At 36.4% G+C, this 142001-nt stretch overlaps 16 protein-coding genes across 26 annotated transcripts; 6 read left to right on the plus strand and 10 right to left on the minus strand.

Moving 5' to 3' along the window:
* The first annotated feature begins 7061 nt into the window (after positions 1–7061).
* On the plus strand, positions 7062–8656 carry LOC111435457. The gene has a single exon (XM_023072831.1). The coding sequence runs from the start codon at positions 7135–7137 to the stop codon at positions 8611–8613; it is 1479 nt and encodes a 492-aa protein (XP_022928599.1). The 5' UTR covers positions 7062–7134; the 3' UTR covers positions 8614–8656.
* Positions 8657–19031: 10375 nt separating this feature from the next.
* Positions 19032–26283, minus strand: LOC111435450 (villin-2-like). The gene is made up of 21 exons (XM_023072825.1): positions 25995–26283; positions 24395–24545; positions 24122–24221; positions 23873–23941; positions 23461–23697; positions 23199–23376; positions 22972–23104; positions 22694–22853; positions 22452–22602; positions 22269–22369; positions 22020–22178; positions 21877–21945; positions 21739–21807; positions 21398–21664; positions 21171–21318; positions 21070–21080; positions 20715–20981; positions 20156–20218; positions 19837–20080; positions 19534–19739; positions 19032–19450 (listed from the first exon to the last, which is right to left on the minus strand). The coding sequence occupies exons 2-21, from the start codon at positions 24448–24450 to the stop codon at positions 19337–19339; spliced, it is 2802 nt and encodes a 933-aa protein (XP_022928593.1). The 5' UTR covers positions 24451–24545; positions 25995–26283; the 3' UTR covers positions 19032–19336.
* An 832-nt stretch (positions 26284–27115) lies between these two features.
* Positions 27116–28119, minus strand: LOC111435542 (DTW domain-containing protein 2). The gene has a single exon (XM_023072948.1). It carries the CDS (start codon positions 27954–27956, stop codon positions 27198–27200), a length of 759 nt encoding a protein of 252 aa, XP_022928716.1. The 5' UTR covers positions 27957–28119; the 3' UTR covers positions 27116–27197.
* A 980-nt stretch (positions 28120–29099) lies between these two features.
* LOC111435558 (exosome complex component RRP43) lies at positions 29100–40126 on the plus strand. Its single transcript, XM_023072972.1, has 9 exons — positions 29100–29333; positions 29762–29939; positions 30109–30158; positions 30236–30305; positions 30407–30512; positions 32059–32125; positions 32365–32440; positions 38724–39022; positions 39846–40126. The coding sequence occupies exons 2-9, from the start codon at positions 29777–29779 to the stop codon at positions 39927–39929; spliced, it is 915 nt and encodes a 304-aa protein (XP_022928740.1). The 5' UTR covers positions 29100–29333; positions 29762–29776; the 3' UTR covers positions 39930–40126.
* A 4227-nt stretch (positions 40127–44353) lies between these two features.
* Positions 44354–49921, plus strand: LOC111435557 (magnesium-chelatase subunit ChlH, chloroplastic). The gene is made up of 5 exons (XM_023072971.1): positions 44354–46068; positions 46149–46231; positions 46917–48719; positions 48793–49269; positions 49345–49921. Exons 1-5 carry the CDS (start codon positions 44661–44663, stop codon positions 49720–49722), a joined length of 4149 nt encoding a protein of 1382 aa, XP_022928739.1. The 5' UTR covers positions 44354–44660; the 3' UTR covers positions 49723–49921.
* Positions 49922–51382: 1461 nt separating this feature from the next.
* Positions 51383–53408, plus strand: LOC111435559. The gene is made up of 5 exons (XM_023072973.1): positions 51383–51503; positions 51636–51831; positions 52277–52623; positions 52899–52965; positions 53117–53408. Exons 1-5 carry the CDS (start codon positions 51400–51402, stop codon positions 53123–53125), a joined length of 723 nt encoding a protein of 240 aa, XP_022928741.1. The 5' UTR covers positions 51383–51399; the 3' UTR covers positions 53126–53408.
* A 112-nt stretch (positions 53409–53520) lies between these two features.
* Positions 53521–55983, minus strand: LOC111435456. The gene is made up of 3 exons (XM_023072830.1): positions 55829–55983; positions 54587–55081; positions 53521–54197 (listed from the first exon to the last, which is right to left on the minus strand). Exons 1-3 carry the CDS (start codon positions 55926–55928, stop codon positions 53680–53682), a joined length of 1113 nt encoding a protein of 370 aa, XP_022928598.1. The 5' UTR covers positions 55929–55983; the 3' UTR covers positions 53521–53679.
* Positions 55984–67050: 11067 nt separating this feature from the next.
* Positions 67051–70379, plus strand: LOC111435530 (leucine-rich repeat receptor-like tyrosine-protein kinase PXC3). Its single transcript, XM_023072924.1, has 3 exons — positions 67051–67183; positions 67418–69800; positions 69870–70379. The coding sequence occupies exons 2-3, from the start codon at positions 67457–67459 to the stop codon at positions 70193–70195; spliced, it is 2670 nt and encodes an 889-aa protein (XP_022928692.1). The 5' UTR covers positions 67051–67183; positions 67418–67456; the 3' UTR covers positions 70196–70379.
* A 1074-nt stretch (positions 70380–71453) lies between these two features.
* LOC111435531 lies at positions 71454–73605 on the minus strand. Of its 4 annotated transcripts, none has more exons than XM_023072926.1 (3): positions 73356–73605; positions 71959–72059; positions 71454–71869 (listed from the first exon to the last, which is right to left on the minus strand). In XM_023072926.1, exons 2-3 carry the CDS (start codon positions 72050–72052, stop codon positions 71721–71723), a joined length of 243 nt encoding a protein of 80 aa, XP_022928694.1. In that variant the 5' UTR covers positions 72053–72059; positions 73356–73605; the 3' UTR covers positions 71454–71720. The 4 variants fall into 4 exon arrangements, with proteins under 4 accessions (XP_022928694.1, XP_022928693.1, XP_022928696.1 ...); XM_023072925.1 differs by having other exon boundaries at positions 71959–72069; XM_023072928.1 differs by lacking the exon at positions 73356–73605 and adding an exon at positions 72155–72193.
* Positions 73606–75821: 2216 nt separating this feature from the next.
* On the minus strand, positions 75822–76352 carry LOC111435484 (40S ribosomal protein S28-1-like). The gene has a single exon (XM_023072869.1). The coding sequence runs from the start codon at positions 76315–76317 to the stop codon at positions 76120–76122; it is 198 nt and encodes a 65-aa protein (XP_022928637.1). The 5' UTR covers positions 76318–76352; the 3' UTR covers positions 75822–76119.
* Positions 76129–104751, minus strand: LOC111435479 (probable galactinol--sucrose galactosyltransferase 2). Of its 2 annotated transcripts, XR_002709079.1 has the most exons (16): positions 104539–104751; positions 102854–103064; positions 102053–102297; positions 101649–101739; positions 101511–101559; positions 101333–101424; positions 101153–101260; positions 100122–100247; positions 99497–100049; positions 99340–99407; positions 98983–99117; positions 98607–98824; positions 98246–98334; positions 97732–98162; positions 95798–95801; positions 76129–76143 (listed from the first exon to the last, which is right to left on the minus strand). XR_002709079.1 is itself a non-coding variant. In XM_023072860.1 (14 exons), the coding sequence occupies exons 2-14, from the start codon at positions 103042–103044 to the stop codon at positions 97806–97808; spliced, it is 2322 nt and encodes a 773-aa protein (XP_022928628.1). In that variant the 5' UTR covers positions 103045–103064; positions 104539–104751; the 3' UTR covers positions 97629–97805. The 2 variants fall into 2 exon arrangements, 1 of the variants encoding a protein (XP_022928628.1); XM_023072860.1 differs by lacking the exons at positions 76129–76143; positions 95798–95801 and having other exon boundaries at positions 97629–98162.
* Positions 79011–82215, minus strand: LOC111435481 (zinc finger AN1 and C2H2 domain-containing stress-associated protein 16-like). Of its 6 annotated transcripts, none has more exons than XR_002709080.1 (3): positions 81886–82215; positions 79195–80426; positions 79011–79034 (listed from the first exon to the last, which is right to left on the minus strand). XR_002709080.1 is itself a non-coding variant. In XM_023072864.1 (3 exons), exons 1-2 carry the CDS (start codon positions 81982–81984, stop codon positions 79707–79709), a joined length of 819 nt encoding a protein of 272 aa, XP_022928632.1. In that variant the 5' UTR covers positions 81985–82215; the 3' UTR covers positions 79188–79588; positions 79691–79706. The 6 variants fall into 6 exon arrangements, 2 of the variants coding, with proteins under 2 accessions (XP_022928632.1, XP_022928631.1); XR_002709083.1 differs by lacking the exon at positions 79011–79034 and having other exon boundaries at positions 79188–79403; positions 79624–80426; XR_002709082.1 differs by lacking the exon at positions 79011–79034 and having other exon boundaries at positions 79188–79403; positions 79524–80426.
* LOC111435482 (40S ribosomal protein S2-4-like) lies at positions 83396–85102 on the minus strand. The gene is made up of 2 exons (XM_023072865.1): positions 84384–85102; positions 83396–83764 (listed from the first exon to the last, which is right to left on the minus strand). Exons 1-2 carry the CDS (start codon positions 85035–85037, stop codon positions 83603–83605), a joined length of 816 nt encoding a protein of 271 aa, XP_022928633.1. The 5' UTR covers positions 85038–85102; the 3' UTR covers positions 83396–83602.
* LOC111435483 lies at positions 85659–86114 on the plus strand. The gene has a single exon (XM_023072868.1). It carries the CDS (start codon positions 85715–85717, stop codon positions 86021–86023), a length of 309 nt encoding a protein of 102 aa, XP_022928636.1. The 5' UTR covers positions 85659–85714; the 3' UTR covers positions 86024–86114.
* Positions 88294–109891, minus strand: LOC111435478 (cellulose synthase A catalytic subunit 3 [UDP-forming]-like). Its single transcript, XM_023072858.1, has 15 exons — positions 109881–109891; positions 93621–93896; positions 93346–93541; positions 93058–93224; positions 92896–92965; positions 92592–92793; positions 91537–91803; positions 91116–91461; positions 90897–91034; positions 90685–90810; positions 90391–90603; positions 90034–90298; positions 89726–89928; positions 89266–89616; positions 88294–89160 (listed from the first exon to the last, which is right to left on the minus strand). Exons 2-15 carry the CDS (start codon positions 93642–93644, stop codon positions 88576–88578), a joined length of 3153 nt encoding a protein of 1050 aa, XP_022928626.1. The 5' UTR covers positions 93645–93896; positions 109881–109891; the 3' UTR covers positions 88294–88575.
* A 13527-nt stretch (positions 109892–123418) lies between these two features.
* Positions 123419–128043, minus strand: LOC111435480 (calcium-dependent protein kinase 32-like). 2 transcript variants are annotated; one of them, XM_023072861.1, is made up of 7 exons: positions 127219–128039; positions 126373–126496; positions 126135–126278; positions 125512–125664; positions 125151–125434; positions 124834–125067; positions 123419–123895 (listed from the first exon to the last, which is right to left on the minus strand). In XM_023072861.1, exons 1-7 carry the CDS (start codon positions 127747–127749, stop codon positions 123737–123739), a joined length of 1629 nt encoding a protein of 542 aa, XP_022928629.1. In that variant the 5' UTR covers positions 127750–128039; the 3' UTR covers positions 123419–123736. The 2 variants fall into 2 exon arrangements, with proteins under 2 accessions (XP_022928629.1, XP_022928630.1); XM_023072862.1 differs by lacking the exon at positions 123419–123895 and adding an exon at positions 124499–124773 and having other exon boundaries at positions 124805–125067; positions 127219–128043.
* Between the last annotated feature and the right edge of the window lie 13958 nt (positions 128044–142001).

Below are 142001 nucleotides of genomic sequence, written 5' to 3' on the forward strand. Positions count from 1 at the left end.
GTCGAATAGTATTTTAACCTATTCAACTGTTTTAAAACTTGGTGGATATACTGATAAAGTTAAAAGTTTAGAAATTTATTGGACATAAAAATAAAATTAAAAACAGATCAAACCATTTACATAGTTTAAGGATTAAACGAACCCAATGTTAAACATTTTTCAAAACTTATAACCAAACAAACACAAACATGAAATTTCACGGAATAAACTTATGACTTAATATTTATTTATTAACATTAATAATAAGTCACATCGATTGGAAAGAGAAACAGAGCAAGAAATGCTCTCTCTAATAGAGCATTTTAAAGCTGTGAGACTGATGGCAATGCGTAATGGGCCAAAGCGGACAATATATTGTTAACAATGGGCTTAGGTTGTTTCAAATGGTATAAAAGATAGACACGGGTTGTTTCAAATGGTATAAGAGATAGACATTGGATGGTATGCCAGCGAGCGCGTTGGTCCCAAGGGTAGATTGTGAGATTCCACATTGATTAAGCATTATTTATAAGAGTATGAAAACCTCCCCCTAAATATGTACCTGTCTATTACTTGTTATTTCATTAAAATAATTAATTACGCAATTTCAAACCTTTTTTCTTAATAAATATATTATTTACCTCAACTTCAATCGTATTAAACTTTTTTTTTTTCTCCGAATCTTTCGAACCTTTCATTATTTAGTTTAAAGTGTATAATTTAACCATTTGAGTTACACCGAGTTATATATTCATCTATTTTTATTATTTAGTTTAAAGTGTATAATTTAACCATTTGAGTTAGACCGAGTTATATATTCATCTATTTTTATCTTTTTCAAATAAATTAATAAATACTTATATAATATAATTCTTTAATTTTCTTTTAAATGTTAAAAAGGAAGAAGCAAGCTCTTGTGTTGCAGTAAAATTCAAGAAAAAGGTAAATACGTAGAAATAAAGAAGAAAAGTGAAAAAGATATGAAAAGACAATGACCAGAATAGACCGGAAGGCACGCGGAAAGATATTACAAAGTGTTGGGCACATCTGTCATTTCACTTCAGACAAACACATTAAAAATAAAATAAAATAATTTGGTCGGATAAGGTTGAATAGTTAAAATTATGAAATTGGGGAATTAATGATTTAATATGATTATCCTAATGGCCGACCTTATGCTTTTAAGGTCAAGCGCTGCCGGGACGACAGTGACCCAACGCATGACGTAAATTATATCCAATACAAATTTATATCAATTTTCTTTTCTTTTTTTTTTTTAAATTAGTTTTTTTTTTCAATTATCCTAAAAATGAGTAAATATTACTCCGTGTTCATATGATCCAATGACCAGAGCGACTTAGACTATCCGATAATCGGGTTATATTAGTTTTTTTTTTTTTTGTTCGGGTTGGGTTGAATTTTTTTTTAAACCAAAATGTAAAATAGAGTTGGGTCGAATCATCAATCCAACCAATTTGAAATTTTAATAACGGTATACACGAGTTCGTTTGGATTAGGTTGATAAATTTTTTTGAACCAACGAGAATTTTTAGGTTGGTCAAGTTGATAACCTGAACAATCCTAATAGAGTTCACAACCCAACCCTCAATTTACTGGTCGGATTGAATTAGGTTGTCAGATTATTTTTTAAATTATTTAAAAAAAAAACTGTCCTTATACAATACATGTTACATTTAGAAATGTCCATTTTACCCGCCTCGTACAGAGAGAAGTCGTTTAGACGGGGAATGGAGGAGGGAGTAGAGAATATTTTTCTCTATTAAATAAATGGGACCGGGGACGAGAGTATATTCTCTGTCCATGTCCCCGTCAGGGAATGAGGGAGAGAGTAATGAATATTTTTTTATCGGTTAGATAAATGAGTCACTGTATTTCAAGTTCCAGGGTATTAATGGAACTTTTGAAATATTTTTAAGAGGTTAAAAGTATTTTTTAAATAAAGTATTAATGTATTTTTGAATTTTTGTTTTTAAAGTTGTATTATTGAAAATTTTAAAAGTTTTAATATTTTTTTAAAATAAAATATAAAATTAAGATATTTTTATTAATTCGAACCAAAATAGTCATCGCGATTTGGACTTCAAGTTCAACCATGGATTATTTAGGTGCCTTATGTTGTGGAAAAGGCCTCTTGGTGGGCCCAGAATATCGGCCCAGGCCCAATATTGTTTGCATTGTGTTGTAAAATTGGCTACGACTACTAGAACACTTGTAGGTTTGAGAGTTAAATTTACAATTTTGGTGTTAGTTGAGAGTTAATTAGGTCCCGTTATGATTTTCACGTTCTCGAGCTTCAAAAATTCCTTCTTTAGTACTAGACTGTCGTCACGAACTCTCACAACTACGTAGAAATTCAATTCTGTAGGAAGGAGGTCTAGAAAAGGTTAACGGAGCAATAAAAAAATACCTGCTTTTGACGCTACGTTGTACTGAGTTGGGATGATACTTGTCACAATCTGCAATACGATTGCGCCTCAAGTAAGTCATCGAGGACGATGACTAAGTTAAGTGGGGGAGAATGTCACAACCATACTATGAAGAGAGAAGGTTGTGACCCTCACGTCATGACAAGCAAAGCGGCGTCTCTCAAGAGACGCCCATCCAGCCACATGCGGGTCAATATAGAAGAGTGTCATGATGCGATCGAGATGACGAGATGAGATGCGACGTTGCATTGAGAGACCTTGGCTCGAGCAGAGCCAAGGTCGGGCCGAATGACTTGGCCTAGTGTAGAGGCAAGTCGGATGTGTCGCAAACGATTGAATATGCACGCATAGACGGCGTGTGTGGTTGAACAAGTTTGGATTCCGCACAAGCGATGTTTGATTGGTAAAGACAAACCTTACCTAAGGTCTGACGAAGCCACAAAACCGGGATGAAAAATATATATGGGGCTTAATTCCCCTTAAAATTAGTCGTGAGCGTGATAAGATCACGATGCCGCGCGGTAAAAAATGTAGGACCGTGACACTACTCATGTCAAAATAGTCTTTTTCCTCTTCGAGAGCTCTCTTTAAAATCAAATGAAATAAGACATATATATAGGAAAACCCGACAACATGTCGACACTACATACGAAATTAATTTTATTTTATTAACGTTTTGCTAATTAAACTAATGTTTAAGTTATTTTATTAACGACTAAGATTGATTAAGAAAAAAAGTAAAAACTATCTTTTTCAAGCATAATTAACTCTCGTGCAAAGTTATAAAATCAACATTCGAGTGTAGAAATTCTTTCCCTAATCGATTGGCATCGAAATTTTGTAAAGTGATTTTATGCATTGTTGAAGATGACATTACGACACCTTCTAAAAATAGAAATTTCGAGTAGTGTCGAGATGTTATCCGCTTGGCTCGATACGTATCGCCGTCAGCCTCATGGTTTTAAAACGTGTTTATTAGGGAGAGGTTTTCGCACTTTTATAAACAATGTTTCGTTCCTCTCTCCAACCCATGTGGGATCTCACAATTCACCTCGACCCAGTACTAAATTGAGCCGCCCAAACCCACTACTAACAGATATCATCCGTTTTTACTCGTTACGTATCGCTATCACCCTCAAGGTTTAAAACACGTCTATTAGGGAGAGGTTTTCGCACCCTTGTAAAGAATGTTCCGTTCCTCTCTCCAACCCATGTGGGATCTCACAATTCACCCCCTTTCGAGGCTCAGCACCGAGTCGAGCAACTCAAACCCACCCGTAACAAATATTATCCGTTTATGCCCGTTACGTATCGCTGTCACCCTCAAAGTTTTAAAACGCGTCTTCTAAGAAGAGGTTTCCACACCATTATATTAAATTCTATCCCCTCGAGTCTTATACCTAGTTTTCTTCTATCCTTAAATTCTTGCTAGATTAGGTTGACTTATGTTAATAATTGATGGAGTAAATTTGACATTATATGAAATAAAAATTTTTTTAAAAAAATAGAAGGGCAATAATGGATTGCATAATTCATAGTAGTGGCAGTGATCATGGCATATAAATTATCAAACAAATGGTAAAGGGTAAAAAAGGAATACAATTTGTAAGAATAAGTGAGTTTTGAATAAAAAGTGGAATTATTGCCATCATGAAATGAAAAAGTATATGATATTTTTAATATATAAATAAAATAAAATATTTATCATAGTAATTGTGACATATTTGACTTTATAATATTTTATTTCATTAAATTAAAATCTAGTAATTCCATGTCGGTTGGAGAGGGAAACGAAACATCATTTATAAGGGTGTGGAAACCTCTCCTTAGCAGACACGTTTTAAAACTGTGAGGTTGACGACGATACGTAATGAGCTAAAGTGAACAATATCTACTAGAATCAGAGTTAGACACTGGGTGGTGTGCTAGTGAGGACACTAGGCCGCCCAAGGGAGGTGGATTGTGAGATCACACATCAGTTGGAACGGGAAACGAAACATTTCTTATAAGGGCGTAGAAATCTCCGACGCGTTTGAAAACTGTGAGGCTAATGGCGATATATAACGAGTCAAAGTAGACACTATCGAAAAATGTAGAAATAAAAGGGCAACTCTAAATGGGCCTAAATCTCCTGGGGCTAATTGAGAGTGCTGATTGGGCTTATTTTATTTTTGTAAGATGGTGGTCCTTCACCTAGTCAATGCATAAAAACGGATCCACGACGAGGGTCTACGCTAGTTTGGTTCGGTTGGTGACGTGAATCATAGAGTTCAAACTCAACTCGTATTCAATCTAAATTCAGTTTATTCTCGGCTTTGTCGTTGCCCCGAAGTACAAGGGTCAGTCCAAGTTCAGCTCGTATTCAATCTAAATTGAATTTAAAATCAAAGTTTATCCTGCTATTTCCAATCTAGCTCATTCGTTTATTGAAGATGTCACGTGACACCCGAGTAAAAGAGTACATAAATGAACCATATATTTATACTAATTAGATACACATTCTATGTTGGTAATCTCCGTGTTGAGAGATATAATATTTGGAGAATATATTATAATAATTAGTTATGGAATATATCTTAGATATTATATCTTAATATTTTTTTCTTTACGATTTGATTAGTAGTATATTTTATTTTATTTTCAATATTTAATTAGTTTATATTTTCGTTATTGGTAGGTATTAGTTGGTAGCTTGTATCCTATTTAAACGTTATGAATATCAACGAGAATACGTACCTTCTATCCCAATTTTATTTCTCACTCTTAACAGAAAGTAACGACAAAACATGCTGAAATGTCTCGTGTTGATCTACGGAGAAAAAGCGAGGAATATGTAACATCACAATGTCGTAAAGAATATCAAGATCATCAAACACCGAATAAAAAACATACTAAAAAGATTCATGTTGATCTACGAAAATTAGTTGATGAGACAGTGAATCCACACGACAGTTTTTAATTTATTTTTTTTTTAATTTTTTTTTTTATTATTTATTCTGAAACTTAACTGGAAACGACAATGTCAGATATCTCCACAGCTTCACAGCAGAATTAAATAAAATGGCCATAATTAAACTCTCACACTAAAAACGCAGCGTTTTGCAAATTTCCAATAGGAGATCGACCGTCACGAGCCCATCGCCCTTCCCGATTTCGCCACGTGTCGCTCTTCCGTGTCGGTCGAAAACAGCCCGGACCCGCAGCTCGAGGATCGTGCGGATCGCTGACCCGATGGGTCCGGATTCTCTGGTTTAGCGTACACTGTGATCGCGATCCGAGAAATAATCGCCGCCGTTGGATTTCGGATCTTGCGAGATCTCTGTTTGCAAGAAAAAATTTGTCGACGGCCCCCTCTTTGGTTGCTTCTTTGAAACTTCTTGTCTCCAAACTTACCAATGATCTTGATTTTTTTTTAATCGAAGTAAATTCAACCACATCGTACTAATTTTTATTTTTTCAATGACGATTTAGTCATTATAGTTTATTAACGATCGATTCAGTTTTCTATCGATTATCGAGTACCTCTAAGAGTTTAGAGAATATCTTCAATTATCGCTCGGGTTTAGGTTTTCTTGCCCTTTCGAGTATTTCTTCTACGATGTACTTTGTCACCCTCGACTCGTTCCTCTAGTTTGTTGGTTAGACGTTTTATATTTCCTCCCAAGAGTTGTTTTCAAGGAATATTCTCTCCATTGGTCTGAAGCCTTTTGGAGAAGCCCAAAACAAAGCTATGAAAGCTTATGCTCAAAGTGGACAATATCATACTATTGTGGAGAGTCGTGTTCGTCTGACACGAGGAAGGTCATGGTGCAAGCTTTGTGCTAGAAGGAGTTGCCTTAAGGTTTATGGAACATGACGATCGTGTCATGTGCTCTTATAACTTGTTGATAGGGTTGTGATTATAGACTACTTAATGTTCGTGTGCCCTGGTTTTGAGTTTTGAGTAACTTAAATAGAGTTCACAATAAACTCTTTATTTTCAAGTTAAATTGGATTGAATTGTCTTTTTTTCTTTTTTGTTAATTATTTGAAAAAAATCACTGTAAGTATTACATTAATAACTAAAATCTCATAAAACTAAAATATCAAACATTTACAACTCACATCACATTACTAATATCGTTAACAAATGTCAAATATTCTTAATCTTTAAAGTATAGTTGAGTTAAATCAAGTTGACCCAACAAAAAAAGTCAACTCACGAACCGGCTCGAATTTTTAATTTTCCAAAATATACTCAAATCGAGAAAGAATATAACTCAACCCAACTTCTATGCCTTGAGTTGGATAGTCATCGGTCCCGTCCTATATTAGCTAATCGAGGAAATGATCATAAATTTATAAGACAGACAGAGAACTAAAAATTATATTAATTGGCTACTATTTTCAAAATAAAGAAATAAAAATGTCCGTAGAGGATTAAAACTCAAAACAGAGTTGGTTACTCTGAATCCACGTTTTATGATGAGTCAATAATAGAAATATTGTTGTTTAAAAAAAATGAGGAAAATTAAAATAATAATAATAAAAAGAAAATTAATTGAAAGGGACAGCGGCGGAAAAATGGAGCCGCATTCCACGAGAGAGCTTCACTCACTGATAAATAAAATGTTTAAATAAACCCTTCGCCTGAAAAATCCCCAAAATGCCAATTCTCAATTCCAAATTCAAATCCGCCATTGAAGAAGACCTTACAAGACGAGGCTAAATGGGTGTTCCTCTCGCCGGAAAATCCAAATCCACTTCCGGCGAGAATTGGGGAATGGGTCTTCTTCTCGTCTTCTTCTCCGACGACACCCCTTCCGCCATTGCCGACCAGAACAAGCTTTTTCCGTCTTCTTCTTCTTCTTCTTCTTCAGCTCGTCGGAGTAATTACAATCTTCTCACTAAAGCTCAGTCCACCATTTCCGTCTGTGCTCTGCTCGTTTTTCTTTCTCTTCTTCTTTTCACTCTCTCCACCTTCGACCCCGCCATTAAAATGAACCTCACTCCCCCCCGGCGCCTCCTCTCCCAGAAACCGTCGCCGATTGAAGTCCCTTCGTTGGAAAATCGGTGGATTCCGTTTCGCAAAATGTGGAAGCCGAAACCGGCGACGGTGGTTACGTCGACAGCGGCGCTGCAACGAATGGGGACTTTGCATATGCGAGGTACTCGGGCTATGGCGGACTTGACGGTGGTCCATGTGTCGGAAGACGTCGGAGAAGAAGACCTCCGCCTATTTCTTCGACTGTTTCATCGCTCCGGTGTCACCGCGAAATCCGATTCTGTCTTCGTCTTCCCCTCGCCGGCGTTCTCGTTAAGATTCCGTCCGATTATTCAAGAGGAAAACGAATCGTTTCTGAAACTCCTTCTCCGGTACCGGAATTTGAACGGAACGGCCAGCCGGGCCGCGGCGGCGGGATTTGATGTCACCAGGTTTATTAAGACCAAAGAGAAGAAGGAGCCGGACGAGCCGATTTGGGGGAAGAAAATGAAACGACTCGGCAACGATTCGGACGAGTTGACTCGGATGAGTTACGGCTCGGTAGTGAGTTTCGACGCGGCGGAAATGGATTCAGAGAATTCACTTTCCGGCTTCTCCGATCACATTCCGATGAGTCTGCGACGGTGGGCGTGTTACCCGATGCTCCTCGGCCGAGTCCGCCGGAATTTCAAGCACGTAATGCTCGTGGACGCCAAAAACTCGCTTCTACTCGGCGATCCACTCGGCCGAGTCAGAAACAAAGCAACCGAGTCAGTGATTCTCTTCCCGAACAAGCACAGCAAAAAGAACTCGGAAAAATCAAACTCGCACCATCAGGTAAATCCGGCCGTCGTGATCGGCGGCGCACGCGGTGTCCGGCGACTATCAAACGCGGTGGTGGTCGAAATCGCCCGAATTCTGATGCAGCACAAGAAAACTAACTCGGTGTCCGACTCGGGAGTAGTGAGTCACCTCGTTAACAGTGAGTTTTCATTAAAGAACGTGAAGGTGATTATGGCAGCCGAGTCGATCCCAGAAGCGAGTTCACTCGCCGGAGTCGAATTCGGTTCCGTCGGATCGTCGTCGGCGCCGGAGAAGATGATGTTCCTGAGGGGCAATACTGATAATTTGGGCGAAATTAATTCTGTTCTTAGGAAGAAAATATGTTCGTCGGAAATTGATTCTTCTGTCTATACCGATTGTGTTAGCAAATCCAATGAGTGAGCTATAAAGTGTTCTTCATTTTTCTTTTTTTTTAAATATATAATTTTTTGTTCTCCTGTACATACTTTACATCTTGCAATAAAGATTCTAACGTTGTTTGATTATGTTTTTTTTTAAGGATTGTTGTTTGATCTTCTTAAGGTTGTTTTTCTCACAAAGGTCGGATTAAATATGTTCGTCGAATCCGTTTCGTATAGTTCATATATTTGTCGGTATCACATTCATTTTAAATGAAAATTGTTAATATTAATATTCTTAAACCTTTTAATCTAACCATTAATATATGGACGGAGCGGTCAAACATATAACTATTACATAATTTTTTGTATTATGTTTTTTTTTAGAATTATTGATTTTTTTTAAGGTTATTTTTTTTATAGAAGAATTATATTAAATTAATTGTATTGACCTATGTCTACGTTTTTGTATATCTCGCTAATTTTAAATAAAATTGTTAATATTTTATTTAAAAAATATAATTAAAATTATAAAAGTATTTTAAAAATATTGGTGACCTCTCATATTTTCATTATTATCCATATTTTAACTTAATCGTTAATATATAAACGGAACCGTGAATTAAATGTATTAATAATATTATTTTTAAAGAGTGATACCTATATTTACAATTAATTTTTTTTATAAACATTAAATGCAAGGTATTTTTGAAGTTACTTAATTTATGGATTAAATACCAATTACAATCTTATAGATTAATAAAATTTCATAATTGGCGAACTAAATATCTTTTAATTATCGAGATTAATGTTTAATTAAACAACATATCAATAATCTAAGACGGGAATTAATTCGATAAATTATGGGAATATATAAATATAAAATTAAGAGAAAAAAAAATATGAAAGGAAGTTTGGTAGCATCCAATGTGAAGGAAAAGAGAAGGTGGTGAAAGCGTGGAATATAAAATTTTATTTATTTTAATTTAATTTATTTTAGAATTAAATTAAAATTATAAAATAAATAAAAGAAAAAGAAAAAGAGAGAGTGTTTCACGGAGGGACTGTGAGGCAACGACGCGTGAAAGAACGGTTAAACGCATTGATGAAACCCATGTGATTGCTTCTCTTTTTCCCTTTTTTATCACAATAATCCTTTTTTTTTTCTTTTTAATATATTTAATATTCAAATTTAAAATTTTTATCTAATAAAATTTTAAAATTTTAATTAAAAATTATTAAATTGACATTTTCAAAGTTCAATTTCTATATATATTATATATTTTTAAAATTTTAAAAATAAAAAAAAGTTCAAAACCTAAATTATTTTTATTTGTTTATAGTTTTTTTTACTAAATTAATAAAAATATATTATTTTTTTTTGTAATTTGTCTAAAAAAAATATATATTCGCCCAGTTTTAAATATTTTAATAATAATCTTAAAACTTAAAAGAAAAAAAAATTATTAATCCATTTTTAAAAAAATTTAATAAAAAAAAATACATTGAATGAAGTTTCTTCTAAAGTAAGAAACTCAATTTATAAAAAGAAAATAACTCATTCAAAAAATTATTGACTTGTGAATTTATTGCCCAATTAAAAGAGTTTTTTTAATAAAAGAAAATTATTCAAAAATATATGAAATTTTATTTAGAATCAAATATATTTGATTCGATACATTAAAATTATCATTGAAAAAATGATATAAAAAATGATCAAATAAACTAAAATGCAACTTTTTAATCCGCTTTTCAAAAGCATAAAAATAAAAATAAAAAAAGGACACCAAATAGTATTTAAAACCCGTTAAACTATGACCAAATCTTGGATCACGAATCAATACTTGATGACATCAGCATTCTCCAGACATTTAAGTATTTTTTAGTTCGGTAAAGATATTTAGTACTAAATTATAGTTTACTATATATATATATATATATCATATTTGATATTTTATTATAAGCAAATATCTTCTTAGCATAAATATTTTTTCATATCTTGTAATTTATTTAGTTATAAATAAGATAACTTTCAGACCATTTAAATATGGTGGATTATGTAAATATTTTGAATCTTATTCTAAGCATCGTTCTTATTTAGATGTAGTTGCGGTTTATTCATGTAACTTTTATTTATTTGCGTGTTACACTTTGGAGACCGGAAAGTTGATCAAATAAAAAATTTTAAAAATGGTGAAAAGTAAAAAAAATGTGGGTGAATTAAAAAAGTTAAAGTAGGGGAGGTGGGAAAGTAAAGGTGAAAAATGTGGGCTTTGGTTTTGGCGTGTGCCAGCTACGTTTTACACTGCCCAACCAAACCAATCCCTAATGGCTTGGAGTAATATTAAAGTGAAGCTTTTATCTTTTTTGTTGGAGACTCTCAAGCCACACATTTATTTCTCCTTTTCTTCTATAGTAAGAATAATTACGGAGATTTTTACCGGTAAGACAAATAGGTCGAGATGGAGATTATATTTCTGTCGATGTCTTGTTAAGGTAGAATATGTTGTTTGACGAACACGACTCTCCACAATGGTACGATGTTGTACATATAAGCTCTTATTGTTTTGCTTTGGACTTTCTCAAAAGGCCTCGTTCGAATGAAGAGTGCATTATTTGATTATAAACCTGTGACCATTTCCTAAATGAACCGATGTGGGACATTTTCATCGAACAAATGTCATATCTACAAACTGGGCAGAGATTTCCAATCACTTGGTTCAACTCTAATTTTCAAATAACTTTGTAAACAAACAATAAATTTTACAATCACCAGGTTAACTCTAATTTCCACGTAATATAAGTGAATCTAATGTCAATCAATCAATAGTTTTCCTTAAAAAATGGAAATTATAGTTTAAAAAGTTTATTTAAAATAATAATAATTTTTTTAAAAAAATAATAAACAAAAAAAATCGGAGGAAAACTTGTTAAGAAATAGAATACGAGCTAACAATTAATGCGTACAAATGAGAAAAATATAAAATAATTAAATATTGAGAATAAAATAAAATATACTAGAAATCAAATTTAAGATATAATATCTGAGATATATTCTATAAATAATATATTCTCTAAATATTATATCTCAATAAACTCGATTCCCGCAAATTTCGCGCCGAGAATCTCCACCCAACCCCTAAAAAATAAGTAGGGAATTTCGCGAGAATGAGAAATGAAATAGGTGGTACGATGAGGACGGGGAAGGCTTCACCATCCTCGCCTCGTGAATATCTTTATTAGATATATATAAACCAAGTGATTGGAAAGATTTTGTTCGTTTAGCATTTGGTAAAAGATTTTGTTCATTATTCTTCTTTTAATTGCAGAGATGGGTTCGATATAAAATTAAAAATTCGAGATTTTATTAGATATATATAAACCAATAAATTCATATATTGAAGCAAGTTTTGTTATAATATAAAAATAAATGTGAAAAAACAGATGGACCATATCATGACGTCATGTACATTAAGTTGTACCATGTTTCAAATCTATAATAATATAGTTGGCAACAACTTTATATTCGCAGACTTTATTAATTATATATATATATATTTAAAAAATTAAAGTTTTTACCCTTTTACATAAAAAAATCCAAAAAATAATTTGTAATAAATATTAATTTTTTTACTTCATATCTTTGCTTTCTATTTTATTTCCCGTCTTGAAAAATTTTTAATTTATTTTCGTGAATGATATATATATCTTAATTAATTAAAGATATATTTTAATGAATAATTTTTATTTTTCGATACAATTTATATTGAAAAAAATATAAAAGAATCCAATAATATTCTATCTCATTTTTTAACTTCAATTTCAATATTACAATATAATCTTTCACATTTATAAATATATAAAACGTGATCGAGACGGGTCGGGAGCGGAGACGGAAATATAATCTCCATCTCTGACTCACGTTTATCTTATAGAGAGAAATCTCTTTTCACTCTTGATTGAATGACGTAGGGAGTAGAATGTCAATGTAAGGAATCATAATAATAATAATAAATAAATAAAAACTCGGTTGCAAGAAAATTTGGAAGACGGCTACCTTTTTTTCAGGTAAAGAAAAAGCGAACTTTTATGGACGATGGCAACATCGTGAGTAGAAACTGTGGCACGTGCATAGGGTAGATTCATATTAAAAATCCTAATCCTAGGTTAGAATTGGTTGTTTGTTTTAAATTATTTTATATTTATTTTTAATTTCTCCAAATTTCAGTATTTCTTATTTAAAAACGTAAGACATGACTGTGTTTTACAGCAAAAAAAAAAAAAATGTTTTAAATGTTTTCTGACATTTATATTATAGATGATGTTTTCTTTGAAGAATTATATTTCCAGATTAGAAATGAGCATGAAACATTAGTAGCGATCGTGAGTATGTAAAAATTTAGAGTCGTTCAGTCAAATAACTCAATATTCAATACATGTGATAAAAATTTAGTATCGTGAGTATGTAAAGCTTCTTATCCTAGGTTAAAATAAGTTGTTTTTTGGTTTTAAATTATTTTGTATCTGTTTTTAATTTCTCTAAATTACAGTATTTATTATTTAAACACGTAAGACCATGACTGTATTTTACAAAAAAGAAAATGTTTTAATGTTTTCGACATTTATATTATAAATGATGTTTTCTTTCCAGAATTATATTTTCGCAATAGAAATGAGCATGAGACATTAGTAGCGATACCGAGTATATAAAAATTTAAGGTTATTAGGCTATTTCAAGCTGGATATGAAATATGCTAAAAAGTGAAAGGCAATGGTCGAGTATATGGGTCGTGAATCACAAATCCACATATTTATTTAACGGGCGAACCTAAGCCACCGACACTATAAAAAATAAAAAATAAAAAAAACACAAAAGAGGACAAATAAAAGACATTATGAGATTTAGAGAGAGACAGAGCAATCCTTCCCCACAGTATTAGTTGGTTGAAAGAAGCTTCTTTAGCCTCGCCCTTACTTGCAACTTGCAATCCTAACAACTCCAAACCATCCTTTTCAAAATATTTTCCAAATTTTAATAAATTTCCAATCAATATTAATAATCATTTATTCAAAATATATATATATATATATATATATATATATATATATCTGAGTCGTGATTTTAAATAATCAATATATTTGTTTATTTTAGTTTAATTTTATTTAATTAGAGCTTCTTCGCGTTGAGCTTGAATGGTCACATAAAATTTGATACATTTTCTTTACTTGTAACGAAACGAGAAAAAAAAAAAAGTCAGAAACGATGCTCGTCGAACATGTGAGATTTATGGCAAGCGTCGTAAATCTCGTGAACACAACTGCCTCCCCACACCTTCATAACCCCCTCATGCCCTTCCTCCACTGCGAGAGAGAAATAATGTTGAGATATAATATTTGGAGAATATATTATTTATGGAATATATCTTAATATTCTTTGGTTTATGATGATTTATAATATATTTTATTTTATTCTCAATATTTAATTAGTTTATATTTTTCTTACCGGCTCGCTTGTATCCTGTTTAAAGCTTATGAATATCAATAAGAACACACATTCGATTCCAATTCTATTTCTATTTTTCATTCTTAACAAAGAACAAGAGAAGATGAGGAAAAAAAGACCTCACGGCATGGTCGGCTTGTCAAGCTTCGGGGTGTTCGGTCGCATCTAGTAGCGGAGGAAGGAAGGAACTAACCTAAACGATGGTCAGAAACGGGAGAAGAAAAAAAAAGTGTAATCTACCTATTGAACTGAATTTTTTATTTTTAAAAAATTTAACTTAACAGAAATCGAAAAAAATCCAACTCAATAAAATAACTTGAATTGGTCTAATTTTTTATTTTTTAAAAAACTCAATTAAATAAAAAGAAAAGTATTAATTTAAAAAAAAAATAATCCTTAACCATATAATTAATAGTTAATAAATGAGTGCGTAAAACAATCTAAAAAAAGTCTACAATTGAATTAATTTCCCAAATTTATAATTTCAAAAAATAAAAAATAAAAAATAAAAAATAAAAAAACCTTTTTCCTTCCAAATCATGACAGTTTTTTAATCCTTAAAATTCATGTGAAATATGTTTTTTTTTAAATAAAAAAAATTAGTGCTTTTTTTAAACTATGATTTTCAGTCAATGACACAATAAAAATCATATTTTGAAACATAAAACAACACTTTATTAAAATATTATATTATATAAATTTTAAAAACATGACACGTACGATGATTTAATCTCTTTGCAACTCGTTTTTTAATTGTAAAAATAAAATCAGTTTAATTGGAGTGTTACTCGATAACTCCATTAATCTCAAATACCCAACCCAACATCCAAACCCAAGTTGAGCTGAGTTAGTTTTTTTTCTCGGGTTGTGTTAAGTTTTTCGAAAATCGATTAGTGAGTTGACTTTTTTGGTCAGATCAACTCGATCAACTCAAAAATAAGGATACAATCTAATCCTTAGTTGAGCTGGGTTAGATTTTTTTCTTGATATGTGTTAAATTTTTGAAAATTGATTTGTGAGTTGACTTTTTTTTTGTTGGGTTATTTGTGGGTTGACTTTTTTGGTAAGATCAACTCAATTAACTAAAAAATATGGATACAACCTAACCCTAGTTGAGCCGGGTTAGATTTTTTTCTAGACTTGTATTAAATTTTTCGAAAATTGATTTGTGAGTTGACTTTTTTTTGTCCGTTATTTGTGGGTTGACTTTTTTGGTCAGATCAACTCGATTAACTAAAATAAGGATACAACCTAATCCAACCCAACCCTATTTTTTTAAAAAAATAATAATACTTAACGTTTGTAATTAATGTTAGTGATCGGTTGTGACTTATAAATATTTGATATTTGGATTTTAGGAGTTTCTAGATATTATTGCAACATGTATGATGAATTTTTAAATAATAATAAAATAAATGGCAGCTCAACCTAATCAAAAAGAGAGGTTTTAGGTAAGGTCGTGAACTCTGTTCAGATGGCTTGAATCACCAACTCGACTAACCCTTTTTAACTCAACCCGTACCTCTGCCCTTTAAATATAATAATTATTACTCCTCAAGCTTTAATAAAGTTTTTATAAAAATAATAAATAAATAAAATTTTAAAATTAAACACCATTTTTAAAACATGGGTTTATAAGAGGCCTATCAAGAAAGTCAACAAAAAAAATAAAAAAGCCAAAATAAATAAATAGACAAACAAATAAATAAATAAAATAATAAAAACAATAAGAATTAAGAAGAAAAAGATTACATATAATTGAGTGCCCACTTTCTTCTTTCTTTGTCTCAATTGTGCATACGTACAAAGAGGTCATTTCACTATTTTTTTTTTCTTTTTAATAATCATTATTATCTTTATTATTTAGACGACTATATTTATAGCGAGTTACAATCGTAAAATAAAATCACATTTATTTTGGCGACCCTATATTGTAGAGTGGATCTCGAAAGATATGAAATATCTCCCTCCGAGCCGTACATACGACTTTCATCGAATACGGCTTTCCACAGAATTCTATATGTATCTATGAGATCGAGTATGAAATTTTATTTACTCACTTTAAATTGAGTATCCGTTTCCCTCCCTTTCCTGCTAGGATTGGGAATCATGTATTTTACATATCCATACGATTGAGTCCTTGGGTTTCCGAAATAGTGTAAAAGGAGGTGATTTTGATCATTACTATTTGACTCGGACCTTGATGGCAGCGGACTTGCGATTGTGCGGCACTCACTTTTCAACGATAAGTGAGCTAAGCCTCTGGTCTCGGTTTAAGAGAAGGTTTTAGAAAACGAGGGCAGAGAGAGATTTTCGAAAGAGACGTTATATAAGCAAGCAAGAGAGTAACAACCACGGCTCACAGTATATAACTTTGGGTAGGGAAAAGTTGACAAGTTAGAATATCACAACAAAACAAAGAAACTGACATAAGATCATATAAGTCATATGATATTTAGAACTAAAACATAAAACAACAACTAAATCTATTTAACGCAAAGTAGGTGTACACATGTTTGGTTGGGTTGGATCGGAAAAATCTTTTGAGTTAGTTGGATTTGTGACCTGACCAACCCGAGTTCACGTCCCAACCTAATTTTTGGGTTGAGTAGGGTTGGATTGTAATTCTATTTTTCACAATCGCCTTGTGATGATAGCAGACTTGCGATTGTGCGGCACTCATTTTCCAGCAACAAGTGAGTTAAGCCTATTCGTTCTTGCGTCGCCTACAGCCAAGCGACGTATGCTCGAGCCTCTGGCCTTGATTCAAGAAGAAAGTTTTAGAAAACAGGAGCAGAGAGATTTCAAAAGAGAGTTTTGAAACCAAAATTTGAGAAATTGAAATGCGTGTTGCATGGGAATGTAAGCAAAAGACAACAATAACGGCTTACTACATATAACTATCGAGTTTTCAAAAAATTCAATCCAAGCAAAACCGAAAAAAATAAATCTAACTCGACCTAACTTTTATAGTTTAAGTTGGGTAGTTCGGGTTGGTTGAATTCTCATACAAAGCCTAAAATTAACGAAGAAATTAGTTATTTAATTTTATTTTTTAATATATATGGAAAAAAAAAAAAAAACTCTTATAATATAGTGAATAAAATAGGGGAAAAGGACATTAAAATCCTCAAATTGCTTCATTGCCCTTAACTTTATCTCTAATTGTCTTTTTACCCCTCCAAACATATTTTGTGATGGTTAAGGTACTAAAAGACAATTCGATATTTAAGATTATCTGATAAAGTTTATCGGGCCTATTAATTTGTCATATAAAACATTTTTGAACTTTATTTATATATATATATATATAAAGTGAGGTGAGACGGGTGGGGATGGAGACAAAGAACATAATCCACGTTTACAGCATCGTTTAGTTAACTGTTAGAAATCTCTCTCTACACATGTCTCCCGTTTAACGAAGATTGTTCGCCCCATTTGAGGTAGGTCTCCACGAGTTTCTCAAATCAAAAACACCTAATTTTTGTTTTAATTTAATTTTCATATTATGCAAAAATAAATAAATAAATAAACCACATATTATTATTATTTTATTTTTTTAGAATAATGGGAGCAAAAAGCAAGGAAGAAGTAGAGCCAATGAAAGCCTAACTTTATAATTAATTATTATTATTATTAAAATGACATAAAATATGGAAATCATATATTTGGTGGTTGGATATTGTTTGTGGTTGACAGCCTCACGGACTAATATAGTCCTTTTCAAAATTTCACAAATTACAAAAAAAAAAAAAAAAAAGTTATTATTTAATAAACTAATAAATTATTAAATTAAAATTGATTTAAAATTTGTAAAAGAATATTAATATGAAGAAAAATTACAAATTGAGATTAGTTTTTTAAATAATAATTTAAATAATGTTAAAAAAAATTACAAAAATGTAACTAAGAAGCATACTATTGAACAAACTATTATTTATTTAATATAATAATAATAGTGTAACAATCTCCCTACTAGAACAGTTCAGCTTCTAAACCATGTTTTGTTCTGCTCCCTAACCATACCTAACAATGTTTTTATGTCTTGTTCCGCTCTCTAACAAGGTTTTGTTCTACTTCCTAACCATGTTTTCATGTTTTGTTCTACTCCCCGCCATGTTTTCATGTTTTGTTTGACTCCCTCACCATGTTTTCATGTTTTGTTCTACTCCCTAACCGATGTAGGATCTCATAGATAGCGTCACTCGTTTCCTTGTGGAATCTCATAGATACCGATAGATAACGACACTTGTTCCCTTGTGGAATCTCACAGATAGCAACACTCGTTCCCTTGTGGGATCTCACAGACAGCGGCACTCGTTCACTTGTGGGATCTCACAGACAGCGGCACTCGTTCCCTTGTGGGCTCTCACAGACAGCAACACTCGTTCCCTTGTGGGATCTCACAGACAGCGGCACTCGTTCCCTTGTGGGATCTCACAGACAGCAACACTCGTTCCCTTGTGGGATCTCACAGACAGCGGCACTCGTTCCCTTGTGGGATCTCACAGACAGCGGCACTCGTTCCCTTGTGGGCTCTCACAGACAGCAACACTCGTTCCCTTGTGGGATCTCACAGACAGCGGCACTCGTTCCTTTGTGGGATCTCACAGACAGCGACACTCGTTCCCTTGTGGGATCTCACAGACATCGGCACTCGTTCCCTTGTGGGATCTCACAGACAGCAACACTCGTTCCCTTGTGGGATCTCACAGACATCGACACTCCTTCCCACACAGACAGCGGCACTCATTCCCTTGTGGAATCTTACAGATAGCAGCACTCATACAATACTAAACACAGTTATTTGATTATAAAACATCTTATTCGTCCGACATCTTAAACATCCTATTTCTAAGCATCTTAAACAAAATCTCCGATCAAACAACCCTAAAAGATAGCATTTTTCACTCTCGGTATCCGCCCCCCATCATAAAAGAACTTGTGAGCACATAAACTTAGCAGAAAAACAAGATTTCATTTCTTTCTGCCAAAATAAGAAGATCAAAAGGCTCAAATGACCTCAAAACAAAACAAAGAATAATCAACAAAAGAATTGTAACAGCCAATGCAGGGAGGGGAACAAAGAAAAACAAGGAAAAACAAAGAACAAACAAAAAAACCACTCATCACCCTGCATCACAATCAACAAAACAACCAAATACTAAACAAAATTGCAAGAACCAGCCATGATGCCTTGTCACGAACATGGATGTCGGAGTTCGAACGAGCCAACAGCAAGACACCACAATACGTTCATTCTCTAAAACAGATCGAACTTCTTCTTCTGCATGTTTTGCTTCCATTTAGGCAGCTTACTGAATGCTTCTTTCGTTACGCCGAATATCGTCTCGAACTCTTCCGGAGAAAGATATTCCTGAGAAGAAATCAACGACATTGAATGAACCACTAACGAAACCATCGTAAACCCCGGAAAAATTTTAACGATGTCGGACTAACCTCTCTTCGTTTGAAGTCGATTCCAGTCACTGGATTCTCCGACTTCGCTTTTAGTTGATCATAAGTGTACGTGCCAACAACAGGTTCAGCATTATCTTCCTGTCCCCCGTCGTTTTCAAATGAAGGCGAAAAAGTCCCTCCGTCCTTGTCTTCATCATCTTTACCATCCTCCTTTTCGGCTTGGAAATTGTCATCCTCTCCTTTCCCTGTCATTACCCAATTATGTCGTTGGTATGAAAACGATGGATGTCTATCTATAAGTCGAATGGATATCTATCGATAAGTCGAACGAGGCTTGCTTACCCTCATCTGGGTGTGGACTGCGATTCTGTGAGGCAGGAGGAGAATCAGAGCCTTGCTTCTTTTCAGCTGTAAGAACATTAGAAAGTGCAGCTACAGCAGCTGCCCTTTGTGAGCCTCCGCCTTGACTACGGCCCGACGACCTCGTAGCAACAGGTTTCGGCTCAGAGGATGAATTAAATGCAGAGTTTAAAGCAGCTAAAGCTTCACTTCTTTGCCTAGGTCCTCCTGATGCGTTAGTTTTATCCTGCAATAGCAATATGTTTGATGTTTGCAAATTCATCGATCAAGAAAAAAGCCTGCTCGAGCGTTGAGCGTTTACCTCCGCAGCGTTGCCAATTCCAAACAACAGAGAAACCTTCTTCTGGAACGAGTTACCTTGAGTCTACATGGACGAAGATAATTCAAAGGTTAACAACGGAGTAAACTAACCCTTAGTGTAACAGTTCAAGCCCACCACTAGCAGATTAGGGAGAGGTTTCTACACCCTTGTAAGTAATACGTCATTCCTCTATCCAACCGATGTGAGATTTCACAATCTACCCCCTTGGGGACCCAGCGTCCTCGCTAGCACACCGCTCGGTATCTAGCTCTGATACCATTTGTAACAGCCCAAACCCACCGCTAGCAAATATTGTCTGCTTGGTCCCGATACGTATTGTCATCAGCCTCACGGTTTTAGAACGCATCTACTAGGTGAAGTTTCCACACCCTTAAAAGGAATGCTTCGTTTCCCTCTCCAACCGAGGTGGGGTCTCACATTTTTTTTCACGAGCGAAGCATCTAACCAAGTTTTCACCCATCAAAGAAATTTTTTTGACGAAATATTAGAAGAAATAAGAAGTATACTGAGAAACAGAAAGCAAAATGGCAGCACATACGATAGCTTTCGTATTATCCCATGAAAAATACGTCGTGAAGAACATCGGTTCGGTTCCCTCAGTGACTTTGTAGAGTGGTACTTTTGGGGGCAAACCCTCCAGAGATGCAGCCAATTCTATGTAACTCTGCCCAATTTCAAAGGCGTTTTGCTTTTCTTTCGAGTCGACCAACTGACCGATCCATACGAACACTTCCGCGTGTGTATCGAGAATCAACACATCCTCCGTCAAGAGATCATCTTGAGAGAAGTTGAAAACCTCCTGTACCTGCAGAAACTCATAAACAAGAATAACTACAAAACGCTTAAGAAAGCATCCAAACCGATGCATAAAGACAGTCCGGTCCAGAGCTCACCTGAAATCGTCCTGAAACATCGGTCAAAGGAAATCGATATCAATATAAGAACTAATTAGGTACACGGTAGAGAACGTATTATCATTATAAAGAACTGTCACCTTTATTCGATGAAATCGTGTATAGGTGCGGGTCTCGAACGATATCTTGAGCTGCTTTTTTGCTCGTATAATTTTGTTTTCCGCCAAGAGCCGACCAGAAAATTGAACTTTCGGTACCTTCTTTAGCGTGTTTCAAAGTAACGCCCGGCTATAACGTAAATAGGAAGGATATAGTTAGCCAATTGTACAGAAATCGAACAAACATCTGCACAGCACGAGCTGCGAACCTTTAAAAACTCGGCAACTTTCACAGCGGATTGCTGCAGCTCGAACGGACATTGACTTCCGTGCCATATGAACAAAGAAGACGTCGTTTGCAGGACAAAAGAATGGCCCGAGTCCAACGATGTTGCCACATGATCAACTTGCACTGCTTTATTGTTGTGGACAGAAGTTCCAGAAATCTCAATGAGAGAAATATTATCTGCACTATATGTTTCATCCGCCAAGCCCTTCTCTGCTATCCATTTCTTGTAGCCGGCACTAACACCGCCCTAAAGAGCGTATCGGTTAAAAAACCCGAACTCGTAAACCTGGATTCTAACACGAACTGTTTAAAGCTACGTACCTTGAAGAACACCAAAGGCTGGAAAAGTGCAACGAACTGTGGCGGTTCTTTACCCTGAAAAACTCGACCCTACCGAAGTACCAATATAACATGTCAACGACGATAACATAATTCTGATCTAGAAAAGCAATTCAATACCTGAACAGGTTTCCCCTTAAGCGCGTTTGACATCGAACTTGCAAGACGAGCTGCTGTTGTTTGGTCCTCCTGACATTGAACAACATGTTAGGCAATGATTAGTACCGCCCAACCATTTTTTTCGGCACGTGGCCAGAGCTTACCTCGACGCTATCCTTTCCGTACCAAGTGTACAAAAGATAATCTTCCTTCCTCTCACCGGAGTGGTAAGCGTAAAGAATAATATAACAGTCTCCGCTATAGAATTTACCGACGTCCTCTGAAGACACCGGAGTTTTGGTGTCCTCATTGACGTACCATACCTACATAACGAAGCACGAGAAAAAAAAGTAATGACCAAATTCATGTAGTTATCCTCAAAATTAACGTGAAGAAGTAAGCTCGGACTAAACCTCCATCTTTCCACCGCCCTCCAGCAACGGAGGTACGTCCTCATTTGCTTGTGTACTTTTCGACATCCCCTTAATACCAACGCCTTGCTGCTTCAATAAAGCTAGCAGAAATTTGAGTACCAGAATGAATAAGTCGAGCCCGAAGTACATTAGGTACACTTTTAAGTCACAAATGACACGTACCTGCTACCTTTCCTCGTCCTTCCTCAGCTCCAGCAGCTGCAGATCCGGCTGGCCAGGAACCGAAATTGGATTTGAAAGAATGCGTCTCATAACCTTGAATAAGTCGTGTTATTTGTACCGACCTCGGCCTCTTTTGATTAGTAACGAATTCCTAGAAAAGTACAGGTAGCGAAGAACAGATACATTTAGATCCAAATTTAGTGGAATATACTATCTCGGATGCTATACTGCTACTCGAATACCTCAGCAACTTGGTTCGCCATTTTTCTTTCGTCGACTTGCGTTAACCGTCCAACCCAAACGTATACCGCAGAACCACAGTCGAGTAGATAGCATTTGTTATTTTCTAACAATGATCTGGAAAGTTCACCTTGAATGATACTCGTTTTGCCATCAGCTATGCTGCATGCGTCCGAAAACTAAATGAGTAGCGTGTCGAGTTTGTTTTTTCATGCTAAAAACGTATGATATTCTCACAAAACATGTTAGATTCGAGATTATTTTGTCTAATGTCTTGTACCTATAGAGTTTAGGAGGTGTGGCTTCTGCAACCACGTCATCGTCCGTGCTAGCCTTCTTTCCGATAGGTGCAAAACCACCAAAGAGGACCCAGAACTCCCCGGAGTCCGACTCGGTATCCAACTTCCCGTCATCTAAAACAGCAAACAAAATTACACGATTAAGAAACTAAGGAGGAACTTTAAAAACGTCGACGTGTTTCTTTAGACGAGCGAGAAGTTTGCATACCCACTATTGCAACATCACACACTCCCTGGTGATACTTTTCCTTCAAATATTGAACCACTTCCAAGGCCTTGGCTCTTTCTTGGATATTGGAATTAGCACCATTGAACTGATATATTTTGTCTTCGGTGTCGAGGATGAACACGTCGTCGTGATTAAGAGAAGACCGTGCAAAAGGAACCTGCATTATCGAAATGAAATTTTGATCGTAGAGAAATAACGAATTCAAAAATATACACGAGTTCATATGAATCGAATCCCGTGCCTGTTTCATCTTAACGACTCGTCTTCCTTTGCAGGTATATAACCGCGTTTCAAATTCTTCCTCCTCGTATTTTCTAAATCCAGATGCAACACCTCCTTCAAGCGGAATTATACACGGTTTGAAGTATGATAAAAATTTGTCGGATTCATGGCCTTGAAGCTCTCTATGCTGCACTGCACGTCCGCCGAGAGCTGCATCTAACTCAACAGATTTTATTGCAGCAGTCCCGGATTCATCCTACGTCAAAAGGTCGAGAAATTTAGGAATTAATCTTTTAAAACGAAAAGAAAAATGCAAAGCAAGGTTTCTTGAGGATTCATATGACAATTTTGGTCCCCTCAAAACGACATCAACAAAGATCGAGTGATTTTAAACAAACAAAACTTCATCGAGACGAGACGAGAAAAAACACCTGACTTGTATCTCTTCCAATCCAGAAGTGTATATCAAACAAGAACGAGCCACTTTTGTTTTGTGTCGTCTGCAATAGGAAATGTTCATTAAAAATACAGTCCACGAAAGAGACGATTTTCACAACGTGATTGCACAAGCTTTGGTCCGATGAATCGAGCGACATTATCATAGCCAAGTCTATTCAATGCGATAAGACGTTTTATACAGATACTAGAACGGTACTAGTAGTAAATAAGTTGAAAGCAACCTGCAATATTATGTAGCTATCCCCCATATAGAATTTTCCGTAATCGGTCTTAGGCAACGGAACAGGCTGAAAATTCTCAATTCGCCAAATGTCGGTGCCACTAAAAGATGTCAAGTTCAACATGTAACACTAGAATCAGCGTGTTCGATATCGACATTAAAGAAGCAAGTCTAAATAAGATGCATAAACAATCAATAAAATGATCTTAAACTGTTCGATATATAATGAACGTAAACTCGAAACAATGCTTAACGCTGATAGAACGAAGGATACACTTTCTGGCCTACTCCTTGGAAAGCGGGATCCGAAACCTTTGTTGGGCCAGACATGTTTTAGTTCCTTCCTTATAATTGGATATAGTAACAAAGATTTGGTGATAGAATCTTAAACAGCCTTATCTCTCATCCAAAGATGCCACAAAGCCCTGTAGGAGAGAAAGTACGAACTCAAAATTGCATATCGTTTAAGCATTCGTAACTTCGAAAAAGATAAGAACATGTGTTTCATGGATGCGTCCGATAATTTGGCCGTGGAACATGGAAAATACTAGGCATGCACGTGAACTTACTTAACCCTGAGATGCGGAAGGCAACTACACCGGACTGCAGCCGAATTATACACAAATGTTATAGAATACACAGTCATTCAAGTTACTCGTGCCACTATTCACGAAACGTTTTTTTTAGAATACACACAGTCATTCAAATGTTATAGAATACACACACCGAACGGAAATCTTTATTAGTATGGAGATTTTTAGGCAAAACCAAAGGTAAGGCACGAGTGTCTATGCCTAAGGCGAACAAATATCATACCATTTTGAAAGAGATACGTTGTCCTAACAAATGGTTTAGAGTCGTGCCATAAATTTAGTCAGGTTCGTAGAATCTTCGGGTGTTGAAAAAAGACGTGGTGAGACTCAATAACATAGTCAATTGATCTCTATCAGAAAGGCGATATGCTCCAAAACAAAAGGAGTTAACCTCAATACGAGCTACATGGGTCCACGACTATTTGAGACTCGATGGAAATGCAACCGAAGTCTCACATTGGCAAGACATACATAAGTGATCGAACTTCCTCCCAATGGACAATATCACTTCTAGGAAATGTGGAGAGGTCTCTTATCCACGAGTGGTATTAGAGGCATGCCCTGATCTTAGTCACGTCTATAAAATTCCCGAGAACAATATGCCTCAATACATATTGCATACGCTCTATGAATAACAAAAAGTGCTCTATAACATCCTCAAATGGTTAGGCCGACCTAATCACGTAGAGATCCACGGTTGAACGAGGCGGAAAAAAAGCCATCAAGTTGCCTTAAGAGTAGTGTATTAAGTTTCCATTCTTCCAACACTATAGATGTCTTTATACAACCAACTACACAAAATCATATTACATTCCATGAAAAATAAAGATGGATGAACATTATTCGATCAATTCGCAACCGTATTGTGGCGATTACAATCAAATAATCGTTTAATCATTACAGATTAAGGAAAAGGGAACAAAGATTACATACAGCAATGTCCCAAAGCTGAAAAGAACATCAAACACAAAAGGGAACAAAAAGATGACAGACAGCAATGTCCCAAGCTGAAAAGAACAACAAACACATATGGGAACAAGAACAGCTATCAGATTCATTTCAAAAGGGCTCCAAAAAACACAAAGATCCCATCACATAAACACATAAGACTAAAGCTCCAATCCATTTGCAATACGAAACAATGCCAAAAGGGTAAGAAATGATCATGATCAGCACCAAAAAAACAACAATGTTAATCAAGAACAATATCAAATTAGGAAGAGATTCAAAAGGGAAATGGAAATGATCGATGAAATGGGGCAAATAAATTCATCTGAATACCTGAAATTCCTGAACTAATATCAATTCCGGCGAGAATGAGGTAGAGAAGTAGGCCAAAAAGACAAGAACAGAGGAGAAAATGAGAGAATTATTACTAAATATGGGTGAGGGTCCAAAAGAAATGGTAAGTTGAGAAGAACAGGAAGCGCAATGGGTATGAATAAATTATGAAGGGGAAGGAGGAGATTGTGGATAATGATGGTGAGAGAGTGGTAAGAGAGAAAGCCCAGAAAATTTGGGAGGGACAGTGGCTATTTAAGGCAAAGAACAGGTGACGTGGCCACCTGAAATGTTGGGTCGCTCTTGCTCCCTCATGGAACGCAATATTACTCTCTCTCAAATTAAAATATGGCCTCAAATTTTCTTCCTTTTTTTTTAAATAAATGTGAAAATGGTTTTTTAAATTTTGCAAATTAAATTATAAATATTTGAACTTTCAATCGTGTATTTAATAAATTTCTAAATCGTTCAATTTAATTAATTAATTATTTTAATACGGAGATTATGAGTCACGAGAATACGAGTGTATTGTCTGTAGACATCAATTAGGTTTGTTGAGAGTTGAGTTTTACGTTTTTGCAAATGCTTATATTTTATAAATTATGAGCTAGAGTCATTCATATGGTACTAATCAAATCTCCAGTCTCGTGAGAGTTTAAAAACAAGTTTTTCTGCCCAAAATTTTTCGAGTTGATTTCTTATAATTTTTTGGGTTTTGGAATAATTTAAATTCGAAAACTTTGTTCTTTAAGGTTATTAGATCGAATTTCGAAAGTTACATAACCATTAGGGTCTATTTGGATTAAATTTTGAATGGTTAAATAGTATGAACTAAAATCTTTGAATTTGTATTTAAAACACAGCGACCAGTCAACCATCATTGGTGGTTGGAGTGGCCGTCAGGTTGGGAGGTAACGATTGTGGCCAGTGGCACGATGACAATGGCAGCAACAAACAACAGTGGTGGCTACTTGCCGTGAGTGGATGTCACGAGGAAGTGGGAGGATATTTTGGTCATTTTCATATATCATGATATTTTGAGAATTATTTTATCTATGTATTTTAAATAAATAAAAAAAATTGTACAAAAATTAATAATAAACTAATTAATATCGAAAGCGACTAATATTAAATAAAAAGAAATATAGAGACAAAAATGGAATAAAACTCGAATTAAGGGACTAAAATGATAATGTTAAAGATTCATCTAATTTCATCCTCCCTTTCGCTCTTGTTCTTCGTCTTCTTCTTCGTCTTCAGCAATTTGGGCCTAGGGTTCATGGGCTTCAGGAACCCAGCCTGTAACCTAACCATTTCCCTCAAAACTCCGATCAATCTCACCTCAATCTCCGCCCCATCCGCCTCCATCACTCTCAAGCATCTCGCCACTGCCTCCATCGTGCTAACGCAACCGCCGTGCGGCTCCTTCCTCAGAATCAACTCCGAATCAAAAATGCTTCCGCCATCGACGCTCTCGTCGAAATCCAAGCAAATTCTCCTCGCGAATCTCGATAGAAACTCCTCGCTCGATCGCACCATCTCCTTCGCGTGCTTCCACGTCCCGTCGAACGCTATCAGAACCAGATTGGAATCCGGCGAGGATGAGGAGGTTAGGTCGAGTTCCGAGATGTTGATTGGCGGCGAGGAGTGAGGCGTCGGCGGGAAGAGGTAGACGGCGGTAGGCGATCGGTCGAGGAGATCGGAGAGGCCGGGCTTGAGGCGGCGATTGACGATGGTGGTTGCGTTTAAGAGGCATTTGGTGAGAATCGGTGTGGTGGAGAGCTTGTGTTGTGCCTCGTGAGGATGTTGAAGGATAATGATTTGTGTTTTGGTTGCGATTGGTGGAGATGGAAGGAATTTGCATAGGCAGACTGGTTGGGGACGGGTGCAATTAGGGCAAATTGACCGCCGTGCGGGCGGTGAGGACGCGGCGGAGTTGTGGTGGTGGTTTGTTGGCTCCATGGCCTATGCTACTTGCGGAAACGATGTCGTTCGTGCCTTTGCCTTCACGAGTTTAAAGGTTGGCGAAGGAGGACCCTTGAAGATTAATAGATTTTTGGAACGTTACATTTAAAGATTTAAAGACAAATAATGGATAAAATATTTGTTATGAATTGACATCTTGAACACAATATAACCCATGTTTACGTGCTAACTTTGCAAACAAGTTCAGCTCCAAAGACTTGTAACAGATGTTTGATGAAATGATTTCGGGTTTAGGTTGGATTCGTTTGTTGAACTTGATCCGGTTTGAGTTGGGTTCGGGTTCAAAATTCAAATTATTGGGTCAACCCGACCCAACCCGAAAACCTTTTAAAAAAAAGCCCAAGCCCAAGAGTCATCATTTGCGTGTGTCCCTGCCCTTGGCGCATCTGCACTATGTAGACTAAATAAGTGAAATGAAGTCTCGCTTTCGCACTTACAGTCTCACGCACGCACATCACAACATTTGTTTCGTCGTTTGTTGTTCGACTCTCTCTGTATGTCGTTGTTCAACTTCTCAGTTCGACTCTCTCTGTATGTCGTTGTTCAACTTCTCAGTTCTCATCTCACTCTTGTCTTGTTTACCCGCGTCATCGGACGTTGACGTTACTTGCCTTTTTTTTTTCTCCGTTGGATTCTCTTCTCAATTCTCATTTCTTTGCTCGACCTCGTCTCTGTGTTTCTCGTCGGACGTCATCACTAACTGTCTCTCCGCTTTGTTCCACTTTCGTCAGACTTATCTGCTCTGTGTTTGTCATTAGACTTCTCCATTCATCCCTCCCATTATTTCACAGCCCAAACCCAACTCGAAAATTTTGGGTCGGGTTGTAAAATTTTTTGGGTTGGATTACAACTCGAACTTTTGAATTGGTCCAAAATTGGGTTACTAATACCACAACTTATTTTCACAGGGATCGGGGCAAGGACTTCCGGCAAAGAACTCGCACCAATCAAGTTCCCCCTCGAGATTTTTTTCTATCGTATGTATTTAAAAAAAAAATAAAAAAAAAAATAATTCTTACAATATAATTTATATTAAAAAAATATAAAATATCATAATAAATCATTTTAATCAATTTTATGTTTGTTAATTTCCCTTTATACCCTTGTCTTTACCTCCTCAATCTTCATCTCCTCCGTCATAGCAACGGGCAGTCTTTTCGTTCTTCATTTTTTCTGAAACGTCCTACCTTTCTTGCGCTCATCCCTCCGATTACCAGCTACTGCACCCCAACCCGCACGCCGCTGTCTCAGCCGCCTGAAAAGCTCGCCGCTGCTACCCCCCGTGTCACGCTCTCTCGTCTCTTTGCGCAATCAGTGCTACTTATAGGCTTCAGCTCCTAACCGCCGCCACTGGTGAGATCTCTGTCAGCCCCTATGTCTAAGGATTTGAGTTTTTGTTTGTTTTTTTTGTCTATTTTGTTTCTTTGATTGATTCTGTTCGTCCACGAAGGATAAGTTCTAAAGAAGCATTTAATTTTGTTGATTTCTTCTTCAACAAATGTTCAATGTATCCGGAGGAAAACATAAAACCAAAATGCGTCAGGAGTTTGCTTGAATGGTTCTGAGTTTTGTCGAATACAGAAAAAAAAAAAAAAAAAATTATCTATGCTAATGAAATGGTGTAGCGAGGCTTAAATTTATTGCTCGAATATAGAAGAAGCGGTCTCCAATGGCGGTAGAATTCTATAAAAATCTTTCCAAATCCTCGACCGATTTGGAATGGAGTTTTTTTTTAAAGCTAGATTTCTAATCAAAACTGGTTTCCAATTTCTGAGAAACAGATAAGAGTACAAACAATGGGACTGCCAAATGCTGCTTCTGGGGACTTGTCGTCGGAAATGGAGGTTGATGCTTTTAGAAGACTCTTTCCAATTCAGTTTTTTGAGCGTCATCTCGCTGAATCAATACGTCCTGATGGAAGAGCACTGGGAAAAGCTAGAGATACAACCATTGCTCTTGGTTAGTTGTAAGCTTGGATTTTGAGAAAATTGCCATTTCCTACCATTTCCAGCTTTTGTTTATCATCTCGAGTTTGCTCGATTCATTTTGACTCTCAAAACTGAATTTGGGTATTGTCTATTCATTTTGACTCTCAAAACTGAATTTGGGTATTGTCTATTCATTTAAGGACCAGTATCATCTGCGAACGGATCAGCCCTGGCTAAGGTTGGTTCTACGGTAAGTGCCTTCACATTTAACCTTTTCATATGTGCTGGGATTTTGTGACGGTTTATTCTTAATTTTATATAGTGCAGACAATGTTGGCTGCTATTAAAATGGAGGTAATGACGCCTTCCATAGAGTCACCGGATGAGGGTTGCATAGGTTTGTCATTGTCAACAGCTAGATATTTTTGCTCCTTGTTTATCATAAACCTTATGATAACATGCTATACATCTTTGTGATATTGGGTCTATCTTTTCCAGCTGTCGATTTCCACATGCCCCCCATATGCTCTCCAATTGTTAGGCCTGGGAGACCAGCTGAAGCAGCACCTGTGATTTCAAAGCAGTTATCTGACACTATTTCAAGGTACTATTTCACATTTCTTGCAGTTCTACTTTGATCTATTGCAATTTGCAGATGATATTTTTCTGTTAAGTGTGGATGGAAATCAAGCTTTAAAAAGTATTTTGAATGCTATTGAAGTGTTTGAGATGCCTTTTCTCACTTTAAATTTAGAGAAAAGAGAGATTTTGTATGAAGGGTCTCAATAATCTTAGTTAAACACAGCAGCAGGATTTATACAAGGAATCGTGGCAAGTCTTGAGGCAGTTTCAAACATGATCTGCACTACAAGATTCAGGCTAGTGGGAAAATTATAACAGAAGAACTAACCCCACTAACTCAGAAAATAATAAATTCAATGAACAAATATAAAGCACAAGGCTGGACAATGAATGCTGTCTTTGCAGTTAATTGAACGACGCTGAAGTCTGATCTGATGAAGCTAGTGTAACGGTACCATTTGGGCTGAGATTCTAACATTCTCCTTTGGAGTGGGCGCTCTTGGACCAAACTTGGAAATGCCTCTTTGGGGAATCTGACTTTTAAGGACTCCTGGAAATGAATCATAGATAAATCCAGGTGCAATAATTCAATATGGAAGAATTTATTTCTCTCTTGGTGTGGAATATTATCTCTTGTTCAATCGGTACCCTCTATTATTCCCCAACATCATGTTTTTCTTTTCAGAATGCCTTCCAATATTGCTGATATTCTATAAAAGATCATTAGAGTCTTTTTAGACAGCAGTGACAGGGTAAAGGAAACCATTTGGTAAATTGGAAAATAACTTGCCTCCCTTTTGCCCCTGGTGACTCGTGGATTTGAAACTAGAGAAGTAGAAATATTTACCTCATGACTAAGTGCCTTTGTAGGTTTCCATAAGAGAGGGAGGCTCTTTGGACAGTATAAAATTGTGATGAGAGACTATGACCCCTTCATAATTGGGGTTGGAGAGAAAGTGATTTAAGTATAAACTATAAAAACATCTCTCATGCTGTTTACTAAACAAACAAGGCTCTTTTGGGGAGCAAAATGACACACTTCGGACCTCTGCTGGACCCCTTTCGCCTTTATTCCTGCTAACAGCAAAGGCAAGACTCTTTTGCAAGGCTAGAATGGTGAACAAAACTATTGGTTACTCAACGTGAAAGAGAAGTTCAGAGACACTGAAGTAGAAGAGCGGATATCCCTTATGGATGTTCTGGTTCGTGTGGTTCTTAGGGAGGGGATGATATTTTGCAATGTTCTCTTGATGGGTCATTAAGCTACTTCACTTTTCATTTTTTTTTTTTGGGAAAAAAAATTAATTTCAACCCTCAACTCTAAAAATTGTTAATGCATAATTTTCACGTGTAAACTACTTTAGATGCATGATAAGTTCTCTGTCTTCATTTTAAATTTTCTTAAAGGACTTACCTATTGCAAACTATTCTGCATGCGATATTGTGTTTCTCATTATTTTAGAAGTGATAGAAATCTGGCAAGAGGAATGCAATACACTTTTTTGATTTCTGCAATTTCCTTCAAATCTTTCTAACTAATCAAGAAACTGATGATGTGAATTCTTTAGTTCTGGGATGATTGATCTGAGAGAACTATCTCTTGTTAAAGGAAAAGCTGCGTGGATGGCATACTTGGTATGTATTTTAAAGTCATGCATTGTCAATGTATTTTTATGCTAGAAGTATCTTAGTGTTTGAAGTGAGGTGCCTTTACCGATGTACCTGTATACTTTGCTTCTGAAATTTGTTCACTTGCATCATCCTTACTCTTATTGGACATTTTGTCTCTATAGCCTGATTTTTGGTCAGAATGCAGCTTTATTATTGTGGTTAATTATTTTAAATGAAATAGCAACTTGATATGCATTCCACAGGATATTTACTGTTTGGATGCCGACGGATCTCTATTCGATGCTGCACTTCTTTCTGCAGCTGCTGCATTTTCTCACTGTGAGGTTTCAGGCTCTCAACTTGTTCATAACTTGATATATTTCTGCATAATTTTGTAGGTGTTATGGTTATGGCAGTAATGCTGGTTATAATGGGACATTTGTCCTCCACTAACATTAAGGATAGTTTTTCAGATCATAGATTGATACTTTCTGCTTTTAATCCTTTACATCTCAGATTTTTTTCCCTCTTTAGATTTCGTTTGTTGTTATTAAAATCTATAGGGGGCATTAAGTAATCATGTCCTGAAGTAAACTACCATATTATCAAGAGGAGGTCGTTTTGATGCTTGTAATTTGGTGTTTTCTTGTATTTCATTGTATTATATGTATCTTTTCCTTAGGCCTTTGCAAGTTGTCTCTTTTCCTTATGCCTTCACAAGTGAGTTTGGATTCGGAACGTATGATGATAATTTTTTTTTTTTTTTTTTGGGAAGGGATGAGGGTGGTACAATCAACCAATTGGTTAGATGGAACTTAGTGTCACTAAATCTCAAGATGATGGAGGTCTAGGAATTGGAGCTTTAAAATGAAGAAATACGGCACTCATTCTCAAGTGGGGTTGGAGATTTATAAATGAACCTCGTTCCTTTTGGAGAAAGGTGATTGTTAGTATACATGGGTATAACTCCTTTGGTTGGAATACGGCTGGAAGAAATTGGATGAGTTTTAAGAACCCTTGGATTAGTATTCCTAAAGTTTGGAAGCAGGTGGATTCTCTGTGAAATCTTTGTCTAAGCATTTAGGAGCTTTTTCACCTTTACGAAAGGAGATTTTTGTGGCTTTATGGAAATCCAATGTACCAAGAGAATAAACATCCTTATATGGATTATCTTACTAGGCAATCTTAATAATACTTTCAGTGCTTCATCAAAAAAGTTTTCCTTAATCATCTCTCATGCCTTCTGTGTTTGCCCGATATGTTGCCTTAACCATGTGTTTTTGTTTTTATTTTTATTTTAGTTACTCTCAGTTTTGTTAACAAATGTTTGATACTTGTCTGACATGTGTCGGACACAGACATGCTAGCCAAACTAAAGTGTTCATGCTTTTATAAGGATTCCCCTTACTTTGATATCACATTAAACAAAATAAGGTTATATGGAGTATCCCCACCGATTTGAGATGGTGGTGATCTCCTTTACTATGATCTACCAACCACACATTCACACACAAGATAGCCCTTAAAGTGCAGAGACAAAATAATTATATACTAACAACTGTGCTAACGGCTACTAAGAGGTTGGTGATGATTTTCCCTTTTTGCCCCTCTTACTATATATATTTTTTACTATTGCGGATCTCACATTACTGCTTGGGGTGGGAGGCCACCTTGTCTTAACCTGACATAGAGGTAGCATGTGGCTTGAGTATTTTAAGAAATATTCAGTAAGTGACCCCACTATTGGTGGTTAAATGCAAGAACATGCAAATGTAATGACGGGACCTATCATATCAATCTCTTTTCCTACGGGACTATCCTAATGGGCAGCTTGGATGTGTACCTTATACTCTACACATAGCCCATACATGCGAGTATGGGCTCACCAGACAATTCGCACACTGCTGGGCCCCTTTTCTTGTCGAGCGAGCCTTTTCTGGTAGCTCCTTATGCCGGACACCCATTAGAATTAGTAACCGTCACAACAACATTATGTAAAATACAATGATACTTCACCTGCCTAGTGGTGTACGCGTCCGTACCCTCGTGATGGAATAGGGGTATCCCCCAATGCATGTGCACATGAGGTCCCAATATTTTTCCGTTTTCAACATTATTAAATATAACTCCGCTATCATTTCTCATTTAGATCATATCATATCGATTCTCATTTTTTAGTCCTCATATCATATCATTTCTCTATCATACATAATTCTAATGGGGTTATCTTTCATGTCATTTATATCATGGTGTATACACACAATTTAGGAAACATGACATAATGTTCTATGCTTTTAACATAACATTTCATCATATACATATCATACCATTTCTTTTAACATACACTTCGCCTAACTAAGTCAGTGTGCCCATTGCTTGGGTCTCCAGAAACACCTTAGATAAGGTTCCAAACTCTTGTTGACGATCTAAGTTTGCTCATCAGTCTGTGGGTGGTAGGCTTTGTTGCGTTATAGTTGGGGGACTTGAAGCGTGAAGGATTCAACTAAAAGTTGCTGATGAATACCTTGTCTCTGTCAGACACTATGGATCGAGGAAAACCAAGGAGCTTGACTATCGATTCGTGAAGAGAGAGATAATTGTCTTCGTGGTACAAGGATGGTTTAACATCAAGAAATAGGCATGTTTAGGCACTCCACCAGAATTAGAATTGTGTCATTCCTGTTAGATCAGGGAAGACCTTCAGTGCAATCCATGGTGAATTCCTTTTAGATTTTATCAGGAATGGGTAGTTGTAGTAAGAGTCCCGTTGGTGACATGGCCATCGTTTTGTTCCATTGGCAAATTCCACATTTCTCCATGTATTTCTTTACATCCCTCTTCATTCCTTGTTAGTTCACAAGAATCCTGAGTGCCTCCCCCTAATCGAGTCATGATACGTATGAAGCACCGCTGGTATGGTTTGGTATACAACCATTTTTTTCCTTATTGAGAAGAGTATTTAGGTGAATTGAAAACTTGTGGTGGATGACAGGATCATTCTCAATGTCTGAACAGATACAACAAAGATGTTCATCCTCACTGATTTCTTTCTCGACAATTTCAAGATCTAGTATGGTTGGAGTTGTTAAGTTTGCTAAATGAACTGTGGGTGGCCATACATGAAAGAGAATCTGCTACTTTATTCTTGAGGTTTGGCTTGCATTGGATCTCAAAGTCATGGTCTAGCAGTTTCAAGACCCACTTTAGATACTTCCGCTGAATTATCTTCTATTCTATCAAGTATTTCAATGAATGCTGGTCTATCTTCACAATAAAATGGTGTTCTGAACTGCCATAACCATGGTCATCAGTTCTCGCTCATATTTCGATTTGGCTTGTGCTTGTGCCAATGAAGTATGACTAAAATAGGCAATCGAATGGTGACAACCCTTAGACTTGTCCCTTAGGCATCCATTTCCACCACGAAATGATTACATAATCAGGGAGAGCCATCATAGGCAGTGTGACCACAGCTTGCTCTAGAGATTTTAAGGCCTGAAAGGCTTCATCACTTCATCCAAAGGCAATGTTTCTTGACATATGGTGTAATGGGCAATGCAACCATATTTGGGTATGAACGTCAATAGTAACTGGTTAGCCCTAGGAAACCTCTCAGTTCTCGAACATTCACTGGTTGAGACCCTTTAATTTTCTAACATTTTCAGAGCCAACTTCTACACCTTTCACAAAGACCAAATGTCCTAAATAATTGGTTCGATCCCGTGCAAACTTACACTTCTTCAAGTTGGCCAACAAGGAACTGTCACACATAGTATTCAAAATCACCGTCAAGTGTGTCACATGAGTCTCCAAGTTAGTGTTGTAAATCATAATATTGTAAAAAAAGCACAAGAACAAATCTTCTTAGGAAAGGGTTAAATGCTTGGATCATAGCGGCTAGGATGTGGCTGGAGCATTTTGTTAGGCCAAATGGCATCCAAATGGCATCACTAAGAACTCATGGTAGCCTTCAAGTGTCTTAAATGCAGTTTTAAGAATGCCTGATTTGTAAATCGAAATATGATGATACCCTGACCTCAAATCAAGTTTCGAATATACTCTGGACCTGCGTAGTTCATCAAACAACTCTTCAATGACTTGGATTGGGAACTTGTCTAAAAGTGTAGTTTCCTTCTAAGTTCTGTAATCTATCAAGACCTTCCACCTTCGTTGTTACTACAAGACTAGGCTTGAATAGGGGCTAGTACTTGGCTTAATGATTCCAGTCGTAAGCATCTTGTTATCTCATCTTTCTAGACCACTTGGTAGTGATATGGGTGCACATTGATCAGCTCGTAGCCTTCCTTCAATTGAATACGGTGATCTAGATCGCGCCTCGGGGGAATTTGGGATGTTGATTGGAAAACATCGGTGTAGCCCGTCTAGAGCTTGTCCACTTCACTAGGAAGATTTGAAGGGGGGATTGCGTTTAGGAAATTAAAATCTTCAACTTGTTCTATTATCTTCTTAGAGCTCCACGTGGAAGGGCCACGCTGTTTCCATGACCGTTTGAGACTCTCTATCAAAGCTTCTTTTTGGGTAAGAGAAGGGTCATCCTCGATCAGGATCCTTGAATCCCCAATTCTGATGGCTAATGCCAGGCCCTTGTTGTCAACCTTAGGCAATCCTAGTGTTTGGAGCCATTGCATTCCTTATAATATCAGATTGATCCCTTTAGTTCCAGAGGTATACGATTTAATCATTAGACTTGCAATAGAAACCACGAGTCCCGTGCATACTCCCTTACCTCTCATTGCTGTTCTTACCCCCTTAATAACCCCATAATTGGTCATTTCAAAGACGAGCATTTTGATCTTGATGATAGATGAAATTGTGTGTAGTATCGCAATCAACAAAGACAATTACCTTTGCATGCTCGGTTCACCCCACTATCTTGATGGTGCCTGGATTGGATAATCTCCTCAATAGCATTTAAGACAACTCTACTACTTTGATCATGGTTTATTCTAGCTTGTCGTTCCTAGAATCGATGTCCATTTCTTAAGCTCCTGTATCATCATGCACAACTAATAGCTCGAGTTATTTGCTCTTGCATTTATGGCCTATGGAGCATTTCTCATCACATCTATAACAAATGGCCTTTTCACATTATGATTTTATCTTTAACGTCTATCAATTGTTAGCAATGTATGTCTTTTTGTGAGCTGCGCTGAAGGTCGGATGGGGTTGGGCTCTATTGTTTTAGGTGGGATTTTGGCTGGGGTATCAAATTAATTAATACTTGCACCCGTGTAAGTCCTTCAATTTGTATTCTCTTGGAGTGGTTTCCCTTTTTTTCTTGGGTTCAGGTTCTGAGACTAATCGATGGCCAATGCTGCAATGGCGCATCGAGTTTCCTTTGTGGCTTGCCTTTGTTCTTTGGTGGTGTTTAAAGTACTAGTCGATATTCTTGTGTTTCTGTTGTAACCTTCTGTTCCACTGATTGAACATTCGTGCAATGATGTCATTTTCTTAATTGTCTAGTTTATCTCTGGTAGCCTCTGTGTCTCTTCTCTCACCTTGTTTCTAGTTCTCTTAGACTCCTCCAAATGTTCCTGAAGGTGTTCTCAAGCCATCTTTCCTAGATGACACGCAAAATACCAGAAACCCCAAAAGCTTGGAAGCTCGTATGTTATTTTCCAAAAGCTAGGCAACTTATTACTTTCTGCTGCTAATTCATTTTTGTTGGCTGGAATTTCCTTTTGATAGTCTCGCTGATCGTCTTTCTGCTTTGTTGGTTGGTTCTTGAATTTGGTGGCTTTTCTTTGGAGGTTTTTTTTTCTTTGGCGTTGTTGGTTGGCTTTGGTTCCTTGTGTCACAATTGTACTCTTACTCTTGTGGCAGCAGGACAACGATTGTGCAGCACTTGTTCTATCCCGGCGAACAAGTCAGTCATACGAAAGTCGGACTTTGTGAACAATCTTAGTGTATGATTAAGTCTCAGGTCACGTTTGAAAGAAATATTTTATAAAGTGTGAGTGAGGAAATGTGTTGAAAACAATTTGAAAGAAATCAATGTTATAAGCTAAAAGCAAATAAGTAACGACGACTTTGATAGCATATAACTTGGGTAGGAAAAATTGACTAGTCACATCCCCCTATAGTACATTTTGGGGCATTTTAGCATTTACGGGTCTATACATGATTTTAGAGACTGGTCATACACTCTCATATTGATTTTTACTCCTCTATAGGGCTCCAGGGTTTAGAGTGTGTCTCGCACCCAACAGGCTAGGGTGTTGAGGGATGAACTAGTCCCTGTCCTTTGTTTCTCACTTCTTTTGGAAAATTCATGACTGCCATGATTTATGCTGGAAATATTTGATGGGCATAAGCATAATCCGAATTAAGTAGCCTCATTGGAGTCTTTATGTAACAACTTTGGTTTTGTATAAAACTATTTATCCTCCCTTCAGCAACTGGTGTTATCTTTTGTTTATCCAGCATACCGGTGATTAATTGTTATTTTATCATTTGAAAGTCCTTATCATTGCTCTTAGAAAGCTGAACAATGTTAATATTCTTGTTTGTTGACTTGGTAGTTTATAGTACTTTAAAACGATTGGTACCCATTTTCTCTGTTGAGCCATATTTTAAACTTCTTCCCGGTTTAATTTCCTAGTGCAAATCCCTTTTGTGGCTCTAAATGACGATGGAAAAGTAGTATTTGTCTCTGAGGAAGAAGGGGGAGAAAACTTTGAGAAGGAAGCTGTCAATAAAGAGAAAAGGAAACTGAAATTGAACTCCCTTCCTTTCTCATTAACATGCCTACTCCACAAGAATTACATCTTGGCTGACCCTACTGCGGAGGAGGAGTCTGTCATGGAAACTATTGTAACCGTGGTCTTGGATTCATCTGGTCAACTAGTGTCCTTCTACAAACCGGGTGGATCTGTGCTTGCCTATACATCAGCTGTTCAGGTTGGTCTCTCTTTCTCTGGCATGTTTATTAATGGAATCTAATTCGTTAGAGAATGGATTAGTTCCCTGGATTTCTTCATCCTTCACATTTTTTGTTTGCAAAGTTTGGTCAAGCTAGTTGGATTTTCAATATGATGTTGGATTATAAAAATAATAATGTTTGATTTTTTAAAAAACATTATTGAAAATTCTAAAAATGTTTAAGAACACCTAATCACAGTAGAGGAAACAAGCTTTTAATTTACTCAATAAATAATGAATTGACTTGATGATTTGTATTATCATCATTACCATCTTTACTTTTCAAGAAACACTTCCTTTGATTTGTGAAAAAGTTATAATATCATCCAAGCCCAAAAGCTTCTCTGGTTTGCTTATCTTGCCTTAGGATGCATATTCTTTATAAGTAAGATATTTTGGAAGTGATTTGGTAAGGAACTCGAAAAATAATTAATTGACTTGATGGTTATATTAATATTAATTCTCGTCATCATTGTTTGTAATATCATCCAATTCCAAAAGTTTATCTTGGTTTAGTACGCATCTTTATGTAAACTGATATTTTTACTCTAGAGTACGAACATCTTTGAGAGTGATTTTGAAATGGTTAAACTTATTTTTATCAAATTCAAAATCACTCAAAAACATGATTTAAATTTTTTACGGTAAGAAAATTGTGTTCAAAAGTGTAAAATTAAACATTAAATGGATTTTGAATGATTAAAGTCATCTTGATGAAAATGATTTTAACTGTTTCAAAATACTTTAATTGGTATATCATGATTTACGTGCTCTAATCCGTATGGGGATGGCGTGCTTGCAGGATTGTGTTGCACTGACGAGACAAAGATCAAAAGAACTACAGATGATTTTGGATGAAGCAATTTCTGGTATGGAAATTGACTAAGTTTTAGGGAGGCCTTCTATATTTTTTTTTTCCTGGTTTAATGAATGAAAAGCTGAATGGTTTGTAGGCTTCCAATTATATACTTAGTTTGGTTGTCTAAAGAATTTTGGTGATGATATTTGTTTTCCCTGGAGATCGTTTTTCTTAGAATTTGGTCTCAGGAATCAATTTTGGTGCAGGGGTCGGATTTCTACATTCAAATATCTCTCTATTACTAATTGAACTTCATTTCTCGCTTTTTATTTGCATCAACTTGATAACAATGGAATGGAACCTGACTGATAGGCAAATAGAAGTTTACATTATGATAGAAAACATAGGGATGCCATATGCTCTGCCAAAAATTGTCTACTTTTTCTTGTTCTATTGCATGTATGTGGGACTCTAATGATATATTCAATATATCTTACTAGAAACAAGTTCAAGAAAGAAAGGTGCGTATATATTCTATTTTTCTGATGGTTTATATATATATATATATATATATATATATATCTATATAGAATGAAGGCCCGTACGAGACGCGACGTTAGCACTCCCCAAAAAAAAGAATTGACTGATCAAACGCAGGCGGACTGCTCTACATTCAACCACGCCACTTGATTGGACCTCCTGTATGGCTGGCCGAGGAGGGATTTGAACCCCCGACACTGTGGTTCGTAGCCACGTGCTCTTTTGATTTCTTTGACTATTTGCCTTTCTCTTTCGCTTCCCCTTTTTCAGACGCTGATACCTTAACCTTTGACCTGGCTGTTACGGATTCGACCACGGAAGTCCAGAAATGATGGCAAATCAAGTGGCGTGGCTGAATGTAGAGCAGTCCACCTGCGTTTGATCAGTCGATTCTTTTTTTTTGGGAGTGTTAACATCGAGTGTCGTATGGACCTTCATTCTTTACAGGACAAAGTAGCGCCTTCGTGCATATATATATATATATATATATATATAAAGTGAATATAGCATGGTGTACGTGTCTGTACAAATCATATTGCAGAAGCATCCTGTACTCATGACATACAATATGTATGAGGTCTTGTAATTACAAATCATACTTTCATTCTCCTTGTGACATAACTCTCTTATGAGACATGCATATATATATATATATATATATATAACATATGTTTCATCATTATCATACTTGGCTCATCGATGTCTCATAGACATAAAATGAATGTGGTGTCATAACATACACAGGTTGATATAAGGAAGTATATGCATCACATATATTCATAACATAGCATAGTCATAACTTAGCATGTCATAACATAACATATAGGGAATGGCCATAGGGTACGTGTCATACATACAATACTCAAGTCCATCAAATCTCGAAGGCGTTCCAACAATCAGCCCACTTGGTTGACTTAAGTTGAAGTTATTAAATACTTTTGGGGCTAGCCCGATCTTGCTCCTTGAAGTCCAACTCTACTTATGGAGTCCCGTGACATCATGTATTTATGACATCCCTATGAAAATTAATTCCCCGAACTTTGTTGTGAATTATTATAAATTGGGACAATTGATTATGATCTTACCACCTTTATTCCAAGATTAAAATATTCATATTAGAAGGTTCAATATCTATGAAAAGTATCCATCAACAATTCTTTATTTTTGTTATATGGTATAAATATCAATGAAATATAAAAACACGAGAAATAATGACCAATACGAACACTAAGATTTATCACCTATTTAAGAAGTGTATGATACTTGTTTATACCGATTTTTGATTTCCACAATGTTTTGAAACATATGTATCGATATATATATATAGACACACACACAAGAATATGAACTTTTCTCAACACCAAAAAAACATTAGAAAAAGTCGAAAAGAACGTTACAAAATACATTTTTGACGAAAACTCTCATTGGCATCCACGTCAATAGAACCTCGTCGAGAGAGGTTTTGTTTATGCCAACCAAAACAAATTGTCTCTCAATGTTGTATGCAGTATATGTGTAGTAACATTAGTTTTTCTTCTAAAATAAGATCGTTACTACGAGCAATACCATAATTGGTTCAAGGAAAAAACTTATAAAATTCATTTTAAGTTTAAAATTTTGATGAACTTCCATATTCATAAATAGTGCAAATGTGGTGAAAACATGGTTAAAAAAATAAGGTTTAAACGTCTTCTTAAGAAATTTTATACGGTCTCCTTAGCATGTGTCATCAACCATGCATTAACCTCTTTATCTTTACCTGAAAAAGTATAATACTCAACAAGTGAACTCACTATTCGGGTTGAAAAATGTATTCATATATAAAATGTATCATGATTCGAGAGACCTAATTTTCATGATTGTTCCTCGGGCTCTACTTTTAGTTTTGGGTAGGATTGTACGCATACTACTTTTCTACCCAAAGTTTAGCATGTGTGAATGAGCCCACTAGGCGGGCTCATTAACGTACCCTCTAGACATGACTACAAGTTCGTACATAACATGTTGTAGAAGTAATCTGTGATCATATGACATTCAACATGCACGAGGCCCTGCATTAAAAATAGTGGTTCAATGAGATGATACACACAATAATTCCAAACTTCTCGTGTCGTAAATTCCTTTCTAGACGTACATACATATTCATGACATTGCATTCATGTTTATCATATGTGATATATCATGGTGTCTCACAAGACATAAACATGACCATATCAACATAGAATTAAATTTTAGAGAGTAGCCTTGAGCGAGCATCAAGGGGTTGTAGTAACCAAATAAGTGGCTCTACTATCGGCTCGGTTGGAAGAATCACCTTATGTATGATGACACATACCCAGTGGCCCGTACACGTGTCATGTGTTTGATATGATGTATTATGATGATATGTTATGTTATATGATGTGATATGTTCTGGTGATATGATATATTATAATGATGTAATATGTTATGATACATTATGATGATATCTCATCTTACGATAATATGTATAATGTCATGTTGCACTATGACATGAATATGCTTGGTAATGAAATGTATGACATGCTACGACATGTATGGTAATAAAGAGTTTTCTGATGCACAACCCCTAAGTAATGTTATGAAAACTTATACATGTATATTACCTAGGGTAATATTTGAGAAATGTATGTGGTTGTGCTGTATGAATGGTTTAAGATGAAAAGTATAGGGTCCTCATGCATACTATATGTTCACATGCATCGAGATACTTCCCGTTTTATGATGAGTACAGACGCGTACATTATGATGATGATTATCATACTTGACATGGTACACGACAGTTGTTGTACCTCTGGACTATACACCCAATACTAGCCCGACCATGCAGGGTTAGGGGGTTTGCGAGCTTGCCTGGTGGGGCCCACGCTCGTACGTATAGGTCGTGTGTAAGTTCTTTGTCTAGATCGAGTGTGTAAGTTGTAATTGTTTGGAACCATGACCCGTTTATTTCTCCTTACATCTTCTCTCTTTTGTTGTTCTTCATGTTCTTTGTGAAGATCTAGTGTGTAAGTTGTAATTATTCGGAACCATGACCCTCCACAATAGTATGATATTGTCCACTTTGAGTATAAAGTCTCGTATATTTACTTTTGGTTTCCCCAAAAGGCCTCATACCAATGGAGCTGTATTCTTTACTTATAAACCCACGATCGTCCCCTTAATTAGCCAATGTGAGACTCCCTCTCAACAATCATCCTCTCGAGCAAAGTACACCATAGAGCCTCCCTCGAGGCCTATGAAGCCCTCGATCAACCTCCCCTTAATCAAGGCTTGACTTCTTTCTTTGGAGCTCTCGAACAAAATACACTTTTTGTTCGACACTTGACTCACTTTTGACTACATCTTCGAGACTCACAAATTTTTTGTTTGACAATTGAGCATTCCATTGACATGGTTAACTTAAGGGCATGACTCAGATACCACGTCCAAAACCACGACCCTCCACAATAGTATGATATTGTCCACTTTGAGCATAAACTCTCTCGGTTTTGCTTTTTGTTTTTCCAAAAGACCTCGTATCAATGGAAATACATTATTTATAAACTCATGATCATCTTTTTAATTAGCCAACGTGAGATTCCCTCCCAACAATCCTCGTCAGTAGTGTACAAATATTAATATTATAATTAACGGTAAGGAACGACGAAGAGTAGCCTATAGTACATGAACTGCTAAAAGACGAATATCTTCCACTGATTCCATTTAAAATATCTGTCCTTTTTACATGAGAGACACACACCCAAAGAAAGAATCTTTTACAAACATTAAGAATTTAATTCAATTAATAATTTAAAAAAATCCCCAATTTTCTATCTCATCCTCCACAACAATTTGAAGAAATCCATTCCAACCAATCAGATTGCACCAAATTCCATCAAAAAATCCCCTTTCAGATAAATGGATGTTCTACTTCTCTCTCTACACCTCTCTCTCTCTCTCTCTCCTCCATGGCTGAAATTGAAGCTCAACCTCAAAAGTACACTCCTCCACTATCAAAATTCCCTGATGACCCAGTTCGCCACGTGTCCATTCCACTCACCACTAACCACACAAAAAAACCGTTCCTCTTCCCTCTTCTTCCTCTCCGTTAAAACCACAAACCCATTTCGCTGCAACTTCGAATGGAAAAGAAATCAAAAAAAGAAGAACAAGAAGAAAAACCCTTTAGCGAGCTCCCAATTTTGAAGCTAAATCCAAAAATTAAGCCCTCATAGACCATCTTGATCGGTTGTTTTAGAGCTTTTTTTCCCGTCATCAATGGCGTCCTTGATGTCATCGCCATTTTTACCGGCTTCCAAATCGGAGCTTCAGCTCTCATCGCTTTCCCAGAAGCATTTCTTCCTCCATTCCTTCCTCCCCAAGAAAACCCACCTCGCCATTTCTTCAAAATCCGCCGTGAAAGTGAAATGTGTCGCCACCGGCAATGGTCTCTTCACACAAACAAGTCCCGAAGTCCGGCGTGTCGTTCCCGACAACACCAACGGCCTTCCGACAGTCAAAATTGTCTATGTCGTTCTCGAAGCACAATACCAATCATCACTCACCGCCGCCGTTCTAGCTCTCAACAAGAACAAAACCCATGCCAATTTCCAAGTTGTGGGTTATTTAGTCGAAGAGCTTCGCGATGTTTCAACGTACAATACATTCTGTAAAGACGTGGAGGATGCGAACATCTTCATTGGGTCATTGATTTTCGTTGAGGAACTCGCTTTGAAAGTGAAGGCAGCTGTTGAGAAAGAAAGGGATCGACTCGACGCCGTTTTGGTGTTTCCATCGATGCCTGAAGTGATGAGATTAAACAAGCTTGGGAGTTTCAGTATGTCACAATTGGGGCAATCTAAGAGTCCATTTTTTCAGCTGTTTAAGAAGAAGAAGCAATCAGCTGGGTTTGCTGATAGCATGTTGAAGCTTGTAAGGACATTGCCAAAGGTATTAAAGTACTTGCCTAGTGATAAGGCACAGGATGCTAGGCTTTATATATTGAGTTTGCAATTTTGGCTTGGTGGGTCACCTGATAATCTTCAAAATTTCTTGAAAATGATATCTGGTTCATATGTTCCTGCTTTAAAAGGGGCTAAGATTGAGTATTCTGAGCCAGTTTTGTATTTAGACACTGGAATTTGGCACCCTTTGGCTCCTTGTATGTATGATGATGTGAAGGAGTATTTGAATTGGTATGGAACAAGGAGGGATGCTAATGAGAAGCTTAAGGACTCTAAGGCCCCTGTGATTGGGCTTATTTTGCAGAGGAGTCACATTGTTACAGGTGATGAGAGCCATTATGTGGCTGTGATTATGGAGTTGGAGGCTAGAGGGGCTAAAGTGATACCTATTTTTGCTGGTGGGCTTGATTTTTCGGGTCCGGTTGAGAGGTATCTTGTCGATCCGGTGACGAAGAAACCGTTCGTGCACTCCGTTGTGTCGCTTACTGGGTTTGCTCTGGTTGGAGGGCCTGCTAGACAGGATCATCCTAGAGCTGTTGAAGCACTCACAAAGCTTGATGTTCCTTATATTGTTGCTTTGCCTTTGGTGTTTCAAACTACTGAGGAATGGCTTAATAGTACGTTGGGTTTGCACCCGATTCAGGTGGCGCTTCAGGTCGCTTTACCGGAGCTCGATGGTGGTATGGAGCCTATTGTTTTCTCCGGTCGGGATCCTCGAACTGGTATGTAAAAGCTCCTTCATTGTGCAAGTGTTGTTGCTTTCATGAAATGGTTAACAATGTGAACGTTCTTGATTATGTAGGGAAATCTCATGCACTTCACAAGAGGGTTGAGCAGCTATGCACCAGGGCGATCAAATGGGCTGAACTTAAAAGAAAATCTAAGGTATTCACTTCTATAATCGATCGAACTAGCTTCTCTGATAGCCGTTAGGAACCACGAAACTCTATAATGGTATGATATTGTCCGCTTCGAGCATAAGCTCTCATGGCTTTGCTTTTGGTTTCCCCGAAAGGCCTCGTACCAATGGAGATGTATTCCATACTTATAAACTCATGATCATCTCCTTAATTAGTCAACGTGGGATTCCCCTCTCCTTGAACGAAGTACACCATAGAGCCTCTCTTGAGGTCTATGGAGCCCTCGAACAACCATAGAGCCTCCCTTGATGTCTATAGAGCCCTCGAACAGTCTCCCCTTAATCAAGGCTCGACTCTTTTCTCTGTAGTCCTCAAACAAAGTACACCCTTTGTTCGACACTTTTGACTACACCTTTGAGGCTCACAACTTCTTTGTTCGACATTTGAGGATTCTATCGACATGGCTAAGTTCAGGGAAGGACTCTAATACCATGTTAGGAATCACGACTCTCCACAATAGTATGGTATTGTCCACTTTGAGCATGAACTCTCGTGGTTTTGCTTTTGGTTTCCCCAAAAGGCCTCGTACCAATAACTAGCACGATTCTTTTCTTAACAACCCCAAAACGTTCTTTCGTATACCGAGCAAGTTATGTGGTTCTATTTGCCACGGACGCGTCGCCTTATGATAAATATTGGCATTTTTGCAGGCTGAGAAGAAGCTGGCTATAACTGTCTTTAGTTTCCCCCCTGATAAGGGAAATGTTGGAACTGCTGCTTATTTGAATGTCTTCTCCTCCATCTTCTCCGTCCTGAAAGACCTCAAGAAGGACGGATATAACGTCGAAGGCCTTCCCGAAACTTCCGAAGCTTTGATTGAAGATGTTATTCATGACAAAGAGGCGCAATTCAATAGCCCGAATCTAAACATTGCTTATAAGATGAACGTTCGTGAGTACCAACAATTGACACCTTACTCGTCCACCTTGGAAGAGAACTGGGGTAAGCCTCCTGGCCATTTGAACTCGGATGGAGAGAATCTGTTGGTATATGGAAAGCAGTACGGAAACGTGTTCATCGGTGTTCAACCGACGTTCGGATACGAGGGTGATCCAATGAGACTTCTCTTCTCTAAATCTGCTAGCCCCCATCATGGTTTTGCAGCATATTACTCTTATGTTGAGAATATCTTTAAGGCCGACGCAGTTCTTCACTTCGGAACTCACGGTTCGCTTGAATTCATGCCCGGAAAGCAAGTCGGAATGAGCGATGTCTGTTATCCCGACAGTTTGATTGGAAACATTCCGAATGTATACTATTATGCAGCTAATAATCCATCCGAGGCGACCGTTGCTAAACGTCGAAGCTATGCTAATACCATTAGCTATTTGACACCCCCAGCAGAGAATGCAGGGCTTTACAAGGGGCTTAAGCAATTGAGTGAGCTTATTTCCTCGTACCAATCGCTTAAAGATACCGGTCGTGGGGCGCAGATTGTTAGCTCGATTGTCAGTACTGCTAGACAATGTAATCTCGATAAGGACGTCGAACTACCTGAGGAGGGAGAGGAAATCCCAGCTAAAGATCGCGACCTTGTCGTCGGGAAAGTATACTCGAAGATCATGGAGATCGAATCCCGTCTTTTACCTTGTGGACTTCATGTCATTGGTGAGCCACCATCCGCCCTGGAGGCAGTAGCAACATTGGTTAACATCGCTGCACTCGACCGTCCCGAAGACGACATTTCATCTCTTCCATCAATACTAGCAAACACAGTTGGAAGAAACATAGAAGATCTGTACCGAGGCAATGACAAGGGAGTATTGAAGGATGTCGAGCTGCTTCGACAAATTACCGAGGCTTCACGTGGGGCCATTTCCTTGTTCGTGGAACGATCAACTAACAGTAAGGGTCAAGTCGTCGACGTCGGTGATAAGCTCACCTCAATCCTAGGATTCGGTATAAACGAACCGTGGGTTCAGTACTTGTCAAACACCAAATTTTACAGGGCTGACAGGGAGAAGCTGCGGAAACTATTCGAGTTCTTGGCCGAGTGTTTGAAGCTCATTGTCACGGACAACGAATTGGGTAGTTTGAAACAGGCTTTGGAGGGAAAATACGTTGAACCAGGCCCCGGTGGCGACCCGATTCGAAATCCGAAAGTTTTGCCTACAGGAAAGAACATTCATGCCCTTGATCCACAGGCTATTCCTACAACAGCAGCAATGCAAAGTGCAAAAGTTGTGGTGGAGAGGTTAATAGAGAGGCAAAAGGCTGAAAATGGAGGCAAATATCCTGAGACAATTGCCCTTGTTTTGTGGGGTACTGATAACATTAAGACCTATGGTGAATCCCTGGCTCAGGTTCTTTGGATGATCGGCGTAATGCCGGTAGCTGATACGTTCGGTCGTGTCAACCGGGTTGAACCTGTGAGCCTCGAAGAGCTCGGAAGGCCTAGGATTGATGTTGTTGTCAACTGTTCGGGCGTGTTTAGAGATTTGTTCATCAATCAGGTAGATGATCCTACATTTCTCAGAAGATTTCTAGTTTCTTGTTTTCGACACGAACTTACGATTTGTTTTGCAGATGAACCTCTTGGATCGAGCGGTGAAGATGGTTGCAGAATTAGATGAGCCGGAGGAGCTGAACTTTGTTAGGAAGCACGCAACGGAACAAGCTCAAGCCCTTGGTATCGAGGTTCGAGAAGCTGCAACTCGAGTCTTCTCGAACGCGTCTGGATCATACTCATCTAACATTAATCTTGCTGTCGAGAATTCGTCGTGGAACGATGAGAAGCAACTCCAAGACATGTATTTGAGTAGGAAATCCTTTGCTTTTGATTGTGATGCTCCTGGAGCTGGCATGATGGAGAAGAGAAAAGTTTTCGAGATGGCTCTAAGCACGGCTGATGCCACGTTCCAAAACCTCGACTCGTCCGAGATCTCGCTAACCGACGTGAGCCATTACTTCGATTCCGATCCGACTAATTTAGTTCAAGGCCTGAGAAAGGATGGGAAGAAGCCTAATGCCTACATTGCTGATACCACTACAGCCAATGCTCAGGTGAGACATCATCAACAATGTTATCATAAGCTCACACCTATAAGCATACTTAACACGAATCTTTGCGTCATACAGGTCCGATCGCTCGCCGAGACGGTTCGACTTGATGCAAGAACCAAGCTGTTGAACCCCAAGTGGTACGAGGGAATGATGTCGAGTGGCTATGAGGGCGTTCGAGAAATCGAGAAGAGGCTAACCAACACAGTTGGATGGAGTGCAACGTCGGGCCAAGTCGACAACTGGGTTTACGAAGAAGCTAACACGACGTTCATTCAAGACGAGGAGATGTTGAACAGGCTGATGAAAACGAATCCAAACTCGTTTAGGAAGTTGGTGCAAACGTTCTTGGAGGCGAACGGGCGTGGATATTGGGAAACTTCGGAGGAAAATATCGAGAAACTGCGACAGTTATACTCCGAGGTCGAAGACAAGATCGAGGGGGTCGATCGATGAAGTATATTGATTATGAACAGGTAAACATTGTAAAATCAAAAGAAGAATGTAAATTACTTTGGCTCTCACTTATTCAACCATCTTCCCTTTCAAGGATGAATGGAATGTACTTTTGTAATGTGAAATTATTTGAGACTCTTTGTACTCTTTGCAAATCCGTTTTTGATGTATTTGAATAAAGTGATTTGTGTTTGCCCAATCGAGCGAAATTTTTCATTTATTTTTGTAATGATCGGGGTGGAAATTTCTCGTAAGGCGTAATGATTTGGGCACTGTTTCGGAGAGAGGTTCGGTGAAATAGACATGTCTGTGAAGATGTGGACTACTTGCACGTGAACAGAAAGACCGTAGGAAGCTTCACTGTTCCCCGGGATTGGCTTTGGGCCTTTCCTGCGCAGCGTAGGTGGAGGGCGAAGAAGGCCACCTTTTGGGAGGGCTCGAGCCATCAGTGAGATACCACTCTGGAAGAGCTAGAATTCTAACTTTGTGTCAGAACCTACGGGCCAAGGGATAGTTTCAGGTAGACAGTTTCTATGGGGTGTAGGCCTCGATCAAATCACATGCGAATTTTGGTGGTCGTGATTTTTGGTGGTCTTTTTTTTGGCCGACTCCTCTTCCCGTTCTATTGATGAGAAGCATCTAGCAGTGCCACGCCGGTTTAGAATTCGATTCTCAGGGCTAAGGCTCTCTCTTTTCTATCCTCTCTATCCACGTGTAGGTAGCGTTGTCTGTCGTATTATTGACTCGAGATATATTCATTGAATTGATTGACACACTTTCTTTAACTTCATAGGTCCTTTGATAATAGGGGAAAAGTCTTCTATTTCCGTTAAATGACCCAAACGAAACGAAACTACATACCGGAAGATCATTCATAACCTTATTCCTAGAACGAAATATAGACATTGGTACAACATCGGGTTCGAGAGACCTCGAGGGACACATCGTAATTTACTCTAACCTCAGCGTACTATCGGAGAGACTTTAAACATCTTAATAAATTCAATAATTAGCACGCACGCACGCGCACAAATATATATATATATATATATATATATATATATATATATATATATGGGGCGTGATCGGAATTTGTGCAAGAGAGGGGTAGAGACAGGGAATATAATCTCCGTCACCGACCCTGTTAGCTAACAGATAGAAATCTCTCTCAACTTTTTCTCAATTTCTCGTCTAAGGCAAGTCCATGCGGGATTTCGATTCTGCTGATTAAATAGACATCTCTCGGAATGAACCCATTATAAGAAATTGAACTATACTCGATTAGGGAAAGTAATCTCAACCAACTTTGCATCGTTTTCCCATCCAATTTGAGCCATGCTCTAATCGAAGTGATTGCATAATGCGGACTACCCTATTAGGTTAGGTTGAATTTTTTTAAAATAAAAATTTTGTTCGGTTTACCTGTTGACCTTTTTTTAGTTAGGTCAACTCAACCCAATCTTACTTTAACATTTATAGCCACGGTTAGTATTGTGTCATGAGTTGTAAATATTTGATATTTTAATTATTAATATAATATATATTAGGTCAGATTGGACTGTAAACTGAGAGAGTATATATAATGAGCCATACAAATGAGAGATAGAGAGAGAGAGGAGAGAGAACAAAATTCAAATATTTGGAAAGCACCCGCCAGAAATTCGTTATTGAGAATCAATGGCAGAGTTCCCTTGCGCTCTAGAACGCACCGTCGCTTCTGCTCTGCTCCTTCTCTCCACTTCACCGCCTCCTCCGCCATCTCCTCAGCCGTCGCCATCTATGTAAGATATTGGATAGTATTCCATTTCCTGTTTTCTCTGTCATTTGCTCTGTTCTGTTGAATGATTGTATCTGATCGTCCTTTTTTTTCTTCTTGCTTTAAATCTCTGTTTCTGTGTTTGGTTGCTCTGTAGACCGATTTCTCAAGACGAATGGTTGTTTGAGGAGAAAATTCTCGGTGGAAAATGCTCGAGTGAGATGTCGCCATTTTGTGATGATTCGAAGTCTTGCTCTTCAGTACTCACTAGATCAGATGAATCGTCCGAGACTCGAGCGCAGGAGCTGTTGCTGTTCTCTACTTCAGCTTATCGCGACGAGCTAAAGCTTAATGTAATGGTTCTCAGTCTAACCTGTTTTGCATAATTTCGTTCTTCTTGTATGTTGTTTTGTTCGATGTGGTATTTTTGGCTCTGTTTTTGTTTGCGCAGTTTCTGCTGTGTGTGAATCCCGTGCCTTGGTTTGAGTAAAAGAGCTATTGATTTTGGTCGTCGTTTCTGCTTTTGTAACTTGAATTAGTTTCTGGATAAGTTTATTTTAATCGGATTCTGTCACTGAAACTGGAACTATCGGATCCTTCTTGTTGTTTCTTCTTCGGTATGAACTTAAATCTGATCAGAATTTTAGAAATTCTACTTCCTCCACCTGATTACTTACCTATCAGTCATTGAATTTCAATATCTCAATACTTCGATCGATAAGCGTTTAGTTGCCAATTAGTAAATACTTCGTTGATTTTGAGTTTATCACTCCTTCAAGTCTAACGAATTCCACACAGGTCGTGAGAAAGAGTCGTTCGAGGCCAGTACGGATATCCGGGAACCGGAATCTCACTCCTACAGACGACGTGACCCTGTCTTCAGGCTCCGCGTCCTCGGAGACGACTTATTGTTTGTCAAGCAGCTCAAGTGTGGACACAAGCGCGCCAATCCGTCGCCTGGTTACCAGAGCAGAGAAGAAGTTGGAAATGATTCGTCACGCGTGGAGGAAAAAGCACGTCGCATCCGCTCATATGCGCCGGCGTGCCGAAGCCATTCTGAGTTACCTCTCTGGTGGCTGTTCCTCTGAGGTGAAGATACGCCAAGTGCTTGGTGACAGCCCTGACACAAGCAAGGCTCTCAGAATGTAATTCATTCTTCTCTCTCCCACCTCCTCACCACGTTGGCTCTAAAGTCGTGCTTTTATCCAGTGCTTCCAATTCACACATTTACTGTACACGGTAGGATCATCTATGCCCTCGGAATACTCTCACCTCTGATGATAATTTATATAGTCACCATCGGAACACCATTCATTAGGCGAAAGATTCAAAGATAGCCAATATGGAGATCTATATTTTCAAGCTTACAGATTGATTAGGATCAAAATTGATTTGGTTTCTGTTTCGCCTTCTTTGACAGGCTGCTGAAACTGGAAGAGATCAAAAGATCAGGAACAGGTGGACGCCAAGATCCCTATATTTACACGGTACAAGACACACTCAACTCCCAGTTTCCTATCTATTTGATGGCTTCAAAGCAATCAAATCCAATAAAACCCTTTAGTTTACACAGATATCCTTGCCAAATTTTCCGGGAAAATTGAACATGTTTCTTTGCTTTCCATTTCCCTTTTGCAGATTGCTTGACAAACTCTGAGTAGATGATCCGTTCATTTATAGCCTGGTCCAAACTCAGCCGTAGAGAGTCTCGGGACAATCCCAATTGATTGGGAAGTTTTGATTAGGCCTGCTTTGTAAGCAAATTAAATATGGTAGGGTAGTACAGGATATACTAGAATTGATTAGAGCTTCATACGGAACATAGAGCTTTGAAGTATACATCTTAGCTTCTCCATTTTTGAATCTCCCCAGAATAATGCCTTTTAGGGGGAGTGAATTCAGTTCTGTGACATAGCTATAATCTTGTATGATAAGCATTGGAATATGCCACTTTCTTATAGATCGATTTTAAGATTTTACATTATGTTCTTAAGCATGTTTATAATTTAATAGGAATCTACACCATATAGTTTTGTCAAAGAAGAACAAATTTTCAGTTCTGTATTGAAACAAGTCGACCCATTACACGCTTTTCACTAATATTGGATCTGAACAATAGAAAACACTTTTTTTTTTTTTTTTTGAAGAAACCAACTTCCAAAGTAACACTTTGATATGACTATTATTTGGCAGCCTAAGATCTAAGCTGGAACGACTATAACATTGTCCAACACAGGGCCACACAAATGGCCGTAGTCATGAAGCTTGGTGTGGTAATAAGCACTGTAAAATGTGATTCTTGTGCTAACAGAAACTGCTTGGAATTTCAAACTTGCAGTTTTGGACCTTCCAAGCCCTCTAGAAATGAAAGGAACTTTGATGGTTTGTCGGGCAGCAAAAGCTTGGACATCCATGGAGCCATGGCAGCCATTTCTGGCATCTCCAACGGTGAAGGTGAGATTATAATACTTTGTGGGAACTGTTTGGATTATTTGGGCTATGGCACTTTCTCTTCCTGCAACCAATTCAATGGCTGCATTCCCTGAAGGGACAAAGAAATGGCCTCTGTCAATGTATTTTACAGGCTTGAGAGACTCAATTATCCAGCCTGGTAGTGGAGAAATGTGATCAACTTGCATTGGAGGAAGGAGGATCCCATTGTTGAAACTCTTTATCACATGAGGACCAACTTCAAAGTTTCCATTCAACAAAAGGTTACCTGCAAGCAAATACCACCATCCCTGATTAGGTAAGTTGGACACATACATAACATTTACCTCTTCTTAACCAATTAGATTTAGATTTAGGTACGGTTTGCTAACGATTTCTGTTTTTAACCAAGATATCTTACCTAGAATGTGATGTACAGGTAGATTTTTGTTTTTAACTAAATTCATCCTGATTCTACTTAATGGTGTGTAGTTCAAGATATCTTACCTCGAACTTCGACGTACAGGTGGATTTTTGTTTTTAACTGATTCAACCCGATTCTACTTAATAGTGTGTAGTTCAAGATATCTTACATAGAACGTGACATACAGGTGGATTTTTGTTTTTAACTGATTAAACCCAATTCTACTTAATGGTGTGTAGTTCAAGATATGTTACCTGGAATGGGACGTACAGGTGGCATCTCCTTGATGAAGATCATATCCAATAGCGGTCCACAAGTGGGGTCCTCTTGAATGCCCGGGTTATGGAACGTGACGTTCACAACATTCCTATTTGCCCTAAAAGTGAAGGCATAGGTATCACCTCCATTGCTATACAGAGTCTGAATGGAAAGGTTAGCTGACTGACTCCCAACTTCAATTCTTAGCATTTCATCTTGTGCACAAGTCCTTGTGGCCCCAAACGTCAGCGTATAGACGGAACGCCATCTTAACCTCACCTTCTGTGAGATTGAGGCTTCGTTCCCTAACCTCACCGCGTGGGCCCCACGAGGAATGGGTAGGTAGAATCCACCTGGCTGGGGCCCACCTGCCACGTATTCAACGAGGCCATTGATTTCCCATTTTGGGAGGGAGTTTTTGCCTATGATCACTGTTTTGTTTAGGTTTGATTTGCTTGGCGGAGTTTCAAAGTCGCCATTAGGGAGAAGACCTGCCCCAAAATGTACCAAACAAGTTTAAAAATCATATTTAAAATTTTAAAAATTTATTAAATATTTTTTTAAAGATTTTTGGACTAAATAAATATAAAACTTAAAATCTATGAGCTACAAAAATAGTTATTAAATTATTAGCCCACCAATCCTCCTAGAGTAGCTGTTACGGAAACTCTGTGATAACCTTTTTTTTGTAGACTAAATAAATATATTGTTCGTTTGAAAATTTCCTGAAATACAAATCATAAGTTCTTCTCTCGGTTGGATGAAAATCTCACATCGAGTAATTTAGGGAATGTTCGTGGGTTTATAATCAAAGAATACTTTCTCCATTGTGATGAGACCTCTTGGAAAGCCCAAAGCAAAGCTATGAGAGGTTATGTTCAAAGTGGACAATATCATACCATTGTGGAGAGTTGTGTTCATTTAACACTCTCCATCGAAACACTAGAGTCGTTATATTCACCACTAAACTTGTTGAAGTGATGAAATATAACCAAGTTCTATTTTTCTTATTAGAGATTGAATGAGTCATAATATCTTTTAGAATATTACGTTTGAAGTATCATTCAAGATGAAGATTCAAACTTAGGACTCAGATTTTGGCTCGTTTTGAGCTTAGAAGAGTACATATAATCAACAACGAAATCAAAAGCAAAACAAGAAAAAACACATCCACACTCGAATAAAGTTCACAAAACTTGATAGAAAAATTTACGGACCCGAGAAGAAATTTGGCTTACCATCGAGGAGGCGGTGGCGAGGAGGAGCGGAAGAAACAGAGAGAGCAAAGAGAGAGAAAAGCAAAGGGAGAATTAGAAGCAAATGAGGCAAACTTCCCATTCTCGAAAAAGATAAAGAAAATGAAGTTTGGGAATTGAAAGATGGTCTGGTTTGGAGTGTCCGTAATATGTATTTATAATGTGCAGAGTTTTAGACATAAAAATGGTTCATAATTTAATGTGGAAATAAAAAAGGAATTGAATCCACAAACTCCAATGCACCATTTTTTTCTAACATCTTTCCGCGTAATCAGCCTTCTCACGCGTTTCTCCCTACCACTCTGTCAAATTAAATACATTACCAAATAAATTTCAAATTAATATAGCGTTAAATTCTATTTTCTCCATAATTTTTAATAATATTTTTAAACTATTTTTTTTTTTTAAAAAATTGGATATAATTTATGAGGTGTTAATAGACAATTTTGGTCCGGCGATATGATATTGTCCACTTTGAGCACAAGCTCTCATGACTTTGCTTTGGGCTTCCCAAAAGGCCTCATTCCAATGGAGAGAGTATTTTTTGTTTATAAAATCCATGATCATTCCCTAAATTAGTCGATGTGGGACTTTCATCATCCAACACCTCCCCTCGAACAAAGTGCGCCTTCCCTTAATCGAGGCTCGACTCCTTTGGTGTCTTAGTCATTTTTTACTGCCTTCGAGGAGGCTTGACTCATTTTCTTTTGGAGTCCTTTGTTCGATATTTGAGAAGTTACCAATCTATTAGCACGATTAGGTTTAGGGCATGACTCTGATACCATGTTAGACGAACACAACTCTCCACAATTGGGCATTGAGCTTTCCTGAAACGCTTCATGGAATATTGACCTGCAGTGTGTGAACCATAGGTCGCTTGCTTGCAACTCCAATGTAATCCCCGAGAGACATGTCATTAACCTGGACATCATCAAAGGTCCAGCGATTGAAAAGCTTCACGTCGTATTGAGGCTGGATCAGTTCCTGAGTCACTTCGACCGCTTCAGCCATGAATTTTTTAAATTTTTTTATAGAGTAAAATGTGTTATTGCTACTTTTAAAATTTCATGGGTATTTTTTTAATATAATACCGATGGTAAGTGTATTTTTTTAAAAAAGAAAAAAAATAGTAAAAAGTTGAACAGTATTAAATTATTTTGAAAATTTAAGGATATTATTGAAATGATAATAATAAAATAATAAAATAAAGCAAAATCAATTCATTAATTAATTAAAAGAAAAAGAAAATCGTTCCCATTGTTTGAGAGGAGACCCAAAGAAAACAAAGCTAGTCCTAAAATTTTACTTTGCTTTCAGAGCTAGATCGTAAACTTTAGAGAAAGAAAAAGAAACCCTAAAATTGATTCGAAAACGAAAACTCAGTACCATTAGTCCAAACTTTATTCCAACGACCCACTGTTGAGTTAGATCGAGAGGCGTTTTTTAAATTTCTTTTTCTTTTGATATCATAACTGGGGTTATACTCTCGTACTTGTTTTGTTGTTTCTTTTGTTACTTCGTAATAATGATTTTGATTTGAATAAAATACTATTTTGTGAGTTAAGTTTTATTTTGAGTTTCGGATGATCTAGAGAGACGAATCGAACTTAGTCAATACATTATTTTGCATGTTTATCCGGTTCTCGAATGTAGTTTGACCTCATTGACTTTAAAGTTTAATATATGTCTAAACTAGACCGAATTCAATATTGAAAAGTTTAAGTAAAATCAAAATCTCATGAAATTAATAGAAGTAAAAGAGCCTAAACATAGGATTGTGTTGTATGACCCTAAAAATATAGGTTCATTTACTTAGATACTCGACCCGTGCTTTAAAGTCAACCTTTTGGATCACGTTAGTCTTGTGAGATCAATGTGTTGGATTACTTTTCGGTACTGCTAGGTTAAATCTCTCGTTCGCAAATATTGACCTGTCAATTCTTAATCCTACTCAGTAGTCCATCATGTAACATGTGTCGTTAACTCCACGGTGACCTTTAAAATTTGTAAGTACACATAAATTGATGAGAAACTGATTGAAATTTCGGGTTGGCTGAATTGGTGATTTAAACAACACGAATAGAGTTCACAATCCAACCCAACCCTCTATTTGAATTGGATCGGGTTGGTTTGTTGGGTTACTTTTTTAATTATTTAAAAAATCATATTTATCACAATACATCGGATTAATAGCTAAAATCTCGTAAAGTTCAAATATCAAATATTTATAAGTTATTATACATCACTAACATTAATTACAAACATTAAAATTCTTAATCTTTTATAAATAAAAAAAAGGGTATAGTTGGATCAGGCCATTGTGATCTTATTTTTCGGTTGGTCGGGTCAACTCGACCGTAAATATGTAACCAATAAATCAAATTAAAATTTTTTATTTTTAAAAAATTCAACCAAACTCAAATCATAAAAAAGAAAAAAAAAACATTAACGGTCGGTACCTCGCACGTGACCATGCCACAAAACCGTCCGAAATTTGCGTCGTTTCATTACCGTTAAACTCTAAACTATCCACTACAATCAAGATCACTGTTACTTTTCTGTCAGAGTTTTGAACACACGCCACGTGTAGAACGTTGACTTTATTAAAATTTCGTATGACTTAAGTAGAGAGTCCACGTGATCTCACTGCGCACAGAAACAGTGGGTAGTGTGTCTGGAAACGTAAACGGTGCTGTTTCCTCCGTTTATTCCGCCGCACCGACTGAGTTGCCTGTCTTTATCTTGTAATTAGCCTTCTATTAATTATTTCATATATATATATATATATATATATATATATTTATTTATTTATTTATTTATTTAAATTTTCTATCTGAAAAAAAAAACATGTCACCTTCTTTGTTTGGCTTGAACAACCACTTTTTGAAAGCTCGATATATGAAAGAAATGATTACTTAATTACCGTTTAAATTTCGTGATCGGTATATTTTGTGGTAACCACATTGAATAGAGTCCAACAAATTGTTTGGGTCGTGGGGTATTATTTATCAACGAAAGTTGGTGTTAAAACTCCCGCTGATTGACTACTACATCTACGAACGAGATTGATCCCGTCTTTCTTTCAAGTTATGAAATCACTTAGTACTCTCCACAATTCTGATAGAGAGTATGAACCGATGAATGTAGTTGTTGTGTGGCTAACATGTGAATTTCTCTGAGAAGTGCCTCAGGAGATGGATCGTGATGAGAAACTTCGGCCGGTGCTGACACCTCTTGAGCTGCCTTGATTATTGATTGGAGTTTTGATAGAGATTGGATGACCCCAAAAACTGGCAGGATTCATGAGTGAAAGTCGGTATTAAACTCGTCTTGATCTTCCTGATCTATTTCCTAATATGTAAATTACATTTAAAAATATAAAACTAAATCGAAATCATTTTAACTATTTCAAATTTATTCTCAATTATTCTTTATTTAAATATTATTTTAGTCTCTCAATTTTTAATTTTTATTTAATTTAATTTATATCCGGGTAAAACGTCCTAAGTCCTTATCTATTTTAGTTACAGTTACGATATTTCAACCATACGTAGGATCGAGAAATTAAACTTCTAACTTATAAATTGAGAGTATATATTTTAATTGGTTGAGCTATGCACAAATTGATTATTATTTTTATAACCTTTCATTAAATATGCAATAACAGCTGTGATCCGCCCCCCGACTATTCATTTATTCCAATAAAATTAAATGGGACAAATTAGGTCTTGGAGTAAATCAGTTATGCATGCTCTTATTGCCAAAAAGAAAATTGGATTCATTGATGGCACAATTGAAGAACGTCTCAAGATGCAAATCCAACTGAATTTGAACTCTTGAATAAGTGCAACAGTATTATAATATCTTGGTTAACTCATTCTGTTGAAGCAGATATCACCATTATTCACGCTGCTCATCAAGTGTGAGTTGATCTTCACGATCAATTCTCACAAAAGAATGCTCCAGCAGTTTTTCAGATACAAAAGTCGATAGCAATAATGTCATAAGGAACCATCGCACTGTCAACATATTTCACCAAGCTCAAAGCATCTTGGGATGAATTAAAAGCGTACCACACACCATTTACTTGCTATCAACGTCAAATATCAAGGCAAATAAGACAAGTTAGTTATATATTTTTATTTATTTTTAAATATTAGTTGATAGTTTGTATCCTATTTAAATCGTTGTAAACATTAATGAAACACCTCGAATCCCAATTCTATTTCTCATTCTTAACATAACTCTGTAATTAAGGTTTTGAGCCGACAATAATTGTTGTCACCCATGTTTTTTTTAATAAAAAATAGTTATAATGCTAATAAATTTTGATTTAAAGATGAAAAAATAGGTTAAAATATTTTGTACTTTATTTATTTTGCCATCTCTCTTACATGCAATGCTCTCAATTCTCCTCTCTCTTATGTGCAAAGGCTCATAGTTTCTTCTTAATTTTGGTTTCATATGGTGAGTAAATTTGGCTTTGTTAGTAATATAAAGAAAGAGTAATGATTTTCTACCCAAATTTTGTTTCTTTCTTTGAAAGGTATAACAATTTTCAATAATTTTCTGGTCGGTCGTGGACAATTTGGATGCATTCGATAAGATTTTGAAAATAGTATACTGCAGTAGCATAGGGTTTTGTATGATTATTGTAACGACCTATATTTTGAGAGACTCTGTTGAGTATTATTGGGAGTGAGTCCGTTAATTTAGTGGAAGATCGTGGGTTTATAAGTGAGGAATACTATCTCCATTGGTGTGAGACCTTTTGGAGAAGTCCAAAGCAAAGTCACGAGAGCTTATGCTCAAAGTGGATAATATAATACCATTGTGGAGATTCGTGATTCCTAACAGACTCGAGCCACGGATCCTTATAGGTATTTAAAAGATAAGTATAAAAGGAAATCTAGACTAGTGTGATGGGACTCCCTATAGTCGATCGTTGCATCAATCTCCACCTAAAAAGAAAGTTAAAATAGTAGACCAGAGTTCGTTATCAGATTTTATTAATCTTAGTTATCGTAGATTTCTTGCACTTAAGAGTTGACTTCTCGAGGAGTTTGAGGATTTAACTGCCATCAAAGGCCACCAAAATTTTCCTCGGAACAGCATTGTCTTTCTTTATTTGAGAGACTTTCTCTTTCTTTATAAGATTTGCTGAGGTTTTTGACTCGAATCCGTTATTATAAATTAGTAAGCATTGTCAAGCTAACTCATTCTTAGGGCATCACTAGTTCGAATTTCTTAGAAAATATAGTTCGTCATGAATGAAATAAAAGATACAAGTACAAACCGATAAAAAATGAAGATACAAATCAATGCTGCTATCTACCGTCTCTTTGAGAAGCTATACATTTGAGGGTTTCTCTCGAGCTCAATTCGACCTCTTTTAAAAGAAATTGAGTGCTAAAATCCTCATGATAGAGGACGGGAATAATTAACAAACTATTCTTGAAGTAGGATATGACTACTTGGGATGGAAAGGTAGATTCTTTAAAGATTAGTCGATCTCTTCATCGTCTCTCGAAATGATGAATTGAAACGTTTTAAATAGACTCTCCAAAGATCGATAGTCGCTGAAAATCACGCTCTCATTTTGATCTTGGGCTTCACGAGGTCGGAAACATAAGGCATGCATGCATGCATGCAGCATACATACATACACACATCATTTTCAATTTAAATAAGAGGTTTCAATTATTGGCTATTTTTGAATTTGAAACGACTACAGGCTTTTCTTTACTGTGATGGGCTTGGCCCAAAATCGGTGTTAATCCTGGCCCAGAACCAAACGTTCTTTGGGCTAAATCTTGGGCTTCCTTAGGCCCATCAAGGATGAAAGCCGACAAATATGAATCGAGACTACGATAGAATGAGAACGATCTTGAGAATAGGATGACTAAGAAAAATTTAAAAGAATTGAAAATTATTATTCTATACCAGCTATGTGCACGTTCTTTGTTAGTCACTAAGAAACTCTAAACCCTTCTGAGTCGTTGAATTGTAAAAACTCTAAAATCAAGCGTGTTTTTCTTGGAGTAATCCTACGTTGTTGGGTGATTTTTTTCGAAATTTTCGTAGAACGTATGAGAGCGAGGACAAACCATGCCAAAAAGACTCGTGTTAGTCTATGAGAATAGTCTTCTCTAACGCCCATAATTTTTTCTTGCCTAAATCAGAGGACTTTTAATAGAATATGCGTTATTTTAAAATAAACATTTTCAAAGGAACGGAGAGACTTATACGATTTAAAACAAGAAAATTAAAATAATATAGTATTTGAGTACAAAAATGAAAAGTTACCTATCAACTACTAATTGAAAAACAATGCATACTACTGTCTTATCTCGACTTCCATAGCTATTCCAGCATTCATTGTCATCCGTGCGCAGATGCTTTACCTTTACCTGAAAAATAAGACTAACACGTGACTTGAGTATTTTAAAAAATTGTGATATCCCACGTTGGTTGGGGAAGAGAACAAACCACTATTTATAAGAGTGTGGAAACCTTCCCCTAACAGACGCATTTTAAAGGCTTGAGGGGAAGCCCAAAGAGAACAATATCTGCTAGCGGTGGATCTGGGTCGTTACAAATGGTATCAGAGCCAGACACCGGACGATGTGCCAACCTTCTCGCTCCTCCCCGAAGGGGGTAGACAAGAGGCGGTGTGCTAGTAAGGACGCTGGGCCCCAAGGATGATAGATTTGGGGACGGTTCCACATCGATTGGAGGAAGGAAAAAGTGCCAGCGAGGACGCTAGGTCCCGAAGGGAGGTGGATTGTAATGTCCCACATTGATTGGAGAGGAGAACAAACCACTTGAGGGGAAGCTCGAAAGGGAAAAGCTCAAAGAGGGCAATATCTGCTAGCGGTAGATCTGGGCCGTTATAGAAATATTCGAAAACTCATATCACTCTTAGAAGCGATGAGTAACATGATTATGTCAAAAGGGATGTCGAAGTCGTTAGATACCGAATTCAGATCCCGAAGCTAGAGAGAGAAAGAGAAATTAGGAGAGACAATCCATGATAGAAGGACCATGATACATGTCTTCTCAACGGAGGGCTCAGTCCCAATCATAGAAAAATCCCTTTTATTTTATTTATCCCCACACCCATCACCCCTTCACATGACTTTAAGAGTGTTGACCCCTATTTTCATCAACTTTGTTCCCTAACAATTATGTTTTAGGGTTTTTGTTTATTTATGCAACAATTCATCAAACAAAATAAAATTTTTACGGTCAAATTATAAATTTAGCTCGAGTCGGTAATTTATATATGGTTTCAGTTTTACTTTTTTGATTTTAACTCTTTCCGTTTCATCTTTATCGTTCGAGTTTAGTTTCAATTTAGTGTTTTTAGTTTCATTAAATTACACGTCTCGTCTCTAAATTGTCTTTTACCGACTCAAAAGACTCCTAAGTTTATTATTTTTTTTCTTTTTACTTAATTTAAAATCTTAATACGGTCTACCCGTACAATTAGCTAAATAGAAAACTTTGCCTAGTTAAAAAGTAGGAGGGTGCACAAGGTTGAATTGGTGACTCGAGCAAACCGAATAAAGTTGACAACCCAACCTAACTCAATCATCTATGTCTGAGTTGAGTTGAGCCGAGCTACAGATTTTTTTAACTTTTAAAAAATCGTACTTATCCACAATACATATTACATTAATAATTAAAATCTTATGCAGTTCAAATATCAAACATTTTCAAGTTACAACGCATTACTAACATCAGTGACAAACGTTAAATAGTCTTAACCGAATCGAATTTTTGGTTTTTCAAAAATTCAACGCTAACCCATATTGAAAAAAACCTAACCGAACTAATTTATATGTTTTGTGTTGGGTAATCGAGATTAGATGAACAACTCTAAAAAAGATTACTAACATATTTACAAAGGATTTCTACGAAACTATGTCATCAAAATCAAATAAAACAGTTTTTAAAAAAGAGTTTTTTTAATTTTTGTAACTGCGTCAGTTCATCGCTAGTAGATATTGTCCGCTTTGGTTCGTTACGTATTGTCGTCAACCTCACAGTTTTAAAACATGTCTGCTCGTTAGAGGTTTTCTTATCCTTATAAAGAATGTTTCGTTCCCTCTCCCGTCGGCGTAGAATCTCATATATATTTATTATCATGGCACAATGCCTACCTACATTGCCTCATCATATATCTTTTTTTGCTTGGTCAAGTCAACTTACGTGCATCCGAACTAACCTAATAAAATAGTTATTAAAAATCTCGTACGATTTTAATAATTTGAATAATTGATATCTTATCCACCGTTAGTTATGGTCTAATGCTAGCTATTTCTTGATAGTACGTGTGATTTTTATCCACTATATGTTCTCAATTGTATTTTTGATAAATCTGGAGGTAGTTCGGTACACAAAATCACCCATTACTATTTCAAATTTTTAGAGTCGAGTAAACGAGAAGTACATAATGAATCGAGATCACATTCGAATGAGAGCGATCCTGAGGATATGATGGCTAAGAAAGGCTTGACGAATTGAAAATTACTACTTATACCAACAAGGTGTACCTTCCTTTTGGTAACTCAATCATACGAACTCCAAAGTTAAGTGTGTTTTTCTTAGAGTAATTTTACGTTGGACGACCTAAAAATTCTTCAAGTAAGCATACGAATAACGACAAAACATGTTGAAAGAACTGTATTAGTTTATGGAGATAGACCGATAGTTTTCACTCTTAAAAGCAATGAGTAAATAACATGAACATGTCGTAAGGAAATGTCAGACCAAAAAATCAACCCCAGGGTCAATAAACCTTCATAGGGTCTTTCTGTCAAGGTGTAAGTAGTCTGCATCTTCACATTCACCGAGCCTCTTTCCGAGACAGTGCCCAGATTGTTACATCTTTCGTGCAGGTCGAAACTTACCCGACAATGAATTTCGCTCAACTCAACACAAAAATTTTATGGTTGGGTTCGATTCATAATTTAATAAAGGTTGTTTCGATTGAAAAAAATTTACTTCGAACTCAGAACCCGACGTATTAATAACATGTTTGGGCGATTGGGTCCCACGTCCCCATTTGATTTGATATTTTATTGTAGGAGGTATATGTAACATGAATAATGGGGCTTCCCTCCAATAATTTAATTGAGGGAGTTTTTGTTTGCCTTTGTTTGGTTGTGTTTCCATGGACTACTTGTTCAAATCAACCCTACATCAACCTCTCTCTCCTCCTTTTTTTTAATATTAAATCTCGAGAATCGAAAAACCAAATAGTTATTGATGATATCTTATGTTTTCGACTCGTTAAGATACAATTATCCATTAACATATAACATTATTCTTTCGAGATATGTTCTGTATTTGTAACGATCCTACTTTTTATTTTAAAATAAGACTGTTATTGCGTGCATGTCATGACTCTTATGTGCGGAAAACTATCTAATGTGACTTTATTCTATGATCTATTTAGCTGGTATCGTCATCCGTACTGAGGTCATGGTCTTTACTTGAAAAAACAATAGACATAAGATGATTATTTAAGTAAATGACCTCGTTGTTGGGATCGAGAAATGCAACCATGATTGTATTTTGGGCTTTACTTTCTTTTTTAGGAAAAGTTGGATGTATTTTCGCTATACACGGTTTACACACACGGACATGAACCCACTAGGTAGGCTTGTATACGTACCCATCAGACTTGACTATGGGCTACCACACACTAATGTTGCTGAAAACCACCAGAAAAGAAGGGAACGCATACAATCTCATAGTCTACACATTAAAAAAGTAATTCATGTTTTTGTGACATACCACATGTATGAGGTCTCACATTACGAATCATGACTGAATGTGACGGTCCAGATCTACCGCTAGCCGATAATGTCTTCTTTGGGCTTTCCTTTTTGGGCTTCCTCTCAAGGTTTTAAAACGCGTCTGCCAGGAGAAGGTTTCCAAAGCTCACTGTGATGTCCCACGTTATAAGGGTGTGGAAACCTTCCCCTAGTAGACGCGTTTTAAAGCTTTGAAGGGAAGCTCGAAAGGGAAAGCCCAAAGAGGACAATATCTGGTAGCGGTGGATCTGGGTCAGTATACTGAATGAGTTACTGCACATAATAATCTTAAAACCAAAACCGAGAAAAATCTAACCTAACCCAACATTTATGGGCTGGGCTGAGTAGTCCGAATTGGTTAGATTCTCAAGTCATTTGAAGATGGGGTTCGAACGATTTGGTTGAAATTGGACGGAAAAGAAAAAGAAGAAAAGAAATAGGGGTAGCATGGGCATATGTGATGGGGCCTAGTTGTTTTGTTCATACACATTGAAATGATGTTTAGGCAAGGCAAGAGATTGGTCATTTTTTTCATTCTCACATGGTTGCTTCCTTTACATTATCTTCCTTCTCTCTTGCACATGGAAAGAATCTCTCTCTCTCTCTCCTTAACATTTTTTCACATGACTTTAAGGGATTATTGTCTCGTTGTCTCGGACCTCGATGTAACAGCTCAAGGTCATTCTTAGCTGATATCATCCTCTTTAGGCTTTTCCTTTTGAGCTTCTCCTCAAAGTTTTTAAAACGCGTTTATAAGGAGAATTTCTACACCGTTAAAAAGAATGTTTTGTTCCTCTCTCTAGAGATGAGATCCCATGATCCACCCCCTCCTCCTTCGGGGCTCAACGTTCTTGTTGGCACTTGTTACTTTCTCCAATCGATGTAGAATCTCACATCTAAGATACCATTTTTACGAACCATACAAACCCAGAAATCACCTGAAAAAAGAATAACAAGAATGAATAGGGGAAGATATTGTTCTGAATATGATTTAAACTTTACCTCATTTATCGCTTATTAGATTAGAGACGTTCCCATGGAGAGGCAGGGACGAGAAAGCTTTCCAATTCCTACTCGTATTTCAATCTTCATCTCGACATGATTTTTCATGGAATTAGATTCAACGGGTAAGGATAGGTTTCCACACCCTTATAAAAAAATGTTTCATTCCCCTGTCTAACTGACGTAAGATCTCACGTATTGTATTAAATATAGAGATATAATATATATATATATGCATCATAATCATTCATTTCCCAAAATCCATGTAAAAAAATGGGGAATTTAGGAGAGAAAATCCAAAAGACAGAACCTGAATATACTGAAATAATATACTAATAAAGCATCTTGTCCCATGATACATACACTAACACTCTCTGCTTCCATCGCCCTTTCCCCTTTTCCCCTTTCCCACCAAAAAAACACACTCACAATGTCATTTTCTCTGTTCTTTTTCATCTTCCTCTTGATCGATTTCATGTGGGTATCAACATATCCTCCATTGCTCCTCCAGGTTCTCTTCTAATCCTCTCTTTCTCTCTTCTTCTTTGTCGTTTGATTGTCTTTTTGGGGTTTCCCATGTTGTCTTGTCTGGAATGTTCCTCGGATTACTCTGTTTCATCGACTGTTTTGTTGGGGGGTTTTGTAAATCTGTTCTCCCTTTGATGGGTTTTCTTAGAAATTCTCTGTTTATTGAACTGATTTATGTGGGAAACTGAGAAGCTTCGTTGAAATGTGTTTCTTGTAGAGTTTTGAGTAAAAGGGAAGATCTCAAAAGGGGTTTTTCATGGCCTTTTTGTGTTGTTATCTCTCCATTTTTCTTGGAATTCTTTTCAACTCCCAGTTTCTGGGGGCTGTTCTTGATGATGAAATCACCATGTCCGCCATTAGAGAGGAGCTTCAAGTTCTTGAGTGGAGCTCCAACATCTCTGAGTACTGTTCTTGGAAGGGTGTTCATTGTGGTTTGAACCATTCCATGGTTGAAGCTCTTGATCTTTCAGGTCATTCTCTTAGAGGTATTCCAACACTGATTTCTAAGCTCAAAGCTCTGAAATGGCTTGATCTATCCTACAATGACTTCCACGGCGACGTCCCGTCGAGTTTCGCAACCTTATCCGAGCTCGAATTCCTTGATTTGTCTTTGAATAAGTTTGATGGTTCGATCCCGCCCGAGTTTGGTGGTCTCAAGAACCTCAAATCATTGAACCTTTCCAATAATCTTCTTGTGGGAGAAATTCCTAATGAGCTTCAAGGATTAGAGAAATTGGAGGATTTTCAAGTTTCTAGCAATAGGTTGAATGGTTCAATTCCAAGTTGGGTTGGAAATTTGAGCCATCTAAGAGTTTTTACAGCTTATGAGAATGACTTTGTTGGTGTAATTCCTGATAATCTCGGTTCGGTTTCCGAGCTCCATGTGTTGAATCTTCATACCAATAGGCTTGAAGGCTCGATTCCTCGAAGTATTTTCGGTTCGGGGAAGCTTGAGATTTTGGTTCTTACACAAAACAGATTGACTGGCCAGCTTCCTGAAGAGATAGGTAACTGTAAAAGCCTTACGAGCGTTCGAATCGGGAACAATGATCTCATTGGTTCGATACCTCCAGCCATTGGCAATGTCAGTAGCCTTGCTTACTTTGAAGTGGATAACAATCACCTTTCGGGCGACATTACGTCTCGGATTTCACGGTGCTCGAATCTCACTCTGCTGAATCTAGCATCAAACGAGTTCACCGGGGTGATTCCTCGTGAACTCGGAGAGCTGATGAATCTGCAGGAGCTTATTCTTTCCGGTAATAGCTTGTATGGCGACATTCCTAGATCGATGCTCCGGTGCAAGAATCTCAACAAGCTCGATTTAAGCAGCAATCGATTCAATGGTACTATTCCTTCAGATATCTGCAATATATCAAGATTGCAGTACTTACTTTTGGAACAGAACTCAATAAAAGGAGAGATACCTAAAGAGATTGGAAAATGTACAAAGCTTCTCGACTTACGACTCGGTAGTAACTACCTAACTGGAAGCGTCCCTTCCGAGATCGGTCGTATTAAGAACTTACAGATAGCTTTGAACTTGAGCTTCAATCATCTAAACGGACCGGTGCCTACGGAGTTGGGGGAACTTGATAAACTGGTTTCTTTAGATTTATCGAACAATCGTCTCTCGGGCGATATCCCGTATGAGCTTAAGGGCATGTTAAGCTTGATAGACGTGAATTTTTCGAATAATTTACTTACTGGTTCGATTCCTTTCTTTGTTCCATTCCAGAAAACTGCAAGTTCCAGTTTTCTGGGAAACAAAGGCCTTTGCGGGGCTCCATTAAGCGTTACGTGTAAAAAATCGATTGGTTCGTACACTCGAGATTACCATCAAAAGGTCTCGTACAAGATCATACTAGCTGTCATCGGTTCCGGGCTGGCTGCTTTCGTATCGGTTAGTATAGTTGTTTTACTTTTTGTGATGAAAGAAAAGCAGGAAAAGGCAGGAAAGTCTTCAAGAGCTGTAGATGATGAAATCATCAAGGATCAACCGACCATAATAGCCGGGAATGTCTTTGACGATAATCTCCGACAGGAGCTAGATCTCGACGCGGCCGTGAAAGCGACGTTTAAGGATTCAAACAAGCTCATATTTGGGACTTTTAGTACTGTTTATAAGGCGGTCTTGCCTTCGGGGATGATCGTATCGGTTAAGAGACTAAAATCGATGGATAAGACGATCGTTCATCATCAAAGTAAGATGATCAGAGAGCTCGAAAGGCTTGGCAAACTGAGCCATGCTAATCTTATGCAACTCATTGGGTATGTTATATACGAAGACGTGGCTCTGTTGCTTCATCGTTACTTACCGAACGGGACATTGGCTCGGCTTCTTCACGAGTATACGAAGCAACCTGAATATGAACCCGATTGGCCCACGAGATTTTCGATCGCCGTTGGAGCAGCCGAAGGGCTAGCTTTCCTTCATCATGTGGCTATAATCCATCTTGATATTTCATCATCCAATATTCTTTTGGATGCAAACTTCAAGCCTTTGGTTGGAGAGGTTGAGATATCAAAACTTTTAGATCCATCAAGAGGCACTGCTAGTATTAGTGCCATTGCAGGTTCATTTGGTTATATTCCACCAGGTACTTGCTCGAATCGAACTGTCTTTTAAGTTTTCGATTCTAGGTTCTAACTGTTTGTTCTCGGTTCAGAATATGCGTATACGATGCAAGTTACGGCCCCGGGAAATGTTTATAGCTACGGTGTCGTTTTGCTCGAGATCCTCACAACTAGAATGCCAGTGGATGAGGAGTTTGGTGAAGGAGTAGATTTGGTGAAGTGGGTGCTTAGTGCTCCTTCACGAGGCGAGACACCTGAACAGATACTCGATTCCCGGCTGAGCACGGTGTCGTTCGGGTGGAGGAAGGAGATGCTTGCAGCTCTCAAGATTGCATTGCTCTGCACTGATAGCGTACCAGCCAAAAGGCCAAAAATGAAGAAAGTGGTGGAAATGCTTATGGAGATCAAGCAAAATTGATGGGCTCCTGTGTTCGTGTAGAGTTTTCGACGTGCTTGATGCGAAAAACGACTCGAAATGGAGATTGAGCTCGGGTCCTCTAAAGCAATTGCTTTGTGAGTGACCATACATGACTGTGTAGTCTGGTTGTTTTCTGATCACAACCAACCAGATTTGTGACGAAGGAAAGTATATCATTACATAATGGTTCTTGTGTAATCCCGTTTGAGTTGAACACAGATAGTTGGGAGTTGTAAGGAATACTTCCACGCCTTTAAGGAAATGCTAAATGTCCACACCCTTGTAAGAAATGCTTCGTTTCCTGTGATATTTCATCAATCCATTCCCTCGTTTCCTTGGGGGGCCAATAGATCCACCTTCTTGGGGGCTAGCGCTCTCGCTTGTGTCACAACCTCACTAGAGAAAGTAGGTTGTGACCCCCACACGTCAAGATAAACAAGGGGCGACTTTCAAGTGATGTCCATCCGGTCATGTATGGAGCAAGATTGAGAAGTGTCATGATGCGCTCGAGGAGGACGGTGCATCATCCAACACACCAAGAGTGTGCATTGAAGATATGTCGAGACATACACTAAGTTTGAGAGAACGAAGCGATACAAGTGTCAAAAACAAGCGCGAAGAAGGTCGAGTAGGGCCCGAGCCATTACTTCATAAGTTGGGGTTTCAACATGAATTTCGACATGCGGCTTGAGAATTTAGTCTGTCTATATAAAAGATGAAAGCTCACCAAATTTGGTGTCAACCGAAAAATCAATGGACTATGCACGAAGTCGTATGTCTGCTTGCCAAAAAGACGTCTATTCGAGAAGGATTGAAAATGCCTCAAAATGTACTGCAAGGAGTGGCATGGTGCTGACTCTCCCTCCATCACTCCTATGCCTTATGGCCTAAGTGAGTTACCCTGTGACACATGCATGTGTTGAGTTACCCTATGACACATGCATTTGTCACGGACAATACAGGTGTGCTGGTATTTCACTCCAACTCATGTGTCAAATGTTGGATTATGCACCCATGTAACAGTCCAAGCCTACCACCCGTAGATATGTCATATTTGGGCTTTCCCTTCTCAGCTTCCCCTCAAAGTTTTCTAAAACGTCTACTAGGGAGTGGTTTCCATGCCTTTACAAAGAATGCTTTGTTTCCCCCCTTTAATCGAGGTGAGATCTTACAATCATACCGCTCTAGAAAGCGATCTAACTATGGAGAAGGATCTTATAAATCAAAGTAAATATATAAGAAGAGTGATCATTCTACATCATCTGAAAGAGAGACACGAAGGAAAGTTTCCTTTTTCACTGATTTATTCAGAATCAACATCCTGACACCATCAACATAACAAACAAGCCAATGATGCAACTTAAACGGGAAAAATAAAAAAAAAAGGCTATCAGCTCAACAACAATTCCTTCAGTTCCCCACATCAAATACGAAGGCAGGTTAGAACTGCTTAACGACTAAGAAGTACTTCCAAAAGCAGAATTACCCAATCAAAATTGTATAAATAGACAACCAAAGCAACATTTTAAGCTTCAGAGCGGGTTTTGACAATGAAATTCTGGCGGCTGATGGGGTTCATGACCACAGGTGGGCCGGCGGTACGAGGCCATGCTTGGAATTTCTTGTCAGTTTCTTCCCACCACTCGCTGTTTAAAACAGTAGTTGGGGTTGTTCCTGAGCAAGCAATCCATTGAAAAGAGCAAGAAATTAAGAGAATAGAGCAAGAAACTGCAAAGCCAAATGATGAGGACCACGATTGTTACCTCCAAATATTTTCTTGTCAGCAACAAGAATATGAGAAATATAAGCAAATGCAAATGCTCCAAGTGTAGAAACTACTATGTATTTTGCTGCCATCTTCTAACTGCAATGGACTAATATGTTCCCAAATCAAATCAACCATATCATACGCAGAATTACATCAAGGGTTATAAGTTAGAAATAGATTTAACCAGAAAACTTTTAGCGCGTAGTGTTAGGAATTACGACTCGTAGAGTTAGGAATTAGGAATTACGAATTACGAATTACGACTCTCCATAATGGTATAATATTGTCCACTTTGGGCATAAGCTCTCTTTTGGTTTTCCCAAAAGACCTCTCCACAATGGTATAATATTGTCCACTTTTAGTATAAGCTCTCTTTTGGTTTTCCCAAAAAACCTCATACCAATAGAGATAGTATTCCTTAGTTATAATATAAACAATGATTAACCTCTAAATTAGTCTAGAGATAGTATTCCTTACTTATAATATAAACAATGATTAACCTCTAAATTAGTCAATATGGGACTTCCTCCCAATAATCCTCTCGAAAAAAGTACACCATAGAGCCTCCTCTGAAACTTGAAAAGCCTCCGAAGAGACTCCTTTTAATTGAGGCTTGACTCAAGTACACCATTTGTTCGACACTTGAGTCACTTTTTTACTATACCTTCGAGGCTCACAACTTCTTTGTTCTGAGATTTGAGGATTCTACTTACCTGGCTAAATTATGGGCATGGCACTGATACAATGTTAAGAATTACGGATCTCTACAATGGTATGATATTGTCCATTTTAAGCAAAAGCTCTCGTGGCTTTGCTTTTGGTTTTCCCAAAAGGCCTCGCGGAGATAGTATTTCTTGTTTATAAATCCATGATCAACCTTTAAATTAGCCAATGTGGAACTCCCTCCCAACCATCTTCGACGTATAGAACCCTTGAAAGGCTATAAGTTTGGGAAGAATCAATCTGAAGCCATTTCAGGACACAATCTCCCAATTTATCAAACCAAACCCCATAGAATTGGATTGGATCGTGATAAGTTTTTGTCAAAAGTAATTCAGCAAGAAAATTCACAATTACAGCCAAAGCAACCATGAATAAATCATCAAATATTCAAAAATTATGCACATGAACATTAAGCAAATCGCATTGCAACAAAACCGAAAAGAAGAAAACTAGAGAACGCAAAGGAATCAAATTAAAACACGTAAAAAAAAGACATAGGAGTGACCTAATAACAATGATCAATTATAGCACGAACATATGCCTCCATTTTTCACAATTCTACGAAACGCTAGAATTACTAAGACACGTTTGAACAGCCTCCACCATGAAATTCCATTTAAAATGAGCACAGAAGCCAAGATTGAGAGAAAGACAGAGACACAGACATACCGATTGAGCTGCAGAATCAACGAACCGTCAGATTGATTCGATTTTCCAAGCGATGAACCTCAGAGGGAGACAGAGAGATTGGGAAACAGGAAGAAGATCGACGGGGAAGGAGGAGAGATCGGCAGCAGGGCGTGCCGTAGATGTGATGAGGAGATGAGAATGAGTCAAGAATTTTGAATCCAAAAATTGTGAAAAGAAGCTCTGAAGATTGAAGTTGGAGCAATCGACAGTTTAAAATGCAGAAATTATGGAAAAAAATTACTAATATTTCACAATTTTCTATTTTTGGCTGTTTTTTTTTTCACTATTTTTATTCCACTTTTACCATTTTATTATTGGAACGTTTTTATATTTCTTATATTTTTTTTTTTTAATTTCATTTTTCCATGTTTAGACATTCATTGAACGTATATTAATTTCTGTTTTTGGTGTAATTTATATATTTTTTAAAAGGGTTAATATATGGGTAGAAACATTGAACATCTCGTTTAAAAAAAAATTATTTGAGCTGTGAGTCAAGTCGAGCCGTTTAAGCCGAATGAGCTGAGGGATATGTGTGACATGAATGATATGATATGATTGACAAATACGACCCCCGCATATGCATGAAAGTTATGATAAATGATATGATATAAAGAAGATACTAGTGGGGTTGCATTAAATGATAATGAAAATGGAAAAATGTTGAAACTTCATACATTGTTGTGTGCACAAGTATCGAGCTTCACGATAGTACGGACTCGATGGTCACTACTTCTAACGGGTGTCCGACATCAATAACGACTAGAGAATGCTTACCCGACTAGAAAGCGAGAATCGACTGGTAGGTCCATACTCGCACGTGTGGACCATGTGTAGGGAAATTAAGTACACATCCAAATTGCCCGTTAGGATAGCCGCCGTAAGAGATAGGTCCCATACATGTAATTGTATGTGTTTGCATTTAACCCCGATACAGAGATTGCTTACTAAGTATTTCTTAAAATACTCAAGTCATGTGCTACTCTATTTTTCAGGTAAAACGAAGGCTCCCTTGTACGGCTGACGGTGGCATTGCAACTACGAGATTGTGGCACATGTGTAGGGTAGTTTCGTAATTTGAATTTAGGAGACTATGGGTTAGTTACATTTCCATTTAGTAGCATATAGGTTAGTATAGGGCATTTCATTTTATGTTATTTCTCTTTTTATTTCCGTTTGTATTAGTTGGTACATAAGCCTTAGATGAAACATGCAAGACCAAGGTTAATTTTATTATGGTTTCAAATGAATTATTTATTCCTAAAATGTTTATGATATGTATACATTAGCAAGAATAAAGATAATAGTTTTCATTCTTAGAAGCGAGTAAGAGGAGTAGTAATGCGACAATGTTGCAGAGGATGCAAGGAAATGTCGTGTCACACAAGTAACAAATGGTAATTTTAATCTTCGACATGAGATATTACATATTAACAAGAGAGAATAATAGATAAAAAAGAGATACATCGAGAATTTTGGTCACAATTTTGGTCACAATTTTGGGGACAACCAATAGAAGAGAGAATAAAGAAAACATGTACATTACCAAATTTGGGATGATAAAAACTTCCGCTTAGATTAATATATTTGTTGTGACCAGTTTAGAATGTTCCTCGTGATTGGATATTATATTCTTTTGCGACTTGTTTTATCTAAAAATTTATCATTTTGTAGGTAGGATCTCATGCATTTGCTCATAAAAATTTAGAAAATATTGAAACAAATTTCCCATTTCGTTTCACAAAAGTAATAATTAATATGATAGAATCAGTGTATCCAAAAGTGATACAAACTTATAAAGAGGTATAGTATGATTTATCATACACTTACAAAAAAGAAACAAAATATTCCTAATAAGAGTGTAGAAACCTCTCTCTAACGTTTTAAAATCGTGAGACTAACAACAATACGTAGACCAAAACGAACAATATTTAATAGAAGTGAGCTTAGACCGTTACAAATGTTAGCAGAGCCAATAAGTGTGCTAGTGAGAACACTAGATCCCTAAGGGGGTGAATTGTGAAATCCCACGTCAACTTTTTAAATTGTGAAGCTAATGATAATACATAACGACATATATCTTCTATATGGTACATGAAAGTGAGTCCACCTAAAACATTTGGTTCACGTGAAAGTGATATATAGAATTATGTACATAAAAGTCCGAGGTTTTGTCACTATAACCATGTTAGCATAAGATTATGATAAAAAAGCAAAGTTTTATAGATGAATTAGGTAACAAGTTTACACAAAAATGAATAAAACATTTCAAATCAAATCACAAAATGACCCAATTCAAAAAGATCTTGAAAATTTTGTTTAAACATTTTTTTTGTAAAAATATTTATACAAAAAAAAGGGGGATATGAAGAACATTAATACAAAAGAAATTACCTAACTATCAAACAAGCATATTCTTCTGTACGCACATAACAAAATGAGTTCAAACAAAAAGACATTCTTCAAAAATCCAAAATTTTCAACCAGTAATTTAATACAAATTAAAAGTCCAAATAAAGAAGGCCCTTTGCGTAGAAACCCTAAATTAGAATACTAAAATTGTTTGACAATCCAAATAAAGTTCAAACATTGTACCCTAGAATCGAACTGAGATGACATGCCAGTAACCAAGAGAGGGAAAATTGATAAGAGACATCATTCTATATCTAGAGTGTGTAATGAGAAGGATAATCAAATCACCAGTAGCTGCAACACAGAGAACAAAAAGATCGGGACGATGTCCTCAACGCAATCTCCTTGCTTCTCTCTCAGACTCCAGAAGGGTAAGAATGTCACCTTCCCTTACAGGTCCCTTGACATTCCTCATGATGTAACGATTCTGATCATCAAGAAACTTGACTCTCACTTGAGTCACCTGCCCTCTCGATCCAGTTCGGCCCATTACTTTGACCACCAGAGCATGTTTGATCTGGGATTCCATTTCTTAAATGAATAGAGGTACGATCTGAGAGATACCTGGAAATTACAGACATAAATAAGTCCTTTCAAGTTATACATTTAATATATTACAGATTACACATAGCAACTACAATGGATCAGGCTGAAGAAAAATCAAAAAGTGCATTCATCCGAATGTATGCCAGGAGAATATTTCTCAACCACAAACTAAAATAGTAATCTTTAAATCAACTTCTAGAGGCATGCATCACCACCTAATGGAAAATGCTAGACAGAAAAATAAGCATCACCACCTAGTAGTTCCTTAGAATTAATCAGAGAAATCCTAACCATCTCAAGCCAATCATGAGGCCTCCTATAGGCCATCTTGGGGCACAAAGTTCCAAAGAATTCAAGTACCGATGGACTTGGGAACTAGGAAGCGTAGGTACAACAGACATGGTAAAAAAATCCGTGTGTTAAGAGAAGCCCTATAAAAATTCTTTGGTTGAAATGGTTCTTTGATTGGCGGCCAGGGTAGTCATATTGAACACTTACTATGCACTTTTCAATCAACGAGACACAAAGGTAAGTTGAACGCCAATAAGGCAATTCTGAGGGAGATCTAACACGGCTTCTACTTGGTATGCATCCTCATAACTCTTGTTGAATCACAATTCTCATTTTATAAATGTCATCTGGAGTCATTTATCAAGATTCTATTAGCTCTAGGGCTTCAGGATTTCCAGTTTTTTCATATATTTTATCATAGTTGATAAAATTTATAGTCTGCAATATTAAGACTTGAGATTTGTTCTTCATTCTACTAACAATCAAGCGATAATCTAAAATCAGCCTGAAGCAGGCAAAATCCTAATCTAATAATGCTTTGCTACACTTTCCGGAGCTTTACACGTAACTTCTACCGAGTCCTTAGCTCGACTTCTCTCTTTCCTTCAATAATTTTACACTGATTTATCCCCAATCTCCAAATATTCGAGTTGATATGCACTATAAAACCCTAGTATAGCTATGCTCAACATCTCTCTCTTTCGCTAACCTAACTTTAGTTTCACATTATCAAGTACTAATTACAAACCACCGACAAACTCCGAACGAATTAAAATCTCCGAGTCAAATTCCAAACATTGGATGACGATAACAATCTCGGCGTACAAAAGAAAGAATAAATTCAAAAGCCAGTAATCGACAATCAACAGTCACTACATAAAGTAGCAACGCATTAAGCAAACATATAATAGAATGGGAACTCATATTGAAAAATGGATCACAAAAGGAAAAAAGAAAAACATAAAACCAAAGCAATTCTTCTTCTTCAACTCCACAGAAACGAAAAAACAAAACAGATTAAAAACATAAACTACAAAGACTTAAAGAAACTAACCAGCGGCCAACGATTTGAAAGCGTTCGGATTCAGAATCCCACCGGCAAAGTGATAAAGCTGCGGCCAAGCAATGGTTTTGCGCTTTTATAGTCTTACCATTTGAGGGTTTTTCTGTTTGTACAATGGACTCGGATTTCGGCTATTAGGCCCAAAACGCGGCCCAATTTCGTGAACTAGTTAGGGCTGCCAGTTGCACGTAAATTTATCATAATTGAATTAAGGGTAAATTCGTCCTTTGCGCAAGATTGAGGGTTATATTTCTAATTTAGTCCTAAGTTTTAAAATTCTAAATTAATAAAAATATCCTTTAATTTTGTACTTTTGAATAAAAAAATATCCCTAAATTTTTGACAATATCAATATTACCCTTAAACTTTCAAAAATATATATATATAAAATGTACTGATCATAATTTTTTTTTTTTTTTATAGAAATAGTTAGATAACTTTTAATAGTGTTTCAAAAATACTTTTTAACTTTAAAAAATTTTATTAATACCTTCAACCGTAGCACTATGTTTAAAATTTTTTATTAATACTTCTATGTTTAAAAATATCCATTAAATTTTAAAAATAACCCTCTTTTACCTTTATAAAAAAGTTAAAAAAAAGTCTTACGAATCATATCAAATCAAGAAAATAATGAAATAATGAAGTGACTGACATTGGAAAGTGATTAGAAGACTTGTCTTAGTTGGTGGTTGTTAAGGTTATTCTGTGGGCCTATTATCTTGTAAGCCTATTGAAAGGCACATCATTTTCAATTTTGAAATCATGGTGGAATACAAAAACCTTGTGGTTGAAACCCTATGGGTAGTATGTTTCTTTCAAACCTAGGTTTGATGTTTAAACCGATTCATTGAATTAGTTTTGATCAAGCTAATTCTGGACTGAGTCGTCTTGGAATCTAAGAGTGACTATCGTAGATTCCAAGTTCGACTAACCAACTCTTGGTTGGAATCAATTCGTTAAGATAGCTTTCTCTATGAACGTTTTGCAAGGATTCTAGAAGGACCTCTAGCTTTACAAAATCCAGTATGGTTGGCGCTTATCATTTGGTATCAGAACATTTGGTCGACATCTTTGGCCGGCTCTATAGGTGAAATATCTTTATTTCGTTAAGTTAGCTTTATGTGTGAAATTTTGCCAAAACTATCTATCCTCCCTCGTAAATGATTTCCGAACTTTTTAATATTATTTTTAGAGTTTATGAGTACTTTACAATAGATTCAAAGTTCGATTTTCTCCTATCAGACGTGAAAATCAACTTTAAAATTGAAAATTTAAGAATTTATTAGACACTTTAAAACTTTACGAGCCTTTTATGTTAGACACTCGGTAAAGTTCAATGACTCCTCTTCCAAAACACTCGCAAAACTAATGTATGAACAAAGCTAACTAAGAACTCAAGAATGAAAAAAAATGGTCTTCTTGCAAGAAACTAGCAATAAATTCAACTCTTCAAACATTCTACAACAAATGGGAACTTCATCTCACCTTTATATATATATAAACTTCGCAAAAGGTAGTCACAACGATCTATTCTATCGTGGTATAGTTCGATGAAACAATTAAAGTTATGCTCGAGTTGGCATTCGTACCTTCTGATGTGTGAACGGTCACAACAGGTATGATTTTTTGATACGTATGTTCAAGCTCTTGAAGTGTCACCATGATCCCTCTCAATATGCTCGACGAGGGCAACAGGATCGATGAATCCTCTGCTACACTTTGGATGCCGATACGAAAGCTCAAGCTCTTGAAGTATCCCATGATCCCTCTCAATATGCTCAACGAGGGCAATAGGATTAATAAATCCTTTGCTACACTTTGGACACCAATACGTCTGCTCAAGCTCTTGAAGTACCACCATGTTCCCTCTCAATATGCTCGACAAGGGCAATAGGATCGATAAATTCTCTGCTACACTTTGGACGCTGATACGTATGCTCTCAAGCTCTTGAAGTACCACCATGATCTCTCCCAATATGCTAGAGGAGGGCAATAGGATTTTCTGATACGTATTCTCAAGCTCTTGAAGTACCACCATGATCCTTCTCAATATGCTCGACGAGGGCAACAGGATCGATGAACCCTCTGCTACACTTTGGACACGCATCGATTACTGCCTTCTTTGCCCCAGGTCGATTGACACCGCTTTCATGGACTTTTTTTACATGCTCGACTAGAGACGAAACCATCGAAAACTTAGCACTGCATTGTGGACATTGCTCAACATGTCCATTTCCATTGCTGTTGTTGCCTGTTGCTTTCCATGAGGCTTTAAAAGACGAGGCTACATTAAGGAGGGCTGTTGTCCAATTAGAGGAAGCTGTAGTAGGCAATGCTTTCTTAGACCCATTCTCTTCTTGTTTACTTCTACTTAAAACACCAACAAAAGAAAAGCCTGCTGGTTCGGGTTTCTTCGGACCAGGACACTTATGGTCGAGACCAAAACGGTGTTTCAAACAATGGTCTACCAAGCAGTCCCGACACTTGATCGTGTTTGAAAACGTTAACGACTCCCTACAGCCAGGCACAGGGCATTTTTTCTTCTTTGTGACTTTTTCATAATTTGATGGGTCACATTCAGTGTTAACATGTATCTCCCATGTAATGTTGGGATCTTGATCTGGGACGAGACGAACTCCTTTGGCACACAGCGGACAAATGACGACGGTGACATCCCGTCTATCTGCTTTCGGACAACTATGTCTATTGTAGCTACGATGCTCCAAACAAAAGACCTAAATCAAACCAGATATTACATGAACATTAGCTAACGAAACTCGGTTATTTTTTCGATTCAAATGAAATGGCACATTCACATGACACAAATAGTATTCAGGGTTCATATGCAACAGAACTTACAGAAACCCAAATTTTAGCCTGAAATGAAAGCCATGGAGAAAAGATTCTTACAGTTAACATTGAACTATAACATGCATCAACTGGTGTGCTTAAATGGTTCAGAGATAAATTTCTTACGGGTAAAATGGACCAAACAATGCATTAGTACGTAATGGCCCAAGCCTACCGCTAACAGATATTGTCTTCTTTGGGCTTTTCCTTCCAGGCTTTCTCTCAAGGTTTTTAAAACGTGTCTGTTAAGGAGAGGTTTCCATACCCTTGTAAAGAATGCTTCGTTTTCCTCCCCAACTAATGTGGGATCTCACAGTCCACTCTCCCTTTGGGGCCAAGCGTCCTCGCTAGCACTCATTCTTTTCTCCCATCAATGTGGGACCCCCTAACCCATCCCCCTTCGAGGCTTGACGTCCTTGCACGTTGCTTGATGTCTGACTTTGATATCACTTGTAACAGCTCAAGCCCACCGCTAGTAGATATTGTCCTCTTTGGGCTTCCCCTCAAGGTTTTTAAAACACATTTGCTAGGGAGAGGTTTCCACACTCTTATAAAGAATGTTTCGTTCTCCTACCCAACTAATGTGGGATCTTACAATCCACCCCCTTTGTCCTCGCTAGCACTCGTTCCCTTCTCCAATCAATGTGAGACCCTCCAATCCACCCCCTTTGGAGCCCAGCGTCCTTGCTGGCACACCGCCTCGTGTTCACTTCCTTCAAGGTTCAGCCTCCTCGCTAGCAAATCGCCCGATGTCTAGCTTTATTCTTGAAGATATGAAATCCTGATCATAAGCTGATCAATCGATATCAAATCATAAACGGAGATCTTCCCATGGCAATCGAAAAAGAAAAGCCTATCAATCAAGGATACTCAGAAAAAAACCCCTCTAGCTTCAAACATCCGAATGGTTTATAAGAGACCAAAACACAAAACCTGAATCCAAATTCTAATGATTAAAGAGTAACACATTGAAAAAGTTCCTATGATCCAATTAGAACCTCAACTCGCAATAGTTTTTGACAATTCTCCCTTCTATTTCTCCATTAATTTCATGAACAGATTCGTTTGTGTCCTAATAGTAGAACCAGAAGAACAATAAATGCTTCATTCTTCAAGTAAAAGAATCCTCCACGCATCAGATAAACAGAAGAGCAAAATTCATCACAGCCTAAAATTTTCATCATCAGAACAACCAAAATAGAGAGAACCATTCGATCATAATCCAAGTCAAACCAAACATAAATTGCTCAATAACAACAAGAACTCATCATAAGAACCAACTCAAACAAGCCAACACATAGATTCATATAAAAATTTCAAAATGAAACAGAGAGATTCAGGAACCTGGCGACAGCAATCGCAAGTAAAGGGCAAGAAATCGATCTGCTTACAATCTTCCAAGTTGCAATGCTTCCCGAGATTAGGGAATTCCGGGGTTCCCATCCCCAAATCAAAACCGAAATGAACAACAGAGAGGTGAAGATCGTGAAATTCTGGAGGGAAAAACGAGATTCAAAAGCGAAGAGAAGAAGATTAGATGGAGATTCCGAGATTTGTTGCCAGAAACTGAGAATCTGAATTGAAATTGAAATGTGTCTGAAGCTTTAAGTTTCCGCAGATTGAGAGGAACGCGAAAACGAAAAGCTTCAGAGGAAGAGTCAATTGAGAATTTTTTTTGACCCTTCCTCAAATTTATGATTCAGATTACAGAAATTTTAGTCAAACAATAAGGAATAAATCCATTTTCTTAAAAAGGAAAGAAATTCAAAAAATTAAAAAATTACCTTTTAGATTTGGACACTATTTTGTTTCAAAAATGTCTTTAAATTTTTTTAAAATTTTCAAAAATACTTTAAATTCTTTTATAAAGTTTAAAAAAAAACATTTTAGGACTTCAATATTACACATTAAAAAACAGGAACCAGAGGGTGGAGGAGAGGAACGGCCACAAAATTCTCCATTTATTTTTGCACAGGTCCCAGATTCCCAATAAAAAAATTTATATCTACCAATATAATTTTTAAAAACTCAAATTTTAATACTATAATATAGTCTTTGACAATAAAAAAAAACGTGTGTGTCGATTGCAAACATATTATTAAACAAGATGGTGGCAAAAATTAGTTGAGGATGAGAACGGATAATATAATCTCGTCGTCGTGGTATCAGAGTCATGCCCTAAACTTAACTATGTCAATAGAATCCTCAAATATCGAACAAAGAATTATGGGCCTTGAAGGTGTAGTCAAAAGTGACTGAAGTGTCAAACTAAGGGTGTACTTTGTTCGAGGGCTCTAGAGAAAGGAGTCGAGCCTCGATTAAGGGGAGGCTATTCGAGAGCTCCATAAGCCCAAGGGAGGGTTATAGTGTACTTTGTTCGAGGGAGGATTATTGGGAATGAGTCCCACATTGATTAATTTAGTGGAAGATCATGGGTTTATAAGTAAGGAATACTATCTCCATTGGTATGGGTTTATAAGTAAGGAATACTGAGAAGCCCCACTCAAAGTGAATAATATCGTACTAATGTGGAATGAGAGCTTATACACAAAGTGGATAATATCATAGTATTTGTGGTTGAGTTGTGAAATTTCATTCATCTAACGAAAAATTATGCTTAATACCATTGTACTTGAAAAAACATTTTAGCAAGACGATAGAATAGGTTAAATTAAGGAAACATTTTAGCAAGATTAAATTACATCACAAAATTAATTTGGCTATAATAATCATTAAACTATATTTTCTTCTTGAGTTTAATTAAATTCATCATTAAATAAACATCATATAAATAATACATAGTTCCAAAGTTATTAATTTCCATTGTAACATTCTTCCTAGCTTTGATTATAAAGTAAGCGATTGATGCATTCAAAATCAAGCGTTATGCCATTGGATTCAGAAACAAAAAAAAAAAAAAAAACACAGTTCAAAGTACCAGTAAGAATCAGATAGAACACTATCCATGAATGTAAAACTCAACAGAAAGCATAAACTATGAAGTTCCTAACAAAAACATTCTTCTCTTTTTTTGAAAACATACCCCATATCTCTAAGCAACTTAAGCATTGACCCTCTCGGCATCGTCCAACAACAATGCCTTCACGGTCGGTTTTGCCAACAGATCGGTGTGCTCTTGGAATGGCGATTTCGTGAAACGAGTCTCCTTCCAGAACTCGGGTGTGAGGAAACCATAGGTTTTCAATAGACAATCGAAGGTAGCCTGCCAAAATGGAAACAATTAGAACGACAGAATACATCAAATCCAGATTTCATACAAACAGATTGAACGTTACATAGTTCATGTTCAACATTAAAATATCAAACCACATCAACCCATTTAAGAAAAGAACAATCTTTATAGATGCCTTTTCACACATATTTGCATACAATTGCACGATCAACCAATTCCATGCCATTTAATCATAAGAAAAATTTGAAGTTCTCTAATCTAAAAACATCAAAAGCGGTATCTGAACTTCACACATGAATCCAATTACTCATAAACTGTTAAGCAATTACAAATCACAGACGTATCTAAAATCTTACAAGGCTATCCAGTAGTCTGATTTAAACCACATCTTCCAGACTAAACTATTCACAACATTCAAGTGAGTTTCACATTATTGTAATAAAACGGATGAACAAACAAAGAGAAGAATCCAAAGAAAGAACAACCCAGATCAGTAAAATATCCACAACAAACCATGGGTAGACTACTACTCAAAATTTCATAAGGTTCGACTAATTACGAATCTAAATTGTAATAATGGGCACCTTAAATGTCAATCATATATTTAGCATAACAGATGAGATGGATCTTGCATCATATTATGACATACCTTCACGAAGTTTCCAAGTGTCTTGGTCGATCCCCGGGAAGAAGTGAAAACATCATCAATACCAGCAAACTGAAGCACCTTCTTGGGAACCCGTGCAGCGACAATACCAGCACCACGAGGAGCAGGGACCATACGTACAGTGACAGAGCCACACTTACCAGTGACCTTGCAAGGAACAGTATGTGGCTTTCCGATCTTGTTACCCCAATATCCCCTCCTAACAGGGATCACCGACAACTTAGCCAATATAATCGAGCCACGAATAGCTGTCGCCACCTCCTTGCTGCACTTAACTCCCAATCCGACATGGCCATTTCCGTCGCCGACGACAACGAAGGCCTTAAACCTAGTCCTCTGTCCGGCTCGGGTCTGTTTCTGCACAGGCATAATCTTCATGACCTCATCCTTGAGGCTGGGGCCGATGAGAGTATCGACGATCTGGTGCTCCTTGATTGGGAGAGAGTGAAGGTAAATCTGCTCAAGTGATTGAATCTTACCTTCCTTCACAAGACGCCCAAGCTTGGTGACTGGAACCCATTTTTCCTCTTCATCACGGCGCCCAGCGCGACGTCGTCCACGGCCACGGTCGCCACCCCGGCCTCTACCGCCGAATCCTCTGCCGAAGCCGCCTCGGTCTCCTCCTCTTTCAGCCATGATTAGGGTTAGCGCAGCGGCAAGGGAAAATAGGAGAAAGATTGGAACTTGGAGACTGTATGAAGAAAATGAAAACCCTAATGAAGAAATTTATATACGAGGCTACTACAAGTTAAGATTTGATGGGTTCACTTTTGGGGGTGTTTGGATACAGATTTAGAATGAACCGCTTTCGGCCCAAATCTAGTTCAGGCCCAACTTAAGAATCCGAACCAGTCCAGCCCATGAAAAGATAGTGACTTAGCCCAATTAAATCTAGGCCCAAACAGTCTGGCCCATAATACAATGAGATTTTCTGGCCCAAATCTAGTTCAGGCCCAGATTAATTCTTACTTTTAGGTTATTTTAAATAAATTTAGGTATTTTTTTTTCTTAAATCACTCACAAATAATATAAACTAATTCTTAAATTTATACCATTATTATTTGAGTTTAAATTATTAAAATATCAGTTAAAAAAAATTACCTGGGTAAATAAATCTTTAAACTTTTAATTTTAATTATTAGTTATTTTATTTGACTGTTTTAATTATTTTAATTATTATTATTATTATTATTATTACTTTTTTTTTAGGGCATCCACTAGTAAGCATAAAATTTCAGCTTTCTTGAACCTTCTGCTGTTCATTCTTTTTATGTATCCGTTGCAGAGCTTGAGAAGAGCTCAATTATTCCTAAATGTGGGCAACAGCAGACGGTCAAATGCAGCCGCTGCCGGACCCAACTCCGGCGACGGCGACTGAGCCCTCCCACTCTGGTCAGTCCATCCAGACGCTGGTGGTGGTGCTAGCAGTCATCATAATTTTGGGTGTCATTGCTCGGATCCTGGCTCGATTCTGCGGCGGAAACCATTCCGGCGGCGGTGGTGGTGACGGAGAAAATGACATTGAAGGTTGGGTAGAAAGAACGTGCAGGAGCTGCATTGACGGCGGCGTCGGTACTCCGCCGCCGCCGCCGCCGCCGGAAGCGGCGGAGGAGAAGAAGTGACGCAGGTAGTTATGTGTTTATTTGTAGCCAAATGGGAACTAAAGAAAATGACTCTCTATGTGCTTTGTTCTTAATTACTTTCCATTTTTCTTTAATTTTTCCCTCTAAAATATTAGAAATCTCGATCAATAAAATACGTTAAAATATCATTTTAGAAGTGTTTATATGATCTGATAGCCGATCAATCTGGGCTACCGAATCCAATTCAGGGTTAGAAAGTCTAACATTTGTTTAGGTCGGGTTAACTCGACAAACCCAAAAATAGGATTACAACCCAACCCAACCCAACCCAACCCAATTCAGTGATATTGGATGATGAAAGTCTACATTCGCTGATTTAGGGAATGATCATGAGTTTATAAACAAAGAATACTCTCTCTATTGGTATGAGGCTTTTTGGGAAGCACAAAACAAAGTCATGAGATCTTACGCTCAAACTGGACAGTATCATACCATTGTGGAGAGTCGTGTTCGTTTAACATGGTATCAGAGTCACGCCCTAAACTTAATCGTATCAATAGATTGGTAAATCTTCAAATGTCGAACAGGACTCCAAAAGAAAAGGAGTAAAGCTTTCTCGAAGGCAGTAAAAAATGACTAAGACTCTAAAAGAGTCTGAACTGAATGAGATTTTAGCTATTAACGAACATGTAGCCCATATATATCTCTACTAAATTGGCTCGAAAATACCATAAATTATTATTATTGAAGTAATTTTAATAAAAATAAAAATTAATATTTATTTAAATATAGGGATTAAAATATAATAAAATTGAAAAGGATTAAAATGATTTTTTAATATATTAAATAAATTAAATTAGAAACTTTCAAAAACTAATGATGCTATCATTTATTTAATAACTTAGTCAACAACTTATTAAAAATTAATTAATTAATTAAAAAAATTTAAAAAAAATAAGAAAATATTATAAATGAGAGAAAAGGGGAAAACTTTGGGAGTGAAGGGTCCCACTTTTGGAAAAGCGTTTATTCCTTTTGACAAGATATCCCTGTTTGTGCTACAAGGTACCATTGATGCACTTATGTGCAATCAAAATCGAACCGAACCGAAAGAATGAACGGTCATGGAAACAGGTCAATTGGTTGGTTTATTGGAGACCGCCTTGGGACGTAGCTAGTTTTATTTTCATTCTTTTCCGACCATTTGCTTCGTTTACCGTTTGTATAAGGTAACTTTACAAAGTGTATAGTAGGTCATTGAATTTTTTTTAAAAATGTCTACTCTATACCGAATCGTAAGAACAAACGGTCATGAATTAGGTCAATTGGTTGGTTTATTATTAGTGGACACCCTTTAGTCATAGTTACTTCTTTTACAATAAACTACCGTTTGTGTAACGTTAGGTTATTGAACTTCAAAAAATGTCTACTTCGAACCCAAAGAACGAACATCACTTGAATTAGGTTAACGGGTTGGTTTATTAGGGACATGTAACAGCTCAAACCTACATTAGTAGATATTGCCCTCTCCTTTCCTCAAAATTTGTGAAACGTGTCTGTTAGTTCTTCTTCCCCTTTAAACGTGTATGTTAGTCCTCTTTGAGCTCCCTTTAAACGTGTTTGTTAGTCCTCTCACGTTAGTCCTTTTTTAGCTTTCCCTTTAGACGTGTCTGTTAGTCCTCTTTGAGCTCCCTTTAAACGTGTTTGTAAGTCCTCTCACGTTTAGTCCTTTTTTAGCTTTCCCTTTAAACATGTCTGTTAGTCCTCTTTGAGCTCCCTTTAAACTTGTTTATTACTCCTCTTTAAGTTATATGTTAATGAGAGGTTTTCACACCATTATAATGAATGTTTCGTTCCCTCTCCAAAATCGATGTACAATCTTACAATCCACCTCCCCTTGGAATCCTTGGAATCCAACGTCCGATGTACAATCTTACAATCCACCTCCCCTTGGAATCCTTGGAATCCAACGTCCTCGCTAACGCTCGTTCTTCTCTCTGATCGATGTGAAATCTTACCATCCACTTTTGGACGTAGCAAATTTTATTTTCATTTTTTTTTCTCGACCATTACTTCTTTTACAACAAAGCAGCTTTAAAGAACGTATAACCGGTCATTGAACTTTAAAAAATATATCTATTCCGAATCCACTTTTGAATATTGAATATGAGAAGTCCCACAAAAAAAAAAAAGCATATCCAATATCTAAAGTCTTCAACAATGGGCGTTTGTAAAGTGATTAAGCAACCAAATTCAAACTATGTTCACTTTTGAAGGAACTTTTGGGCTTTTTCTTTCACTTTCATTTGCACTCTCCAATATCAATCATTTCTTTCAATATAAAGCTTACAAAAGTACACAAGAAGCCTTAAATAATGGGAAGAAAGAATAACAAGTTTGTACATACAAAGAACACTATGGGGGAGGCCAAAAAATTTGAAGAGGATCATCATCAACCTCTGCAATCTATCTCTCAAACACAGCACCAAACAAACTTAATTAAACACGTTGTCGATCGATAAGCTAGGATCGTACGTACCTGCATTCGCTTCGAGATTCCAGTTCGAGGGTGTTGTTTTGTTCATTACTCTTTAGCAGTTGATTCCACATTGTTCGACGTCAGGACCAGTTACCCGAGTTGTGAAGGGATCGATCCGAACCCATAAAAGGGAGAAGATTGAGGCAAGGAGGATGGACCAGACAACCACGATCGTGGGAGTTCGGTTTTGGCGACCCATCAGACCCTTGAGGAAGGGATAGAGATGAATAATCACCCAGAACGCGAAGAACAGCTTGCCGAAAAGGGGACCCCAAGATTGATAGCCACTGTTAATGGCATAGGAAATTCCAGCAACAACTCCTACTATGTTGATAATCAGGAGAGTAGTTGGGGGAATGAGAAGAGTTGTCCACTTGAACAAGTAGAGCTCAGCAAAATCTCCATCTTCATCAGATGCTTTTGAAGTAACCGTGAAGTTGGTATCAATTCCAGCAAGAACTTTAAGAAGACCTTGGAACACGGCAAACAGATGGGCCGACACACCTCCGATAACCCAGAACTGCTCGTTTCTCCACCATTCATCGATCCCGACACCGCTCCATCTCATTTCCAGAATACCAGTAGCAAAGATGGAAAGAAACAGAGAAATGAACCAAATGCTGGCAAGATTACTGATCTGTAATGAAAGAAGAACAAACAACAAAGAATATGTTTGTCGTTTCAGCGATACTCGAGCGAGCGAAAGCTAATACGTTTGTAGTAAAAATATGATTCTTTTTACCTGAGGAATGATGAACTTTCCAGTGAGCAGACATATTGCAGGTAAGGTACAATAGGCAAGAAGAGGAATTGATGTTATTGGGTAAATGGTAGTGTTAACATAAGCAAATCGCTCGAGCCATTTCAACCGTCCACCATAACCGTACCACATAGGACAATGCCGACTGAAAAGAATTTCGACCGAACCTAACGCCCACCGAAGCACTTGGTTAAGACGATCAGAAAGATTAATGGGAGCAGACCCTTTAAATGCAGGACGGTCCGGTATGCAATAGATCGATCTCCAACCACGGGCGTGCATCTTGAACCCTGTCAAAATATCTTCTGTGACCGAACCGTAGATCCATCCGATCTGCACCACCAATGTTAAACATCGCTTAGTCGTGCAAATATTACGTCGTCTCCTAGCAAATAGAAAATGTAACAAATTAATGGCCTTAGAGGGAGAGATAGATTCATACTTCACTTCCCCAGTCTGTTTTATCCTCGTATCCACAACTGATGACATGAATTGCTTCTTTAAGGAGCGATTCCGGAGTGGCAGACTGCGGCACGCCTCCATTCTCCATTAGCGTGGAAGCAACAAATACAGCCGATTGACCGAACCTCTTCTCCAGGCTCATTTGCGACATTAGCAACGACTTCTCATCATCAAACCCGGCACCTGCATCGAATGATGTATGGACATTAACACCTCCATTTCAAGATACAAGCTAAAATGTTAGGTTGCTTCCTTGAAGATGAACACTTGAAAACTGGAGTTACTTACCTTCAACTCCTTCCTCAATATCCTCGAGGTTGAATATTGGCACGGTGGGATCGACATTTTTACTCGTTTGCTTCTTATCAGAATCTTTTCTTTTTGATTTAGAACTTTTCTTTTTCGACTTCCCAAAGCAACTCGAGAATAGCCCTGGTTTTTTATGCTTGGGCTTGAGAGGGGGTTCGTAGCCATACAACGCAGTTCGATTGAAAACACATCCCGTTCCCACATAAACTGGACCTTGAATACCGTCCAAGCCTCGAAGATTGATCTATTAACCCACATAAAATTTTAATAAATTCTACATAAATTTCAAGCAGCCACTGAAGATAATCTAGATGAAGACGGGTAAACAAAACTTACATCGAAGAAAACGGTGTTTCGGTTAGCATATCGATCATTTCTATCAATCCCATCGAACCTCTGTGGAAACTGAACATAGCAAACTGATTTTCCAAGGTTAGGATCCATCATAAAACACATAGCTTCCCGCAACGCTTTACTGTTGTTTATGTAGTGATCACAATCAAGATTTAACAAGAAGGGTCCATTGGTAAGCACGGCAGATACCCGAACCTGTATAGAGGTACTCAATCATTCGAAGAAAGATATAAAAGTCCAGAGAAGTATAGAAATTTTCTAGAGAAATTTACTCACAAGAGCATTCATAGCACCAGCCTTTTTGTGATGTTGGAAACCAGGACGCTTCTCACGAGAAACGTAAACCAGACGTGGAAGCTCGTTACCCTCAGTATCGAGCCCTCCACTGTGGCCTAAGAAAACCTGAAAATTTATATTGAAGAAACAAAAAGACAATATGTTAAAGTAGGAAGCAACAATGAAGAAGCAGACACAGACACCGTACAGACCTGTATCATTCCTGGATGATCTCTAGTGTTATTTCCCGGCCATGGCGTACCGTCTTGCATGACCCACCCTTCATCAGGAACTTTCTGTGCCTTAGCAACGAGTCCATTGATACGGATTTTAAACTCCTCGTATTCTCTCTGTAACACAAAAGCACGGTCAGGAGATGATAAAGTAACTTTTATGAAAGAAAATGATATAGAGGAATCTGGAGTTACTACCTTCATCGCTCTCCGATCCTTCACGAATGATGGATGAACCTTGTCCTTTAAGTAATCGATCTTCTGAGAAAAATACCACTCGGGTGCTCGTGGCTCAATGCTGTACTTCTTGGAGAAAGGAACCCATTTTCTTGCAAATTCTGATGTTTCAGACAAGGCTTCAAATGTTAACATAGCAGCTCCATCATCTGATACATAGCAAGAAACCTTATCAACTGGATAGTCCACAGAGAGAATCGATAGGACCGTATTGGCTGTGACGAGGGGAGGTTCTTTCAGAGGGTCAACAGTACTGACAAATATGTCGACAGCAGCCAACTGAGAAGGCTCTCCTTCACGATCATATCTGCAAACCATAAATATTTGAAGGTTAGGCAAACATCAAAATGAACATTGCTCATAATGAAAGCTAGAACGTTACCGTAGAGCAAGCCTATCAAGATATGTCTCCCGGTTGACCGGAAGCCATTTGGGGAACTGATCCAAAATCCAAGATACAGCAAACCATATCTCACAAATCACTGATATTAACCACAGAGCAAAGGCATTCGGAACTGGATTTGTAATCCGGTAGTGCAAGAAGATGCAAAGAATAATAAGCCGCAGAACTATGACCATCCTATAAGGGTTAATCCTAGAGGACGGAATAGAAACCTTCCTCGATAGAGGCTGACGAGCTTCATCATTCCTGCAATGCCAACAAATGAGTAATGTTTAGCAGATTATTCTCGTACAAAGAGTGGAAAGGTTGATTGATTGAATTCCATTAACACAGATTGATGCTACCTGAGTTGAAAACATATTATCCGTTCGCTAAGTTGAGACTTCGAGATATATAGAACATATTATTCTTCAGAAAAGAGACGATAGAAAACCAGAATTTTTATGAAAACAATATGACAGTTTCAAACATGGCTGAAATTAAGTTTTTTCTTGTTTCTGACCGGAGAAGTCATTTTTCGAGGAGAGACTATGCGTTTTTGGGATCTGCGTGCTCCTTGGTTAAAACCACTAAGGGGTCCTAATGGTTTGGACTTGAGTAGGCTGAAAAAAGACATACAACCTTGACAAGTACGACGTTCCACGGAATATATGACCCATGCTCCTTTAGGTTCTTTAAATTTCGTGGGTGGCATAGCTACCGAAATTAATGCAGTCAATTATGTCTCTCCTAGAAGTTGGTTAGCTACCTCTCATTTTGGTCTAGGATTCTTCCTATTCATAGGTCATTTATGACATGCAGCTGTCGCAGGATTTGAACGAGGAATTGATCGTGATTTTGAACTTGTTCTTTTCATTACTCCTCTCAACTAAGACAGACGATATAATACTGGAAGTCAAAATCAATTTCATTCCACCATATATATCAAGTTGGAGTTCACAAAAACATATTACTCTTACAAATTGCATTCAACAGTTGAATGCTAAGAAATGGTATAAAATACAAAAAAACAAGAGAGCAAGTGAAGCACTTACAGTAAAGAATCATCGATCATGACATCAGTGCTAGCATCAAAATCAGCACCACCCCTCCCTTCAGAAGGAGCATGACTAACACTCATCGGCGGCACACTCTTGTCCTGCTTCACCTTCCAACTATCTATCCTCTCTTTCCAGGCTACATTGCCAAACCTAGCCGATCCCGAGTCTCTCGATTGATCCATGATTCTATAGTTAGCTGCCAATTATCAAACAAATATCGGACATAACTATCATGACAAAAGAAATCTTCCTTTTCCGACATATCACACGACACAAGATATCAAACGTATGAACTTACCGCGACTCCCACTTTCAGGCGATGCCATGGAGAGCCGCTCGGGAGATGCAGCAGACAGTTCTCCAGAAACCTTGAGCAAAGAGAACACCAGGAATTCAATTCCAGATCCAACAAACAGAAACAAAATTGAATAAAGTAAAGTAAGCTGCTAGAACAGCTTACAGATCGTCCAGTGGTGAGCAAAGGAATGTGATTAAACGATCCCTCCTTATCATAATTGGTATCCCAGCTAAGCGTGCGCTCTGGCTTCTTATGATGCCTTTCTTGCGCCCCTTCCGCTCCATTACCATCACCATCTTCCACTGCCTCTCCATGAACCGGAGGACTTCCTAACGGCCAAGAACAAACCGATCCATCCCATTACCATCGATTCAATCTCTCATCATTTTAATCGTTCAAGAACTACGAGAGAAAATCTAACTAAAATAGTTGAAGGGATCGAATCAAAACCTTTATGCCACTTGTATTTGGTCTTGCATTGAGGGCAAGACTGATTCCCGTCTTTCCTCTCGTACTCGTAACAGGGACGGCAAACCGGAAACGCACAAACATCACACGCAACAAACGGCTCGCCGTCAGCCGTCGTACCGACGGAATCGCTGCAGATCTGACAAACCTGGCCGCCCCCAATCTGTTTCGACGATTTCTACAGATTGAAACAAAAATCATCAAATCAGAAACTAGAGTTAGAAACAGAAATAAGAAGAAGTAAACGGTTAAATTACCCCAGAATTTGGATCGACCTCCATGGCCGCTGGTTCAATCGAAGATCCTCCTCGATCCTAAGCAAAACAAGCAAGGAACAAGGAACAACTCGAGTTTACTTCATGGAAACTCAATCTTCCAAGGAAAAAAATGGAGATCCAGAGGATTCGTTAAAAAATGGTGTGACGGGCGAAGAAATCGATGGAAGAAGAAGATCAAAGGAATTTCAAGGGTCAGAGATTTCAGAAAAGCCACCGACGCTGAGACAACACAGATCCAATCCAATCCAATCCACCCTCAGTCTTCTTGGTGAAATTTTTTTCTCTTTTCGTTTCAGATACTTCTTCGCATTGAAATTTTCTCACCATTTTTCCTGTTCTTATCTGAATGTCTGATTTTGATTGGGTTTTCTGATACTCCCTTCTCAGTGGACTGTAGAACAACCATCCAAATGAACTTCAATCTTCAATTTTCCTTTTTTTTTCAATTTAACAAAAATATCCTTACAATTTTTCTTTTTATTTAAAAAATAAATATCATTACCATTCCTCTTATTTCAAAAATACTTTTAAACTTTTATAACTTTTAATAAAAAATCTTAAACTTTAAAAACCTTCACTAATATTTTTAAAAAATTTTAAAAAATAAAAAAAATATCTTTTACTATTAGTACTATATTTTAAAAATAATAAATAATTCTTACAGATTTAATATATGGATGAAAGCAGTATATTAATATCTCATATATTATCTATAAACATTTTGATATTATATATAATGGCCCAGATCCACCGCTCGCCGATATTGTCTTCTTTAGATTTTCCCTTTTGGGCTTCTCTCAAGGGAAAGCCCAAAGAAGACAATATGAATTTAGGGCGTTACAAATGGTATTAGAACCAGACACTGGACGATATGCCAACCTTTTCACTATTCCCCGAAGGGGGTAGACACGAGGCGGTTTGCCAGTAAAGACGTTGGGCCTCAAAGGGGGTGGATTTGGGAGCGGTCCCACATCGATGAAGAAGGAAAGAGTGTCGGCGAGGACGTTGGGCACCGAAGGGGGGTGGATTGTGATGTCCCACATTGGTTGGGGAGGAGAACAACTTACCATTTATAAGGGTGTGAAAACTTTCCCCTAACAGACGCGTTTTAAAGCCTTGAGGGAAAGCCCGAAAGGGAAAGCCCAAAGAGGACAATATCTGCTAGTGGTGAGATCTAGGTCATTACATTATATATAAACCGTTAGTATTTTGGATTATCAACCTCATATGTATTGAAACAAATTCTATTCTTTTAAATTTTGACGACATGAAAGTGTTGCATGTTCGAGAGCCTTAAATACATGAAGGTAATGTACGTAAAGTCAGTGTATATGAAAGTAATGCATACCTAGAGGGTCCTAGAGTGCATGAAACGATGCATACTTTGAGGATTTAGTGTACATGAAAGCGATCGAGATTGAATCGTGCATATGAAAGTTTTAGGTTTCATTATAGTTATGTTAGCATAGATCGTATTGCTCGTGATTGTAATTATTGGGTATTTTTAATACTCGACATTTTGGCAAGTGAAAGAACCCTAGAGGACGTTAGTATTTTTGCAAGACCATTTTCTTGCAAGAGTGCTAACCTGCACCCTTACGTGTATCATTATAACCCTAGAGGACGTTAGACAACTCTTATTCTCTGACAATTTATTACTAAAAAATATAAATATTTATTCTTAAAATACATAAATTCTTGTGAGATTCATACGGGTTCGAGAGAGGAACGGAACATTTTTTATTAAGGGTATGGAAACCTCTTCCTAGCAGATACGTTGTAAAACTGTGAGGTTAACGACAATACGTAACGGGACAAAGTAGACAATATCTGCTAGCGGTAGGCTGTTACAAATGGTATTTGAGCCCGACATCAAGCGATGTGACAGTGAGGACGTTGACCCCCAACGGAAATGGATTGTGAGATCCCATGTTGGTTGGAGAGGAGAATGAAGCATTCTTGATGGGTGTGGAAACCTCTCCCTAGCAGACGTGTTATAAAATCGTGAGGTTGACGACGATACGTAACGAGCCAAAACGGACAATATCTGCTAGCGGTGTGGACACCTCTCCCTAGTAGTCGCGTTGTACAATCGTGAGATTGACGACGATACATAACGGGCTAAAACGGACAATATCTGCTAGAAGTGTGGACACCTCTCTCTAGCAAACGCATTATAAAACCGTGAGACTAACGATGATACGTAACGAGCCAAAATGTTATTTTAACTATAGATGTTCATATGACTCGATAATTCAACCAATCTAGGATACCTAACACAAACTATAAACATTAGTTTAGCTAGCTTTTTTTTCGGTTTGGGTCGGGTTGGATTTCGAAAAATCGAAAATCCAATTCGATTTTCTGGTTGACATTTTTTTTGTCGGGTCGAAAATAAGATTACAACTCAACTAAATCCTATCTTACTTTTAAAAAATTCAATAATATTTAACGTTTGTAACTAAGGTTAATAACGTGTCGTGATTGGTAAATATTTGATATTTGAAATTTATGAGATTTTATCTAATATAACTCGGTGTGTATCGTAAATTTAATGTAAAATAATTATTATTATATATACATATATGAAAAAGTCATGATTTTCTTTTAAAGAAGGTTTGATGGTGGCAGTGAGCTGGCAGTGAAGCTCAAGCAGCCACATGGCATGAATTTCAAAGGAGATGGTGACGTGGCAGAACATGAATGGTTATTTCTTACAGAAGTTCACAGAATTCGACAACGACTTTTTGGAGCTGCGTGACCGACACGACAGTGATAACCAGTTCAATCACACGCGTGAGAGTACAGTAATATGAATACTCGCGCTTTCGAACGTACAATTCTAGTTTTCTCATTTCTTGGCGGCGCGCGTGTGAATAAGAGTGAGGTCGTGCGTGAGAACTAATTGGTGCTATTTTAGAAATATATGAGTTCTTGTCGGTGATGAGTTGGAAATAGCTAATTAATATATATAAATATAAATATACATACATACATTACATATATATATATATATATATATATATATATATATATATATTTCCTCTTTCTAATTTTGTTAAAATTTGTGAATTTTTTATACTTAAATTTACTTCATCTAAATCTAAAATCTTTATTAATGAAATTGAATTTTCGATTGGTTTTAGAAACACGAAGAGATGAGTGATAACATATAGTTGAAGATGTTGACGTGAAGTTGCTACTCGAATCAATCGAGACTTCTTTTTTAGAGTTTGTTTTTCTCGTTCATACATAAAATTTGAGCAATAACGACGGGTTTTCCACCCGTTTGATCACATGAATGTTAGCTACTCTCAATTAGATCCTCCTTTGAACTATATGACGATATTGACCTGTCATGCTGCTTGGTTGGAGGCTAATGACACGAGACGACTCAATTGGATATTAAAAGACCATCATGGAAATATCTATAGTGCCGGGCATCAACAGGTGATTGGATATTTCACAATTTCGTATTGAAAATGCAAGCGATTGAATTGGGGTTCGAGTTCAGATCAATTAATACTTTTGATTCTTTTCATTGAATCTAATTGTTTCAATGAAACCGTTATTGAATGAGAAATTTTGACCAATCACAAGTTGTCACATTATTAGCAAAACTCGATAATTCGACTTGCCATCCTCGACAAGTTAGGTCATAATATTTAACCCAAGTGTTAAGAATATTTGGTACTGAATTATAGTTTACCATATATATCATATTTGATCTTTGTCATCGTTACGCTCTCTAGTAAACAAGTTTGCCAGTCGGTCATTCGTATTCTTCCTTCGAGACGTTCTCTCTAATAAAATGGTAACGCACCTCCACATGCTTTGTTCTAGCACAAAATCTCGAATTTTATACTAGGTGGACCGCAGCTGATTGTTGCAATCATGTATTTTCTTTAGCTGCTCGAGCCGCTACTATGTACTCTGCTTCTATAGTTGACAATGATACTATTGGTTGTCTTTTGCTACACCGAGAGCTAGCAATAGTAAACTAGATTTTTATTGCACAAAGAGAATTAGGTTACAACCATTCCCACCATACATTCATTACATGGACACATTATAATTTCCTCCTCCTTACCTTCTCCCTAGGCCACTATTAAATGATATGGTAGCATTAGCAAAATATGAACTTAAGCATACTAAGACATTCACTTAAACTTGAATTTCAATGCTCCATCTATACATTTCCTCGGTCGGGATAGGGACGGTGAAGGTGACTAACCCCGTTGCCTCGTCGTACACAAAGTCGGTATCTGTCTTGTCCACACTGCATTTTAGAGGTCGTTGAGATGAGTATACACCAAACCTTCCACAACCTCGAGCTTTCAAGGTGATTGTGGCGGTTGGAGGTCGATCATTGGGGAGAGAGCCGGTTAGCTCGGAGGCAATTTCACCGTCGAACTCTGGTAATGGTTCGATCACTTGGATATCGACTTGCTCGATGGCACCACCGATGTTGAACATGTCGAGTAGACCGATTGGTGCAAACGAGATGTTTGAGGTGATGTCCTGAAAATCAAAACATCATTTTGGTTCATCTAGAAAATGAGTTGATAAACAAAGAACGAGATATAAGTGAAGAAGTTGCGTACCGTTAGAGGAGAAATATGGAAAAGATCATATTCTAGAGCTTTGAGGGTCACTGGAACCGAGGCACCTTTTGGCAATCGAGTCAATTCTCCTAAAAAAAACAAATCAAATTCCGGTTAGGAACCGGAACTCTACATAATGGTATGATATTGTCCACTTTGAGCATAAACTCTCGTGGTTTTGCTTTCGGTTTCCCCAAAAGGTCGCTTACCAATGGAAATGTATTCTTTACTTATAAACCTATGATCATTCCTTAATTAGCCAACGTGGGACTTCCTCCCAACGATCCTCAACAATTTTTCTATCAGTTCTATAAAAGAGAAGTCTTTCATGAATCTTGATTACAAGTAGTGATCCAAGTACCTGATCGATAAGCATAAACGATAGAATCGCCCTTCCAATCGGCACTGGCAACTTGGGAAATAGCATCGACGTCGGCCGCACGAACAGAGGTGGTGAGGGTACCTGGAGACTCGTCGTGAATGCGAGTCTTCTTCGTGATCCTGCACCAGCCAGCACCCTGGCAGTTGAATACTCCAACAACACCAGAACACTTGTTCATATTCCAAATTTTGAGCAGGCTGCAAAAGGAGAGAAAAACACTTATTATCACCAATTGTCTGTAATGAGAGGTGTGAGATCCCACGTCAATTGGAGAAGAGAACGAAACATTATTTATAAGGGCATGGAAACCTCATCCTAGAAACCAGACACATTTTAAAAACGATATGCAACAAACCTGGTGCCATCTCTAGCTGGATCGTTGAACAGAGAGTCACGTGTCGGTCGGCCAGGTAACTGTGCACGAAGAACTGATCCATCAGGAAGGACTAGCTTCTTCAACAACTCAAAGTTGTGGGTGCCCGGTTTGTCACTGTGATAAATTACAAAAAGTTAAGTCATTCCTATTACCATACTTGGACCCGAAAGCAGACAAACATGTTAGGAACCAGGAATCTCCACGATAGTATGATATTGTCCACTTTGAGCATAAGCTCAGATGGTTTTGCTTTTAGTTAACCAAAAAGCCTCATACCAATGGGATGTACCCCTATCCCAACAATCCTCAACCAAACACGCCATGGACATAAACTACCTGACATAGATTGCACATCCACCGATCGCACGAGCAGCTCCGTGATACTCTGCTGTAGGATGTAAACTCTGAAAAGCAAAGCGAGACATCAAACGACTCGTATCGACTAATAATATCAATCAAGTAAATGAAATCGGCGGCACAGAAAGTTTCTTACATGGAACATATCCCAGTCAGGCTGCATGAACTCTCCAAGGAAAAGAGAATTGTAAGCTACAGAAGAGATATGAATGGTGTGGGAGGCAGGATCACGAGGGTAATAGTCATTAGAAGCTCTCATAACCGCAGTCTGTTTGGCGCTGTAGAGACCATCAGTGTTGTGGCACATACAGGCAATGCAACCATTGTCGGAAAAGTTTCGAGCAATTGACGCTTCGAGGGCCTGATGGTAGCTACGAGTAAGCGCAACCCGACCACCATGACCAGCACCGAGGGTCTCGATGATGTTTTGCACATCGACCTTTACACCATCGATACCACATGAAGCCAAGTAGGAATGAAGCTCGTTATAGAAATTGAAGACTTTCTTTGGATGAACAAGGCCAATCCCATGAACAGCAAGGCTGTCTACAACTATGTCTGGTTGGTTGCTCAACATGCCCGGTGACTGGACTGGGTATGCCAAAGCAGACTCATAGTGCTCCAGCCCTGGACCTGCTGGCTTCACTCCACCCCAATAACCAGCTAAAGCATGCCACGCATACACAAATCTGCATTATATATGGGTTAGAAATTTGCTTTTCCAATTCAAATTTGTGGCCCAACAGCAATTGAACACTTACTTCACATTGTGCTTTTGCTTGGCATCATCAACAACCACCTTCAGGCCTGGGACTTGCTGCTCATTGTTCTTCTCATTTTTCTGAAACTTGTGGTTTTCTTTTATTCCAGAAAGCCTACTCGCAAACCTACACAGATAAGAAGTGTCATCAAGTGATTAAGCAATCAATTGCTTGATCTAACTCAACCCATAACCTATATTGTAACAAGATATGGACGAATCCCATCATTAAATGAACTTCACCCTCGTGCGAACATAAAAACTAGTAGTATGTCAGTGAGATCCCACATCAGTTAGGGAGGAGAAAGAAGTATTCTTTATAAGGGTGTGGAAACCTTTCTCTAGCAGACGCGTTTTAAAAATCTTGAGGTGAAACCTGAAAAGGGAAAGCTAAAAAAAATGACAATGTCGGCTAGCGGTGGGCTTGGGCTGTTACAAATGGTATCAGAGTCAGACACCAAGCGATGTGTCATCAAGGACGCTGGACCCCAAAGGGGGTGGATATGACAAAGACGCTGGGCCCCAAAGGGGGTGGTTTAGGGGGGGATCTCACATCGATTGGAGAAGGGAATGAGTGTCAACGAGGACAGTGGACACCGAAGGGGGGTGGATTGTGAGATCCAACATCGGTTGGGGAGGAGAACGAAGAATTCTTTATAAGGGTGTGGAAACCTCTCCTTAACGGACACATTTTAAAAACCTTGAGAGGAAGCCCGAAAGGAAAAGCTCAAAAAATACAATATCTACTAGCGATGGGCCTATACATGGTCAGATTATAACAATCAAGACAGCTAGTGACATCTAGGTGGAAAATGTGTATGAGTGGCAAAAGAACAAAACAGCATATAACATGGGAGATGTATTGTTTTATTCCCCACTATAAAATGTTCCACAACTAAACTAAGATAATCACAATTCATTTCATCAACCAATTTTCTTCAAATAACCCAACATAGATTCGATGAGATATGCACATAAGTTCAATACAAAACGAAATGGTGAGACAGAGTTCACAAGAGAAAGATATCTTACTGTGCTCCTTCTTGTACAACACAATCAGCATCCCTTGGTTTGCTCTCAATCTGTTGCCAACCATCATCTATGATCAAGAATTTTGGAGGTGCCCCTCCCTCTGATAGGCTGCAAGCATCCCAAATGTTAGCAATTTAATCTCAAACATCACCAATATATCAGTATTAAAAATTTTATTACCTTTCAAGACCTTCCATAACACCCTCAGCGGTGACCTCGGTGTAAAAAGCATCCCAAGTACACCAACCAAACCAGTCAAGGAAGGAAGGTAACTATAAAAGACAATACAACACAATTGAGACTCCAAGAACAGAATAGCATAGTAAAATTATACTGTCAAAACAAGATTTTCTCCTACCTTTTTCTTCTCTCGGTGTAGAAAAGTTTGCATATGCTTTTCAACAGCCCTGTTATCATCATTTAATCATTATCAAGTTACCATTACATGTCTGTAAAAAGGAAAAAACGAAACAACCCAAGTAATTTGGAAACTTACTTCACTGCTTGATTGATAACTTCAAAAGGATTGGTCCCAGCATGCATATAGACAAGAGAAAGTCCTTGGTTTGTCTCAACAGAATTATCTCCTGCAAAACCAATTCAAACACCAACAAAAACAGGTCGTTTCGTTTCTTTGTAACTTGATCCTTCCTATATTCTCCTCCAAGTGCTATAAACTCCATTATTTGATTCATTCCTGTGATGGTAATTAAAAGATTTCTCCAGCGAGGTTGGTTCTCATTAATGACAGCTCCACCCCAACAGAAAGTTATATCTTCTTCATTACCGTCCACCAGGATGGAACTATTGTAAGAAGTGACAGACCAAATAAATAAGACAGCAGGGTGTGTGTGCATCCTACAACAGATGATAATTGTTTGTTGATTATGATCTACTCACCGCTCTCGAGGCAAATCTCCATCTCATTCTTTTCATTGCCCTGCAGGGCAGCACGGAATTGACCTTCAAGGAGAGGAAGGAAGACAGTGTAGATGGTGGATGAATTATCAGGATCCTCCCCTTCGGTTCCCTTGCTCTCCATAAGCAGGAATTGTGTCTCAAAAGGGATGTCTCTCCCAGATGTTCCCATTCTCTGTGTCATCCACCATAACGTGAAACGGAAACAACACAGGAAGCGCTGACCCCTGATATGAAATGGAGCAGAAATTAGAATAGTTCATATGAATTATCTACAATAGCTACTTATTAAAATCTACTCAGCTCAGGGATGAAAGAGAACTTCAAACCCCAACGGTCGTAATTGAAAAAGTAAATATTAGGAATCACGACTCTCCACAAAGGCATGATATTGTCCACGTTGAGCCTAAGCTCTCATGGCTTTGCTTTGAACTTCTCCAAAAAATCTCGTACCAATGGAGATGTGTTCCTTACTTATAAACTCATGATCATTCCTTACATTAGCTAACGTGGGACTCTCTCTCAATAATCCTCCCCTCGAACAAAGTACACCATAAAGCCTCCCCTGAGGCCTATTGAACCCTTAAACAGCCTCCCCTTAATTGAGGCTCGACTCCTTCTTTGGAGTCTTCGAACAAGGTACACCATTTGTTCGACACTTGAGTCAATTTTTGACTTGTTCAACTTTTGAGAATTCTATTGACATGATTGTGATACCATTTTATAAGTTCATAATGAATGTAAAACTTAAACTACTACTGAGAGGCTTTTATTTTTACTTACTCTAGGACACCCACAGGGAAAACGTGCAGACTTTTACTGTTGGAAGCAGTGGCACCAATGAATGCGCCAGCAACGAGTCCAAGGCCTGATCCTGGAGTCAGCACAATGTTGTCAGGCACGCCAGTCAGTATGGTCTTCCCATGAACCACCAAGTTGCCATCGTTGATAGAAATCTTGGGTGTGATCGTCATTGTTGATCACCAAACAGCCGCTGCACGAGATTAAAATAGAAAATCATCATCAGCCAATCACAAAGGATTTAATATATATATATATATCAAAGAAGTTGGAATTCAACCCAAGTGTCTGAACTGAAAATCATAAGAGAAATCAGGATTCCCTCTTCATTGGGCATCACCAACCCCAACAAGAAAACTTAAATTCTTCTACCTCAGCTAATCAACAGGTTGATGGTGGGTCTATAAAAAATTTATCCTGAATTTATAAGTAAAAAATACATCTCTATTCGTACTAGTCTTTTCTGAAAAATCAAAAACAAAAATATGAAAGCTTATGCTCAAAATATACAATATCATATAATTGTGGAAGTTCGTAGTCCCGTTGCTGCCGAAGGGAGAAGAATCACAGCAGAGAATAAATAATTCATAATTGAAAATATTTCACCAATTTAAGCTCTATTTGGGAATATATATATATATATAGGATTCAAAAAAAAATAAAAACATAAATAATCTGGTTTAATTATTTTAAATATTAAATAAAAACAAAAAATTGTTTTATTTAAACTCATTTAAAAAGTTAAACCATAAATAAAAAAAACAAAAAAAACAAGGGAATATTATATTTGAAATAAAAACATTTTTATTAGTTGAGAGAAAAAGGTCAACAAAAAAGGAGGAAAGAAAGAAGAAGACACGGATTTCATTTTTTTCTTCACCGCCGTGTGAAGGGAGACGACGCTAACTGGCTTAATCCGGTTCCCCGGGTGGGAAGAAAAAAAAACCATGAACACGGAATATTCGTTCACACAAGGATTTTAATAAGCGAGAGAAACAATAAAATTCATCTTTGGAAGAAAGCGAGGGTGAAATGCAAAAAGGAAAAGTGCAAACACAGAGAACAATACAGATACGCAAAAGAGAATCAAGAAGCCGTCAAATTCGATAATCTCGTAGAAGATTGAATCTCTCCAACTCATCGATTTCAGACCTAATTATTTTTGCGTTGTTCTATTCCGATTGTAAATTTCTTGGTTTCCGTTCTATTGTAACTTTTTGGAGGGAGAGGTATTTCAGTTAAGTCCATGAATAATCAGATTAAAATCTCACAAATCGTCGTGATCTGCAAGAAATTAGGGGAAAACGCTTGAGAATCACAGAGAAAGGTAGATCTGAGCTACGATCTAAGAAAAGGATGTTCGCGTCGGGTTCAATCTCACTACTCTCGGCCGCCTGAAGCTCGATTCGAACACAAAAACTCGGAATCAAACACAGAACCAAAATCACCAGTTCATAATTACGAAATCAACAACAGAATGACTGCCACAATTTTGAAATCCTTCAAAATCCGAACGGAGCAAGAACAGCGAGATTCTTGGCAAAACCGCAGCTCAAGTTCCGTGTATGTTCAATCAACACTCCCAACACCAGAGGAAGGCACAAATTCGAAACAGATACAAAAAAAAAGAAAAACGCAACACCAAAGCCTCCACGAGAAGAACTCACCGATTAGCTCTTTAGCGAGAGAAATTGCAGAGCGGTCGGTCTCCTCACCAGAAGCTGAGAAGAAACTTGAAGAAGAGCGTTCCTGTGAGGAATGCTCTTGAAAGAGAAAAAAATATGGCAAGAGAACGAAACTAAAGGAACGAAGAGGAAGAACAGAACGGCCTCCTGTGAATGGAATTTGTTCACACAGAAAACACGATCGAGTGAGTTGGGGAAGAAGAAGAAGGTGGTATTTATACGGGTCGGAGCGTTAAACATCGAGCAAGTTTCAGGTGCAGATCGCATCAGATCACGACACGTGGAAATTAGTTTGATCTTGGATATATATATATATATTATTATAATTCCGTCTCTTTTATGACTTGCTAATTATTACAGAATCTTTTATTTATTAATTAGTTGAAAATGTCCCTGTCACCGGTAAATTTTGACATTAAAAAAAAAAAAAAAAAAAAAAATCCTTTTTTGCAACTGAATTTTTTTTACCATTTATTTTACATCATAATTTTTTTTTATTTATTTAAGCTTAGAAAAAATTTAAATAATTTTAGTTATTGAAGTACATCATCATATAACTTAAAAATTCGACTAATTTAGCCTTTGAATCCAATCAATATCCGCTAGTAGACGTATTTTAAAATCGTAAAGTTGACAGTGATACGTAACATACCAAAATTAACAATATTTGTTAGTAGTGAGCTTGGACTGTTACAAACGGTACTAGAGTCGGACCACCAAGCGGTGTACTAGTGAGGACGCTGGCTCCAAGAGGGGTATACTAAGAGATGCCACATTGGTTGGAGAGGGGAACGAAAACCTCTCCTAATAGACACATTTTAAAATTGTGGAATTGACAGTGATACGTAATAGGTCAAAACGGACAATATCTGCTAGCGGTAAGCTTGGACGATTACATTTTTTTTTTTTTTGTTTAGATTGAGTTAAATTTTCGAAAAACAAAAAATTTGGGTCGATTCCTGAATCGACATTTATTTGGTCAGGTCAACTCGATGAATCCGAAAATCCAGTTACAATTCAATCCAACCCTACCTTAATTTTATGAATATTAATAATATTTGACTTTATAAGTCGTTGAATTGAATTGAGTTGTCGAGTTATCAATCTAACTCATCCGAAATTCAATTCAACCACAAACCCATGAGTCTTTCCAACATATTTTGTCTTTACTTACGAATTGGGTTGAGTTGTCGAGTTGCTAATCTAACTAACCCGAAATTCAATTCAACCACGAACCAAACGGGTCTTTCCAGCATATTTTGTCTTTACTAATGAATTGGGTTAAATTGAGTTGACTTGTCAAGTTACTAATCTAACTAACTCGAAATTCAATTCAACCATTGACCAACGAGTCTTTCCAGCATATTTTGTACAAATAGTAACTTTCATATTATCACGGAGTTATTAAATTATATATATATATATTATTAAATTGAGTACATAATATTTAAATATTTGAAATATTCGGATTAAGTACATAAAATGTATTATTCAATTGAATCTAAAGTTGGTAGAATCACATTCCGAAATTGGTGGTTCTAGTTTCAATTAATTTCTAAAAAGTAGTTAATAATTATAATTAATTATTATTAATATTAACTTATTTTTCTCTGCCTTTAATATTTTTTTAAAAATATAAATATATATCCTTTCGCTCGAGTTATTTGTGTCGTTTCTAAAATTTTTGTTTTTAATAAAAATAAAAGGTTAGTTCGTATACTATATTTAATTATTTTTTTAACATTGAATTAATATTTGATGAAAAATCACGAACCAAACTTAATTAATAGAACTTTCATTTATATGAATTCAACCCAATCTAACTCAAACCGTACCCAGTTAGGTTGAGTTGATTAGGTTTTTCAAAATCACCATTTTTTAATACCTGTGATGTTCCACATTGGTTAGGGAGGAGAACAAACCAGTATTTATAAGTGTATGGAAATCTTCCCCTAGCATACGCGTTTTAAAGCCTTGAGGGGAAACCCGAAAGTGAAAGCCCAAAGAGGACAATATCTGCTAGCGGGGGATCTGGGTCATTACAAATTATTGGCTAGGTCGATTGAATTTCTTAATTCTCGACATTTTATAATATCGATATTTAAAATATTTAATAAAAACAAGGGGTTTATTTCCACTTTTTGGGTGCATACCCCTTGTGTTGGACTTGCAAAGCTTAAAAATAAATAAAATAAATAAAGAAAACATATTGTATTAAAATAATAATTATTAAAAAAAAAAATCTAAAGTTTGTGGAAAAAAAAAGTAGGTAGTTTTATTTTATTTTATTTTTAATTATTTTTTTAATTTGGTTTCCTAAGTGTGATCAAATATGGCGGTTCCAGGACCACTGCTGACGTCACTTAGTTTAGGTAAAAATAAAACAGGCCAACTTGTCCAATTCCCTTAAATTAATAATTTATTAACTTATGGCGTTGGAGCTCATTCTCGAGTCTGGACAAAATTTAGATGTGTAATACATCTTTACATACGACCCACGTAAGTGTACATGGACCCACCAAATGGGTGTATACGTACCCCTTGAGCCTGCCCTTCAACTAATACAGACTCACACTACCGTAATCATGCTAAGATGTCGGCATGACATATCATATAGAGGTATTATACGTCATACAACATGGAGGTCACATACATCATAGCATCACACAATGCGCAATACAAGACATACAATCACAAAATACAGGGCGTAGAGAGGTACAGAGCACGTGTCATTCATACTTCAAACCAAGTTAATAGTAGAGCTGCTTACTATAGTGGTCGGCTGGAGCGAGCCGCTTACTCAAATTCATCAACCAAGTGGCTAATTGTTTGTATCAATCTTGATACGATATCTTTTTAAAAGATTACGAATATATTCTACATAATAAGTGGATGAAATTGTAATAATAATGAGTAGATGAGAAAATTCTTCGAGTGTACGAAAAGTTATCAACCAACACACGTAAAAATACGTTGGCAAAAGGTTGAATGATATCATGAATATCATGTTATTATTAGCGATATCTATGGGGTATGGTCGGGATAACCTTCTCCATCTCTATACCTACTCCTTTTTTCATTCATCATTCTCACGAAATTTTTTATTTATATTTATAGGAAACAGGGTGGAGATTCTCGACCGAAAATACATGGGAATAAGGTTCTCCAATATAATATAATGTTCTACGAACACAATTTTTAAAAAAATTAAAATTCAAGTTGGTTCGGTTCAACCCAATTTAGTTTTAGAGAAACTTATCCCCTCTTTGGGTTTTCTCCTTCGGGCTTCCCCTCAAGGCTTTAAAACGCGTCTGCCAGGGGAAGGTTTCCACACCCTTATAAATGGTGGTTTGTTCTCCTCCCCAACCAATGTGGGAGGTCACAATCCACCCCCCTTCGAGGCCCAACGTCCTCACTGACACTCTTTCCTTCCTCCCATTGATGTGGGACCGCCCCAAATCCACCCCGTATGGGGCCTAGTGTCCTTAATGGCACACCGGGAAAGGTTTCCACACCCTTATAAATGGTGGTTTATTCTCCTCCCCAACCAATGTGAGACATCACAATCCACCCCCCCCCTTTTGGTCCAGCGTCCTCGCTAGTACTCTTTTCCTTCCTCTCATCGATGTGGGACTGCCCCCAAATCCACCCCTCTTTGGGACCCAGTGTCCTTACTGGTCCTCCCTGGCACTCTTTCCTTCCTCCCATCAATGTGGGACCGCCCCCAAATCCACCCCCTTTGGTGCCAAGTGTCCTTACTAGCACACCGCCTCGTGTCTACCCCCTCTTTGGGGAACAACGAGAAGGCTAGCACATAGTCCTCTGATACCATTTGTAACGCCTAAGATCCACCGCTAGCAGATATTGTCCTCTTTGAACTTTCCCTCTCCAGCTTTCCCTCAAGGCTATAAAACGCATCTGCCAGGGGAAGGTTTCCACACCCATATAAACGGTGGTTTGTCCTCCTCCCCATCCAATGTAGAACATCACATCAACCAATCCAACCTAACTCAATTTCTCAGATCATCGAGTTTCGAACCCTTTAATATTTTTATAATTATATTTAAAAATACGTTAAAATATGTAGGTATACCAAATTATAAATCATAAAAATTGTTTAGTCTATGTCAAATCAATAAATGTGACAAGGCCTTAATAGCAACATTAGAATACTTTCATATTATATGCTTTATTGTGAGTTTATATTATCTTTAATATAGAATACAAATGCTTGATTGGATTCCAATTCACATGTTTGTTAAGAATTAAAAAAAAAAAAAAAAAACTCAATGACCGGAAAAATTCAATTAACTCAACTCAGCTCGTATAATTTGAATGAAAATTTTATGAGTTTAAATTAGTTTACAAGTAATGGGTCAAAACGTACAATATCAGCTAGCGGTAGGTCTAAGCTGTTATAAATGGTATCAGAGTCAGACACCGGGTGTTGTGCTAGCGAGGATGCTTGGCCTCTAAGGAGTGGATTTAGGTTATTACCAATGGTATCAGTGCCAGACACAGGTGGTGTGCTAGCGAACGTTGACTCCCGAAGGAGATAACTTTTCTTTTGTTTTTATTTGTTTTTAAAAGGGTAATAAGAGAAATTCAACCATTTTTTAAAATAAAAATTAATCATGAAAGGGTAGATACCAAAGAAATATATTATTATTTTTAAAGGGAAAAAATCTTTTATCCAAATTAAAAAAAGGGAAAAATCTATTCAAGTCGACGTGGATCATTTATTAAATTACGCACACGGACTGGTCACCCATGGGTTGTGAGCCACCTCAGCACCTTTGACGAAGCGAAATTTGTCTTGAACTTATACAAGTGGGACTCACAAGTAATGGGTAGGCTTAAAGTATGTTTAACACGTGTCATGTAACGTCAGATATTTACTTCAATTTCGCTTATGGCTTCGCCTGGCCGCCTGGCATGACCTGCCACGTCATACAATCACTCTCATGCCATTTTGTTGAAAGTTTTCCTTTTATGTTTGACTTAATATAATTATTAAATTTCAATTATATATATATATATATATAGATTTTATTATTATTATTATTTTAATGACAGAAAAATCTGATTAATCTGAACTATCCAACTCAAAATTGGATTGAATTAAATTTTTTACGATTCGAGTTGGGTTGAATTTTTAAAAATTGAAAATTTTGATCGGTTCACAGGTTGACATTTGTAACCAATATTAATGATACGTTGTGATCTGTAGATATTTGATATTTAAACTTTATAATATTTTATTTATTAATACGTGTATGCTAGATAAGCGGAATTTTTTTTAAAAAATAATTCAACAATTTCACCCAATCCGATTGGGTTGTGAACTCTATTCAGGTGGCTCAGATCACCAACCCGTCAAAAGATTTCTCTAACCCAACCCGTTTTCACCCTTATTTTTTTTACCATACATTCGTCGTTACCAAATTAAAACAAAATCCTTCAATTTAACCAAAATATAACCTAAACTTCAAAAATATTATGATTTTTACTCTCACGTCAATCTTAGCTAATTAAACCGTTAATTTTAACCTATGCACCAATTAAGCTCATTAGCACAAAGGTTCGAGAGTATTTTTTTTTATAATTTTATATTTAATTAATTAGGGCGTACATGGGTTAGGTTAGAAATTTTGTTTCGACCAACTCAAAATTTTTAGTTGGTAACACCAGCAACCTGACCCAATCTAACCCAACTCGAGTTGGGTTGTGTTGGATTGTCGGGTTATTTTTTTTAATTATTTAAAAAAATCACATTTTCTCTGCATTACATCTTGTATTAATAAATAAAATCTTATAAAATACAAAAATAAAACATTTACAAGTCACAACGTATCACTAATATCGGTTACACATGTTAAATATTTTTAAATATTATAATGTGTCGAGTTATCGGGTCATATGAACATTCTTATAGTTAATAATATCCCTATAAAATATATATTTCTTTTACACATGTTTGTTCATAAATTAAACTTAGTCTTAAAAAAATTTGATTTTGAAAGCGTGAAGAAAAAAAAGAAAACGTGGCACAAAACTCGAAGAGACAGGGAAGATATTTATAGAACCAATTATTAAATTCAATTAATCAATCATTTCATTATTTAATACTTAATCATTGTACTTAGTTAATGTTAGAATCTTTGTCGTTTAATCATCATTAATTTACTCAAACCTAGGTAGCCAATCGGAATCGAGATCTCAATTTTACAAAATATATTAAAAAAAAATGTCGAGTTTGATGAATATTTATGAAACAATAATATAAAATAAAAAATTAAGTTAATAAACGATCATTTTCACGTTATTAAGAAAAACTTATTAGAATTGAAAGTTACTACTTATGCTAACAAGACAGACCGACATTTTTTGTTGCTTAATCATAGGAACTCCAAAGTTAAGCGTGTTTGAAAGAACTCGTGTTGATCTGTGTGGATAGTTTTTGCTCTTACAAATAAGAAACAATGAGTAAGTAATGTGATCATATTGTACCGAAACTAAATAGTCAAAAGGCACGTGGATTTTAAATAAGTTTAATTTCCCCCAAAAAAGCAAAAAGCTCGTTGAGAAACCCGAGAACTCAATAGTCAATACGAACATGAAGACAAAATAAGGCATCTCCCAATTTTTATACTAATAAAAATAAAGAATCTATCACGATTTAAAGTTACACAAAGAATTTGGTTTCGTTATTTGGCCGATTAATCAGCTAAGTATGTATTCATTTCCGTCATTTGTTTTAAAATTAACAAACAAATATCATAAAGCAACACGTGCTTTTGGGCTTGTGTGAGAACGTAATGACACTTTACTATATGCATATCACAACTTATTTATACAAAAACGTTTTACGTGTGATAATCTTAAATAATAATTAATTTGTCATATTTGTTTGTGATAATATATAAAAACATTTTTACCTTAGTTTAATAGCGTACGTGGGTCATGGGTTTCATTGGGCTTCTCAGTTACGGTTGACGGTATCGTCGCATCAAAGACCACGGAACCTGCCTAGTGTAGTTGCATTTCTATTTTGTAGATCTTAGGTTAGTCTGGGGCATCGTTTTAATCTTTTATTTTATTTTTGCATTGGATATTTCTCATTGAAGTCTACGACATCGTTTTATGAAATTATTTTAAATGAATATTTATGCATAAAAAAAATAATGTCATGCACATAGTAGCGGCTCGGGTTCCTTTAGAAATTAGGGTTCTTATACTACTTATGAAATTATTTTAAATGAATATTTATGCATAAAAAAAATAATGTCATGCACATAGTAGCGGCTCGGGTTCCTTTAGAAATTAGGGTTCTTATACTACTGTTTTGCAACTACTTGGGTCTTGGGATTGGGGATTTGACTCAACCCGATTTTAAGTAGGTTGCTATATTTTTCTTTTTCGACGGTGTTCGTGTGGCTATCGTAGTGGAAATTGCCCCAAAATTGGGGAAGTTTGACCCCGAGACCAACCAAATTGTTGGAAATGAAAGTTTATGATTAAAGCTGATACAGTCTATCGAGTTTTCGGGTCAAAACTGATATTAACTCGATAATGAATTATATTATTTAATTATGAAAAAAAATGGACGAATGAAAAGACAAGTGAACAAATGAAAACATAAAGCAATCAAACCAACTAATAATATCTAATTTTGGAATTAATTTTATTAAAAAAAAAAAAAACACATGAGGGTTTAGTGTAGGTACGGCCGCAGCGGATCCCTTCCCCTTTAAGACAGCCCAACCCACGTTGGGTGGTTAGGTTTTGACACTTTCCTATATTTTTTTTCCAAAAATTAAAATAAATAAAACAATTAATTAATTACGTGCCGTCAAGTTGAAGCCACGTCAGTAGAGAGAGAAAGAGAAACAAACGCCACGTCATCACTTTCCTTGTCAGATCTGACAACAAACAAAATCATAGTGTTTTTGTCTAAGTGGCCATGGATTACATCATTTTGGGAATCTAAGCATTTAATTTTGTTTGTTACTTCTAATAAATATATTCCACGTGGCACCTCTTTCATTTTGCCACGTGGACACTGCCACGTTTGCTTTTATTTTAGTCTATCTAATTTCTTTTTAGATTGACAAAAGCTTGTGGGTGTGATGAAAATTGAGGTCCAAATCGACCTTTTTGTTTGAAAATGCAAATTAATTTGTTTTTAATTTATTCCGAATAGATTACTTTTAAAAAATTCGATCGTAGATCATAAGTCAATTTCTTAATGTTTCGATCTATCTACAATTATTTGACGTTTCAATATTTTTGATATGCTATCGTTAACTTTGAATCTATACCATTTATATATATATATATATTATAAAGTTTTAAAGATATAAATATTATAGTTTTATTTTAAATAATCTTTTATTGTTACAATAATAAACACGATTATATGGTAGAAAAAGTTTATTCTTCGTCAAAAAGTTTATTCCTTGCTCCACTTATACGTATCAACTTATAAATTTGAGTGCTTATTGACTCCCGTGAATATAATTATGAGATTTCACGTTAGTCTGAGAACGAAACATTTCTTATAAGGGTGTGAAAACCTCTCTCTAGTGAACGTGTTTTAAACTTTGAGAGAAGGACAATATTTGCTAGCGGTAGGGTTAAGTTGTTACAAATGGTATCAGAGTTAGACACTGGGTGGTGTGCCAATGAGAACGTTGGACCCAAGGGAGATGGATTGTTAGATCTCACATCAGATGGAGAGGGGTGAAAACATCTTCCTAGTGGATGTGTTTTAGAACTTTGAGGAAAACCCAGAAGGGAAGCTGAAAGAGAATATTATCTGCTAGCAGTAGACTTGAGTTGTTATAAATGGTATCTGAGTCGGACACTGGGCGGTGTGTTAATGAGGACGCTGGCCCCAAGGGGGGTTGGATGGTTAGATCTCACATCAGTTGGAGAGGGGTGAAAACGTCTTCCTAGTGTATGCGTTTTAAAACTTTGAGGAAAAACCCAGAAGGGAAGCCGAAAGAGGATATTATCCGCTAGCGGTGGGCTGAAGTTGTTACAATAACTCAGCATTAATTGACATGTACTCGTTCTTTTAAAGTTGACAGTTCATATATGATACTCATTTCTCGTACTAACCAGAAAAAAACTTGAGAGCTTATTAGAAGGAGTCAACTCGAGTTGAGTGCTTATTAACTTAAGTGAACATAACTGCGAGATCTCACTGAAGGGTGTGAAAACCTATCCCTAGTAAGCGCGTTTAAAATCTCCAGGGAAAATCCAAAGAGAACAATATTTGCTAATGGTGAGTTCGGGCTGTTACAAATGGTATTAAAGTCAGAAGCTGGCCTCAAGAGAGTTGGATCGTGAGATCCCACATGAAACAAGTGAAAACCTCTCCCTAGTGGAAGTGTCTTAAAATCACGAGGGAAAGCCCAAAAACGACAGTATCTACTAGCAGTGAGTTTAGGCTGTTAGAGATGTTTTAAAAGATGATTTTGTTCGGTAGACCTAATTAAATATTTAGGTATTTGAGATTGAATATCGATAACAATTGACAGTTAGCCAAAACGATACTCTATTGAAACAAAATATATAAAAACGACATATCGAGATTCCATTTCATCTTAGTATTATTTTATACCACCAATAATGACGAGGCATCTTTGTTACAAAAAAAAAAATGAGTCATATGCTTATTTCATTTCATATCGGTACAAAACAAAGCATCTTTGCACAAATGGGAAGCCTCTCGATTTCCCATTGTCCTTCATATCTATCTCATATCAAATATTCTCGTGATCAAATTTTCATCCCGAAAATAACTCAAGCCCACCAATAACAGATATTGTCTTCTTTAGACTTTTACTCTCGGGTTTCCTCTTAAGGATTTTAAAACGCGTCTGCTAGGAAGAGATTTCCATAACGTTATAAAGAATGTTTCGTTCTCCTCTTCAATAGATGTGGGATCTCACAATTCACCCCCTTTGGAATGTCCTCGGGCACTCGTTCCCCTTACAAATCGATGTCGCTCCCATAATTTCTTGCATATATAAATATAAGACGTTTTCTTCAACATTTTTTTATTTCTATTATTATTAGTGGCTATTATATGACTTTACGTAACATCGTTTAGCTGAGACAAATATTAAATAAAGTGGACGTTGATGAAAATATAATGACAAAAATTTGAATGATTATTTAATAAAAAAAATTAAATTAATTTAAACATGACAATATTTTTTTTTCTTAATTTTTAAATATTTGATCTTTTATTTATAAAATTTAGAAAATTAAATTCTTTGGTTTTTTTTATTATTATTTGTGTTTATTTATTGAGTAGTGAAATTACGCAAATAGCCTTCATTAATTCTGTCCATTCAATTGTTCCCACTAACTTGAAAGGACACAATCTGGGACTATTTTCCAAAGGATTTAACCATGAATTATTAATTCCATTTTTTTTTTGGAATTTAGCTTTTATTATAAAAAAAATTACTTTTAAAAATTTCAATTAAAATCATTTAATTTTTTATAATAATGTTATCATTTTTTTTTGTCTAAAAAATGCTTTAAATTAAAAAATAAATAAAAAATATTTTTATTAAATAGAAACCATTTATACTTTCTTTAAAAAACAAATCTTAAATTTTTAAAAATTTTCATTAATACCTTTAAATTTTTTCAAAAGTTCAAAAATATCCTTATCATTAGTACCATGCTTAAAAAATATTCATGACCGGTCAAAGATAACATTAATAAGTCTGGAGATAATCTATGAAGTATCCATAGACCGTTTTTGTCAATAACTTAATGATAAGAATTTTTTGAAACTTGTTTTACATAGGTAAAAGTTATTAATGCTATTTTAAAATTTTGATTGGTATTTTTTTACCCATAGTATACCGATAAGGGTATTTTTTGAAATTTTTTAAAAAAATAAAGGGTATTAATGTAATTTTCTAAAATTAAAGGGTATTTTTAATTTTTTTTTAAAAGTTAAAAAGGTATCAATAAAATTTTCTAAAATTTAAAAGTATTTTTACAATAAAAAAATTTAAGGATATTATTGAGATTTTGAAAATTTAAAAATATATTTAAAACAAATCATGTTTTAATAAAATAGAAATTATTTTGACGGCAAATTTAAATAAAACTTCAAAGAGGTTGGTAAGTGAAAATAAATAAATAAATAAATAAATAAATAAATAAATAAATAAATAAGAGGATATATTCTAAAAATTTCAACATGGAAAATTAAAGGCTTATGTGACTATGAAAGAGTGAAAATGATGTATGATAAGAAAATAAACTCGAATAAAATAGTGAAAAAGAAAATTCAATATTCGGACATTTTAGTTTGAAATAAAATTGAACGCTACGTGTAGAGCTATCTATTTTAATTATCCCGAATGAGTAGGGAATTTACCGTCTAGACGGAGAATCGTAGTATAATAAATCATGCAAGACAACCCTATTCTTTCATCACATTTTATACTCGGTAATATGCGTACATAAACTTCTATATTATCATTTCTTTATAACATATCTTTCTTATGATATCTCATAACGTAACATAGTTTAGTTGTAACATAACATGACATTTCATTTATACCATGAGAATGTTTGGTATATGAATACCGAAACATAATATAACATATCAAAACATATCACATATGATATGTGCAGGGCCACAGGGCACGTGTCATCATACATAAATCAATTCTTCCAACCAAGTCGATAGTAGAGTCACTTGCTTGATTGGTCTACGTTAGGGTTACTACGACCATTTGATGCTAGCTTAATGCTGCTCTCTATTGGCTTACCTAATTTTGCATAAAATAATTTAAACTAGCTACGAGGTAATCATACTAACTTTTAAGCGTTTCCAATGTGTTGAAACTATTAGGAAAGAGTCTGAGCGTATTAGACCCAAGCCAAATCAGCCAAAAAGTTGGCCTAGAGTCGGTAGAAAATGTATTCTTCGACTAACTTCAAACCGATCAAGTATGATGAGAGGAAGTAATTGTTCTAACTTAGGAAACCGAAAGAACCTCCCTTTTATACTCGAGTCACGTTTAGTCTCTCTAATTAATGGATTACACAATTTTTATTAACGTGTTCATACACATATACATGACACAACAACGTTGCATCTCATTGTCATCTCAGTTCCCAACAACACAACTCATGCATCGTGATGTCATCCCAAATCTCGGGACAGATCGATCATCTTGGCTTGCTCGGACACATCCGTTGGGAACTAACCCATGTGTCGATTATCTCATTGGGACATCCTAAACGTCCATCCATCCGAGTTTTCCCAAGCATTAGACTCTCCCATGTCCATGCTAAACCATTTACACATATGTTTCGGATAGTGGGTCATAATTCAACCTCCGATACATGAGCTGGAGCGCAATGTCGGCACACCTATGCTGTCCTTTAGCGTCCTTGTGTGTATTTATTGAAAAATAAACTAATAAACTCTAATGGGATAGAATCATGGTATGGTTCATGAATCAATTTCCAAGTAGCTCTTATTGGACTATCTTTGAACCACAATCATTAAAAAAAGACAATTTCCCACTAGGGTGAGGGCCATGATGATCTTGATCACAAAAGTGTGGAACATGATGATCTGATAGTGACCGTACGATCTTCCATCATTGGCTCTTCTTCACATCCAATAAAGCAATGCTCAAACAAGAAGAAGATTCACAAAACTCGTATCCCTATCACTTTAACATCTAGTGTTTGGTTGTGTTGATAAAGCATATTCTTGGCTTGGATTGGAATAGAGCACACATCTCGATACCCCGATCTTCTGTAAGGAAATTTTTAAGTGTTCAATCATATTCATGTTATCGGGATGACCTCAATGAAGAAAACTACGTTATGCCTTATTCAATGGAAGGAATTGAGTATGCTTTCTTCTTCGGTATTTGAATCGTTATTTGTTAAGTTTCCATTTAATAGCAGCGTTCTTTTTGTTTTTAAGTTTGGTCACCGACTTTTTCTTTTGTGAGCTTTTTCACTTTTAAAAGTTGATGGGATCTCGTAAGTGTGTCGGAAACCAAAGAAAATGGGTGGTGAACAAATGCTACAAATTAAAATCGTTATCTTATGAGTTTTATAATGAGCTCGTGATAATTTTCTTTTTGAAAGGTGGAGTTTCGTTCATTTTTATAATTTTTTTTTAGTTCAACCATTAGAAAAAATGTATAATAAATCAAAATAATAATAATAATTATAATAAAATGAAAGTCATTCGATATCGGTTAGGTTGAGAAAACAGGGAGTTGGACTCCGTTACAAGAGGATGTTCTTTGTTTTCTAAGTCACAACAATTGATTCTTTTCTTCCCACTTGAGCGGTTTGAAACTAATCGAAGAATGCATTTTCTGACGTCTTCGGGCCGACATTTCGACTAATCCAGTTTGGGTATGATATGCTCGGACTCTATCCTATTAGTTTCAACTCTTCGGAAGCGTTTAAAGTTAGCATGACTATCTTTTAGCTAGTTTAAATTATTTAGAGTCTATGGAAAATTAGATGAGTAATAGAAATCTAATTTATGACTGTGAGATTCCTTTGGTAGAATTAAGTTTCAGAGAGCAGCGTTAAGAGGGGTTGTAGTAGCTTCGGTCTAGACCAACCAAGTAAGCGGGTTTACTATCGATTTGGTTGGAAGAATTGTTTTATTTATGATGACACGTGCCTAGTGGCCTTCCATGTGTCATATGTGTGATATGCCTTGATATATGATATTATTTTATGTGTCGCTATATGATATGTCAAATAATATTATAGTACAAATGAAATGTTATGTTATGTTATGATAAGCTATGCTACGTTATGAGATGTCATAATGTACTATGATATGTTGTGTTAGGTCATGATATGTTACGACATGCTATGATATGTTTTGAAATAAGGAAATCTACGGTGCACAACCTCTATGTCATGATTTGAAAGTTATGTTATGAATGAAATGACTTTTATAAGTGGTTATGTACACATACTACCGAGTATAATACGTGATGAAAGAATAGGGGTTGTCTTGCATGATTTATTACGACACCATGAAAAATATGAGTGTCTCATGCATAATTGTATGTTCACGTGCATCAGAATACTTCTCTTTATGATGAGTACGAACGTTTACACTATGAGACTAAAATGATCATCATGTTTACCATGATGCTACAACAGTCGTTGTTCCCTTTGGGTGTCAGGTGTCACAATCGCATTTTCAAGCATGACCGTGACATCTGACAATAGCCCAGAGAAGCTTGCCAGACCAATAGGCCTAGGGGGTGTACGAACCCGCCTGGTGAGCCCACGCTCACACGTGTGGGTCATGTATAGAGAAATACTACACCCAATTTGCCCGGACTAGAAAGCCACTTAAGAGAAGATGATTTTAAATGATACGTCCCTTCATTCTGTATGTGTTTGCATTCTCCGACTGGTCACTTACTGAGTATTTTCTATTATGCTGACTATTTAATATGATTTGTTTTATTATTATAATTTTTAGTAATTAAATTAAATGGTTTAAGTATGGATATTACTTTTAATAATTTAATGTAAGAAAATTTATTTGTTTTCATTTGAATCGATCAAGTAATTAATTAATTTAATTATATTAAATAATAACTTATGATTACATCAATTTATTTTCTTACATTTAATTATTTAATTATAAACTTTATCAACAAAAGTGTTAAAACATACAAATATTATATTAAGATATAATTTAAAATATCTAAAATTATTAATTTTTATAAATAATTATTAAATTTAAATTTAAATTTACAAAATTGGTAAAAGAAAAGCAAATCCTTCGTACATTAAAATAATTAAAATAGAAAGAGACAAAAAAAAAAACATAAATAAATAAATAAATAAATTCTGTTCAATAATCTAGCGCCACGTGGGGATCCATATTTAAAATGTCGGCCCTCTTTGTCTTTCGTTTCATCGGTTTATTTTTATTATTTTATATTAATAATAATAATATTATTATTTTTGTATTGGAAAGACGCGTTTTAAAAACTACGAGACCGACGACAATACGTAACGGATCAAGATAGACAATATCTGCTAGCGGTGGATTTGAGCGGTTACAACTTGACTCATATTTTATGTATAGTGAAACTAAAATAAATATTTGACGGAATCCTAGTGATTCCATAGCTTTGATGCAAGAAACTATCGGAAAACTATGGGTATTGTGTGAACTACAACATGTTGGTAAACGAAACGGAAATTATTAATTAAAGTTTTTGGTGATCGGGAGAAATCATATGACGAGTTTCCATATTGATTGAATATTGTTATACATTATAATAAATAGGTCAACTGTGTCTGATTACTACACGTATTGGTACGACTCAATCACAAGGAGGTATATCATACACGACGACACATGTTACATTTGCATGGTTCACACATGTCAACGTTTATTATATTTAGGGTTTAGGGTTTAGTGTAAACCCTAAACCCTAAACATTGCACTTTATACGAGAAATGTGCATAAATTTTTAATAGTTTTAATAATACTTTTAATAATTTTGAAGATAATTCATAAGGCGTCGATAGACGATTTACTCGGGCCTTCAACAAGCCTATCTTTGTCCTTCATGTCTATTCTGATGTCTCTGTCTTGCTTATGTCTCAACTTGTCTTCAATGCCCACTTTGCGTGGTGGTGTGTTGGATGATGCATCGTCCTCCTCGATCACATCATGACACTCTTCTATATTGGCCCGCATGTGGCCGGATGGGTGTCTCTTGAGGGACGCTACTTTGCTTGTCATGGCATGAGGGTCACAACCTACTCTCCTCATAGTATGGTTCTGACATTCTCCCCCACTTAACTTAGTCATCGTTCTTGATCACTTACTCGAGTATTGAGGATAATTTTTTTATAAAATGGTGTTAATGTTGCTTTAAAATATTCCTTTTAAAAAAATTGAAGAGTAATAATAATTTTTTTTTTAAATTTAAAATTATTTAAAAAAAAACTAATAATTTAAAATATATTTTTGAATTTTTAAAAATATTTATGGATTTATTTGAATTTTTTTATATAATTAATTGGTTGTGTCATTTTCTTCCTCGCATGAGTTGACACGTGGCAAATCATGTACCTCCATTCCATTACATTAATTATATCATCTCAATAATTCTAACACCCAAGATATTTTCATTTTATTATTATTATTATTTTTGGAAGAGTTCATGTTCATGGATCTTCAAGATTAGATTATCCAAAAAATAATAATAATAATAAATAAATATTTTGATTCAATGACTCGGAATTTTTGTTTTTCGGATTTCTTGAGATGTTTGGATTTAGTTTAGAACGATGCTGATATATCATGTTTATCGTGAACTTATTTAAATAATTACATGATCGATGATTTTTGATAACGCCAATTTATTTGATATTCTTATCAAATGTTGTTTGAAATCTTAGTCTTAAATATGGATGAGTTTGGGTTCATTTTCGCCGGTAGAAGTTTTACGTTAGAATAATAATAATAATAAAAAAAGACATAATCGAACATTAGGGTTTAGAAAAATTCCTTGGAGACCACTCGATATAAAATTACTAAAAGCAGAACACGCTTAATCATGAAGTTCCTATGCTACCGGAAAGAAAGATGCACTTAAGTCTTTCTTAGTCATCCTATCCTGAGAATCGTTTTCATTCAGATGTGGTTTTGGTTTATTTATGTACCCTTCATTTACTCGAGTGTCACATGCCCACCAACTTACGTATTGGTTCATGCCCAGAATTTGGATTAAGATTCGGCAACTGATGGTTCTAAAATTTCATTACATCCATGCGACATAGTCACATTATCTACTTCTCGCTTATAAGATTGAAGACTATCCCTACAGACCAATGCATATCATTTCAACGTATTTGTCCTCACTGTTTCTAGGCACATTGTTGGAAACATTTAACATGATTTCAACGTGTGAGTGTGCGTGTGAACAAATGTTACCTATACCGACAAGTGTGAACACATGTTACCTATACCAACACTTGTTCACAGTGTGATGTGAGTGTGAACAAACTACACGTCCTCAATAAGGTCCTTTTAAAATGTTTGTCCTCAATGTTCACACTCACATCGTCCTCTCAACGGGTCATTTCAGCATGATTATCCCTACAAACACAAATATAATACATTATCGTTACAATAGTGTTGTACTTCAAATGAATTTCAATTATGATAAACCATCGATACATGAATGGAAACCGTTAGTAATTTGTTTAAAAAATACCCGTCGTTAAGCACGTAAAAAAAAAGGATTGTACAATCTTAATATTTCTTAATATTAAGATTTATTAATATTTTCTCGATCGGGTTGGGCCTTGTTTTCTTAAGAATTGGGCCATCTGTTACCCACAAATTTGGGCCAATTTAAGGTCACTTTAGACACATCTCTCTCTTAGTTTCACGTTGGCCTAAGTCAATCTTTTAGTAAGCGTATAGTTGCAGCTATTTAGTGTATAACCAATTCTTTAGTGAACGCACCGAAATGACAGAATAAGACAAGGCAGTGGAGGTTGGTTGAAGATGATGTTACGGGGCGTTCAGAACCAGCCTTGAAGTGAATGAATTTGATAGAACGAAGAGGTCCGGAAATGAGACGACTTTTTTTTTTTCACTATATCATAAACGGATGTTCCCCTCCATTTCTCTCGTATATCATCGTAGTGCCCTTAATGCTAGGTTTTGAAAAAGATTTTTCATGTCATTCCCATTTAGGTCTGATTCGGATCCCTCCGTTGTTTCCTTTTCCTCCTGCACCATTTCTTCGAAATGAGAAAAAAGATGGTACACTCGAATTGTATTATTTAAGTGCTTATTGCTTGCCACAGATCCTATTTCTATAATTGGTAGGTCACCGGGTAGGTGAACACCTCTGATTAGACCAAATAATTTTTTTAACAATAAGAACGATCATTAAACTATCCTATTTCCACATTATTTGAGAAACTCGGTTTCCTTTTGCAACAAACCTCAAAGCTATTGAGAAGAAACTCTAAGTAGAAGTGTACACAAATTAGGTTGGAGAAATCTTTTGGACCAGTCCAAAATTTTGAGTTAGTTGGGGTAGTGAACCGAGTGAACCAAGTGACCCGAATAGAGTTAACAACCTAACCCAACCAATTTTTGGGTTGAGTTACGTTGTCAAGTTGTTTTTTTTAAAAAAAAAAATCATACATATTCACCGTGCATATTATATTAATAACTAAAATATCGTAGAACTCAAATATTCACAAATCACAACACATTACTAACATCAGTTGCAAATGTTAACAAACGTCAATTATTCTTAATTTTTAAAATAATCTTAATAGTTGGGTAGGGTTGGGTTGTAATCTATTTTCTGGTTGGTCGGGTTGAACCAACTAAAAAAATGTCAACCCTCGAACTAACTCGAATTTTCGATTTTTAAAAAGTTCAACCCAACAATTTTCGACCTTTGTGGATATAAAAAAAAGGTCAACCCACAAACGGACTCAAATTTTAGTTTATATCATTTAAAAGTTAGATTCCTCTCGTAAATAAATATGTTCATTTAACTTGCAGATACTGGCCCCAAACACAGTGGAGAATGAAGAGATTTCTTCCTGTTATCTAAACAGGGCCAAGGACGAGGACGTAAATTATATTTTCAATTCCTATCCTCCCGACCTCGCCCAAGTCTCCATCTATAATATATAAATAAAGTGAAAGACTATGTTGTAACATTAAAATTTGAGTTTTTGGAAATGACGTGGAACATTATATTATATTTTTGCTTATAAAATATTATCAGATTGTTCTATACTTTTAATAGAAACAATATCGAAGGAAAAGTTACCCACGAGAAAGGGCTTCGTTATCTCGTCTCGTGAACATCTCTACTCATAAACAGTCAGGTAAAATTTGAACGTAAACAAGAACACGATAAACGCTCCTTCAAGTGCTAAGTTTCAGATATTTACATTCAAAAGGACAACAAAATCCAGAAATGCATCAAAACTCCCACCTTCTTATATCCTTTGAAGAACAAAGAAGAAGCAGAAGAGGGAGAAGAAAATTGAAAGAAACAAAGAATTATGGAAGTAACCCAAAGATTTTTAAGTTCTCCTTTGAATGAATGAGTGATTGTTTGTGAAGAAATCATCTATCTTCTCCTTGTTTTGACTGCAATGATCCATCTCTCATCAAGTTCAGACTCAAGCTATTGAACCGCTCTCGAGAATACTGTCTCGACGCTTTCCTCCAATCTGTGCCTGCCTTCATCATCGCTGCGAATTCCTCGTAGCTTATTCGCCCGTCCTGCATGAATGCTTGAGTTAGTAGAGAAGTATTGCAAGAACAGATACTGAATGGATCCCATGTCGTTTAAAGAGGGAAATGGCCCATTTCTTATAATAGACGCATTTTTAGAACGGTGAGGCTGACGCAATATGTAACCGGCTAAAGCTATAACAACCCGAACCCAAACCTACCGCTAGCAGATGTTGTCCTCTTTCGACTTTCTCTTTTGGGATTTCCCTCCAGATTTTTAGAATATGTCTGCTAGGGAGAGGTTTCCACATTCTTACAAAGAATGTGTGATGTCCCACATTGGTGGAGAGGAGAACAAACCACCATTTATAAGGGTGTGGAAACCTTCCCCTAGCAGACGCGTTTTAAAGCCTTGAGGGGAAGCCCGAAAGGGAAAGCCCAAAGAGAACAATATCTGCTAGCGGTGGATCTGGGTCGTTACAGAATGCTTCGTTCCCCTCTCCAACTAATGTGGGATCTCACAATCCACCTCCCCTTTAGGGCCCCAGCGTCCTCGCTGGCTAGTTCTAATACCATTTGTAACAGCCCAAGCTCACCACTAGCCGATATTGTCCTCCTTGAGCTTTCCCTTTCGAGCTTCCCCTCAAGGTTTTTAAAACGCGTCTGCTAGGGAGAGGTTTCCATGGCACATGATTTTCTATAAGCGGTGGGCTTGGGCTGTTACACCGAAAATCATGTGCCATGGAAAAAAGTTCTTCTATTTGTCGTTTCAGTCGTTTTCCGATGTTAACAAACAACCAAAGCGCCCGAGTTTTCAAACTCAATAATATCAAAGATTAAATGATAAAGGTGGCTGAAAAGTTAGACCTACCACATATTCTTAAGTAACCCTATTCCCATAAGTTTTAGGGGACCGGGGCAGTTATCTATGTCTACATAATTCCATAGACCAGTAACTGAAGTATTAAATGAAAGACGTTACCGACCTTATCCGTGTCAACATCGTTAATAATAGCGTTAATCACTTCTTCACTATTTCCATCGATCTCATCGGCTAAGGTATCTCGTAGTTCTTCAATTTCTATATAACCACTCCGGTTTTGGTCAAAGAAATCGAAGGCTTTTCTTAGATGCTCTTCGTCGTCGCCCATTCTCCTAAGATGAACCGAAATCGCTACGAATTCTCGACAGTCGAGATAACCGTCCTTGTCTACATCGCCCTGTAAAAACGTAACTACAGATTAGTTCCATACGTCGAGAAAGAAAGTGAACTCGAAAAGTTAAAATATGTACTCGAACTTACAGCTTCCATCAGAATTTGAAGATCTGCATCAGCAATTTGATGGCCTAAATTTTGTAAACCTACTCGTAACTCGTCTATGTTAATCTTTCCTTTATTGTTCGTATCCATCTTATCGAATCCCTCTTTTATACCGGCGACTTCCTCGACCGACAAGTGCTCGGCAATTACCCTTAGAGCTCTTTTCTTCAGCTTGTTCATCACAGAGAACTGCTTAAGTCTTGCCTTCACCGTTTCTCCCAAGGAGATATTAGGAGCTTTCTTCACATTTTGTAGCCATGGATGATCTGCATTTTACAACCAAAACCATGTTATAAGGCCGATTCCAAGAGAAAGTGAGTACGTTTTAAGGTCGAGCCGTTACCGAGCACTCCTTGTGCAGTTAGCCGCCGCTTTGGATCAGGATCGAGCATCTTTCTCACGAGGTCTTTTGCATTATCTGAAACTTTAGGCCAAGGATCTCTCTTGAAATCGATAACCGATCGTATGATTGCTTGTGCAACTCCTTGTTCGGTTTCTGCGTAGAGATGATACAAGTTTAATGAGCTTAAGCAGAACATACACAACAAACAAGCTGTAACAGCCCGAGCCGACCGCTAGCAGATATTATCTGCTTTGGCCCGTTACGTATTATCGTCAGCCTCACAGTTTTAAAATACGTCTGTTAGGGAGAGGTTTCCACATCTTTATAAGTAATGCTTTGTTCCTCTTTCCAACCGATGTGGGATCTCACAATCCACCCCCCTTGGGGACCCAGCGTCCTTGCTGGCATACCACCCGGTGTCTGGCTCTGATACCATTAGTAACAGCTCAAGCCCACCGCTAGCAAATATTGTCCGCTTTGGCCCGTTACGTATGACCATCAGCCTCACGGTTTTAAAACACGTCTATTAGAGAGAGGTTTCCACACTCCTATAAGCAATGCTTCGTTCTCCAATCGAACCGATATGGGATCTCACACAAGCATGAATGCTACTTAATACTTACCGGCCCAAAATGGAGGGACACCACAAAGCAAAATGTAGAGTATAACTCCAGCACTCCAGACATCTACTTCGGGGCCATAGTTCCGTTTTAGAACCTCAGGAGCCATGTAATACGGACTTCCAACGATCTCGTTGAATCTTTCACCTGAAGAAGCCCGAGCGGGTCGGTGGATTCAGTCATGAACAAGGGAAACCATATGCTACAAATGAGAAAGCAAAGGGACAATCAGAGAGCATACCAGGTTTAAAGAACACTGACAGTCCAAAATCAATTGCCTTCAATGGTGCGTTTTCCTTCTTGTTTCCGAACAAAAAGTTCTCGGGTTTTAGGTCCCGATGCATAACGCCATGCTTGTGACACATCTGAACCATGAGAAAAAGCAGTAAGTAACAAGAATAACTGTCAAATCTCACATCAATTGGAGAGGAGAACGAAACATTCTTTACAAGGATGTGGAAACCTCCCTCTAATAGACGCGTTTTAGAAACCTTAAGGGGAAACTCGAAAGGGAAAGCCCAAAAAAGACAATATCCACTAGTGATGGCTGTAACAAATCGAGGAAGCTAAGTCCGGAAGGGGGTGGACACCAGATGGTGTGGCTGTGAGGATGCTCGGCCCCAAAGATCCCACATCGGTGGGAGAGTGGAACGAAGCATTCTTTATCAGGGTGTGGAAACCTCCCCCTAGCATACGCATTTTAAAACCTTGAGGGGAAGTCCAAAGAGGACAATGTCTACTAGTAGTGGCCATTACAAATGGTATCAAAACTAGACACCAAGCGATGTGCTAGTGAGAAGGCCGAACCCCGAAAGGAATGGACACTAGACGGTGTGCCACCAAGGATGCTGGCCCCCAAAGGAGAATGGATTGGGAGTCTCACACCGATTCAAGAGGGAACGAGCCTGAAGTCAAACTAGACGTCCTCAAGTTTCTAAGTTATGCTAATCATTTCTCAGTCTCTACAGCATATAATCCATATCCAAAACCAGTCACATAGAACACGAACAAGATATCTAAACAGGGTAGAACCTCAGCTATCATAGCATACAAATAACAGCTCCAAAGCTTTTAGTTAAGCAATTACCTGAACAACTTCAACAATGGTCTTTGTAACAACAGCAGCAGCACGTTCAGTGTAGTGTCCACGAGCCACAATCCGATCAAACAGCTCACCTCCTTCACAAAGCTCCATAACCAAATGAACAGCGCTATCATCTTCAAACGTATCCTTCAAGCTAACAATGTTCTGATGCTTCGGAAAATGCCTCATAATCTGAACCTCCCGCCGCACGTCCTCAATATCCACGGCGGTTCTCAACTTCTTCTTGGAAATCGATTTACAAGCGAACTTCTCTCCGGTGACCTTATCGGTACATAGATGCGTTATTCCAAACTCCCCACGGCCAAGCTCGTGACCCAGTTCGTATTGAAGCCCGATTTCACGACCGGTGGGGTTGGTCAAAACGGTGAGCTTATGGCTGCCGCCGTTGCCGGCGTTGCCGGCGGCTAAGTGGTTAACGCCGTAATCGATTGAAAAGGGATTCGGCTTCTTCTTCCTCTTTCCTTTTCTCAGGTCCTCATGGTCCCGAGGTGGGGCAGCGCAGCAATTTCCCATGAATGAACGACGATCTTGAAGAAATCAACGAAAACACGAAATGGGTATTGGGGGATTCAAGATCGGGATTCGAATTAAAGCAAAATTCGAGGGAAATTGATGAAGGGGAGGCGAAAATCGAGATGGGTATGGGGAAATCGGAAGAAGAAGAAGAAGAGGAAGAACAAGAAGAAGGAGAAAGGGGTTTTTTTTGTTGTTGTTTTTGGTTTTGAGGAGATAATAAAATGGAGTGATGGGAAAGAAGGGAGTTTATAAGGGAAGAAATTGGCGTGTGTAATGAAAGCCACCACCATGGATGGAATTCATTTCCATTTTCCTCTTTTCTTTAAAGGAAAGTTCAAAGAGTCAAAAATCCCATTTTATGTCCCTTTCCTCGACACTTCCCTCCCAACAAAATTTTGTCCCATTTTGTTATTTATTTATTTTCCTATCTGGTAGTGAATGATCGATAATATATGTCTTAACTAACTCATTCCTTGTTTTCATTGTTCTTACTAAATATATTTATTAATTATTAATCGATTGAACTATGTTTAAATTGATATATTATATAGGTATATGTTTAAATTGATATACTAGATAGGTAAATCTATCTCACTGTTGCAGAGTTTTAACTCGTCTCCTCCTACTTTTAAGATAAAATTAATTGACTATGAGGAATTTTGGGTTAATTGAGTTCGTGACTTCAACTAACTCAAATAGAGTTCACAACCGAGCTTTCTATTTTAAGTGGTTAGGTTGGATTAGATATCAGGTTTTTTTTTTTTTAATTATTTAAAAAAAACTGACGTATTTCTTAGGTTAATAATTAAATTTGGTATTATCAAGCCAAAGTGTATTGCTAAAATTGGTTGCAAAGGTTAAATATTCATGACATTTAAAAAGTAGGGTAGAGTTGGATTGTAACTCTATTTGGTGGGTTGACTCGACCAAAAAATGTCAACCTACAAACTGAATCAAAATGATGTCTTTTAAACCTAGGATCACGATGACATTTGTTAGATCAAAAATACTATTTTGATTGTTAAATTACTTCATAACCGTTGTTGGCATGTTTATTAGATTACATTGAATGATTTGGTATGATGGGAGCCGATGCTCCACGTTTGAGATAGGTTTCGCTCGAACGTACATCTCACCCCATATAGGAGAAAGGTAACCCCTTCAATAAAATCGAAAAACTCGTGTGATGAAGTGGCAAAGTTTATTTTATGATGCAATTGATCAAATTCTTTTTAAAATGGAGAGGTGTAATTACATGCATTTGACTCCATGTACATTCTTGTAGTCAAATCATCTAGAAAAAGAAGAGATGTCAAACATAAAAAACGCCCAATCAACTTCGAACACTTGTTGATTAGTAACAACGAGAAAAAAAAAAAAAAGAAGTTATCCCAAATCAATTAGATTGAAAAAGTCGGAGAGTTGGACTCTAGTATAAAAGAGAGCACTTTTGTCTTACTAAGTCACAACAATTGTTTCGTTTCATCCATCTTTGACTATTTGAAGTTAGTTAGAGACTACATGTTCTGACGGCTCCAGCTCATCCTCTCAACTCATTCAGCTCAGGTTTGATAGTTTTGGACTCTCTTCGAGAACCGTTTCTAACACTTTCGAAGACATTTGAGGCCAGTATAACAACTGTAGCCAATTTAACTCATTTGAAGTTAAGTTTAGATTTAAATTATTTGGAGCTAAATTATGGTCGTGGGACTCCTTAGGCGGAATTAGGTTTTAAGGAATAGTTTTAAGTTAACATTAAAGGAGTGTAGTGACAAGGCGTAGGTCAACCAAGTAAGTGGTTCTACGGTTGGACGCCCAAGGGCTTGGTTGAATGACTTGTATATTATACGAATGACACGTATCTTGTGGCCCCTGTACGTGTCATATTTTGTGATGTTATGATATTTGATATATGATATGTTATGTGACAATTTATGCTATGTTATAAAATTACGTGGTGATATTAGTGTTTGTATGATGCAATGAACCTCCACATATCAGACTACATTATGTTAGCATATCCACTCTATACCTATGAACATTGATAAGCCATGTATGTTAACCATGAAAGATAAGTCCAATATATGTAATGTTAACTATGAATGGAGGTATGATTTGCATCACAAGTATATGTCATGATTTGAAACTACGAGACTTTGTATGTCATGTGTATGGGTGAGTGTGCGCTAACCCATAGTCAAGCTTAGGTGTACGTATATGAGCCTGCCTGATAGGTCCATGTGCACGTGCATGAGTTGTGTGTAGAGAAATGCTACACTTTCAACCCTACCTAGACTGGAAAGTAGAGCCCAAGACAATGATATTTTTATGAAAAGATAGATTCTACCATGTTCGTATGTGATTGCATTACCTATCTCCAACAATGGGTATACTTACTGAATATTTTTAAACATTTAAGCCACGTAGTAAGACACCCATGTACGATGAAGGCGTCACTGTGCAAGCCATGAAAACAAAGTCAAGATAATTGCATTCTCATTTAAGTTGTAGCCCTTAGGCTAGATCAGGGCGTATGCATTTCTTTTATATTAATGTTACTTCAATTTCATTATTCTATTGACGTTTACTTTTGATCCGAATCAAATTTTGTGAATGTCTATGTCCATGACACCGTTTTTATATGAATATTCATAAATTAATTTATTTTAATAATAAAAACAGGTCATTACATTATTGGTAGTTGAAAAGGCTTAATTCTCATATTTGAGCAAGGACGGATTGTGTAATTTGATTTTTGGCCAATTAACGTGTTGGTCAATGTAGAAGCTCGTCAAATAGGAGACAAACACGACTATGAAGATTCTCATAGGTTAAGAGAACGAAGCATTTTAAAGCTAAAATACGTGGAAAATGCAGCTAGGATAGGGTAGAGATGTCGGGATTGTCCCAAATGGAGTTGAGAATATGGGAAGGGTTGGGATAAGCAGGATGCGACTAGTGATTAGTTGAGACATCGATCAGTGAAGCTATGACTGAAAGCCATTTTTTTCCTCTTCTTAAACTTATAATTCAAATTAAACTCCAAATTAGGTTCGAGTTTTATTTATTTTTATTTTACTTAAACTAAAATCCAATTAAAAATTCAAGTTTCAAAATGTCAAAATTAAGACCTAACTAAAAATCTCTTATCCAAATTTTAAAATTTTAATTATAAACCTAATTTACCAAAAATATATTTACTTAATAAATCTAAATTAATCTCTAAAAATAAATATTTTCTTATTAGGCATTACACTACAATTATTACAAAAAAAGGAAAAAAAAAAAGAATTATTTTCATTCCTTATATAGATTTTTGAAAATTAAAATTGAAAAATTATATTAAATATTTGGAATGCAATAAAATCTGTACTTTCCTTTTTTAGATAGATACGATTCTTAATTGTTAGTTACACACACTTATTATGCATTAAAACATGTTGGATTATGTAATCATTTGGCTTTGTAATTAACTAATAACCACTTCCTTGTCTTGTTCTTCCCAACAAACACATAGAAATTAGAGCCTTAAATATTCTTCAATAAAATAAATAAACCCTAATTTTTTTTCTCCTTTTACTTCATAGAGTTATATATTTAACTCGGGTCGGGATTTCCAACCCACTTCAAATGGGGCGGAGATTCCTGATTTATGAGGGAAACAATAGAGAGAAATTTTTACCCGTTAGATAAATGAAGTCGGGGACGAGAATTATATTTTCTGTACCTATTTCTGCAGAATTCTTTGATACACTCAGTCCTACCCTGCTTAAAAGAGAGATTTTCTAAATTTCATTTTCAAAGACGGAAAAAAAAATCTTTATTCCATTTTAAGTTTCAATGGGTTTAATATCTTAATTTTATTTGTTTCATTTCGGTAACCACAAATATTTTTTTTTATGTTAATTAAACTAATTTATTTACGTCAGACGTTGTTTTATTTATGTAGTATTCACCGTTATTATTGTGATTCAACTATTAATTTATTAATTAAAAAAACTATTATTCATGTAGTATTCACGTTAGATTAATTTTATATTTTGTTTACTATGCGTTACAGAGACAAATGAATTTCGTAAAAACTTTTTTATAAACATAGTATTACTTTTAAAAAAATCGAAGAGGTTAACGAATTTTTTATAGTTTAAGGGTATTTTCAGAACACTGTTAAAAGTTCAAACGTGTTTTTTGAAACTTTTAAAGTTTAAGCGTAATTATATTAATGTAGCGTTTTTAAATCTAACCTAAACTATTTTAGTATTTAGTTATCGTTAGTTCCTTCTTAATTATTTTACTTATATTTTTAAATTCTTGAGCGGGTTAGAAATATGAAAAACTCCTTTGCATCCGCTCTCGTGTAGTTAACAAAAACTGGTTTTATCATTGGAAAGTATTCGTCAGAACGCCACATTTTCTATCTCTATAAATCTCAATTTGACTCGATAGACAAGTCAGAAGTTCAAATTTCTTCGTCCATTGAACTAAGTATATTAGCTATTCTACGCCTCGTCCCGATCGCTAAAATAAAACAAATTGTATATTTAAATTAAAGTGAAGGTTAGATAATTTAAAAACCTCATGAATTTAATTTTATTGTTTTTTGTGCAAGCAATCATGAGCTATCCATCACATTGATTGAAGGTTTGTTTAGGGTCAAGGACATGCTTCACTTGAAAGGAAAATTGAGAGCTTTTACATGTGTGTTCATATTGAATTATTACCAAAATTTTCTTTAATTATAAATCATAAACAAAATCCCATCATTTTGGTCAAGTTTTTATGAAGCATCATCATAAAACCAACCAAAATAATTTATATTTTTTCGTTCGTACTTTATATTAAGCTTATAGAATAAGTTTTGTAAGAGCCAAAATCCATCGCTAGCAGATATTGTCCGTCTTGACTCGTTACATATCATCGTTAGCCTCACTGTTTTAAAACGCGTCTACTATAAAGAGGGTTTAGTCATATTTCGACTAGTGTCTTGCACATGATACCACTTGTAATAGCCTAAGTCCATCGCTAACAGATATTGTCCGCTTTAGCTCGTTACGTATCGTCGTCAGTTTCACCGTTTTAAAACATGTCTACTAAGTAAAAGTTTTCACATTTTTATAAGAAATGTTTCGTTTTGAGATCTTACACATCATCATAAAACCAAAGGAAATAATCTCATATTTTTTCTTTGGTACTTTATATTAAACTTATAGAATAAGTTTTATATTTTTTAAAAGAAATGGTTAGAGCCCAAATCCACCGCTAGCAGGATATTGTCTATCTTGACCTGTTACATATTATCGTTAGCCTCGCGGTTTTAAAACGCGTCTACTATAAAGAGAGTTTAGTCCTATTTCGACCAGTATCTTGCACCTGATACCATTTGTAACAGCCCAAGTCCACCGCTAACAGATATTGTCCGCTTTAACTCATTACGTATCGTCGTCAGCTTCATAATTTTAAAACATGTCTACTAAGTAAAAGTTTCGAGATTCTTATAAAAAAAATGTTTCGGAATGGGATCTCACACATCATCATAAAACCAAAGGAAATAAGCTCATATTTTTTCTTTGTGACTTTATATTAAGCTTATAGAATAAGTTTTATATTTTTAAAAATAAATGGTAAGAACCCAAATCCACCGCTAGCAGATATTGTCTATCTTGACCCGTTACATATCGTCATTAACCTCACAGTTTTAAAACGCATCTAATATAGAGAGGATTTAGTCCTATTTCGACCGGCATCTTGCACCTGATACCATTTGTAACAGCCCAAGTCCACCGGTAACAGATATTATCCGCTTTAACTTGTTACGTATCATCGTCAGCTTCACTATTTTAAAATAGATCTACTAAGTAAAGGTTTACACAAAGGAAATAATCTCATATTTTTCTTTGGTACTTTATATTAAGCTTATAGAAGAAGTTTTATAAATTTTTTGCAATTTGTCCTTCAATTATACGTTTATTATGAACGAGCTCGTTTGGTCGATAATTCATTTAAAATATATTGTTTTAGATGTATTCGAAAGGATTTAATTCAATAGAAGGTTCGATAGACGCAAGTAATTTATATTTAAAAATGTTTTAATTATATTAACTATATACGTGTTGTTTAATCCAATTTATTTTATTATTATGTTATGAACTTCTAGAACTATAGCTAGATAACTTGACTTCAAAGAAGGAAGAAAATAATTTTAATTATGTCATTGAATAAACTATACTATAAAAACACCTCATGATTGTTTCATAGAAAGGTTGCTAAAGTCAATGAAACTAAATGCTACAATTTATTTTTTGGTCCCTATTTTGAATTTAATTTCAATTTGGTCCCAACTAAAAGTTTTGAAGTTTTAATTTCTTCTTTACTATTGTATTAAATATTTTATATGAAAAGTTTGGGAAGTTTAAGTTAGAAATTTTTAAAATTATTGATTGACTGAACGTAGAAAGCATGCAGTAGAGCTAGTCGGGTAAGAGAAGGTTGGTTTGCTCAGGATCCTGTGTGCCGGCTTAGTAGCGTGCAAACAAAGGGCTATTGGATATGGAGAGGGAGTTGGCAAAGCGTGTCGTTTGTAATGCAAAGAAAGAGACCACTACTTTACTTATTTGTTGGACTGCCCACCTGAAATTTTTTTGAAACTAAGCTTAAACGGTAGAAACGAACTTGAAAAAAAATGGAAAAACTAAAGATTAAATTATAAATTTAGTCTATTTAAGACATATGTCTATTTGGTTTCTAAACTTTCAAAATTATAAATTTAGTTCCTAAACTTTTGATTCTTTTAAAAATTACGAATATTAGATGAATTTGAATGATGGAAGGTCGAGTAGTACGTATGAACTTCAAATTTATAATTGATAAAATAATTATTTTTTAAAATTTTTAGAAATTTATAAAATTTTAATTATCAAATTGAAAGTTTAAGAACAAAATTATGATTTATAACAAATTGGAAATAGGTACCAAATTAGTAATTTTACGTAAAATGTTCTTAGAAAAGTAAATAAAGAAGTTATGGGGGATGAAAATGTAAATAAATAGAAGTTATACGCTACAAGAAGACCGTTTCTTGGTCAACGATGTTGTGTCTAAGTCGTATCTTCTGGAGGCAAAAAGCCGGCTGTTTTAGTCTATTACGTGGCGTGATTTTATTGGTTGAATTATTCAGTTTGACCTCCTAGAAGGCCTAATTAAAATAATAAAATTAAAATAAGATTGGTCTTTGTTTTCGGTCCGTTTGATAAGACAAAGTCCACACATCTACGAGGGGTATTTTTGTCATTTTGCTTTAATCCAGTTGGCGGCTGGTTGAGTTTGCCTCAAAATATTTTTTTTTGAATAAAGATTTAATAAACAAATAAAAAACCATACCAAAAAACATTAATAATTTTTTTTTTAGTTCGGCAAACGTGGACCGAGTAAAAGCTTTAGCTCGTACCCTACCATTAACACTCTTATCAATATAATAAATCTTATTCTCGTTTGTACTTTTATCTATTAAATTACTAAATAATCTAAAGGGTAAGTTGACGGGATATGACAAATTTAATTATATTAACACTAACACTTCTACTAATTTGTAGGTTTGAGAATTTTTAGAAGTCGGTCTAAATTTCANTTTTTTTGAATAAAGATTTAATAAACAAATAAAAAACCATACCAAAAAACATTAATAATTTTTTTTTAGTTCGGCAAACGTGGACCGAGTAAAAGCTTTAGCTCGTACCCTACCATTAACACTCTTATCAATATAATAAATCTTATTCTCGTTTGTACTTTTATCTATTAAATTACTAAATAATCACACTCTTATCAATATAATAAATCTTATTCTCGTTTGTACTTTTATCTATTAAATTACTAAATAATCTAAAGGGTAAGTTGACGGGATATGACAAATTTAATTATATTAACACTAACACTTCTACTAATTTGTAGGTTTGAGAATTTTTAGAAGTCGGTCTAAATTTCAACTTTGTTCATCGAGCATGTTGTTAAACATACAAACTAGAAACGTACTTGTATGATTGTAGTGGTGGGAGAAGTTGCAACCCGACTAAACCAATTGATAGTGCAGCTCGTACCTCACGCACATAATAGCTTATGACTAAGCAACTCTACACCCCTAAATACATATTTAAATAACTTACAAAACTAAAGAACTTTGAGTTGAATAATTCGATATTAATTAACTTATTACTCCAAACAATCTGAGTAACGACCCACAAGATTTGGAATATAGATTGGGCACCTGATAGTCTTGATATTCTCCTACATCCTTTGTGACATGGTTATCTTATACTTACTTCTCGCTACTAAGAGTGAAGGCTATCCCCACATACTAACACTGAGTCCTTCCAGCACCATTTGTCCTCACTCATATGCATCTTAGAAAAATTCTCACCAAACAATTTATGTAATGACCCACAAGATTTGTAATTCGATACCTGATAATCTCGACATTCTCTTACATCCTCAGTGACATGATCATGTTGTTTATTCCTTGCTTTTAGGAGTGAAGACTATCTCTACATACCAAGAGTTATTTCAGCATGCTTTGTCTTCACTCACGTGGTATCAATTACAAATTTAAATAAATAGATCTAAATGCTATAAAGATGCATGTGTATATTAAAATGTAGTTTTTAGAAATAGAGCCCAAAAATAAACAAATGAAATAAAAAATAAAAAATAAATAAACAAATAAAAATGGTTAAAATAAATAAATAAAAAAAATTAAAAAAAAAAAAAAAATCTTTCCCTACTTCTCTACACTAACCTCTCACCCCTTCTCACAATTATCTCTCCTCAACCCATCCTTACTCCAACTGAGAAAAAAAAAAAAAAAAAAAAAAAAAAAAAAAAAAAAAAAAAAANNAAAAAAAAAAAAAAAAAAAAAAAAAAAAAAAAAAAAAAAAAAAAAAAAAAAAAAAAAAAAAAGTTAGATTTGAGGAAAAGTAAAATGGCTTTCAACATATTAACATATTGCTGAAATTTTTTCTAGTTATTAATGTAAAATCCTATCTCAGATTTCTTTTTCTTATGGTTATAAGAAATTAATTTAGGATCAAATCTTCTTTCATATTTTAATAGGTACTGATTAGATTTTTGTTAGCATTTTAAGTTATACGAAATAAGATTATAAGGTTAGATTTAATAAAGTTTTAGTTGACAGATCTATAAACTAGAAGATACAAACAATCAACTTAAATTGGCCAGTAATATCTGTTTACACAATTGAAAAACCTATTTACAGAATGAAAATAATGAGGGAGAGAGATTGAGGAAAGATTTGTTGAACAATATTTAACAATAAAACAGTAAATATTAGAGAGCAGTGAGCTCCTCTAAATTTTGTAAATATCAGAATTTTACGATAACCAATGTAAATTAGAGAAATAATTTTACAGGGTTCAAACTTGAAACTGATGTTATGAGCTCATATAGGTTGATTCGGATTTCAAAAGATGGAATCGAACTTTTATTAAAGATATATTTTGCGACAACGACTTAATCTAGCCAGGTAAGTGACCTTACTATCGGCATGGTTATATGTGATGTTGACACGTGCCCTGTGGTTCTGCACGTGTCATATATATTGATATGTGTGAATTGTCTATGGATCGATATGCTTTTTATATGTTATGTTATGTTATAATATGTGGTTTGTATGATAATAATTATGGTACGATGTGCTCATGGATATGTTTGAGATAGGATACGAGAAGGATGCACAAAACGAAATGTAACGATAGGAGTAAGATACGTTCATGAAACGTTAAGGTTAGGTTACATACCGGAGTGCTATGGATAGGAGAGATTGATGAAAGAATACGGATAGGTTATGGGTAGAAAGGGATAGGTTTGTGATAGATTGATAGAACGATAGTGTTAGGGTACGTTCTCGTGACGATATGACTAAGGTACGTTACGTAATGATATGTCTGTGATAGGTATAAGAACGTTAAGGCTATGGTAAGTTAGAGAACGATATGACTATGAAGTGTTTACGTTATGACTTGTTTATGATATGATACATTGTATGCTAGATTATTGTGCTTAAGTACGTAGTTATGTGAACGTGAATGTATGCTATGTATGCTTTTAGTTTGATGTGATGTGTAATGCATGTAACGATATGAGGTCCTTGAATGATTATGACATGTTTGTATGAATATGTGAATGTGAACAACATGAATTGTATGACATGAAACACGGTAACGATAACCCCGATAGAAATGTGTATGAAATGTGAAATGAAATGAGAATGACATGAAGCCTGGAATGTGACGGGGGGTTATGGTCATTACAGATAAATGTAGAAATAGGGGAACTTCATGCATTATGTGTGTTCATGCATCTGGGGGGATACCCCCATCCCATCACGAGGGTACGGACGCGTACATTCAATGGCAGGACAACGATCGTTATGCATTGCATAGCACTGCCGTGACGGTTCTAGTTTTAACGGGTCCCGGCATAAGGGGCTCCCAGAGTATGCCCACCAGATAAGGACAGTGGCCCAGCGGTGTGCGAACTAGCTGGTGGGTGCTGTCCTAACGGGTAATCGTGGACGTGTACCATATACTCTACACACAGCCCATACTCGCACGTATGGGCTGTGTGTAGAGTATATGGTACACGTCCACGATTACCCGTTAGGACAACACCGTAGGGAAAACAAAACGAAATGAAACGAAACGAAAGATAGGTCCCATCATTTCATTGCATGTGATTGTTGCATTTAACCCCAAGTGGGGTCACTTACTGAGTATTTATTTAAATACTCAAGTTATGTGCTACTACATTTTTCAGGTTAAGGCAAGACATTCCTGTACGGCTGACGACGACATCGCAGCTCGAGATCATGGCACATGCATAAGATAGTGATATTTATTTTCTTAGACTTAGGATAGAATAGGATGTTTTAAACTTAAACACTTATTTATTTTATTTCGAGTCCTTTGTTGTGTCGTTTTAAAGATGTTTTCGAAACACGTAAGTCCATAGCTGTGTTTTAAGTTAAAGTTTATGTTTTATGGAATTTAAATGAAGTCTTCCGCATTCAATGTTTATGATATGTATACGGTAGCTGACCTTAAATTAAGTAGAAAATTTTGGGTCGTTATACCCATGGTATCAATTACAAAGTTAAATAAATAGATCTAAATGCTATATAAGATGCATGTGTATATTAAAATGTAGTTTTTAGAAATAGGGCTAAATAGTTTTTAGAAATATATATTAAAATGTAATTGCAAATTTCAATTAAATGTTTGAATATAAATAAATAAATGTTTTACGAACTAACGTTTTACTTTTATTTAAAATAAAAATTTAAACAACTGACTCGAACAATTCAAATCATCCAAACAAAAAAATATTTATGTTTAAGTTGAATTTGGTTCATTATTTGATAAAGGTTCTTTGGGTTAAATTTTTTTTATAACTCGAATAGTTGAGTGTCGTGCGTCAAGTGCTACAACCACAATCAATAATACCGATTGTTGTAGCGAAAGCGGAACAAATGTACTCACAACACCAATGAACGAAATTACACAAAGATACACTAAAATATTTAGGTGGTTTGGAGAGAAGAAATTCACCTACATCCACGGGCAGAAACCAATTACTAATAATCAAAGTGTTACAAGTGAATACTTCACTCTCACACTACAAAATCTCTCACAAAAAAGGTTACTCAAGAAATATAATGTAACACACAAAACTCAATCAAATTCCGATATCAAAATTCGATATCCTCAGTCTCCTAGACACAACCTTTATATAGAGATAATTCATGTAGAATATTAATAAAAAAATCATAGCAGAAGATTAATAACCAAAATAAATAAGATATTAATTAAAATGGTTATAAATTAAATAACCAAATTAATATTCTTATTTTGAATATGAGTTAATGTCTAAATTAAATAAAAAGCTTATGACCATTTCAACATTGAGTTGGTCTAAGAATGTTCCAACCCAACTTATAAAAATAGATCTTGTGAGTTCTAGAAAATATCAAATAACTGGTTTATAATATATTAAATATAAAGTTAAAAAGAATCTCGATATTAGAATTAAATGTTTATAGATTTATTAAATATTTTTTAAACGGTAAAGATATGAAAGTTTTAAGAACCTAGTAATTGAATATGCTTTTATACTCCTTGCTACTTTGTATTTTTCATATCGTAGTTGAGGAGTTGATCGAGGACGAGAGCGTTCTAGAGCTGCACAATTGTAGAGGACCCTTTAAATCTACGTTTTCCTTTTTGGTCTTATTATATTTTGTTTTAACCGTCCAAGTCTAGGTGTATTTTGTATAATCCCGAGTAAATTGTATGTATGTATTATACCTTCATTATTCCACGTCATTTGTTGTCTCATGTTTAATGAATTTTTTTTATCATATTTTTCATAAGTCTCATGTTAGCACATGGCCATCTATAGCTTGAGTTTCGAAAAATAGGTCATTACGATTAGTATTAAGCTTAATTAATTAGCAAAATCTCACAAACAAATGCATACAAATTTATATTAGTTTAAATTAAGATTAAAATATGGTTCTATCTCGAAATGTTAATATAATAGTTTTATGAAAATAACGTCTAATTCGAGCCGAGTATAGTTCTCTTTAATCGAAAAATCAAATTTTCAATTCTCAAATTCCCATTTCATGTGTTGTTGAGCTAGAAAAAAAATTATTCTCAAATTTGAAAATGGATGGTTCCATATTAAAAAAATCAAATCAAGAGTATAAAAAAGTACAAAATCGAGATAAAGTCCGCTTAAATTGATGATTTAAACTTTTCTTTAATATTTTTATAGTTTGTTTAAAATGAGGAAATCTCCATGAGGAAGTCCCCCACCATTGATTTTTAGAACGACAACTAGTGCTTTAACCAACGAACTATGTTTAAGTTATATAACTATTTTCTAACGCTTAAAAACTCATCACCCAAGATTGGTTTTACACTTTTCCCCCCTCTTGTACTTTTCTAAGTAAGATGTGATTAAGAGACAAAGCAATACGAAAGCTCGTGGCCATGTGACACCTGAGTAAAGGAAGGATACATGAATGAACCAATACCACATCTGAATTGAGAGTCACTACCATGCCAATAAGGTGCACCTTCTTTATCGGTGACTCAATTATAGGAACCCTATAATTAAACGGACAATTTTTCTAAGATGTATGTGACTGAGAACAAAACATGTTGAAACGAGTGAGAAAAAAAATAATGGGACTATATCACAAGAAATGCATAAAAATATTGAAAAATGCTAGAACCATCAGACTGGACATCAGTCGTTACATATTTTTTTAATTTCTAATTGCATATGAACACTATTTTGAATAAAGGTTACTTCTTTTGACAAAAACCACACAACTAAAATATTATTCTAAATATGATGTTGAATATTTAGCTATGCATAAGCTTAAAGCCCCTTTATAATGTGAATTTTCAACGTATTGTTTTGAATTATACGTTTTTTCCATTGAAATTTCTTATTCAAAAAAGTTCTTCATAAATATAGTCCATTCATTTTCAAACTTGGTGGTCGCATTGGATTCTAGTTTCTTCTTTTTGGATTCTATATTCTATTCAAGACTTAGAAGACTCGTACAATTCTACTAAGTTTTTAAAAAATTAACGGTAGAAGTTAAAAATGTAAAAGTTAAAATTAACAATAAATTCACCTCGTTATTTTGGATAAACTAAATCTAATCTGATCCATAATGGTAATAAAATCATGGTGTCAGCAAGAACGTAATGTCTGAATGCAATTTGTCCAGATAGTTTGAGGAGCATGATTAGGCTTTTATTGAGGTCGACTTAGACCAATTAAGTAAGTGACTTTACTGTTGACTTGACTGGATAATTTGTATGCTATATGAATGACGTGTGCCATCTAACCCTTGTATATATCATGTTTAATTATTGTTTGACGGTACTATGTTATGTGATGACTTATGCTATGATGCAAGTTATGTTACGTTATAAGTTATATTATGATATAATTTTGCTATGTGATGAAACTATGTTGTGACATCAATGTTGTATGATGCATGAATTTCCATATGTCACACCATGTATACTATGTTAACTTGTTCACTCTATGCGTTGGAAACATTGATGAGATATCTATGTTACTTATGAAAATATGAAAAACATTAGGTATGTATGTCTAGTTGGGACGCTATATCATGAATAGGTAGGAGTTGCATCATAGAT

Source organism: Cucurbita moschata, unplaced genomic scaffold (assembly GCF_002738365.1).
Source record: "Cucurbita moschata cultivar Rifu unplaced genomic scaffold, Cmos_1.0 Cmo_Scf00049, whole genome shotgun sequence".
In the NCBI taxonomy this organism is placed as follows: domain Eukaryota; kingdom Viridiplantae; phylum Streptophyta; class Magnoliopsida; order Cucurbitales; family Cucurbitaceae; genus Cucurbita; species Cucurbita moschata.

Coding starts and splice junctions, on each gene's coding strand:
- LOC111435457 (XM_023072831.1), top strand. CDS start 7,135: ATGGGTGTTCCTCTCGCCGGAAAATCCAAATCCACTTCCGGCGAGAAT.
- LOC111435450 (XM_023072825.1), bottom strand. CDS start 24,450: ATGTCTGGCCCAACAAAGGTTTCGGATCCCGCTTTCCAAGGAGTAGGC. Junction 22,179..22,268: donor AGGGCGGTGGAAAGATGGAG/GTTTAGTCCGAG, acceptor TTCGTTATGTAG/GTATGGTACGTCAATGAGGA. Junction 21,808..21,876: donor TTAAGGGGAAACCTGTTCAG/GTATTGAATTGC, acceptor GTACTTCGGTAG/GGTCGAGTTTTTCAGGGTAA.
- LOC111435542 (XM_023072948.1), bottom strand. CDS start 27,956: ATGGAGCCAACAAACCACCACCACAACTCCGCCGCGTCCTCACCGCCC.
- LOC111435558 (XM_023072972.1), top strand. CDS start 29,777: ATGGGACTGCCAAATGCTGCTTCTGGGGACTTGTCGTCGGAAATGGAG. Junction 30,513..32,058: donor TTATCTGACACTATTTCAAG/GTACTATTTCAC, acceptor TGAATTCTTTAG/TTCTGGGATGATTGATCTGA. Junction 32,441..38,723: donor AGCTGCTGCATTTTCTCACT/GTGAGGTTTCAG, acceptor TTAATTTCCTAG/TGCAAATCCCTTTTGTGGCT.
- LOC111435557 (XM_023072971.1), top strand. CDS start 44,661: ATGGCGTCCTTGATGTCATCGCCATTTTTACCGGCTTCCAAATCGGAG. Junction 46,069..46,148: donor CGGTCGGGATCCTCGAACTG/GTATGTAAAAGC, acceptor TTGATTATGTAG/GGAAATCTCATGCACTTCAC. Junction 46,232..46,916: donor AACTTAAAAGAAAATCTAAG/GTATTCACTTCT, acceptor GCATTTTTGCAG/GCTGAGAAGAAGCTGGCTAT.
- LOC111435559 (XM_023072973.1), top strand. CDS start 51,400: ATGGCAGAGTTCCCTTGCGCTCTAGAACGCACCGTCGCTTCTGCTCTG. Junction 51,504..51,635: donor CCTCAGCCGTCGCCATCTAT/GTAAGATATTGG, acceptor GTTGCTCTGTAG/ACCGATTTCTCAAGACGAAT. Junction 52,624..52,898: donor ACAAGCAAGGCTCTCAGAAT/GTAATTCATTCT, acceptor CTTCTTTGACAG/GCTGCTGAAACTGGAAGAGA.
- LOC111435456 (XM_023072830.1), bottom strand. CDS start 55,928: ATGGGAAGTTTGCCTCATTTGCTTCTAATTCTCCCTTTGCTTTTCTCT. Junction 55,082..55,828: donor TCGCCACCGCCTCCTCGATG/GTAAGCCAAATT, acceptor ATTTTGGGGCAG/GTCTTCTCCCTAATGGCGAC. Junction 54,198..54,586: donor ACCTGTACGTCCCATTCCAG/GTAACATATCTT, acceptor ATTTGCTTGCAG/GTAACCTTTTGTTGAATGGA.
- LOC111435530 (XM_023072924.1), top strand. CDS start 67,457: ATGGCCTTTTTGTGTTGTTATCTCTCCATTTTTCTTGGAATTCTTTTC. Junction 69,801..69,869: donor ATTTGGTTATATTCCACCAG/GTACTTGCTCGA, acceptor TTCTCGGTTCAG/AATATGCGTATACGATGCAA.
- LOC111435531 (XM_023072926.1), bottom strand. CDS start 72,052: ATGGCAGCAAAATACATAGTAGTTTCTACACTTGGAGCATTTGCATTT. Junction 71,870..71,958: donor TGACAAGAAAATATTTGGAG/GTAACAATCGTG, acceptor TTGCTTGCTCAG/GAACAACCCCAACTACTGTT.
- LOC111435484 (XM_023072869.1), bottom strand. CDS start 76,317: ATGGAATCCCAGATCAAACATGCTCTGGTGGTCAAAGTAATGGGCCGA.
- LOC111435481 (XM_023072864.1), bottom strand. CDS start 81,984: ATGGGAACCCCGGAATTCCCTAATCTCGGGAAGCATTGCAACTTGGAA. Junction 80,427..81,885: donor CTTGCGATTGCTGTCGCCAG/GTTCCTGAATCT, acceptor GGTTTGATTTAG/GTCTTTTGTTTGGAGCATCG.
- LOC111435482 (XM_023072865.1), bottom strand. CDS start 85,037: ATGGCTGAAAGAGGAGGAGACCGAGGCGGCTTCGGCAGAGGATTCGGC. Junction 83,765..84,383: donor CACTTGGAAACTTCGTGAAG/GTATGTCATAAT, acceptor CCATTTTGGCAG/GCTACCTTCGATTGTCTATT.
- LOC111435483 (XM_023072868.1), top strand. CDS start 85,715: ATGTGGGCAACAGCAGACGGTCAAATGCAGCCGCTGCCGGACCCAACT.
- LOC111435478 (XM_023072858.1), bottom strand. CDS start 93,644: ATGGAGGTCGATCCAAATTCTGGG. Junction 93,542..93,620: donor AGGTCGATCCAAATTCTGGG/GTAATTTAACCG, acceptor TTCAATCTGTAG/AAATCGTCGAAACAGATTGG. Junction 89,161..89,265: donor GAAAGTTCATCATTCCTCAG/GTAAAAAGAATC, acceptor CTTTCATTACAG/ATCAGTAATCTTGCCAGCAT.
- LOC111435479 (XM_023072860.1), bottom strand. CDS start 103,044: ATGACGATCACACCCAAGATTTCTATCAACGATGGCAACTTGGTGGTT. Junction 101,261..101,332: donor GTTATGGAAGGTCTTGAAAG/GTAATAAAATTT, acceptor GGATGCTTGCAG/CCTATCAGAGGGAGGGGCAC. Junction 98,825..98,982: donor CCAGCTAGAGATGGCACCAG/GTTTGTTGCATA, acceptor CTCCTTTTGCAG/CCTGCTCAAAATTTGGAATA.
- LOC111435480 (XM_023072861.1), bottom strand. CDS start 127,749: ATGGGAAATTGCTGCGCTGCCCCACCTCGGGACCATGAGGACCTGAGA. Junction 126,279..126,372: donor GTCAGTGTTCTTTAAACCTG/GTATGCTCTCTG, acceptor GGGCTTCTTCAG/GTGAAAGATTCAACGAGATC. Junction 125,068..125,150: donor TTCAAATTCTGATGGAAGCT/GTAAGTTCGAGT, acceptor ACGTTTTTACAG/GGCGATGTAGACAAGGACGG.